This window comes from Salmo salar, chromosome ssa07, assembly GCF_905237065.1.
Source record: "Salmo salar chromosome ssa07, Ssal_v3.1, whole genome shotgun sequence".
Classification (NCBI taxonomy): domain Eukaryota; kingdom Metazoa; phylum Chordata; class Actinopteri; order Salmoniformes; family Salmonidae; genus Salmo; species Salmo salar.
This window is the reverse complement of record NC_059448.1, coordinates 27141765-27258827: the sequence shown is the minus strand read 5'-3', so window position 1 is coordinate 27258827 and position 117063 is coordinate 27141765. Positions and strand designations below refer to the sequence as shown.

General features: G+C 41.7%; 2 protein-coding genes across 3 annotated transcripts; both read right to left on the bottom strand.

Moving 5' to 3' along the window:
* Window positions 1-5786: 5786 nt before the first annotated feature.
* On the bottom strand, window positions 5787-22352 carry LOC106608975 (NACHT, LRR and PYD domains-containing protein 1 homolog). Of its 2 annotated transcripts, none has more exons than XM_014207263.2 (9): window positions 22278-22352; window positions 22004-22085; window positions 8323-8360; window positions 8119-8183; window positions 7771-7991; window positions 7391-7647; window positions 6885-7010; window positions 6612-6744; window positions 5787-6327 (listed from the first exon to the last, which is right to left on the bottom strand). In XM_014207263.2, the coding sequence occupies exons 2-9, from the start codon at window positions 22023-22025 to the stop codon at window positions 6035-6037; spliced, it is 1155 nt and encodes a 384-aa protein (XP_014062738.1). In that variant the 5' UTR covers window positions 22026-22085; window positions 22278-22352; the 3' UTR covers window positions 5787-6034. The 2 variants fall into 2 exon arrangements, with proteins under 2 accessions (XP_014062738.1, XP_014062739.1); XM_014207264.2 differs by having other exon boundaries at window positions 7777-7991.
* Window positions 22353-49065: 26713 nt separating this feature from the next.
* On the bottom strand, window positions 49066-111975 carry pea15 (proliferation and apoptosis adaptor protein 15). Its single transcript, NM_001146575.1, is given in 4 exon segments — window positions 49066-49374; window positions 49488-49643; window positions 50622-50796; window positions 111810-111975. Coding segments are annotated over 3 exon segments (393 nt in total). The 5' UTR covers window positions 50794-50796; window positions 111810-111975; the 3' UTR covers window positions 49066-49309.
* Between the last annotated feature and the right edge of the window lie 5088 nt (window positions 111976-117063).

Below are 117063 nucleotides of genomic sequence, written 5' to 3'. Positions count from 1 at the left end.
AACTTAACTGACCTTCAATTGAGGGAATTTGGCTGAGTTCTCTGAGACATTTACAACTGAAACAATTGAAACTCAATACATGGGAAAATGTTACCAAACATGATAATAATAGGCCTGCATTACGGTAGGCAGCTAACTGTAAAATTACACTTTCCATCCTTACCTCGGAAGGTCACTGTCTCTTCGCTGATTGTCTGAGTGAGACAACGATAGCTAGCCAATTGGCGCGTAGTAGAACGCATGCTTTTGGCTTAACTGTGTTGGGAAAAAGACACGCCTTGCCTTACATGCTGACCACACTGCTCGCGTTGCAAAATAAATTTACACATACATGTTATTCAATCATTGTACCCACACTGCTCGCACGCGCCAACGAGCGTATGCGTTGCCAAGCGCTAAAATAGAAGTTGCTTTTATTTGTGACGCCGAACGCGATGCAAGTCCTGTCTCTCCCATCTCCTCATTGGCTTTTAGAAGCATATACCCACGTGCCATCTCCTCATTGGTTATACCCACGTGGGTGATTGAAAGATGAACTGAGGACGGTTGGTCGGTTGTGGTAAAACACCTTATTATGAAAGTTAGATGCCAATCGCCATATAAAGTCCAAAGAACAAAAAGCCTGGAAGGAGGAGAGATTACTAGAAACTATTTGGTTGCCCGTTTTATGTGTGGATTGTCGGAGTAGAGGACCTTGTGCATTTCAGGTAAAATAACTTAACGTTTATATCCCAGGACAAATTAGCTAGCTAAATTGCCATGCATGTTTAATTAAAAAAATTATAATAATTTTTCACTTTTATTTAACCAGGTAGGCTAGTTGAGAACAAGTTCTCATTTACAACTGCGACCTGGCCAAGATAAAGCAAAGCAGTGCGACACAAACAACACAGAGTTACACATGGAATAAACAAGCTTACAGTCAATAACACAATAGAAGAAAAAAAGAGTCTATATACAGTGTGTGCAAATGGTGTGAGATGGTAAGGCAATAAATAGGCCGTAGTAGCGAAGTAATTACAATTTAGCAAATTAACACTGGAGTGATAGATGTGCAAGTAGAAATACTGGTGTGCAAAAGAGCAGAAAAGTAAATAAAAACAACATGGGGATGAGGTAGGTAGATTGGATGGGCTATTTACAGATGGGTTATGTACAGCTGCAGCGATCGGTTAGCTGCTCAGATAGCTGATGTTTAAAGTTAGCGAGGGAAATAAGTCTCCAGCTTCAGCGATTTTTGCAATTCGTTCCAGTCATTGGCAGCAGAGAACTGGAAGGAAAGGCGGCCAAAGGAGGTGTTGGCTTTGAGGATGACCAGTGAGATATACCTGCTGGAGCGCGTGCTACGGGTGGGTGTTGTTATCGTGAACAGTGAGCGGAGATAAGACGGAGCTTTACCTAGCAAAGCCTTTTGTAGATGACCTGGAGCCAGTGGGCCTGGCGACGAGAGCATACAGGTCGCAGTGGTGGGTGGTATATGGGGCTTTGGTGACAAAACGGATGGCACTGTGATAGACTGCATCCAGTTTGCTGAGTAGAGTGTTGGAGGCTATTTTGTAAATGACATCGTCGAGGATCGGTAGGATAGTCAGTTTTACGAGGGTATGTTTGGCGGCGTGAGTGAAGGAGGCTTTGTTGCGGAATAGGAAGCCGATTCTAGATGTAATTTTGGATTGGAGATGTTTAATATGACTCTGGAAGGAGAGTTTACAGTCTAGCCAGACACCTAGGTATTTGTAGTTGTCCACATATTCTAAGTCAGAACCGTCCAGAGTAGTGATGCTTAATGCTTTTCGACCTGTCCCCAAATTAATATAATTGGTTCTGAGTTTGTTTTGATATTTCAACCTGCGTGTCGTGATCGCGTTTGGTGTGGGGGGACAAAATCAATTTGCCGATCCCTGTCCTATTAACGACAGCTTATCCAAAAGTATTGCATGGTCTACAGTGTCAAAAGCTTTAGACAAATCTATGAACAAGGCGGCACAGTATTTTCTATTATCTAGGGCATTAGTAATACAATGCTGCAACCTGCGCTGGCGCCAGTTCTACATTGTGACTTTTTCTCAGCAACAACCTCCAGGGCTTTTTTTTTGCCAATCGACTCATTCACAGGACGCCCGCTATATTCCGTGCTCCTGCCTTTCTGGTGGCCGTTTTCCTCACAGCCCTCCCGACCGGCGACACTAAAGCTGCCAGTCGAAAGCAAGACGCTTTTTCGTAGCTGTTAAGTAATAGATTCCCAAATGCCTAATAAAAACAAGTCATTTCGAAATTGTGTAGTAATGCAAATAGGAAATGTCTATTCACCAGAAGACATGTCCCAAAACTCTGCTCATCCAGTGGCGGTTCTAGCTTGAATGGCTCCCTGGGCGAACCCCCCCTTCAGCTCCCCCCACCACCACATTTTTTTTATTTAAAAAGCACCATTCTGCACTAACTAATTTTTATTCAGACAATTGGAACACAAATAAAAAATAACATTTAAAACTATATAAATTTTAAAACATACAAAAACTAATGTGTTGATTTAGCACTCGAGCTTCAATACATTACCCATCCCCCAACACTGTCAACCAAGAGTCAAGACTAAACCAATTCACCTTGGTGGTGTGCAGACTGGTTTAATATTATTCTTAACGATTTCGCACAAACCAGAAAAAAAATGCAACAATCTGTCTGAACTATATATCCACAGTATTATGAATGAATTGTGGTTTATTTGGTAGTGTGGCTGATTTTACTAATTGCATTAGTACTGTACAAAGTTAGATGTGCGCTGTTTGATAGATTCCCCCGCTCCCCCTACATCGGGCTTCCATTGGAGAGACCTGAGGTCAACCTACCACCACCCCATCTCGTACTTTTGAGTGGGAGACCTTCCCAGTCTTCCCAGCTCAAACTAGAATCAGGGCGCCCACTCCGACAAGGTTAATTGACCCACAGTCCCACACAGTGACATATCTTTGACGTGATGTGCAAATGAGTGATAGAAAACCGATTGCGCAAATGTCACCATTCCACATTTTTTTGTGCGGGCGCCCCATGCGACTGACTGTCCATGTCGCCTATACCTAAATCCGCCACTACTCAAATTACAAAATCATCAGTACTGACTTACCACTCATGTAAATTAGTGAAACAATGTATTGAGTAGAACATGTAAGGTAGTGATGAATAAGCATTTCACTACACCCGCAATAACATCTGCTAAAGTTTGTGACCAATAAAATGAGATTTTAATAGTATTTATTTCATGAGGTTGTGGCGATATACTGCCATCTGGTGGCGACTAGAAACAATTCCATAATATTAATTATTACATCGTTTTTTTAAAATGTAACCTTTATTTAACTAGGCAAGTCGGTTAAAAACAAATTCTTATTTACAATGACGGCCTAGGAACAGTGGGTTAACTGCCTTGTTAAGGGGCAGAACAACCTTGTCAGCTCGGGGATTTGATCTAGAATCCTTTTTGTTACTGGCCCAACGCTCTAACTACTAGACTTTCTGCCGCCCCATGATGGTCTGAAAATAAATATTAGTGCTTGAAAAAGTACTTAAGTACTGCCACTCTCTGTATGCACGTTTAAATCAAACAATTACTATGAACTTAAAGTACAGACTGTCGGCTTTAATTTTAGGGTATTTTCATCCATATTGGGTGAATTGTTTAGAAATTACAGCATTTCTTTGTACATAGTGCCCCATTTTAGGGGAGCAAAAGTATTGGGACAAATTCACAAGGTAAGTATTTGGTCCAACATTCATAGCACACAATGAGTACATCAAGCTGGTGACTCTACAAATTTGTTGGATGCATTTGCTGTCTGTTTTGGTTGTTTCTTAGATTATTTTGTGCCCAGTACAAATGAATGGTAAATAATGTAGTGTCATTTAAGTCACTTTTATTGTAAATAAGAATAGAATGTTTCTAAACACTTCTAGATTAATGTGGATGCTCCATGATTGCGGATAAATTTGAATAATAATGAGTGAGAAAGTTACGACACACAAATATCGTACCCCCAAGACAAGGCTAACCTCTCACCATTACAACAACAGGGGAGGTTAGCATTTTTGGGAGGGTATGATATTTGTGCGTTTTGACTTCCTCACACATTAATGATTCATTCAGGATTATTATTAGAAGTGTTTAAATACAACTAGAATGTATCTACAATAACAGTAACCCCAAAAGGGTAATATTACATTGTGTAGAAATGCAGGAAATGAGCTTTAGATGCCCCAAAAAATTCTGAGGGAGGACACCCCCCCCCCAGGTTATGTACCCCCCCCCACTTCTAAAACCAAAGTTGTGCCCCTGTATATTTACAGTTGAAGTCAGAAGTTTACATACACCTTAGCCAAATACAATTCCTGACATTTAATCCGAGTAAAAATTCCCTGTTTTAGGTCAATTAGGATCACCACTTTATTGTCAGAATAGTAGAGTGATTTATTTCAGCTTTTATTTATTTCATCACATTCCCAGTGGGTCAAAAGTTTACATACACTCAATTAGTATTTGGTAGCATTGCCTTTAAATTGTTTAACTTGGGTCAAACGTTTCGGGTAGCCTTCCACAAGCTTCCCACAATAAGTTGGGTGAATTTTGGTCCATTCCTCCTGACAGAGCTGCTGTAACTGAGTCATGTTTGTTGGCCTCCTTGCTCGCACACGCTTTTTCAGGTCTGCCCACAAATGTTCAATAGGATTGAGGTCAGGGTGTTGTGATGGCCACTCCAATACCTTGACTTTGCCACAACTTTGGAAGTATGCTTGAGGTCATTGTCCATTTGCGACCAAGCTTTAACTTCTTGACTGATGTCTTGAGATGTTTCTTCAATATATCCACATCATTTTTCTGCCTCATGATGGCATCTATTTTGTGAAGTGCACCAGTCCCTCCTGCAGCAAAGCACCCCCACAACATGATGCTGCCACCCCTGTGCTTCACGGTTGGGATGGTGTTCTTCGGCTTGCAAGCCTCCCCGTTTTTCCTCCAAACTTAACAATGGTCATTATGGCCAAACAGTTCTATTTTTGTTTCATCAGACCAGAGGACATTTCTCCAAAAAGTACAATCTTTGTTCTTATGTGCAGTTGCAAACCGTAGTCTGGCTTTTTTATGGCAGTTTTGGAGCAGTGGCTTCTTCCTTGCTGAGCGGCCTTTCAGGTTGTGATATAGGACTTGTTTTACTGTGGATATAGATACTTTCGTACCGGTTTCCTCCAGCATCTATACAAGGTCCTTTGCTGTTGTTCTGGGATTGATTTGCACTTTTCGCACCAAAGTACGTTAATTTCAAGGAGACAGAACGCATCTCCTTCCTGAGCAGTATGACGGCTGCGTGGTCCCATGGTGTTTATACTTGCATACTATTTTTTGTACAGATGAACGTGGTACCTTCAGGCGCTTGGAAATATATCCCAAGGACGAACCAGACTTGTGGTCTACAATTTTTTTTTTCTGAAGTCTTGGCTGATTTCTTTTGATTTTCCAATGATGTCAAGCAAAGAGGCACTGAGTTTGAAGGTAGGCCTTGAAATACATCCACATGTACACCTCAATTGACTCAAATGATGTCAATTAGCCTATCAGAAGCTTCGAAAGCCATGACATCATTTTCTGGAATTTTCCAAGCTGTTTAAAGGCACAGTCAACTTAGTGTATGTAAACTTCTGACCCACTGGAATTGTGATACAGTGAATTATAAGTGAAATAATCTGTCTGTAAACAATTATTGGAAAAATGACTTGTGTCATGCACAAAGTAGATGTTCTAACCGACTTTCCAAAACTATAGTTTGTTAACAAGAAATTTGGAGTGGTTGAAAAACCGAGTTTTAATGACTCCAACCTAAGTCTATGTAAACTTCTGACTTCAACTGTACATGTGGAAATAAAAGGAATGATAAAAAACGATACTATGCTCCTTTTATAAAGAAATCAAACAAAGCGTAACTGACATCATTCATGCCCTTTCCCCTAAAATAAACTTCAAATGCTCCCCTTTCACCAACCTAGCTCATCATTCCCGCTTCAGGTGATTGATTAGGTATGGCTCCAGCTCTGTCAGGATCTCTAAGAACCGATCTTTGCCTTCGGGTCCACATCCTTTTAAGGGCCCATCAAAGAGCTCCCTCATCTTCTTCTGGTTATTTCTTTCAGCTATCACGTCACTGTAGTCATCAGCAGTGATGACTCCACTTTTCAGGAGTCTGTCCAAGATGGGATCAACCTGGCTCACTCTGTCAATCAGGGCTGTCTGGTGGAGGTCCACAAAGTGCTGGTCTGCGGCCAAGATGGGAGCCCTGTATTCAGCTATAAAGGAAACTGATACAATTAGTTTGCCTTTACTTATGACCCTTAAACACATTTCTAGGACAGGATTCAATCAAAGGCGCAGTATTGGCAAGTGCATTACAGTTGACTTCTAAATGTAGTTTACGATTGAGCCGATATCAGCAGTGTTTACCATGAATGTAAAGGAATATGCCTTTTAAAAGGTGCATTGTCTGTAGTGCAGCGTGCAACTCGCCCGAGGAATCCCAGCTTTAAACTATATTTGACATTTATGGTTACTAAGCCAATGGATCTTTTCTGACCTTCTCGTATTTCGTGGTTCCATATGGTTTGTTTACGACTTTTACAGCTTAGGTTCAGACTGAAGTCAAAATCTGCGTCTCTTATAAACACCTCAAAGAAGTTTGGTGGGTCAACATGTGCGAGCTCCAATCTCTGAGACAATAGATAGATAGTGTTAGACTAACAGACATGGAACATAGTTTCTTGAAATTAGTAATTCTTCTTGGGGGGGTTTTCTGGGAATGTGCAATGTTTTGGATTTCATTAATGTTCTATACAAGTTCAAACCGTACACGAGGGTTAACATCAGAAGGACAGGATGTTGTGAGGTAGAAATCACTAGTCAACCACTGGGACTTCTCTGGTCTTGGTTTTAGGATCCTTGTGGATCCATTACACTTCTCCTGTTTCTCCACTGCCTGTAGAATAAGCAAACATATCCATCACTGTGTATTGCACTGTATACTTCCAATTACCATTTGTTCTCAACATTGTTTGACAAGAAAAAGGAAAAACTATAACATGGGTGCTAAGTGTCATAAAAAATCCAAGTCCAGGCACATGTGTGGGTTTGAAAGTTGATAAACCTTTAAATGTGTGGGCTAAGTCATTAAAATACACCAACACATCTTGGCTAACACATTGATCAGGGTGCCTGATTGTTTTACGTTTGTCTGGAGTGTTTTGATTTTTTTTTTTTTTAAGTCAATGGAAATTGTTGCTGAGGACCATCCTGGTTGAATAAATACCGTATATGGAAGTAACAATGAGGAAGAGGAACAGAGTTAGCCTTTATAACCTGTGTTAGTGCAGGATCACATGGCATCAGATAAGCATGTAGCGTGAGGTGTGCTGTCCTGGCTCGGTAGATCTGCAAGTCACAGTGCACGGAACACCCTAATGTCTGCAGGACAACACCTCTCAGAGAGAAAGATGGATGGAGAATCTTGACGTGGAAGCGGGTGACCTTATCTACTTGTTCTATGGACACACCACTGTCTTCTACATGAAGAACTCTCACTTTCTGCTTTACAGAGGGATCATAATCTCCAACCCCTAAAATGGACAGAAACCAGAACGTTTACATTATCAGTTTGATTAAAACATTTATTTTACAATGTATTGAGAATTCCCAGGTAAATAAAACAATGTCTTGTTCAGTATAGCTGATATCCATACATGTACCAAAACAGGCAAAATGTGGCAGATGCACTTCTTTCAGTTTTCCTTCAATGATTTTGATGTCCAGTAGGGGGCCTCCTTGCCTGTACCCCATGCTTTGTAGCACTGCCCTGTGAGGATCCCAAGAGCTGAAGTGGTACAGAAGTGTGACTTTGCTCTCACATACCCAGCGCAGCCCTGATATTCTGCACTCATAGCGTCCTGCGATAGATTCAAGTCTGGAAGAAGGGAATGCAAATTACGTAACCAAAATATTAAATAAACTGAATCCTCCGTTGATCAGGATTTGTTTGTGACAGGTGCTAATTATTGAGGTAGAGGGGAAAGTAAGTCCAAGGTGTTTACCTGTAGATTGAAATATCATTTTCTGTAGACACTAACGGCTCAAGTGCAATCCAAATTTCTGCGGTCTGTTCAGGATTGAGCCAACCAAAAATGGTAAAATCTTCAGATTAATTTTTCAAAAATATTTTGCAATTATTGTAAATTATGAGCCTTGTGTAGAATAAGTAGATTCTTCATAATAATATCAACATTTTGTCCTCTCACCTTAAGATGGCTGCAATTCAAGCATTCCATCAGAGTATCTGAAGTCAAGTCACATAATAAATAATAAGTAAAGGAATTAAATAACCAGATAATGCATGTATCTATCAAGTAAGAGAGCGATTCTAGGAATGAACCCCACCATGAATAATGAATAACCCCCCCCCCCCAAAAAAAATAAATAAATAAAATCGACCATCCAGATACTTTAAGTACATTATCATTTGATTAGCTTTATTTTCATCAAGGACCTCAGCCACCCGAGCCACGGCCTGTTCTCGCCTTCTGGATGGTAGCGGGGTGGTCAGTACAGGTGCATCAAAGTTGAAACGGGGGGGACTGCCATCTTAAGCTGATAAAACAACTTCCATCTCAAAGCCATCAGACTTTCAAATAGCCACCACTAGCCGGCCTCCACCCAGTACAGCACCCTGCCTTGAACTTTAGTCACTGTCACTAGCCAGCTACCACCCCGTTACTCAACCTTGCACCTTAGAGGCCGTTGCCCTATATACAGTGCATTTGGAAAGTACTCAGACCCCTTGACTTTTTCCACATTTTGTTACGTTACAGCCTTATTCTAATTAATCTACACACGATACCCCGTAATGACAAAGCGAAAACAGGTTTTTAAAATGTTAGTAAATTTATACAAAATAAAACAGAAATACCTTATTTACATACATATTCAGACCCTTTGCTGTGAGACTCGAAATTGAGCTCAGGTGCATCCAGTTTCCATTGATCATCCTTGAGATGTTTCTACAACTTGATTGGAGTCCACCTGTGGTAAATTCAAATGATTTGACATGATTTGGAAAGGCACATACCTGTCTATATAAAAGGTCCCACATCTGTGATAGGATTGTATCGAGACACAGATCTGGGGGGGGAAGTGTACCAAAACGTTTCTGCAGCCTTGAAGGTACCCAAGAACACAGTGGCATCCATCATTCTTAAATGGAAGAAGTTTGGAAACACCAAGACTCTTAGAGCTGGCCGCACAGCCAAACTGAGAAATCAGGAGAGAAGGGCCTTGGTCAGGGAGGTGACCAAGAACCTTCCAAAAGGATAACCATCTTTGTAGCACTCCATCAATCAGGCCTTTATGGTAGAATGGCCAGACGGAAGCTACTCTTCAGTAAAAGGCACATGACAGCCCGCCTGGAGTCTGCCAAAAGGCACCTAAAGGACTCTGACCAGATGAACCCAAGATTGAACTCTTTGGCCTGAACGCCAAACGTCACATCTGGAGAAAACCTGGCACCATTCCTACAGTGAAGCATGGTGGTGGCAGCATCATGCTGTGGGGATGTTTTTCAGTGGCAGGGACTGGGAGACTAGTCAGAATCGAGGGAAAGATGAACAGAGCAAAGTACGGAGAGATCCTTGATGGAAAACCTGCTCCAGAGCGCTCAGGACCTAAGACTGGGGCAAAGGTTCACCTTCCAACAGGACAACGACCCTAAGCACACAGCCAAGACAATACATGAGGACTCTGAAAGTCCTTGAGTAGCCCAGCCGGAGCCTGGACTTGAACCTGATCTAACATCTCTGGAGATACCTGGAAATAGCATTGCAGCGACGCTCCCCATCCAACCTGACAGCGCTTGAGAGGATCTGCAGACAAGAATAGGAGAAACTCCCCAAATACAGGTGTGCCAAGTTGGTAGTGTTATACCCAAGAAGATTTGAGGCTGTAATCGCTGCCAAAGGTGCTTCAACAAAGTACTGAGTAAAGGGTCTGAATACTTATGTAAATGTGATATCAGTTTGTGTGTAGATTGATGAGGGGGGGGAAACAAGTTAATCCATTTTAGAATAAGCATTTAACGTAACAGATTGTGGAAAATATCATGGGGTCTGAATACTTTCACAATGCACTGTACACAGTCATGTAACACTGGTCATTTTAATAATGTTTACATACCTTTTAGCCCACTTTATATGTATATAATGTATTCTAGTCAAGGCCTATCCCGTTTTTAACTATTGCTGTACATATACCATTCTATCCTATGTATTACACTAAATACAGTACTAGTTAAAAGTTTGGACACCTAGTCATTCCAGGGTTGTTTGTTTATTTTTACTATTTTCTACATCGTAGGATAATAGTGAAGACATCAAAACTATGAAATAACACATATGGAATCATGTAGTAACCAAAAAAAAGTATTAAACAAATTCTTCAAAGTAGCCAGTCTTTGCCTTTATGACAGCTTTGCACACTCTTGGCATTCTCTCAACCAGCTTCACCTGGAATGCTGTTCCAACAGTCTTGGAGGTCGGGTGATTGTGGAGGCCAGGTCATCTGATGCAGCACTCCATCCCTCTGCTTCTTGGTCAAATTACCCTTACACAGCCTGGAGGTGTGTTGGGTCATTTGTTGAAAAACAAATGATATCCCACTAAGTGCAAACCAGACGGGATGGCGTATCTCTGCAGAATGCTGTGGTAGCCATGCTTGTTAAGTGTGCCTTGAATTCTAAATAAATCACAGACAGTGTCATCAGCAAAGCAAGCCCACACCATCACAGCTCCTCTTCCATGCTTCACGGTGGGAACCACACATGCAGAGATAATCCGTTCACCTACTCTGCGTCTCACAAAGATACAGAACCAAAAATCTCAAAGGACAGATTTCCACCAGTCTAATGTCCATTGCTTATGTTTCTTTTCCCAAGCAAGTCTCTTCTTCTTAGTAGTGGTTTCTTTGCAGTAATTTGACCATGAAGGCCTGATTCACACAATCTTCTCTGAACAGTTGATGTTGAGATGTGTCTGGTACATGAACTCTGAAGCATTTATTTGGGCCACAATTTCTGAGGCTGGTAACTAATGAACGTATCCTCTGCAGCTGAGGTAACTCTGGGTCTTCCTTTCCTGTGGCGGGCCTCATGAGAGTCAGTTTCATCATAGCGTTTGATGGTTTTTGTGACTGCACTTGAATAAACGTTAAAAGTTCTTGAAATTTTCCAGGTTGACTGACCTTCGTGTCTTAAAGTAATGGACTGTCGTTTCTCTTTCCTTATTTTTATTTCACCTTTATTTAACCAGGTAGGCAAGTTGAGAACAGATTCTCATTTACAACTGCGACCTGGCCAAGATAAAGCAAAAGCAGTTCGACAACACAGAGTTACACATGGAGTAAAACAAACATACAGTCAATAATACAGTAGAAAAATAAGTCTATATACAATGTGAGCAAATGAGGTGAGATAAGGGAGGTAAAGGCAAAAAGGCCATGGTGGCAAAGTAAATACAATATAGCAAGTAAAACACTGGAATGGTAGATTTGTAGTAGAAGAAAGTGCAAAGTAGAAATAATGGGGTGCAAAGGAGCTAAATAAATACAGTAGGGGAAGAGGTAGTTGTTTAGGCACAATTATAGATGGGCTATGTACAGGTGCAGTGATCTGTGAGCTGCTCTGACAGCTGGTGCTTAAAGCTAGTGAGGGAGATAAGTGTTTCCAGTTTCAGAGATTTTTGTAGTTCATTGGCAGCAGAGAACTGGAAGGAGAGACGGCCAAAGGAGGAATTGGCTTTGGGGGTGACCAGAGAGATATACCTGCTGGAGCGCGTGCTACAGGTGGGTGCTGCTACGGTGACCAGTGAGCGGAGATAAGGGGGGACTTTACCTAGCAGGGTCTTGTAGATGACCTGGAGCCAGTGGGTTTGGCGACGAGTATGAAGCGAGGGCCTGCCAACGAGAGCGTACAGGTCGCAGTGGTGGGTAGTATATGGGGCTTTGGTGACAAAACGGATGGCACTGTGATAGACTGCATCCAGTTTGTTGAGTAGGGTATTGGAGGCTATTTTGTAAATGACATCATCGTTTGAGCTGGCAATAACATGGACTTGGTCTTTTACCAAATAGGGCCATCTTCTGTATATAACTACCTTGTCACTACACAACTGAAATTCCACAAATTAACAAGTCACACCTGTTAATTGAAATGCATTCCAGGGGACTACCTCATGAAGTTGGTTGAGAGAATGCTAAGAATATGCAAAGCTGTCATCAAGGCAAAGGGTGGCTACTTTGAAGAATCTCAAATATAAAATATATTGATTTAACACTTTTTTGCTTACTACATGATTCCATGTGTGTTATTTCATAGTTTTGATGTCTTCACTCGTATTCTACAATGTAGAGAATAGTAAAAATGAAGAAAAACCCTGGAATGAGTAGGTGTGTCCAAACTTTTGTTTGGTATTGTATATACGAACGTATGTGGACACCCCTGCAAATTAGTCGATTTGGCTATTTCAGCCACACCCGTTGCTGACAGGTGTATACAATCAAGCACCATGCAATCTCGATAGACAAACATTGGCAGTAGAATGGCCTTACCGAAGAGCTCAGTGACTTTCAATGTGGCACCGCCATAGGATGTCGCCTTTCCAACAAGTCAGTTTGTCAAATTTCTGCCCTGCTAGAGATGCGGTCAACTGTAAGTGCTGTTATTGTGAAGTGGAAATGTCTAGGAGCAACAACGACTCAGCCGCAAAGTGGTAGGCCACACAAGCTCACAGAACGGGACCGGCAAGTGCTGAAGTGTATAGCACGCAAAAATCGTCTTTCCTCGGTTGCAACACTTCCTACCGAGTTCCAAACTGCCTCTGGAAGCAACGTTAGCACAATAACTGTTCGTTGGGAGCTTCATGAAATGGGTTTACATGGCCGAGCAGCCGCAGAAGCCTAAGATCACCATGCGCAATGCCAAGCGTCGGCTAGAGTGGTGTAAAGCTCGCTGCCATTTGACTCTGGAGCAGTGGAAACACGTTCTCTGGAGTGATGAATCACGCTTCACCATCTGGCAGTCCGACAAACGAATCTGGGTTTGGTGGATGCCAGGAGAACGCTACCTGCCCCAATGCATAGTGCCAACTGTAAAGTTCGGTAGAGGAGGAATAATGGTCTGTGGGTTGTTTTTCATGGCTCGGGCTAGGCCTCTTAATTCCAATGAAGGGAAATCTTAACGCTACAGCATTCAATGACATTCTAGACGATTCTGTGCTTCCAACTTTGTGGCAACAGTTTGGTGAAGGTCCTTTCCTGTTTCAATATGACAATGCACAAAGAGGTCCATACAGAAATGGTTTGTCGAGATCGGTGTGGAAGAACTATACTGCACAGAGCCCTGACCTCAACTCCATCGAACACCTTTGGGATGAATTGGAATGTCGAGCCACGCCTAATCGCCCAACATTAGTGCCTGACCTCACTAATGTTCGTGGCTGAATGGAAGCAAGTCCCCGCAGCAATGTTCCAACATCTAGTGGAAAGCCTTCCCAAAACAGTGGAGGCTGTTATAGCAACAAAGGGGGGACCAACTCCATATTAATGCCCATGGTTTTGGATAGAGATGTTCGATGAGCAGGATACACTACATTACTCCTGCTCGTCAACCATCTCATTCCAAACTCACGGGCATTCATATTGAGTTGGTCCCCACCTTTATGGGTGCTTCTGAGCGTTTCAGCACTCGGCGGTCCCGTTCTGTGAGCTTGTGTGGCCTACCACTTCGTGGCTGAGCCGTTGTTGCTCCTATCATGTAGTTTTATTGAAGAAGCCAACAGTGCCTTAGCCAGCGTGTATATCTATATCCCATGCGTTGTACAATTGACATCCGGTCTATATAACCTATATAACAGTTTAGCACCATACCAGCAGGTGGCATCCAAGCCTTACACATAATATCTCCTTTCCTTTCAATGTTTAAATTTTGAACCACAACAGATAACAAATGGACCCAACATCCTCGCCTTCAATGCTGAACAGAAAATATATTTTTTCTTTCTTTTACACAATGCAATAAAACTTGATACTTCAACAATAGTAAAACTGTGTGTGTGGCTTTAGGTCAGTGAAATCTGTCACTTATAGATTGAGTCTTTTGGATGGTCGTGACAGAAGGCCACCACACAGAAGCACAGCGGCTATTTCAGTGTCTAGTTGTGGTGCTGATGCCTGTGTGTTATATGGCTCACCCATATGCTCCTCCCCACAGTCCTTCAGCTTCTCAGCCTCATTCCCAGACTTTTTAGTTCCCACTGCCCTGTCTGGGTCTGGCTGACCACGCTCCAATTTCTCATGCTGTGGCATTGAATGAGTTTCATCTCTGTGCCTCAGAGTGGCAGAACAGGCTGCACAAAGGTCCACTCTGTTGCGTCTGTAGAGTGTTCCGTCGACGTCCACAACCGGGGAGCAACCCTCTTTAGACAGGGACTGAGCCGCCACCGTCCTATGCGGTCACCTGGTAATGGTCGCATTCTGATCTCCAATGTTCAAGTCAGGCAGGTCTCTGGTGGCCACGTCATAGTGTGATTTAGCAATCCTCCTTTTCTGTCTTAGTTTCTCAGCGACACCCACAACCACATAGGGCTGCAGCAGGCTGGGTGCCGCCAGCAGCGATGACTTGAGTCTGCGTGACATGAGACGCTGTATGGGGCTACTGTTCATGCCCTCAAGTGGGTGTGTTGCTCCATTGCACTATAGCTGAGCATACGTCCGTAACGTCTAGCTAGCTTTTCCCTTTTTCATAAGCCTTTCACTAACTTGACTGCTAACTCTGCCTTTCCATTGGCTTGTGGATGGTGAGGGGACGAGGTGATATGAGTGAATCCCCACAAATGGTATGAATCTAGCCGAATCATAGCACCCCCCATTGTCTGTGATTACACAATCTGGTTTCCCATGAATGGCGGGCAAACTGGACTTTGCAGCATGTGACGACCGTGTCAGCTGATACGTCTGGCAGTGGCTCCACCTCCCAGTAATCTGAGTAATGATCAACCATGATCAGGAAGTCTTTCCCTGCATAGGAAAAAAGGTCAATGCTCACTGTTTGCCATGGGCGCTCTGGGATGTCATGTGACATCATTGATTCCTTTTGCTGTGCTCGTGCATATTAATTTCAGTTTGAGCAGTTGGTAATAATAATGGCTCCGGAGGAGATGTCTGCTGTTTTACGGGCTCCTAAACAGTTGTGCGTGTTTTTCGCATTATTTGTAACTTATTTTGTCCATACCGTTTCTGCTACCGTCTCTTATGATCGAAAAGAGCTTCTGGATATCAGGACAGCGATTACTCACCTCGTACTGGACAAAGCAAACAGGAAAACGCTCATCCAGAGGCGGCGCTCCTAGTGGCCGGGGACTTTAATGCAGGGAAACTTAAATCCCTTTTACCTAATTTCTACCAACATGTTAAGTATGTAACCAGAGGAGGAAAAAATAATAATAACTCTAGACCACCTTTACTCCACACACAGAGACAGACGCATACAAAGCTCTCCCTCGCCCTCCATTTGGCAAATCTGACCATAATTATATCCTCCTGACTCCTGCTTACAAGCAAAAACTAAAGCAGGAAGCACCAGTGACTCGCACAATACGGAAGTGGTCAGATGACATAGATGCTAAGCTACAGGACTGTTTTGCTAGCACAGACTGGAATACGTTACGGGATTCTTCCGATGCCATTGAGGAGTACAACACATTAGTCACTGGCTTCATCAATAAGTGCATCGATGACGTCATCCCCACAGTGACTGTACTTACATACCCCAACCAGAAGCCATGGATTACTGGCAACATCCGCACTGAGCTAAAGGGTAGAGCTTCCGCTTTCAAGGAGTGGGACTCTAACCCAGACGCTTATAAGAAATCCCACTATGCCCTCCGACAAACCATCAAACAAGCAAAGCATCAATACAGGTCTAAGATTGAATCGTACTACACTGGCTCCAACACTCGTCAGATGTGGCAGGGCTTGCAAACTATTACAGACTACAAAGAGAAGCACAGTCGCGAGCTGCCTAGTGGTGACACAAGCCTACCAGACGAGCTAAATTACTTCTATGCTCGTTTCGAGGCAAGCAACACTGAAGCATGCATGGGAGCGTCAGCTGTTCAGGACGACTGTGTGATCACGCTCTCCGTAGCCGATGTGAGTAAGACATTTAAACAGGTCAACATTCACAAGGCTGCAGGGCCAGACAGATTACCAGGAGGTGTACTCCGAGCATGCGCTGACCAACTGGCAACTGTCTTCACTGACATTTTCAACCCGTCCCTGATTGAGTCTGTAATACCAACATGTTTCAAGCAGACCACCATAGTCCCTGTGCCCAAGAACACTAAGGTAACCTGCCTAAATTACTTCCGACCCGTTGCACTCACATCTGTAGCTAGTGCTGGGCGATATGGCCGAAATCTCATATTCTGATATAGGTCATTTCATATCCCGACAACGATACATATCACGATATACACATTCTGTAAATTCAATGAATAAAAAGTTATATAAAATGACCACATGTAAAGGCCCATTTCTTATTACATTTTGAATTATACTCAACAAATAAAAGGTATTTGCATTTGGTACCTTGGGTCGAGTGTTAGCACCAACTCACAAAACCCACGTTTCTCGACCGTGTAGATTTGGGCCATGTCTTTGCAGATGTAAGTTGTAACGGAACCTGTTATCTCCTTTCATCTTCATGATTCTTTGCCATATGGTGTGCCGTGGGAAAAAAAACTTTTGCAATGCCTGAGTCGGGGGTTTGTTTTGAGCACTCGACTGTACTTTTTTGGGTCTCATCCGTAGACTCTCTCCGTACTGTTTCACATGATTCTTGTGTAGGTGGTAAAAGAGGTTAGTGGTGTTTGAGCCCGTTGTCGGGACCAGCCTGTGGCATATTTTGCAGAGGACGGTTTTCTTCTCTGTGTCAGACTTTTCATACCAGAACCATGTCCATGCGACCGAAGTAGCCCATCTTTTAGGTACGGTCTCCATGCTCTGTGTCGCGTTCATTCTCCTCCGTGTTTGTTTGGGTTTCAAATTTCCTTTCACACGGCACGTTGCCATAAAGAGTGTGATTTGCGACACAACGAAATAAACGATAGAGCATAATATGAAACAAGACGTTTTTCTATCGTCACACAATATATATTGTCATATCACCCAGCCCTATCTGTAGCCATAAAGTTCTTTGAAAGGCTGGTCATGGCTCACATCAAAACCATTATCCCAGAAACCCTAGACCCACTCCAATTTGCATACCGCCCCAACAGATCCACAGATGATGCAATCTCTATTGCACTCCACACTGCCCTATCCCACCTGGACAAAAGGAACACCTACAAGAACGCTATTCATCGACTACAGCTCAGCGTTCAACACCATAGTGCCCTCAAAGCTCATCTCTAAGCTAAGGACCCTGGGACTAAACACCTCCCTCTGCAACTGGATCCTGGACTTCCTGACGGCCTCCCCCAGGTGGTAAGTGTAGGTAACAACATCTGCCACGCTGATCCTCAACATGGGGGCCCCTCAGGGGTGCGTACTCAATCCCCTCCTGTACTCCCTGTTCACCTATGACTGCATGGCTAGGAACGACTCCAACACCATCATTAAGTTTGCCGACAACACAACAGTGGTAGGCCTGATCACCGAAAACGATGAGACAGCCTACAGGGAGGAGGTCAGACCTGGAAGTGTGGTGCCAGGATAACAAGCTCTCCCTCAACGTAATCAAAGACAAAGGAGATGATTGTGGACTACAGGAAAAGGAGGACCAAGCACGCCTCCATTCTCATCGACAGGGCTGAAGTGGATTAGGTTGAGAGCTTCAGGTTCCTTGGCGTCTACATCACCAACAAACTATCATGGTCCAAACACACCAAGACAGTCGTGAAGAGGGCACGACAAAACCTATTCCCCCCTTTCCCCGTCAGGAGACTGAAAAGATTTGGCATGGGTCCTTAGATCCTCAAAAAGTTCTACAGCTGCACCATTGAGAGCATCCTGACGGGTTGCATCACTGCCTGGTATGGCAACTGTTCGGCCTCCAACTGCAAGGCACTACAAAGGGTAGTGCGTATGGCCCAGTACATCACTGGGGTCAAGCTTCCTGCCATCCAGGGCCTCTATACCAGGCGGTGTCAGAAGAAGGCCCTAATAATTGTCAAAGACTCCAGCCACCCTAATCAGACTGTTCTCTCTGCTACCACATGGCAAGCGGTACCGGAGCGCCAAGTCTCGGTCCAATAGGCTTCTTAACAACTTCTACCCGCAAGCCATAAGACTCCTGAACAGCTAATCAAATGGCTACCCGGACTCTTAGCATTGCCCCCCCTCCCTTTTACGCTGCTGCTACTCTGTTTATAATCTATGCATAGTCACTTTAACTCTATCTACATGTACATATTACCGCAATTACCTCGACTGACCGGTGCCCCCGCACATTAACTCTGTAATGGTACCCCCTGTATATAGCCTCGCTGCTGTAATTTTACTGCTATTCTTTAATTATTTGTTATTTTTCTTTTTTTTTTTTACTTATTCATTTTTTTACTTAACTTTTTAGTGACAGGGGGCAGGATTCGGAAATTCAGATGAATGACGTGCCCAAATTAAACTGCCTGCTACTCGGGCCCAGAAGGTAGGATATGCATATTAGTAGAGTTGGATAGAAAACACTCTGAAGTTTCTAAAACTGCTTGAATGATGTCTGTGAGTATAACAAAACTCATATGGCAGGCAAAAACCTGAGAAAAATCCAACCAGGAAGTGGGAAATCTGAAGTTTGTAGTTTTTCAAGTGATTCCCTATCCAGTATACAGTTACTTACGGTTAATTTTGCACTTCCTAAGGCTTCCACTAGATGTCAACAGTCTTTAGAACGTTGTTTCATGCTTCTACTGTGAATGGGGTGAGAATAAGAGCTCCTGGAAGTAGATGAGTGAGAAAATGACATGAGCTCAGTGGCGCGCGCTCCCGTGAGAGTTAGCTGTGTTTCTTTTCTTTTTTGAAGACAAAGGAATCGTCCGGTTGGAATATTATGGAAGATTTATGATAAAACATCCTAAAGATTGATTCTATACATCGTTTGACATTCTATACATCGTCTGTAATATAACTTTTTTGACTTTGTCTGAACTTAACTGTGCGAGCACAGTGCATTTGGAGTACTCTACCGAACGCGTGAACAAAAAGGAGGTATTTGGACATATATATGGACTTTATCGAAACAAATGAACATTTATTGGGGAACTGGGAATCCTGGGAGTGCATTCCGACGAAGATCATCAAAGGTAAGTGAATATTTAAAATGTTATTTCTGAGTTTTGTTGACTCCACAAAATGGCGGGTTTGGTTTGGTCTCTGAGCGCTGTACTCAGATTATTGCAAAGTGTGCTTTCGCTGTAAAGTTTTTTTGAAGTCTGACACAGCGGTTGCATTAAGGAGAAGTGTATCTATAATTCTCTGAATAACAGTTTAATATTTTATCAACGTTAATGAAATCTGACACAGTTTAATATTTTATCAACGTTAATGAAATCTGACACAGTGGCTGGATTAACAAGAAGTTAACCTGTTAGGGCTAGGGGGCAGTATTTACACGGCCGGATAAAAAACGTACCCAATTTAATCTGGTTATTACTCCTGCCCAGAAACTAGAATATGCATATAATTGTTTGATTTGGATAGAAAACACCCTAAAGTTTCTAAAACTGTTTGAATGGTGTCTGTGAGTATAACAGAACTCATATGGCAGGCCAAAACCTGAGAAGATTGCATACAGGAAGTGCCCTCTCTTGACCATTTTTTGGCCTTCTATAGCCTCTTTATCGAATACAGAGGATCTTTGCTGTAACGTGACATTTTCTAAGACTCCCATAGGCTCTCAGAAGGCACCAGAATGGGGAATGATGACTCTGCAGTCCCTGGCTGAAAAACAGTAGCGCATTTGGATAGTGGTCGATCTGAGAACAATGAAACGGGCGCGCGCGTGCACGTGAAGAGTCCATTTTACATTTTCAGTCTTTGAACGAAAACGACGTCTCCTGGTCGGAATATTATCGCTATTTTACGAGAAAAATCACATAAAAATTGATTTTAAACAGCATTTCACATGCTTCGAAGTACGGTAATGGAATATTTTGAATTTTTTTGTGACGATACGCGCCGGCGCGTCACCCTTCGGATAGTGTCTTGAACGCACGAACAAAACGCCTCTATTTGGATATAACTATGGATTATTTGGAACAAAAACAACATTGGTGTGGAAGTAGAAGTCCTGGGAGTGCATTCTGACGAAGAACAGCAAAGGTAATCCAATTTTTCTTATAGTAAATCTGAGTTTGGTGAGTGCCAAACTTGGTGGGTGTCAAAATAGCTAGCCTGTGATGGACAGGCTATCTACTCAGAATATTTCAAAATATGCTTTCACCGAAAAGCTATTTTAAAAATCGGACACCGCGATTGCATAAAGGAGTTCTGTATCTATAATTCTTAAAATAATTGTTATGTTTTTTGTGAACGTTTATCGTGAGTAATTTAGTAAATTCACCGGAAGTGTTCGGTGGGTATGCTAGTTCTGAACGTCACATGCTAATGTAAAAAGCTGGTTTTTGATATAAATATGAACTTGATTGAACAAAACATGCATGTATTGTATAACATAATGTCCTAGGAGTGTCATCTGATGAAGATCATCAAAGGTTAGTGCTGCATTTAGCTGTGGTTTTGGTTTTTGTGACATTATATGCTAGCTTGAAAAATGGGTGTGTGATTATTTCTGGCTGGGTACTCTCCTGACTCTCCTGTTTGTTTTCGTTGTAAAGCCTTTTTGAAATCGGACAATGTGGTTAGATAAAGGAGAGTCTTGTCTTTAAAATGGTGTAAAATAGTCATATGTTTGAAAAATGGAACTTTTTGGATTTTTGAGGAATTTGTAATTCGCGCCACGCCCCATCATTGGATATTGGAGCGGTGTTCCGCTAGCGGAACATCTAGATGTAAGAGGAAGAAGTCAACAGTGCATTCGCCAGCGTGTATCAACTTCCATATCTCGCGCGTAGAACAATGGTATCCGGTCTATAACCGGACAGTTAAGCACCATACCAGCAGGTGGCATCCAAGCCTTACACATAACAGTTTCTACTTCACAGTAACAGCACTTACAGTTGACCGGGGCAGCTCTAGCAGGGCAGAAATTTGACAAACTGACTTGTTGGAAAGGTGGCATTCTATGACAGTGCAAAGTTGAAAGTCACTGAGCCCTTCAGCAAAGCCATTCTACTGCCAATGTTTGTCTATGGAGATTGCATTGCTGTGTGCTTGATTTTATACACCTGTCAGCAACAGGTGTGGCTGAAATAGCCGAATCCACTCATTTCAAGGGGTGTTCACTTACTTATATATATATCACACACACACACTCCGGACTCCTGACATTGCTCATCTAAATATTTCTTTCTTTCTTAATTCAAACATGTATATGTGACCAATAAAATGTGATTTCATTTATCTTCACATTAGCTTTAGATACACTTACTTCTGGGAAGTCAATCACCTTTGTGGAAATTAATGTTTGTACTCAGTTCTTTACTTGCTTTAATAGTACATCAAATGTACTTTATAAAAGCCATTTTTACATCAGCTGTTGGCATAAAGTTATTTTCAAATTGGGTAGCCTATCTAAAACTCCAAAGAGCAAGCAATGCTGGTGAAGAAGTACTTGGCTACGAAAAACTCCCTTCAAGGCAGGAACAAGGAAGAAAGTAAGGCTCTTCTTATGCGCACACTTTTTATAGCACATACAGTCGCCCTACAATGAAATAGCAAGAGTAGGCCTACCTCACAGAAGGGTATCGGCATAACACTCACCTTGTTGTTTTAACGTGGCCATTTTCGGTCAGATACAGTTTAAATGGATAAGACGTCAGCTGCCTGCTTCTGTCTGGTTCAACTGTAATTCACAACAGGACGTCGAGTGCTAGTTTACTTTCTCCAAATGCAGCCTTATTTTGACCTATCTCAACCTGTGTTATTTTCTCCCTGTAACATCCACTAAATGCATATATAATAACAAATAACCCTCTCAGAAAAATAAGATAATGAAAAATAGAAGACTCTTTCCTGGATGTGAGAAAGTACGTACCTAGTGAGAAGGCTGGAACGCCCTACCGATGTGAACTGAGCCACAATAGCGATTAACCAGTGGAATCAACGGTTGGCCTTCAAGATAAAAGTTCCGCATTGAAACTAATGCAAACCAATACAAATAGCGGAATCACGTCATTTGGAGTAGATAATGCTACATATGGTTGGAATGTTGTTATATCAATTCAACAAAAGACAATAATGATCTAATTTGACCAAAAGAAAGCTACATTGCACTGTGGATGTTTTAAGACTTCAGAATTGCATTGGGGGCATACTTATATGCACCCGACAGTCTTACCTATGAATTGTGCACACATGATATGGGGTATCAGCCTACTCAGTGACACCCACAGAACACAATTCTGAAGAGTTTATACAAATATTAGCATCATAGCTCTTATTGCGAGACTTGACTGTGAGAAATCACCTCCCCAGTCAGCCTATTATCCGTATTGACATTCTTATTGCACTGTAGCCCTACAACCTCACCTATGAATTGTGCACCCATGAAATGGTGTATCACCCTACACAGTGACACCCACACAGAGGCATCCTGCCCATAGGGGGCATGCCTCTGGTGCAGCTTGTATTTGCCTCTGGTGCAGCTTGCATTCAGAGGTCCCATTTAGAGCTCCCTCATCTGGTGTTGTCTGGGGCTTTCGGCCAGCACTGTAGCCCTCGTCAGTGACAGCTCTCTTCGCCAGAAGTTTCTCCAAGATGGGCTTGGCACACTCTCTGGATCAGGGCCACAAAGTGCCAGTCTGAAGTAAAAGTGGGACAGTGCACAAGCCTAACTACTTTTTCATGTGACAATTAAATAATTTTATTGACTAAACATATATACACTCCCGGACAGTTTATTAGGTACAGCACCCCATTCTCAAAAATGGATCGCTCCTACAAGACAGTGAGTCACGTGGCCATGACTTGCTATATAAAGCAGGGCGACAAGCATCGATGCATTCGGTTACTGTTCGATTGAACGTTAGAGTCGGCAAAACGAGTGACCTACACGACTATGAGCGTGGTATGATCGTCGGTGCCAGGTGCGCCAGATCCAATATGAAACGGCTGCCCTCCTGGGCTTTACACACAAGGCAGTGTCTATGGTTTACTGAGAATGGTGTGACACAAAAAACATCCAGTCAGTGGCAGTCCTGTGGGCGAAAACAACTCGTTGATGAGAGAGGTCGAAGGAGAATGGCAAGAATCGTGCAAGCTAACAGGCTGGCCACAAACAGACAAATAATGGCGCAGTACAACAGTGGTGTGCAGAACGGCATCTCAGAACGCACAACTTGCCGATCCTTGTCACGGATGGGCTATTGCAGCAGACGACCCCACCGTGTTCCACTCCTATCGGCTAAAAACAAGAAGAAGCTGCTCCAGTGGGCACGCGATCATCGACACTGAACAATTGAGAAGTGGAAAAAAAATTGCCTGGAACATGACAGCAAGTTCAGTTTACTTGAGTGGGCTCTGCAGTCCCCAGACCTCAATCCAATAGATAATTTTTGGGATGAGATGGAACGAGCTGTTCACAGCATGAATATTCCACCGTTCCAATCTGCAGCAACTGCGTGATGCCATACCATCATGGACCAACACCTCTGTGGAACGTTTCTGACACCTTGTAGAAAGCCCTGAAGAATTCAGGCTGTTCTGGAGGTAAACAGGGGGTCCAACCCGGTACTAGATGGTTGCACCTAATTGTGCTGCTAAAGTTTGGATGCAGGATAACTATAACAACAATATGAACTAGGCTAATGTATATTATTCTAAGCTCAACATAACCCCACATGATTTCACATGTAACATTTCCACATGTTTTGCATATGTGAAATCATGTGAAACCATGTGTTTATGGAACACTTCACATGTGATGTGGACTTTCAAATGTGAAATCATGTGTTTTTGGAACTCTTCACATGATGATATTTCACATGAAGTTTCACAAGTGGATTTTCACAAGTGAAGTCATGTAAAACCATGTGTTTTTAGAACACTTTACATGTGATGATAGTGCTGAAGGCCCTATTTTGCTAAGTGCAGAGATGTATTCTAGGTAATAAATGTTTAGGTGAATGCTACAAATTTGGTGGCGCAGCAGAAAGATCAGCGTACCTCAAATCCAGAGGTTGTGCAGTTCAAATCCCAGGTGGGGGTCATATTTTAGCTGAACAGCAATAACACATGGAATTGCATATTTGAAAACATGTAATCACATGTGAAATATTTCAAAAACACATTTTCACATGTGAAATGTCACATATGAAGTGTTCCAAAAACACGTGGGAAATCATGTGATCTTGTGAGATGGTGCACTAGTGATGAGGAAGGGAATATTCTCCTGATGAATGGACTCCACAGTAAGTGTGAGTGGTGTGGTGATGGTTCCAGATCCTAGTGGTTGATCAAGGGCTTGGACCGGAAATGGAGAGGAGAGTGGGTATGAGGTTATATTAAGAGGAGGCAAGGGTCTGGTCAATAAAGTTCCCCGCGGCACCGGAATCCACTAACGCTGTAGGAACAGTACCTGAGGGACAGCCAGCTAGTGTGATCGACACTAAAAAGGGTCTGGCAGAAAATGATGAAGATAGGATACTCACACCTGCCCCAGTGGATGATCGAAGATACCTCTGAACAGAGCCATGAACCCCTCATACGAATCCAGCTCCTCTTCTCGTTGACAGCCATAGCCCACTCCAATGCCGCCCAGTCAGCAGAGAAATAACCGTGGCAACCTTGGACTTCTCAGTGGTGGGAGCTCCCATTTGGTGTGCAGAATAGAGGGAGCACTGGTGTAGGAAGCCATGGCATTTAGATGGGGTTCCATCATATTTATTCGGGAGGGACAGATTGTCACAGTTATTTCTCTGCTGACTGGGCGGGCATTGGAGTGGGCTACGGCTGTCTGGAAGAGAGGAGAAGAGGAGCTGGATTCGTATGAGGGGTTTATGGCTCTGTTCAGAGGTATCTTCGATCATCCACTGGAGGGCAGAGAGGGGGATGAGCGCTTATTCCGACTATGTCAGGATGACCAGCATCACTGACCTGAGTGGACTGGTGTGCTGGGTCACTGGATTGACTGGTGGCAGAGTATCCTCCACTAGATGAAGACAATTCCTCTCGGGCATGTTCGAGATGTTGAAGACTGCGAAGAACCTCTCCCACAGCCCTCCCCAGTTGCGCCAGCTGGTCGTGGTGTTGACGAAGTAGCTATCCCTGTTCATCAACCATCTGGGAGATGTCCTGATTACCTGCTGCTTCCATTTGTTGAGGCAGTATTCTGTAACGTATACGCTGGGTGTCAGTGTTCTGTAACGTATACGCTGGGAGTCAGTGTTCTGTAACGTATACGCTGGGAGTCAGTGTTCTGTAACGTATACGCTGGGAGTCAGTGTTCTGTAACGTATACGCTGGGAGTCAGTGTTCTGTAACGTATACGCTGGGAGTCAGTGTTCTGTAACGTATACGCTGGGAGTCAGTGTTCTGTAACGTATACGCTGGGAGTCAGTGTTCTGTAACGTATACGCTGGGAGTCAGTGTTCTGTAACGTATACGCTGGGAGTCAGTGTTCTGTAACGTATACGCTGGGAATCAGTGTTCTGTAACGTATACGCTGGGAGTCAGTGTTCTGTAACGTATACGCTGGGAGTCAGTGTTCTGTAACGTATACGCTGGGAGTCAGTGTTCTGTAATGTATACGCTGGGAGTCAGAAAGCAAGTGCAGGTGGTGAGTTTAATACTAAACGGACCATAGACCAATACAAGACCTACAAGTAGCGTATAGGCATGAAGCACATAGTCAATACTGCCTGGGGAATGGAACAAAGGAAGTGACAGATATAGGGGAGAAAATCAGTGAAATTATGGAGTCCAGGTGTGTGGTGCGCGTAATGATGGGTGCCAGGTGAGTTTAACGATGGTTGCCAGGGCCAGCGGTAAGTAAACCGTTGACGTCGGGGAGGAGCGGGAATAGACGTGACAGTGGCAGGCTGGTTAACACTGGGATAAACTGATTAAAGTTAATGGTAGAACCAACACAATAACATGCTTATGAAAGCACTTATCTAAGCGAGAGGTATATTATATGTTTCTACATAAGCTATTTACGCTACCTTTTATATTCTTGATCCTAGTGATATAGGCCTAGGTGTAAAACAACTTAGGTGATTGAGTAACCACCCTGGAATAAAAACAAAATGTGTGTGGGTGGAGACAGGGTTGGTTTTACAGGTTTACTCTCTCTGGATTGTCAGTACTGCATGCGTTCTTGGCTATCGTGCCATGGCTGTGTCAGAGTCTATTGTAAGTTAAACTTAGGTATTCCTTTATGGGTAGTGTGATGCCTAAGACACATTTTTTACTGGCAGTCATTTGTGGCCGTTAAAATCTATGTTCCTTTTTCCTTCTTCCTTTTTTGTCGGAATAAAAGAGGATATTATGAGGACTACATGAAATATGTCTTAAATGTAATGGACATAAAGATCTAGTCTTGCGAGATTATATATATATATATATATATATATATATACACTGCTCAAAAAAATAAAGGGAACACTTAAACAACTGAATGTAACTCCAAGTCAATCACACTTCTGTGAAATCAAACTGTCCACTTAGGAAGCAACACTGATTGACAATACATTTCACATGCTGTTGTGCAAATGGAATAGACAACAGGTGGAAATTATAGGCAATTAGCAAGACACCCCCAATAAAGGAGTGGTTCGGCAGGTGGTGACCACAGACCACTTCTCAGTTCTTATGCTTCCTGGCTGATGTTTTGGTCACTTTTGAATGCTGGCGGTGCTTTCACTCTAGTGGTAGCATGAGACGGCGTCTACAACCCACACAAGTGGCTCAGGTAGTGCAGCTCATCCAGGATGGCACATCAATGCGAGCTGTGGCAAGAAGGTTTGCTGTGTCTGTCAGCGTAGTGTCGAGAGCATGGAGGCGCTACCAGGAGACATGCCAGTACATCAGGAGACGTGGAGGAGTCCGTAGGAGGGCAACAATCCAGCAGCAGGACCGCTACCTCCGCCTTTGTGCAAGGAGGAGCAGGAGGAGCACTGCCAGAGCCCTGCAAAATGACCTCCAGCAGGCCACAAATGTGCATGTGTCTGCTCAAACGGTCAGAAACAGACTCCATGAGGGTGGTATGAGGGCCCGACGTCCACAGGTGGGGGTTGTGCTTACAGCCCAACACCGTGCAGGACGTTTGGCATTTGCCAGAGAACACCAAGATTGGCAAATTCACCACTGGCGCCCTGTGCTCTTCACAGATGAAGCAGGTTCACACTGAGCACATGTGACAGAGTCTGGAGACGCCGTGGAGAACGTTCTGCTGCCTGCAACATCCTCCAGCATGACCGGTTTGGCGGTGGGTCAGTCATGGTGTGGGGTGGAATTTCTTTGGGGGGCCGCACAGCCCTCCATGTGCTCGCCAGAGGTAGCCTGACTGCCATTAGGTACCGAGATGAGATCCTCAGACCCCTTGTGAGACCATATGCTGGTGCGGTTGGCCCTGGGTTCCTCCTAATGCAAGACAATGCTAGACCTCATGTGGCTGGAGTGTGTCAGCAGTTCCTGCAAGAGGAAGGCATTGATGCTATGGACTGGCCCGCCCGTTCCCCAGACCTGAATCCAATTGAGCACATCTGGGACATCATGTCTCGCTCCATCCACCAACGCCACGTTGCACCACAGACTGTCCAGGAGTTGGCGGATGCTTTAGTCCAGGTCTGGGAGGAGATCCCTCAGGACACCATCCGCCACCTCATCAGGAGCATGCCTAGGCGTTGTAGGGAGGTCATACAGGCACGTGGAGGCCACACACACTACTGAGCCTCATTTTGACTTGTTTTAAGGACATTACATCAAAGTTGGATCAGCCTGTAGTGTGGTTTCCCACTTTAATTTTGAGTGTGACTCCAAATCCAGACCTCCATGGGTTGATAAATTGGATTTCCATTGATTTATTTTTGTGTGATTTTGTTGTCAGCACATTCAACTATGTAAAGAAAAAAGTATTTAATAAGATTATTTCATTCACTCAGATCTAGGATGTGTTGTTTAAGTGTTCCCTTTATTTTTTTGAGCAGGATATATATATATGTAGTTTTCTCTTCATTTTTAAAACATTTTTCAAAATATTGGATCCAATGAACTGAGCAGGTTGGGCTGATATGCTCATAGCCTTGCTAGGACTTTCTAAATATGAGCATGCATTTATAAGATTGTGCTGTTATTATTTCTATTAATATGATCTATTATTGTTATTTTTTTCCTCTGTTTTCCATGTTATTTGGTTAGTTCTCTTAAAAAGCACCCTCAAAGATATGCAATAGACCTACGGGGCTTTGAATGTGGCAGATGACAGTATTGAATTGTGTAATCATGGGACTGCCCATATTTCCAGTCCATTTAAAAAACAGGAGGCCTCTTACACGTCAATGTTGTGATGCAAAAATCCTGGCAAAATGCATAGCACATAGAACCAAAAAGGTTTTACCAGATATTATTCATCCTGATCAGACAGGTTTTCTACATGGATTGTATATTGGAGATAATATACGACAATTACTTGAAACAATTGAACATTATGAAACATAAAAGATACCAGGCCTGGTGTTCATAGCAGATTTTGAAAAGGCGTTTGATAAAGTACGACTAGAATTTATCTATAAATGCCTGGATTACTTTAATTTCGGTGAATCTCTTATAAAGTGGGTTAAAGTTATGTACAGCAACCCCAGATGTAAAATAGTAAATAATGGTTACTTCTCAGAAAGTATTACGCTTTTAATAGGAGTTAAACAAGGCTGTCCGTTGTCTCCATTTCTATTTATTATGGCCATTGAAATGCTAGATATTAAAATTAAATCCAACAAAAACATCAACGGGTTAGAAATCCATGGGATAAAAACAAGTGTCAATGTATGCCGATGACTCAAGTTTTTTTCTTAAGTCTGCAATCTGGATCCCTGCACAATCTCATTGAAGATCTTGATCACTTTTCTAGCCTCTCTGGACTAAAACCTAATTATGACAAGTGTACCATGTTACGTATCAGATCGTTAAAAGACACAGTGTTTGTACTACATTGTAGTTGACCAATAAAATGGGTAAAGTACACATACTTGGTATTCACATTTCAAAAAATATTAATTAACTTATCACAATCAATTTCAATGGAAAGTTTTCAAAAATACTGTAGATATGATTCTACTACCATGGAGATGTAAATACTTGTCTATTTATAGGAAAAGCACATTAATTAACTCTTTGGTCCTATCACAGTTTACTTACTAATGGCATTACCTACTCCAGACAACTATTTTTTTTAATCACATGAGCAAAAAAGATTTCATTTTATTTGGAATGCTAAGCCAGACAAAATTAAATGTGTCTATTTATATAATGAATATGAGTTTGGGGGGCTTAAATTATTATATATTAAAGCTTTAAACCTCTCACTAAAAGCTTCTCTCATACATAAGTTATACTTAAACCCAAAATGGTTCCCCAGTAGATTATTAAAAAAGCCTTTGTTCAAAATGGCCTTTTTGCCTTTATATAGATACTTTATAAAATTGCCTTTTTGCCTTTATTACGTCTCATTTCCGACTAATTGAAAATGTTATTTTTTTTTAAGCATCACCCTTTCTTAAACAAGCCATAGTTACAATTTCAGATTTATCCTCCAGAAAAGATAGAACAAATATTACAACAAATGTTATGGTTAAAACTCAAATATGCTGATTAATTAAAAAAACATTCTTTATGGAAAAAATGTACTTTTTAAATTATATTTATTAATGATATTATGAATAGAAACTGAGGAGTTATGTCACATATGCACCTATTGAAAATATATGGGAATGTCTGCTCAATCCAAACTTACAACCAACTGATTGCAGCATTACCACAGAAATGGAGGAGGCAAGTAGAAAAGGGTGAAGGTAGGGAACTTGTTTGCTTGACATATATTAAAGATACAAATTGGCTGAAAGGATTTGGCATAAATAGAAAAATCTACCAATTTCATTTGAGGACAAAAATGTTAACAAGCTGCTGAAATATATAAATATATTTTTCATGTTTAAAAAAGACAAACTGTTTTAGTGGGGAAAACAACCAGGTTCTATTTTGTACAGGTTGCAAAATAAATGGGAAGAGATTTTTGATGTACTGAATCCATGGCACATGGTTTATGACTGGAACAAAAAACAACACTTGATTCAACACTTTGAGTTTTTCAATTTAAATTCTTATACAAAATTCTTGCCACCAACAGAATGCTATATATATGGGGCATACAACAAGCTCAGCTCTGTAGATTTTGCTGCGAAGAGACACAATCCCTCGATCATTTATTCTGGTATTGCTTGTAGCTTGTTTCTGGTCACAAGTTCAGGAATGGTTAAAAAAATCACAACATTCACTTAAAATGTACCTTACAAATAGCAGTGTTGGGCAATTTGGAAAGTCATAGTCAGTCAATAAATAATATAATAATACTCGTAGGAAAGGTTTTAATCTTTAGCTCACAATCTGAGGACCACCCTCGTTTGGTTTGCATGCGCCATATATGATTAGAAAGTTTCAAAATGTAAAACATCACAGCACAATTGAAAAATATATGGCACATGCAAACCAAACGAGGGTGGTCCATGGTGATAGGTGGGATGGGCTGAGAGTGGCTGAGGGGTGGGATTAAAGAGTTTATGTTTGGTAATGTATTATTGTTATGTAACTGCTTTATATAAAAGTACCATGTATGCTAAATGTGTATGTAAAATGTATTGTGGCAGACCAGGGGGTTTGGTCAAGACGTTTACACAGATCAGACACGGACAGAGTATGATTAGCTCGGTTTCAAGGGTGTTTATTAAATAATAAATCAAAAGGAAAGGATAGGTCTCCCCCATGAGACCCTCTCCGGGATACCGTATTCTGGGCTCCGAGTCTTGCTGTATCCTGTCGGGCACACAAACTCAAACTCCCTCGTCTTAGCTCGGGCACCGTCTCCAACTACACGGAAGTCACCTTACTTCCCCCAGTCCTCTCCTGTGTTCTGGCAGCATTATGGGGCTTGTACAGCTGGTGAGCAATCAGCCCTTGATTACTCATCAACTCCCCAATCAGCCCCAATTAGTCCTGGGCGTAGAGCCCATCGAGACCTGCCACGTCCAGCAGATGGAGCCATCACCTCGTGATGTATACTCCGTCTGTCACCAGGCCTCGATGAGTCTCCCCCTGGTGGCTGACCTGCTGTACGCCCGCCCCCCCTCTGTCGGGGAGGGGACTGTCGTTAGTGCGACGTATGTCTCCCTTCTCGATAGGGCATCCGCGTTTCCATGCATCGCCCCTGACCTGTGCACAACTGAAAAAGAGAAGCGTTGAAGGGACAAAAACCACCTGGTAACCCGATCGTTTGTGTCCTTTCCCCTGGCCATCCAGACCAGGGGAGCATGGTCCATGACCAGGGTGGAGTGGGTACCTAACAGGTAATACTTGAGAGTGTTTAGCGCCCACTTCACCGCTAGACACTCTTTCTCAACAATAGAGTACTTTTTTTCTCAAGGAACCAGCTTTCTGCTGATGTACATGATGGGGTGCTCCTCCCCATCGTGTATCTGGGACAGAACGGCGCCTAGTCCCGTATCACACGCATCCGTCTGGACAACCATCGGCACCTGGAAATCAGACGTTACGAGAATCGGATGGGAGCACAGCGCTTCCATCAAACGGCTGAACGCCGCTTCTGTCTCGTTCGTCCATTTCACTGTTTTTGGGAGGTGGGCCCTGGTTAGATCGGTGAGGGGGGAAGCTATAGCCGCAAAGTTGGGGATAAATCGGCTATAGTATCCTGCCAGTCCCAGGAAGGACTTGACCTGTGTCTTGGTGCGTGAAACGGCCAGTCACGTACCGCGTGAACCTTCCTCTCCTGGGGCTTGACGTTCCCCTGTCTGATCAAATACCCCAGGTACTCCACCTCCTCGAAACCTAGTTTGCACTTCTTGGGGTTTGCAGTCAACCAGGCTTGTCTGAGCGCGTCCAGCACCGCCTGGAGGCGCGTCAAGTGCTCTTCCCAACCTTGGCTGTGGCTGACGATGTCCTGCTCGATGACCTTCCGCAGCATCTGTTTGAGCGTTTTATTAAAGCGCTCGACGTGCCCATCTGTCTGCGGGTGAAAAACGGAGGTCCAGATCTGCTTGATCTGCAGGAGGGCACACAACTCTTTCATGAGGTGGGACATAAACTCCGTACCTTGATCTGTCAAGATCTCGTTTGGGATGCCCACCCGGCTAAAGAGGTGGAACAGCTCCCGGGCGATTCATTTGGATACCGCCGCCCGTAGGGGAATGGCCTTGGTATACCGGGTGGCATAATCTACTATCACCAGGATGTACCGGTGTCCTCGTGCTGTTTTTACCAGGGGTCCCACTATGTCCATGGCGATGCGTTCCAAGGGCACCCCGATGATCGGTAGGGGGACCAATGGGTTTCGGAAGTGGGCTTTCGGGGCCGTGAGTTGCCACTCTGGGCAGCTGCGACAGTAGTCTTCCACGGCCCTCCTCATGCCGGGCCAGTGGAACCGGGTGGCGATCCGTTCCTGGGTCTTCTCCATTCCCAGGTGCTCTCCCAACAGGTGGGTGTGGGCCAGCTGAAGAATGGTTCCCACGTACCATCGGGGCAGCAACAATATCTCTCGAAGTTCCCTCTGTTGGCGTGACACCTGATACAAAAGGTTATTCTTGATTTGGAAATGGGGGTATCACCAGTCACTCACCCCTGGAAGTAGCTGTCCATCCACCGCTATCACTTGGGCTGCGGCGGCTTTCAAGTTCAGATCCTCCCACTGGGCCATCCCAAATTGTCCCCTCCAGTTGGCCCCCAGTGGGGGTCTCGACTGGCCCCTCAAAATCGAGGAAGGGGAGGCTGGGCTCCTCTTCCAGGGGTTCCCCAGGGGGTTCGGGTTCCGGCACCCCCTCCGACTCCGGAGCCGTAGACACATGATGGTTAACCGGTTGCTTCCGGGCCACACAGGCTATTGGTCGTCCTCGCTCTCTTCTTCGGCCGGCTCGTACCTTCTTCCTCAACTCGTGCTCCCACTCAGCAGGGCCTGCGTGTTATGATGCGTCGCCACTGCTTCCAGGAGGCCCTCCAAGGTCTGGGGCGCACATAGACTCGCTGCCCTCTTCATGTCGTGGGGTAGTGCCTGTAAGAAGCGATCCAGGACCACTTTGTATAATATATAATAAATAAAACACACAAATGACTAGAGGGAGTGCGACCGCAGTTGATTTGATTGTGCTGGGCCTGGCTCAGACTTGCTGTGCTGTGTAAAAAAAAACAGCGAGTGACTGTGTGACCAGCACCCATCTCTCTCTCCTCCCTGCTGCAGCGACCACCACAGAACATCAAGTGTGTATTGCGCTGTCCGTGTTGCTGAAGCTGCAACATAATTACAGCCATTTCTGGATGAAAAGTTATATTACTGAAATCCCTCATTTGTTTAGGAAAAACATTCCCTATTCCCACAACCCTTCCTCTCTTTACATGACACGTATGCATTGCATGCACTTGACCAATAGGGCCTGACCTATAGCATATCATAATCACAACAATAAATTGGTTATAACAAACTCTGGACACCGTTACATGTGGCAGCAAAATGGATGCAGAGGACGTGACAAATAAACTCGAAACTGGGGAATGTTTACCGGTTGTTCAGGAGGTAAAGGGGAAGTCAGGTGACAGAATACATTTGACTAGTTGTGGAAAATACTGGAGATCAAGAAAAATAAGGTGAGGTGCAAGCGCTGAATGTATATTATGTGTGCCAAAAAGTTGCTGTTAGATTACAATATACGTTCTCTGATCGTTTGGTGTCACGTCCTGACCAGTATAAGGGGTTATTGGTTATTGTAGTTTGGTCAGGACGTGGCAGGGGGTATTTGTTTTATGTGGTTTGGGGTTTAATGGGATATGTATTTATGTAAGAGTGGTGTTTGATTTATGTGTTCCGGGGTTTTTGGGTAATGTTCTTGTTTTGTATTTCTATGGTTTTCTATGTTGTGTATTTCTTTGTGTTGGCCTGGTATGGCTCTCAGTCAGGAACAGCTGTACATCGTTGTTGCTGATTGAGAGTCATACTTAGGTAGCCCTGTTTCCTGTCCCTTTGTGGGAAGTTGTTGTTTGCATAGCTGTGTGTGTAGCCTGCAATCCTGTTCGTTCGATCGTTTTCTTGTTTTGTTTAATTTTGTGTTCAATAAAAGTCACTATGAGCACTCAACCCGCTGCGCCTTGGTCCACTACGTACGACAACCGTTACAGTTTGGAACAATATAAACAACACTAAATCAATTATAAGCGTACCAGAGAGTCTGTTGTAATGCTTTTTTGTAACGCCTTTATTACAGCAAAGACTAAAAACAGTCGCATTCATTCATTGTCACGCCCTGACCATAGAGAGCCATTGTTTCTCTATGGTGAAGTAGGTCAGGGCGTGACTGGGGGGTATTCTAGTTTATTATTTCTATGTGGGGCACGAATCAGACGTCTTGTACATCATGATTTTTATTTAGTGTCTACTAGTTATGTGGGTTATTGTAAAATTCACCAACTTAATGTTGCTGACCCATTACACTCACTGACCTGATGGTCTGGTAGGAAAGTGTATCGCTTTTTGGCATCATATGCACTTTTGTCAGCATTTAACAAGGCTGCAGAACTGACAGTTCAGTTTACTCAGCATCGTTGGCAGCAATTACAGCCTGAGTCTTCTTGGGTATGACGCTACAAGCAAGGCAAACCTGTATTTGGGGAGTTTCTCCAAATCTTCTCTGCATATCCTCTCAAGGTCTGTCAGGTTGGATGGGGAGCGTTGCTGCACCGCTACTTTCAGGTTTCTCCAGAGATGTTTGATCGGGTTCAAGTCCATTTTCTGGCACTCAAGGAGACTTGAGTCCCGAAAGCCTCTCCTGCATTGTCTTGGCTGTGTGCTTAGGGTTGTTATCGTGTTGGAAGATGAACCTTTGCCCCAGTTTTAGGTAGTGAGAGCTCTGGAGCAGGTTTGAGCTCTGGAGCTCCGTTCATCTTTGCCTCGATCCTGACTAGTCTCCCAGTCTCTGCCGCTGAAAAACATCCCCACAGCATGATGGCTGGCACCACCATGCTTCACTGTAGGGATGGTGCCAGGTTTCCTCCAGACGTGACGCTTGGCATTCAGGCCAAAGAGTTAAATCTTGGTTTTATCAGACCAGAGAATCTTCTTTCTCATGGTCTAAGAGTCTTTAGGTGCCTTTTGGCAAACTCCAAGTGGGCTGTCATGTGCCTTTTACTGAGAAGTGGCTTCCGTCTGGCCATGCTACCATAAAGGCCTGATTGGTAGAGTGCTGCTGAGATGGTTGTCCTTATGGAAGGTTCTCCAATCTCCACAGAGGAAATCTAGAGCTCTGTCAGAGTGACCATCGGGTTCTTGGTCACCTCCCTGACCAAGGCCCTTCTCCCCCGATGACTCAGTTTGGCTGGGGGTCAGCTCTAGGAAGAGTCTTGGTGCATCAGTTTAAGAATGATGGAGGCAACTGTGTTCATGGGGACCTTAAATGCTGCAGAAATGTTTTGTTACCCTTCCCCAGATCTGTGCTTCAACACAATCCTGTCTTGGAGCTATACGGACAATTCCTTCGACCTCAAGGCTTTGTTTTTGCTCTGACGTGTCAACTGTGGGACCTTATGTAGACAGGTGTGTATCCTTTCCAAATCATGTCCAATCAATTGAATTCACCACAAATGGACTCCAATCAAGTTGTAGAAACATCTCAAGGGTGATCAATGGAAACAGGATGAACTTCAGCTCAATTTCGAGTCTCATAGCAAAGGGTCTGAATACTTATGTAAATAAGGTAGTCCTGTTTTTTATGTTTAATACAGTTGTAAAAATTTCTAAAAACGCGTTTTTGCTTCGTCATTATGGGGTATTGTGTGTAGATTGCTGAGTATTTTTATTTATTTTATCCATTTTAAAATAAGGCTGTCATGTCACAAAATGTGGAATAAGTCAAGGGGTCTGAATACTTTCCGAAGGCACTGTAAAGGCCAATTATTTAATTGTAAGACCGCATTCTGTCCTCTATCAACACTTTTTAAAACTTTTGGTGCCAGCGAGAATAACATAAGAAAGTTGTCAAGACAACTAGCTTGATTGAGCCTTATAATCTTTGGATGGAGTATCAGTACACCCAGTCACTACAAAGACACATGTGTCCTTCCTAATTCAGTTGCCGGAGAGGAAGGAAACTGCTCAGGAATTTCACAGTTAGAGTTTAATGGCTGTGATAGGAGAACACTTAGGATAGATCAACAACATTGTAGTTACTCCACAATAATAACCTAAATGACAGAGTGAAAAGAAGGAAGCCTGCACAGAATAAAAATATTCCAAAACATCCATCATGTTTGCAATAAGGTGCTAAAGTAAAACTGCAAAAAATGTGGCAAAGAAATTAACTTCATGTCCTGAATACAAACGGTTGTGTTTTGGGCAAAACCAACACATCACTGAGTACCACTCTTCATATTTTCTGCAGCTGTGTATCTGTGTATGCTGTAATTAATAACAGGAAGTCAAATGCAAGTCTTCATTCTCTTTCTCCAAATGGATATTTCTATAAATAATGGGGCCAATGTGTGACATTGGGATACAAATAAAAAAAACATTTGAAAGAAAAATGTATTTTTTTTAATGCAGTTCCACATGTGTACTTAGAGGAATATATGCAAGTTGGCCCAACTGTACTTACAACAATATAGGCCTAGTACTATACATCCTTTAAGCACAGTTGATACAGGAAGACATTGGCAAGTCAAATTCAAGGCCTTTCAGGGACTTTTTCAAGCACTACCTCAATTTTATACATTTGTGCAGCAGGTAGCCAGGCGATTAAGAGAATTGTTTGAATCCCCGAGTCGACTAGGTGAAAGATCTGTCTGTGCCCTTGAGCAAGGCACTTAACCCTAATTGCTCCTGTAAATTGCTCTGGATAAGAGCGTCTGCTAAATGACTAAATGTAATAATTTATATTTATGTAGTGCATACAGGGCTAAATATAGAACCCCCCCAAAAAACAGCATGCAAAAAGTGTCAAAAACGTTACCACTTACCACTTCAATAATAATTATACTTTTTGGGGGCCTTGCAAATGCACTGATTTTCGAATTATTATTATATTATAGAATATGTGAGAATAATCTGACTAAATAAATTGGATGCATTCATGCCAATTTTTATGTAGTGTCATGACGTTGCCCTCTCTCTGGGTACAGAGAACACAGTTGAACCCCTCCCTCTGCACCAGGCCTTTTCTATGCACCATCCCCCAACCTCTATACTTCTGACACTGCTGTGGTGAGAGGGGTCGTAAAATTCCAAAGGAGAATGTCCTGCCTCATGGCCCAGTTTTGAGACAGAGAGGGGTTTCATAGAGAGACAAAGGAATTCTTCCAACTCACAGAATTGGGGAACCGAACGACATTTATGTTCTGGAGAAGGTATAAAAGATCGGTGAAGAATCCAGCTACGAACTGGTCCGCTTGGTACAATTTTGTGATACTCATTAGAGACAATATTGCCATATTACCATAATAATGTTTATATAATAGCCTCAGCTATGAGACTTACATATAAATGGCTGTATACAATGATTTAATAAGGTTAAAGCTATTTGGAATATGTTGAGAGGCTATGTACTGATGTTAACGTGATAGAATTGTATTTCTGTATAAAGCTTAACCTCCCTGGGCAAGGGAGGTTGAGGCTTGCGTCCCACCTAGTCAACAGCCAGTGGAATCACGTGGCGCGAAATACAAATACCTCATAAATGCTATAACTTCAATTTCTCAAACATATGACTATTTCACACCATTTTAAAGACAAGACTCTCCTTAATCTAACCACACTGTCCAATTTCAAAAAGGCTTTACAGCGAAAGCAAAACATTAGATTATTTCAGGAGAGTACCCTGCCAAAAATAATCACACAGCCATTTTCAAAGCAAGCATATATGTCACAAAAACCAAAACCACAGCTAAATGCAGCACTAACCTTTGATGATCTTCATCAGATGACACTCCTAGGACATTATGTTATACAATACATGCATGTTTTGTTCAATCAAGTTCATATTTATATAAAAAACCAGCTTGTGATGTTCAGAACTAGCATACCCACCGCAAACTTCCGGTGGGTATGCAATCGCGGTGTCAGATTTTAAAATAGCTTTTCGGTGAAAGCACATTTTGCAATATTCTGAGTAGAATGCCCGGCCATCACGGCTAGCTAATTTGACACCCACCAAGTTTGGCCCTCACCAAACTCAGATTTACTATAAGAAAAATTGGATTACCTTTGCTGTTCTTCATCAGAATGCACTCCCAGGACTTCTACTTTAACAACAAATGTTGTTTTGGTTCGAAAGAATCCATAGTTATATCCAAATACCTCCGTTTTGTTTGTGCGTTCAGGTCAGTATCCGAAGGGTGACGCATTTTGTGACAAAAAAATTCCAAATATTCCATTACCGTACTTCGGAGCATGTCAAACACTGTTTAAAATCAATTTTTATGCGATTTTTCTCGTAAAATAGCGATAATATTCCAACCGGGCGAATTCACATGAACGCACATCTCCAGTGTCACTGTTCTCAGCCTGACCACTCACAAAATCTCCTGCTGTTTTTCGCCCAGAGACTGGAGAGACGTCATTCCACTTTCTGGCGCCTTCTGAGAGCCAGCAGAGATGCTGTATTTTCGATAGAGATGCCGCAGAAGGAGAACAAATTGTCAGACAGGGCACTTCCGGTATGGAATCTTCTCAGGTTTTGGCCTGCCATATGAGTTCTGTTATACTCACAGACACCATTCAAACAGTTTTAGAAACTTTAGAGTGTTTTCTATCCAAATCTACTAATTATATGCATATTCTAGTTTCTGGGCAAGAGTAGTAACCAGTTTAAATCGGGTACGTTTTTTATCCGGCCGTGCAAATACTGCCCCCTAGCCCCAACAGGTTAACTCAGTCATCGGCACGCCCCCAGGGACACAGACAGGACAAGGCGTCATGAGACAGCCTTTTTCTGTCATTCCGAATAAAACCCCCACCCAGGGTTTCTTTCACCAGACCAGCTTACCTCAGAAGAGAGAGCCAAGGTTTGACCATGCATTCCTCTACTGAAGTTTAACCATACCACGTGGTTAAACTTTTAGACTATCGATACCGACAGAATAATAACAAGTCTTTGATATTAATTAATAGTCTGCAGTTAGAAATTAGATATCATCGAACGCGAAGACCGACGAAACATCCATTCTATAACGACATTAATGGATGTCGCTTTGAAAGATCCATTCTAACTGAGAGAGAGAGAGAGAACGCGGACAAAAACTCTCCAACAGGACAAAAACTCTCCAACAAGGATCCCGACGACACACTGAGCGTAAATATACATTGATTGCAGTTGTTCCCGAATGAGTGAGCGTTCATGTGCAAAGGATTAGCATATCAATTGTTAATATTTATCAACTCTGTGTGCCTTCTCCGCTGCCCCCAACCACTTGTTTGTTTAACAGGCCGCCATGCCGGTTTAGCCCACTAGGGCACATTACTCTACCAATTCTTTGTGACGATAACTACTGTTTGTATGCTTTCTGTGAATTACTTTGTTTAGTAAATAAATTATTTTAAGACAGTTGATGTATGGATGACTTATACAACAATTTACGACGTTTGGAATGAGACTGGACGAGGTAAAGAATACACTATTTAAACCAGAAGATAATCGGTCAGATACTATAATATAATATATAATGTTATAATATAGGAAAGTTATATTAGGAAAATTATAACTTTGTAATCTGAATATTTTCCTTGGTGCCCCGATCTCCTAGTTAATTACAGTTAAACGATTAATCAGTTTAATCGCGTAATAATAATTACAGGGAGTTATTTGATAAATTTGTCTTCAGTTTAATGGTGCCCAAAGACACGACAGTAGCCTATGTGTCCAACGCAGGCACACACAATAAAGACATGAAAAGCGGTAGCATTAACCACACCATCTCTGTTTTTATAACAAGAAAGCGACCAAAACCAGGTGGCTTTTGTAATGAAGGATTTGTATGGAAAGCCAAGTTGAAGCCAGCATTAGATGTTGTCTTCCTCATAATAACCGCACATGGTTTTACTGCAACAGATTAGCCAACAACACCAGTCAATTGAAGTGGCGGGAAACAAACGAGAAAGTGGCGACATCTCTCACAAAAATCACGGAAAATTGCTGGTTGATAATATCTGGTTGAAAGTTACTGAGGTATTAATCTGTATTGAATGCTTGAAAATCTAGCCAATTGACCCGGAAAGAAAAGATCACTCAAGACAAATCAGTAGGTTAGCAAATATATTTTAATATATAATATAATATTTATAATAATTTTAGCACAATGACAAAATGGCATCATTTCAGTTTAGTCTCATGTAAATCAGGACAAAAGCCACATCTGTTGGTCGGTATTTATTTTAATACATGTTGTAATACCTTATATTTTAATGATTTATTTATTTGTTGCTGTCATTGCAAAATAAATCCTTTTTTTTTTTTCAAGGTCCTGTAAAATAAGAATTCTAATAAAATCTAACAGCATATAGCCTATGGCATCCAGTGGGAGATATGATAACAATGCAAGGTGTTGATGTAGTTGTAATAGGTTGCTTTCCAGGCCGAGTACATTGCAGGCATTGAATTGTATCAACCAATGGTTCTGTGCTACGTCATCAAGTACGCAGTAGGGTATTAAATTGCTATCATATGATGTGGTTAGTTAATTGTTAAACACCTATCCAGTCGTGAGATCTGGAAGGTGTCTGCTATCCAGTCAGCTTGGAATGCGGCCATCCTCTTTACCACATGGTGAGAACAGAGCTTCAAGACAAGCCACTCCTTCAGACTGATGCAACATCCTGTCATTTTGGTAAGATTGAGACCATTTCATTGGCTAATCAGAGGAAACCTGACCTTTGACCTGCATTTATCAAACGTTTTGTTACCACGGAGATGTTGTGGTTCCGTTATGCTTATGAGTACAACAGTATGCAAGGTACCGCAGGTTGACTAATACCTTTTAACTTACTCACTAAGAACATAGGGGCCTATTGTGTTGTGGCTCAGTGAAGTCAGTCTCAGTCTGTGATGTCATATTTAAACAGGATCATAAATGCAACACTTTCCAACACCCAAATATAATATGCAGTGATCCATTAAGAAATACCTTCTCTTACTTGTCTTCACCTCTGAGGGTCAAAATGTTGAATAGGGGGAAATGATCATGATCATATATTTGGATAGGCTACTTCTTGCCTGCTTTACACAGCTGGTGGAATTCCGCTGGAAATCCCAAAGTTCCTTCATGTTAAAATCAAACGGTTAGATGCCTATATCTAGGCTACATCCTAATTACCTATCCTTCCACCCAAAGTGTGCACTTGTACACTTCCCTTTGCTTATTTGAAAGGAAATAGCTGTTATACGAAATATGGTGGAAACTCCCTCTAGCTAGCCCATACCTAGCTACATGCAATGACCAGTGTACACTTCAGAAGAAAGGAGATATTATTAGGACATAGACCCTAGTCTATCCTAACCAAGCACAGGAATGTCATGACTCATGACCTTACGATGATGACCTCTACTCACGTTGACGGGACCACACCACTGCAGTTACGATGATTAACACTGTCCAGTGCCATATATTTAAGAGTTCAGCCAACCGTTAGAACGCATAGTGCTTTCAAGTATTCCATTTATCCATTCATGATGAGTGTTTGGATTGTAATTGTAATTCTAGATGTTCAGTTAGATATAGCATTGTTTAAAATGTCAGAAATTCAATGAACTCAATATTGCAAATGTAATAATGGGGAGCTAACATGGCTGCCATATGGAAGTGCATTATAGAAACACAATGTCCAAACTCTCTAAATATATGGCCCCGACACCGACCTGAGGGGAGTTCAACAATGTTAGAATACCTAGTAATAATCTCAGTTGAACAATAAACATTCAAAACTGTTAGTGAAGCCGCAAATAGCAATTTTTTCAAGTTTAGACCCAAAACAGACTCTTATGTTTCCTGCACACTACCTTTTTAGACTGTTAGCTAGCTAATGTTAGCAAACGTTTGCAGCTAACACAAACCAAATGGACCGTGTTAGCTTCTGTTAGCAAACATTCGCATACGGTTCGCCTTGTTGAACTCACCTCTCGCAGAGCACCTCAAAACACGGCACAACAAATGTTGCTAGCTAGTCTCTACTGCAAAAACACACACTTTTAAAATGGCTTCTTACAGCCGCCAAAAACGGCCTTCAACTTCCGTCTAAAAGAAAAGAGGCTCTGTCCCGATATCCACACTAGCATACATACTACTGCATTCTAAATAGTACGCCAGTGTGGATTTCGGAACGTAGCCTCTGAGAGATTGTTCAGTACACATACTGTACAATTTGTTTTATTCTGTTAACAGCACATACAAGCATCAGGATTTGTCAAGTCTCCCATCCGCCTCCCTAGCAGTTTTGCAACTAAACTATAAAGTTGGCACTTTTACTATATGGTGTGAAAGCTTGCTTCTTGTGCATATTAATGTAAATGTTTATTTGAAAATTGTCACGTCACATTTTGCTATTTAGTCCTAGAAGGTTGAATAGTCATGCTTTAAAAATGCATGGGCACAATTTAAATTGATTTTTGCTCTTTCACTCTTTTCCCCACGCAATGAACAGTGACAGATGCAAAATCTATGTTTGTCAATGTTGTTCTGCTGTACAAATATCTTCCAAATTCAGACATTCAACATCCCCAACCTCACTAACTTCTTGCCAAGCACACAAAACTCCACATAGAAATACTCAACACAACCTCTCTAGCCTACTGTACAGCATCATGTATGAGTCCTGAAACAATCAACACCTTAAAGGAGAAGTTTGTCATTTTACTACTTAATGTTGGATGGTTCCTTACCCTGAACGTAGTCTATGAGCCAGGATCAATTCTAATGGATAAGGAACCATCAAACATTAAGTTGTAAAATAATTAACTTATTCTTTAAGACCTTTGTAATTTATAGTTCACCAGCCACTTCAAATCCAACTCAGGCCCCAAATTCAATCTACCTTAGATAAAGGAAATCACAATGCAGGTTCACATACTATGTTAACACTGTTGGAATTGTGACCGGCTAACCAGTTGAAACCTGTTAAAACCGATAAACCTAGCAAGTTGTTAGTCTCAGGGAAATTATTTGATTTGCAACTGGTTTAATTTGGGCCTGGGTTTTCATCTACTGCTACACTGCACTGACTCCAAATTCACCCCTCCTCTACCTCTCTATCCATGGGGTCACAACCGCAAATCAACACTTTCTTCTACAGCTACAAAAAAATGAAAAGAAAAAGAACAGAAATGGAACAAACTCTTCTGAGTGAGACTTTTCTACCCAGCGGCCTGCCTTCAGATAGTTACATTTCACGGCACAACAAACAAAAGCATCTCTATCAAAAACAATGACAATAATCCAATAAAAACAACCACAATGAAAAACAACAACAATGACGTGAAGAGATAATCACAATGGATATCCTGTTGCAATTTAGCAACTGTCTGGATAATAGTTTGTGTATTTTGCGTGTGTATTGTAAAATACATCCGATGATAAGAAGACAAATGAAATACAATAATAGAATACAATCTGTTTTTTTTTAAGGAAGGATGGTTATATCTCCTAACTTAATAAAAACAACGTAACCCCTAACTCCATATTTAAAGATAAAAACGTGGATAGAGATACAGAGATTAAAATCTAAATTGAAGTGTGGTCTCTGTAATATCAACCCTTACTTAATATCAGATAAGTGACACGTTTTTACCCCATTTAGTGAACATATCAGGATACTTAAAAAATACAAAAACAAACAATATATTGGCATAAAATAAATTAATCCATTACGAAACCAACATATTGATATAAATTCATCATATATATGTACAACCTAATCAAAACAATTTCGAAAAGTAAACATAGGAAAATGAACTACTGTAAAATCCCTTCAATCATAACTTAAGTGTATTGAATGTAAACGAAGGGATAAAGGGAAAAGTCAAACTCCTGTAGTTTGAATAGTATGAATTTGAATTGTAGTTTGGTGAGCTCTCTGTAACGGTTAGCTTTGTCGTACGTCTTAAAATGATCATTATAATTTTATGTCTATGTATGTCTTGGTTATATTGTTATATATATTTGTCATATAGGCTATGTTTATTTTTATTTATATTTTATTATTTTTTAATACACATTTTTTGCAGCATTCTTTTGTAACTTGATATGTAATTGGTACACGGAATTCCAAATTGACATCATTTGTGAGTGATATGTTGTTATTATTTGTGCCAATGGCCGCATAAAAAGCAAAGCGATGACATACACGTGATTTCTAACCAATAAGAAAGATATAAAATCCACACCGAGCGCCATGGGTTGGACCCTATTGTGAGATTTTACCATAGATATAGAACACTTGATAGATAGACTGATTCATGGGGGGGGGTCCTGAGGAAGACAAAGGGTAAAAGAGGGGGAAGAGAGAAAAAGGGAATGGTGAAATGAAAAGGGATCTTCACTCCACCTATTCACAGGAATGAAAAGGGGTTTGCATTCTTAGTAACGAATATGGTAACTTCCTCATCGCTTGAATTCTTTTTCTGGGTGTGAGCTGAAATATAGAAATATGTATATACAGTAGCTACAACCAAACAAACATGGATAACCAAATACATATGCATTTAGATATGAGAAGAATTTGAATGTTGTAAAGTGAAGGTTGATCCTTATTGGTATCGGGCCATTGATTTGTATTATTATTTAGTTAATCGGTGCATTATGAGTGTTTGTGTGTGTATGTGTGTATGGTTTATCCATTTCTCTACTGATATCCTACCACACAATTGCTAACATGACACAGTCCATGACCTATAATGGAATTCTGACATGAAAAAATGGTCACTTGTTCACAAACACCGAGATTCACAATTCCCTACATACTGTAAGCATGAAAAAACATGCAAAACAAAAACAAGACAAAAACAAACAAGAAAACACCTCCCTTGCGATCCTCATAAGAATCTACACCAAAGAATTGATTAAAAAAAACATTCCCCCCCCCCCAAAGTTTTACAGTAAGGACAATTCCTATGTTTATCTCCAGAACTCTGTAAGTGGTCAGTGCGATAGTAGGCCTAAGAGGATCTACAATGGTCGTCTGACACAAACTCCCCAGCAAGACGAGCACCTACCTACCTACCTACCTACCCTATCGACCAGCACCCACAGATCATAGCGGTTAAGTACAACTGAGTGCCGTTGCCTGCAATACTGTACTCCTTCTCCCTAGCAACAGATCCAGGATCAGGTTAACCTAACCCTGATTATAACCATACTTTAATGCTGCCCCTAGCAACATATCTCGGATCAAATAACACATTTCAGCACAGGCTTTGTTAGCAGCAGCCACCGCTTCACTATAAAGGGGTGCTGGCTTTGAAAGGGTGACTTGCTTGGCTGTCCACCTTAATAGAAATGGTCTGAACATATTTACAATACTCTTTTTGACTTAGTTCGGTATGCATAAAGAGTCTTTGACTTGGAGTGCTGATCTAGGATCAGTTTTACCTTTTAGATCATAATGAATACAATTATATAGACGGGGGGGGGGGGGGGCCTGATCTTAGATCAGGGCTCCTTTTCTGAGACGCTTTGTGAATACAGACCCTGGTCTACATAATGAGGATAATACATGTGGAGGTGTATATAACAAATAAAGTTAGATACAAATCAGTTCCAACACTCTACGATAAACAGCGAGCAATACAAAAACAGATCACAAAATCTGCGATCGAAATAAAAGGCTTGGTCATTGGCACTGGGGGTAGGGAAAGAGGGGATGGGGTAGGGGTTATAGGAGAGAAAAGGTTGTTTCTTTTTCAGAGAAAGTGGTGTGCATTGTGGTGTGACTATACAATTATAGAAAGGTCTATGTGTAAGTCTTTCTGAGCTCTTAGGACATCAGAAAAGGTTTCACTAGACCCTTTAGTTTAGCAGACATCTATACGGACCACTCGCGAAGCGCTCAGCAAACTTACAATATAGTCCCCTTCTTTACGAGCGAGACTGAACTTGATGTGTGCGGCAGTGGCGGTTGCTGAGGGGAGGATGGCTCATAATAATATCTGGAATGGAGTATAATGGAGTCAACGTGTTTGATGCCATTCCATTTACTCCAATCTGGCCATTATTATGAGTCGTCCTCCCCTCAGCAGTCTCCACTGGTGTGCGGGTGCAACCACATGGGCACACATACATTTTCACATTTGACACATTAGTTGTCACATACACAAATTCTGCTAAGGCTTCTTCATAGGGATGAAACACAGTGTAATATACGTACATGAGTAATTATTTCATTTGAATCAACAGTCTTGTTTTTTTTATTGATGTATAGTGGCTGAGACAGCTCAAAATGTGTTAGGGATTAGGGATGAGATTAGTTGACTCTTGTGTGTTTATTGATGACTCATGCAGTACTTGGGCGTTTCACAAACGAGATTATGAACAATTGACGTATATCATTGATTTATATATTGTACTTTGTTTTCATGATATTGAGCCTGTTTTTTTTCTTTCTACCATTTTGTTCTTTCCTTACATTTCCTTTCAGAAGCAGTAGTCCCGCCCCCTTCCCTGCTCTATGATTGGTCAGTTGTTTTACGTACTGAAAAACTATTCGGCTGGAATTCGAGTGGCATTGTCTGAGCAGAAAGACAAACGTTTATATATTTTGAAGATGGGACGGTAAACCGAAAATTACCCACATCGACTCTGCCTTCCTCTTACCGAAGCATTTTACTTACGTCGGTAATTTTCCTACACAACATTCATGTAGATTGTTCTAAAACTATTATTGTGTCATCTGTAATAGCCTATACATTGTTGATTCCTACTTATGAAAGTATTTGCCTGTCCCTGTTTCGTTGTCGGCTGCTGACTCACTCCATCTCCCACTGTTTTGCGCACAGAGGAAGAAATGCATTCTGAGAAGCCCAAGCATATGACTGTTGCTCAAAAGGCTATTGCGAGAAAAACAACCAACTACTGTTATTTTCGTTACAGAGGGGAGAGTCACAGCTTTCTGTCAGTATATCATGTACCTCTTAATATTGAGTTCACGGCCCTACCTTACAACCGCAGTAGGCTGTAGTTAGTATCGTTTTGATGCACCCGCGTAGCGGAGCCGAGCGCGCCATTTGCAGTGAATAGCCCAACATCAAGTAGCCTAGTCTAGGGCTGGAAAGTTTTTGTAGAACATTAGCCTGCATTTACTGATAGATTAATCAATTAGCCTCCATGGCTAAGTGTTTTGACTTCCCACTTCCTCAGATGGTGAATAATAGCTTATGCGCCAAGATGTCGGCAAATTCTCCGAAGAGCCAATAATCTATCTGATAATTCTGGATCCTATTTTGACAGGTTGCACATCAAAATAGCCATCCTGCATTTCCTTGATATGTTAGATGAAATATCTTACGTTTTTAATCATAGGCTACCATCTCAGGTGTCTTACTTGGCACTGGCGAAAATTGTCTAGAGCCCTGCCACTAAAGTAAAGTAACTGTCCATTAAACATTTTTGTTGCTGTTGTTATCGAGTAAAATAGTTAAGTTTATAGGTACACCTTATTGTAAAAGCGTATGATAAAACATATACAAAAATATTATATTGATCAACACCACATGAAGCACTATATTAACTATGTAAAAAAAACATTCAAATATATTTTATAAATATATAAAATATATTGTCGACTTTTTTTTCATATCATATAGTTCATATACTGCTTCATATAGTTTTTAAGTTGATCAATATAATAATTTTGTATACGTTTTTATAATACGCTTTCACAATAAGGTGTTTTTTTATAATAAGATTTCATAGTAAAGGAGCATTGAATCTCTGTGTAAAATCACAATGAGGGTAAATAAGTGTGACTATTTAAGCAATATTCGGTTGAATTACCGAATAAATAAACTTAATATCATAACATTTTCTTCTTCGATAATTCCGTGCTATGGCTGGTCTAAAGGCAAATATTGGCTTTTTCTACGACTATCTAACAAAATACTTTTTAAAATCCAATGATCTGATGATGTCATCCGAGTTTTGAATAAAGGGAATATGACACCTGTATTATAGGTGTCTTCTTGCTCAACTGATAAAGCAATGCATAATGCTAAGTTAAGTGGAATTCTAACTTCCACTTAAGTCACATTTTCACTTAGTATCCCAATGCATGACTAAGTGAACATTGGACTGAAGTTAGGATTTGCCCCTTAGTGATATATTGACTGAATAATATGGTTGCACATCTACAGTATGTAACTAATGACAACAGGTTCATCCTAATGACCTAACACAGGAGATGTAACTACTGGATCTGATATAATGGTGCTTTTCCTGCAACATCTAGGTTGAACTGGAACGCCCCCCCACACACACACAAGTTTTCTCAAAACAGTGTTACAGGTACACAAACTAACCCACACATCTTTTAACAAAGAGGGATTGGATTTTAGCTTTGGCTCTGTCTTTCTTTCTTTCTCTTTTTTGTTCTCTCCATCTTTCTCTCATCTTGAGCTCTTCCTCTCTTCCTCCTTTAGTCAGGGAAGAGGCGATCGCGGCAGACGTGGCAGCGAAGCATCGTGGCGATCTGATTGGTTAATTGGAGAAGGGCTGCTAGTCTCTATGTCATGTGGTGAATGTTAGTGGAACGGGGCTGAGGCGGGGCGAAGGGGGGGGGGGGTCGAGATGGTTGGAGTGCCAGGGGTCAAAGTGCAAAGGTCAGGGGTGATGACCTCACACTTTTTTAGGGGGAGGAGCCAACTTTATGATCTCGTCTTCAGAGGGTTGGCGAATGATATCTGAGGAGAGAGAAAGAGAAAGAAAAAAGAGTAAAGTCTCAGTAAAAGTTGAATGTTTTTTTTGGCAGAGGGAATGCGTGTGAGCTTGGTGTCACACACACACACACACACACCTTTGTATTTCTTGGCAGAGGGGATGCGTGTGAGCTTGGTGTCGATCTCGTCGTCCTCAGAGATCTTGAGTACGGTGGTGCGATACTCAATGACCCGGGTCAGCAGGTCTGGTCGTCGTGAGATCTCAAAGATGTGCTCGATGTATGACAGGTTATCTATAAGAAGGGCAACATAGCGTGACATTTTTGAGGTGCAAAACAGCAAAGATCTGTGCAAGAATACTAATTATAATATGAAAGTGATTTAATTTGAAACGTTTCTTAAACGTGCGTTACAAGATATTCGCTCGTTTGCGCCATGAAACAACCCTCCATCCCTCCCTCTCCTCCGTCCCCTTCCTCCTCTCTCTCCTCTCTCCACTCCTAGAGCCCTATAAAATCTGTGTTGCGGAGAACATTGACGGAATACCATTTAAACGGAATTCAACAATGTTCTAAAATGTATTGACCTTAATAGGAAATTAACTACATGTATTGAACTTTTTGAAAATGTGAAAATGTATGAATTTACCCAAGTAAATCATAAGACATGAACAAAATGCATCAGTGGTTCGTACGTTCCTGCAACTTCCTGAAACGGCACAGGAACGCCGAAGACTGTGTTTATGTGTGCGGTGCACGCAAAAACGTTGTGTAGCCGTTAGCGATGATGATGCTAATGATAACATCTTCTGGTAGAGATGAAAAGGTTCGCCAAAAACCTTCTCAATTAAACTACAATTTAGCCTATGCCTATCTGGCAGAATGATATCATGATATCATGATTATTTGCATCAATCCTGTGGCCATTTTGTTTTGCAAACTCTGCAATCATGTGAACTCTACAGAAACATCACTAACAAAACAACGGTCTCTGGCTGGTGTGCACATGAATTAAAGGGTAGCTACACCCCAAAATCGGAATTCCTTCGATTTTTACCAGACCTCAAAAGTGGTCTCCTGATGTGGTTTAAGCATTGTTGTGGAGTTAGGGAAAATTTGGGAAAAAAACGAAATGGAATCAAGCAAAAAATACAACAGATTTTATAGGGCCCTATACTCCCCTCCATCTCTCCCTCCCTACCTCCCTTCCTCCTCCTCCCTTCCCTTCCCAAATGTTGATCTGGGAAACCTGGAAAATTCTCCCTCTCTCACCCAGTGCCAGCTTTTCGTTTTTCTCCAGGTAGTTGAACCACTCCTTGGAGGAGGTGATTGTGTTGCTCTGGTCCTCTGTGATGTCCTCCTTGCAGGCTGACTTGAGTTGGTCCAAGTCCTCGTTGGTGATGTTCTCAGACAGGTCACTGAGCAAAGAACTGTACTCCGACATGGTCTGAGGGAGGGAGGAGAAGGGAGGGCAGGAAGGGAAAGAGAGAAGAGAGAGAGCTGTTAGCTAATTTTGAAACAGTGACCCTTAAACACATACTTTGCATCAAAGTACGAGCGTGTGGCCACATTTCTTTAGTGTGTCAGTTTTCTCTTCTCTAGACATTACCCCTAACCACTGTCCTACAGTCAGTTGTATTTCCAACTCCCTAATGGTTAAGGTTTGGGTTGTGTAATCTGACCCTATATCTGTGGTTAGGGGAAACATCTCTCTAGAGAGGAAGAGAGAAAAAGAGAGAGCGGCGAGAGAGAGAGAAAGAGAGCGAGATAGATAGAGAGCGAGAGAGAAAGAGAGAGCGAGATAGATAAATAGAGAGAGAGAGAGAGAAGTAGAAAGATGAGAGAGAATGGGAGATAGAGAATAGAAGAGTAAGATAGAATGGGGAGCACAGAAGCAGTCCTTCTATTCTATTGGATCTCTCCGGTAAAGTCAGGCAACTCTGCAGATGGGAGGCTGGAACGTGGCTATACTTACTACTGCCAGTAAGCCACACAAACATCAATACACTGTATGCGTCCGTGACTGTTAATATGACAATATTTAGCTGTTGAGTGACACTGGTGCCGATGTGACAATGCACCTGATAAGATTAGCTTCTGTGAAAGAGTGTATTTGATGTAGGTGATTGAGTTTTGAGTAACTGTGACAGTAACTGAGTGTTTTTCAAGTGTTGTGTGTGTGTGTGTGTGTGTGTGTGTGTGCTCTTGTGAAATGGCATCTACCTAAAATAAAAATGAACGCACACGGCACACACATACAGCTGTCTTGCCTTGAAAAGGAGAAGAAGAATTCTTGGTGGATCTCTCCGAATGCGACTTGTGTGTGTGTATATATATATATATATATATATATATATATATATATATGTATATGTGTGTGTGTATCAGAGGAGGCTGGTGTGAGGAGCTATAGGAGGACGGGCTCATTGTAATGGCTGGACTGGAATAAATGGAACGGTATCAAACACATCAAACATATGGAAACCAGATGTTTGACTCCGTTTCATCAATTCCATTCCAGCCATTACAATGAGCCCTTCCTCCTATAGCTCCTCCCACCAGCTCCACTGATGTGTATGTATGATTGACAGGGCTCAGGGATGACCTAAATACAAGAAGTGTCATACTCTCTTCTACCAGGAGAGGGCAGTGATCCATATACAGACCCAATGGTACACCTAAACGTACGCCCAATGGTGTCTGTGTGTGTGTGTGTGTGTGTGTGTGTGTGTGTGTGTGTGTGTGTGTGTGTGTGTGTGTGTGTGTGTAGTCAATGGACGTGTCTTCTCCCTCCCCCTGTCATCTTTCTCATGACAGACACTGTTATACGGTCAGTTTGTGTCATTTTCCCTTAAATGGTGAAGGTTATGATAGGGTGTGGGTAAAATGAACCTAGATCTGTGACTCAGGGAGAGCAATATAATAACAGTGTGTTTTACTGGCCCTGCCGCCCCCCACCCCTCCAGCCACACATGGTCATTACCTTAAATGTTACATTCATCTCCTCTCAATTCAAAGCAGTTTTTAGTCAATAAAGAGAGAGTGTTACGTGGGAGAATACACTCCTAGCCCCGGGTGAATGGAAAATGGAATGCAGTGCAGGTGTGTGTCTATTTGTTTAGATGAGTGTGAGTGCGTGCGTCAATGTGTCTGTCTGTCTGTCTGTCTGTCTGTGTGCCCCCTTTCCCTGTAACCCTAAAGGGTCTCTCTATTGATCTATTCTATTACTTTCTAGTCTTTTTCTCTCCCCCTTATCTCTCTCTTTTTCTCCCCATCTCACTCGCTCTCTCTGGTCTACATCTCTCTCTCTCTCTTCATGCCTCCTACCTCCCTCTCCCTCTTTCTTAACCCCCCGTTCTCTAGGACGAGGCTGACACTGCTTCCACACATAGTAGGGCCACTGTCTCCATCACATTCTCATGAACACAAACATGCTTTTGTCTGCTGCTCTCCTCTGTCTCTCTCCCTCTCCCTCCACCCCTCCCTCCCTCTATCCTAGTGTGTGGAGGGTGAAGGGGGGAGAGAACGTCTGCTGGTCTCTTCTGTCTCTCTACCTCTCTCTCTCTCTCTCTCTCTCTCACTCCCTCCACCCCTCCATCCCAGTGTAAGGAGGGTGGAGAGGGGGGACAAGGACGCCAGCCTAGCCCAGGCAGCCCCTCTCCCCCGTGAGTAAACTCCTAAATCTACCCCCTGGCAGCCATCTGGCCTAGCCCCAAGCAAAACAGGTTCCAACAGTATTCAAAGTAATTTCAAACACTTTATCTGTGCTTCATTGAGCTTAACTGGCTTCATGGACCAAGAGAATAGTTTCAAATCTGTAATCCCCGCCCATCTGACACTAGACAGTCTAGAGCAAAGTTATTGGAGTTTTGGAAAAGATTCTAAATAGTATTTTAACTCAGTTCTGGCTGTTCTAGAGCCTAGCACACCATATAGACTGTTCCTTTGACTAGAGAGCAATGCCACTGTGCTATTATCCACCTCGCAAACAAGACCTACTGTTCTCACTCATACAGTTGAAGTCAGAAGTTTACATACACCTTAGCCAAATACATTTAAACTCAGTTTTTCACAATTCCTGACATTTAATCCTAGTAACAATTCCCTGTCTTTGGTCAGTTAGGATCACCACTTTATTTTAAGAATGTGAAATGTCAGAATAATAGTAGAGAGGATGATTTATTTCAGCTTTTATTTATTTCATCACATTCCCAGTGGGTCAGAAGTTTAAATACACTCAATTAGTATTTGGTAGCATTGCCTTTAAATTGTTTAACTTGGGTCAAATGTTTTGGGTAGCCTTCCACAAGCTTCCCACATTAAGTTGGGTGAATTCAGGGCCATTTCTCCTGACAGAGCTGGTGTAACTGTGTAAGGTTTGTCGGCATCCTTGCTCGCACACGCTTTTTCAGTTCTGACCACAAGTTTTCTATAGGATTGAGGTCAGGGCTTTGTGATGGCCACTCTAATACCTTGACTTTGTTGTCCTTAAGCCATTTTGCCACAATTTTGGAAGTATGTTGGGGTGTTGTCCATTTGGAAGACCCATTTGCGACCAAGCTTTAACTTCCTGACTGATTCCTTGAGATGTTGCTTCAATATATCCACATAATTTTCCTGCCTCATGATGGCATCTATTTTGTGAAGTGCACCAGTGTAACGGCCGTCGTTGAAGAGAGTAGACCAAGGCGCAGCGTGGATAGTGCTCATCTTGAATTTATTACAGATAGAACACTTTAACCAAAAAAAACAAGAAACCGACAGCAAACCAGTTCTGTCAGGTGCAAACCACTAAACAGAAATTAACTACCCACAAACCCCAAAGGAAAACAGGCTGCCTAAGTATGACTCCCAATCAGCGACAACGATGTACAGCTGTCCCTGATTGAGAGCCATACCAGGCCAAAACAAAGAAATACAAAGCATAGAAAAACGGACATAGAATGCCCACCCAAATCACACCCTGACCAAACCTAAATAGAGACATAAAAAAGGCTCTCTCAGGTCAGGGCGTGACAACCAGTCCCTTCTGCAGCAAAGCACCCCCACAACATGATGCTGCCACCCCCGTGCTTCACGGTTGGGATGGTGTTCTTCGGCTTGCAAGCCTCCCCCTTTTCCTCCAAACATAACAATGGTCATTATGGCCAAACAGTTCTATTTTTGTTTCATCAGACCAGAGGACATTTCTACAAAAAGTACGATCTTTGTCCCCATGTGCAGTTGCAAACCGTAGTCTGGCTTTTTTATGGCGGTTTTGGAGCAGTGGCTTCTTCCTTGCTGAGCGGCCTTTCAGGTTATGTCGATATAGGACTCGTTTTACTGTGGATATAGATACGTTTGTACCGGTTTCCTCCAGAATCTTCACAAGGTCCTTTGCTGTTGTTTTGGGATTGATTTGCACATTTCACACCAAAGTGCGTTCATCTCTAGGAGACAGAACGCGTCTCCTTCTTGAGCGGTTTGATGGCTGCGTGGTCTCATGGTGTTTATACTTGTGTACTATTGTTTGTACAGCTGAACGTGGTACCTTCAGGCGTTTGGAAATTGCTCCCAAGGATGAACCAGACTTGTGGAGGTCTACATTTCTTTTTCTGAGGTCTTGGCTGATTTTCTTTAATTTTCCCATCATGTCAAGCAAAGCGGCACTGAGTTTGAAGGTAGGCCTTGAAATACATCCACAGGCACACCTCCAATTGACTCAAATGATTAGCCTATCAGAAGCTTCTAAAGCCATGACATCATTTTCTGGAATTTTCCAAGCTGTTTAAAGGCACAATCAACTTAGTGTATGTAAACTTCTGACCCACTGGAATTGTGAAATAATCTGTCTGTAAACAATTGTTGGAAAAATTACTTGTGTCATGCACAAAGTAGATGTCCTAACCGACTTGCCAAAACTAAAGTTTGTTAACAAGAAATTTGTGGTGGTTGAAAAATGAGTTTTAATGACTCCAACCTAAGTGTATGTAAACTTCTGACTTCAACTGTACATGTGTACACGCACACAGGCAGGCATGCAGACACACGCTGTCAAGCACGCATGCACATACACACACACATACAATTGTCATTGAGCTAAAGGAAACAGCGGGCAAACTATGAGGGTAAAAACATGCCTCACACACCTGTTGAGCCATATTTCTCACTGTAAGCCATGCAAGAGGGGGCAAAGTGAGAGCGATTGAGTATTCTCCTCTCTCTCCCTCTCTCTCTCGCGGTCCCCCTTTCTCTTTCTATCTGACTCCCCCTCCCTCTCTCGCACTCTCTTTCCCTTTCTTTCGCTCTCTCTCTCTCTCTCTCTCTAGCGCCATCACTCTATTGCAATAGCTACTCGACCTTTGGATGCCTATTCTCTATTGCTGGGTGAGTGAGGGGTGTGCTCGTCAAATAGAGCTAAGGGAACTGTATGGTCCATTTGTGTGTGTGAGTTTGTGTGTGAGTCTGAGTGGGGGGCCCGTCACTGTCTGGCTAAACAGGCGGCACCATACACACCGACACAGACACTACACTGTTGTAAGAATAATCACCAACCTCCCCTTTACTGCCCCCCCCCCCACATACACACACACACACACCACTACTACTACCACCACTACCCAAACTCCATTCACTCTTCACACTGCTGAAGTTGCCATGGAGACCAGGCCCTGCTTTGTCTTTCAGCCCGGAGACTGTTACCTAGCGACCAGGGAAAGTTCCACTCTACCCCAGAAGCTCCTGGTGCGAGAGAGAGAGAGAGAAGGAAAGAGAGAGAGAGAGTGAGAAAGGGATAGCGGGATAGTGAGACAGAAGGAGAGGGAGAGAAAGAGTAGAGAGTAGAGTGTTGAGCTTTTGAATGTGACAACATGGTGCCAATGTGACTATGGTGACAACGTCTGACTAATGTCAACACAGACACACAGACACACACTAACACACAGGCTCACTGTTCAACAGGTCCATGACGAATATATTTTTAAGTTAGACCCCTCCATTAAACTATCTCTGCTTTAACCATGGTGTGTGTGTGTGTGTGTGTGTGTGTGTGTGTGTGTGTGTGTGTGTGTGTGTGGGGGGGGGGCTTTTGAACCATGTGCCTCAAAGCTTGACCAGGCTAAAATGGCAAAAACGCGATCTTTACATGTAACCATGACAACCACGTTACTGTGAGCTGCAAAAATCACTCTGACCGGGATTTAGGAAGGGAATAAAATACCTCAATTTCTCTCTCTCACTCTCTCTATCGCTATCCCTCCCTCTCAGTCGACCTGTGTTATCTCCTTTTCTCTAATCTGCCTCTCTCTCTCACGCTCTCTTTACCCCTACTTCCTCTGTTATGTGTTGCTCTCTCCCTGCCTATCTCTCTCCCCCTCTCACTATTTTGCCCCTGTTTTGTTTCACAGGGCATGATGACATGGCTCCCTCCCTCCCTCCTCCCCTCTCACTTTCAGTATCTCTATGCCTGCTTTGTTGTCTCTCTATCAGTCGTTCTCTCGAATCTCTCACTCACTATTACAAACCTCACTTCTCCGATATCTTTTCTAAACTCAATCCCTCCATTCCAGCCCCACTTTTCCTCTCGACTACAGTATTACAGTCACCTCGTAAAAATGATTGGCACCCTTGATAAAGATGAGTAAAAAAAATACTGTCTCAAATAGATAATATAAATTCTGAGCTATATTGTATGGTCAAAAAACCAGGACAGTTATATTATTTTATACTAATAAAATTGTTTAGAGAAAGAGATTTTATTGAACAAGTAATCCTTTTTATCTCAAAATGATAGGTTGGCACCCCTGTTTTCAATACTTTGTGCAACCTCCCTTTGCGAGGATAATGACACTTAGCCTTTTTACAGTATATAATGTTTTTGAGATTGGAGAACACATTGGGAGGAATCTTAGACCATTCCGCCATACAGAATATTTCCAGATCCTTGATATCCTTTAGTCTGCGCATACGGACTGCCCTCTTCAATTCAAACCACATGTTTTCAATGGGGTTCAAATCCGGAGACTGGTATGGCCATTTTCAAAATGTTGATTTTGTTGTCAAATAACCATTTCTTTGTGGATTTTGATGTGTACTTGGGGTCATTGTCTTGCTGGAAGATCCACTTGAGGCCAAGAATCAGCCTCCAAGCAGAAGCAACCAGGTTTTCGGCTAAAATATCCTGGTAATGGGTAAAGTTCATGATGCCATTGACCTTAACAAGTTAACAAGTGCCCCAGGACCAATGCAAGCAAAACAGCCCCATAACATCAATGATTCATCACCATATCTTATAGTAGTTATGAGGTCCTTTTCTGCATATGCATCGTTCTTTTAATGCCAAACCCACCGCTGGTTTGCGTAGCCATAGAGCCCTATTTTTGTCTCATCTGACCATAGCACCGGTTCCAATCCAAGTGCCAATGGCGTTTAGCAAACTCCAGGTGTTTACATATGTTGTTGCGCTTAAAGGCTTTTTTCCCTAGCAACTCTTCCAAAGAGCCTATTGGCATGGGGGTGGCGTCTAACTGTAGTTTTGGAATCTTGGTGACCCCAAGATGCCACCAAGTTCTGTTATTCTCCAACTGTGGCCCGAACCATCTTCCTCAGTATATGTGGGACAAGATACAAATGCGTCCTTTACCAGGCAAGTTTACCACTGATCCAGTGGTTTTAAACATCTTAATTACTGCCCTAATAGCGGTATCTTTTTTGTTGTTGCTGTTTAAACATTTTTTTTACCCATTGCCTGATTTATGAAAATCCACAACCATATGTCTCTTTTCATTTGTGAATTCCTTGCCTTTCACAATGGTGACGGATGACAAATGGATTTCACATGCGTATTACCTCTTTTATATCCCAATGAAACAGGAAGCCATGGAAGGCCACAATACAGTTCCTTAAAGCGGCAATCAGCAGTAGAAACAATAATTAAGCATTGTTTCAGTAAAAAGCTGAGAAATGGGGCTGGAGAAATGTAACCACTCTCAAATATATTTTACAGAGCTATGGGTGCAAGGACTGACCATCCATTATATTACAATTATAGGTTTAACCATGTTTTGAGGCTATATATATATATATATATATATATATATATATATTACACTTACTTTGTTTACAAACATTTGAGTAAAACAAGCTTATACAGTGCATTTGGAAAGTATTCAGACCACTTTAATTTTTCCACATTTTGTTACGTTACAGACTTATTCTAAAATTGATTAAATAGTTTTTTTCTCCTCAATCTACACACAATACCCCAGAATGACAAAGCAAAAATAGTTGACATTTTGGCACATTTATTAAATATAAAAAACAGAAATACTTTATTTACAGACCCTTTGCTATGAGACTCAAAATTGAGCTGAGGTGCATCCTGTTTCTATTGATCATCCTTGAGATGTTTCTACAATTTTTTTTGCAAATGTATAATAAAATTTAAATGGAAATATCACATTTACATAAGTATTCAGATCCTTTACTCAGTCTTCTTGGATATGACGCTACAAGCATGGCATACCAAGCTCTGTAGATCCTCTGCCAGGTTAGATCGGGATCGTCGCTGCACAGCTATTTTTAGGTCTCTCCTGAGATGTTCAAGTACGGGCTCTGGCTGGGCCACTCAAGGTCATTCAGAGACTTGTCCCGAAGCCACTCCTGCGTTGTCTTGGATGTGTGCTTAGGGTCGTTGTCCTGTTGGAAGGTCAAGCACTCTGGAGCAGGTTTTCATCAAGAATCCCTCTGTACTTTGCTCCGTTCATCTTTACCTTCATCCTGACTACTCTCTCATCCCCAAAGCATGATGCTGCCACCACCATGCTTCACCGTAGGTATGGTATTAGCCAAGTGATGAGCGGCGCCTGGTTTCCTCCAGACGTGATGCTTGGCATTCAGGCCAAAGAGTTCAATCTTGGTTTCATCAGACCAGAAAATCTTGTGGTCTGAGAATCCTTTAGGTGCCTTTAGGTGCCTTTTGGCAAACTCCAAGCGGGCTGCCAAGCGGACTGTTAGGTGCCTTTTACTGAGGAGTGGCTTCCGTCAGGCCACTCTACCATAAAGGCCTGATTGGTGGAGTGCTGCAGAGATGGTTGTCTTCTGGAAGGTTCTACCACCTCCACAGAGAAACACTTGAGCTCTGTCAGAGTGATCATCAGGTTCTTGGTCGCCTCCCTGACCAAGGCCCTTCTCCCCCGATTGCTCAGTTTGGCTGTGCGGCCAGCTCTAGGAAGAGTCTTGGTGGTTCCAAATGTCTTCCATTTAAGAATGATGGAGGCCACTGTGTTCTTGGGGACCTTCAATGCTGCAGAAATGTTTTGGTACCCTTCCCCAGATCTGTGCCTAGACACAATCCTATCTCGGAGCTCTACGGACAATTCCTTCAACCTCATGGCTTGGTTTTTGCTCTGACATGCACTGCCAACTGGGGGACCTTATATAGACAGGTGTGTGCCTTTCCAAATCATGTCCAATCAATTGAATTTACCACAGGTGGACTCCAATCAAGTTGTAGAAACATCTCAAGGATGATCAATGGGAACAGGATGCACCTGAGTTCAATTTCGAGTCTACTAAAATCCTGTTTTCATTTTGTCATTATTCAGGTATTGTGTATAGATTGATGAGGAAAAACATGTATTTCATCAATTTTAGAATAAGGCTGTAAGGTATCAAAATGTGGAAAAATGAAGGGCTGAATACTTTCCGAATGCGCTGTATTTTGGGTTCTGATGGGGTACGGCAGTTGAACTAAGCTCATGAGGCATTTATAAGTTGTGTTCTTCAAGAATCAATGGGTGCATATCATCAATTTATACGTCCAAAAATCGATGTAGCAACTGCTGATTGCCCCTTTAAGATGAGATTAAAAACTTAAACCTTTATGCAGATTGAATTTTGTTTGATTTTATCGATAAGAATCTTTAGAGGTGCCAATCATTTTGACACCTATCTTTTTTAGATACAAAATGATTACTTGTTAAACAAAATCTCTTTCTCTGGCCAATTACATTTGTATAAAATTATATAATTTTCTATATTTTCTGAGCATACAATATAGCTCAGTATTGTATTATTTATTTTATACAGTCTTGTTTGCTGATCTTTATCAAGGGTGTCAATCATTTTGGAGGTGACTGTAAACTGTCCCATCTTGTGACGCTACCCAAAACAAACATAAACAAACACCCACCTCAAAACAATGACAGGACACAGGAAACGACAGGGGACATCAGCCTCTCTGCATGGTGTCACAGCACAACTCTGTTCTCTGTTGATACACCCTGGTGATCCCTGCTGGGCTAACGTCTAAACACAGACCTACTCCGTCCAAACTGCTGTGCACAGGACTGGTGGTCAGCTTAAATGAAAATAAGACTATTATTTGGTTATACTACTGTATATTTACATTATTATGACATGGTGTTGTCTGTAAAATCTGATGAATGATTCTTGATTTATGAGTAATTCCTAATTTAGGCTCTGTTCTAATTCAAATTCATCAGCAGTTTGAGTTGACTTGGGAATCAATGTTCAGGGATTCATCGGATAACATTGAGGAGTTTACCACATCAGTCACCGGCTTCATTAATAAGTGCATCGATGATGTTGTCCCCACAGTGACCGTACGTACATATCCCAACCAGAAGCCATGGATTGCAACATCTGAGCTAAAGGGTAGAACTGCCGCTTTCAAGGAGTGGGACACTAATCTGGACGCTTATAAGAAATCCCACTACGCCCTCCGATGAGCCATCCAACAGTCAAAACGTCAATACAGGACTAAGATTGAATCGTACTACGCTGCCGCTGATGCTGGTTGGATGTGGCAGGGCTTGCAAACTATAACGGATTACAAAGAGAAACCCAGCTGCGAGCTGCCCAGTGACTTGAGCCTACAGTGGTTCCTTCTTTAAAAGTCGTGTCATACTGCGGCACACCTTGCGTGCTGCCGCAGCATTCTGTGGCACGTCATTTAATTATCAGCCATGTTTTTCTGTTACTGCAAGTTATTGCTAGTTTGACCACCAGAGGACATCTTTGAGAAGCATTTGATAGTATTCCGTATTGGCATTACCAGAGAATTTAAAACCTTTTTTGTAATAACATAGTATATGGGAGTGATTTTAAGACATTTGGCTTAATTAATTTGATTAATATTATGGTGTTTCTATTCAGAGAAAAACGAAACCCTCTGGGTTTCTATTAGGATGGAATGGAAAATATGTCGCTGTACAACTTGACGGTCGGGAGTAGGCTACAGGATTGGAGGATTCTAAATTGTTTGCTTCATTAGACAACTTTGTTCCAATATTTCTGTAAATCAGTGATATGTATTCCTATAGTAATTCGTTATGGATCCATAACTATAATCAACATCTGCATTTTTAGTATTTTTTATCATTATTTTATTAATGAAATGTGTTTATTTGTTTATTAGGCTACTGTGCAGTCTACAGTACATACTGTAGAAAAAAATGGGAAAGTGCCTAATTCCTTACATTAGGGAGAGCAGGCAATGTCTGTACTACAGAATGCAGGGCATGCGGGAGACCAGTGTTATTTCATAGTTGTGATGTCTTCACTATTATTCTACAATGTAGAAAATAGTAAAAATAAATAAAAATCCTAGAATGAGTAGGTGTGTCCAAACTTTTGACTGGTACTTGCTTAATTAATTAGATTAATATTGTGTTTTTTTCTATTCCAAGAAAAACGAAAACCCTGGGTTTCCATTAAGATGGAACGGAAAATTTGACGCTGTACGTGACGGTCGGCAGTACAGTACTGGGCTATTTAGCTCAAGAATCCCCGCAGGGCACGAGGAAGGAGTAGGCTGTCCTTGTAAATAAGAATTTGTTCTTAACTGACTTGCCTAGTTAAATACAGGTTACACTAAGAGCGTAACATTTCTGCACCCTAATTTTCTAATTCTTGTCGAACCAATACCCAAATGGAGATTAAGTGAAAATAAAAATCTTATTGATTTGTCAAGACTAGTCCCCATGCTTGCCTCAGAGTAGTGTAAAACAGTGCTAAAATAGTTGTAGGCTTTTGCTTCTAACTTTTATATGCTCTTTAAATAAATAAGACCTACACCATTTTTAACAGCACATTACTCAACACTAGTGAGACTCATTTTGCCTGTGGTAGGCCTACAGCATATCGAAAAATATATTTTTCAATGATGTGACTCTCCGCCAATAATTACATTTTGAGGACTAAATTAATATCTAAGGGGCATTTTCCGTTAGATATTCTCAGATATTCTCACAGAGCCTAAGGGGATTTTATATAATTCTAAATGAATTCATTAATAATAATAATCTCTTTGTTTAAAAGTAGCGATATTTTGGAGATTCGTTTTCATTTAACCTAGAGTGAGCGAGAAAAAGGCCATTCTTGGACATAGGGTAAGACATTCTAACTAATTTGTAAATAAAGCCAGTTTGTTATTTAGAATTATTTATTTCTGGAGAAATCTAACTTGATTATTTAGCAGACATCACTTGCTTATATTCAGTCAACACATATCTTAAGAATATGATGGAATATTTGAACAAGTAATTTGTTATGGATCCATAACTAAATAAACATCAGCATTTTGAAAGAGTATTTTTATCATTATTTTATTAACGATAGCATAAAGATGCTGATGAAGAAATACAGTATTGTACACTATAATGTTATACATTTGGATAATAAAGCATTGAAAGCATTTTGAAGATATAAGCCACCTGCATTTGTTTTTTAGGCTACTGTGCCTAAAAGGCTACTGTGTCTGGCAAGTAAACATAGCATACAGTACATCATGTTTGTAACATGGGAAAGTGCCTAATTCCTTACATATGGGAGAGCAGGCCATGTCCAGACTTTCTCTGTGACCTCAAGTACTCATTAACTCTATCTTTAATGCTTTTTCGGGTTACATCAGTCATGGACGGAAACTTCTGAGACACAGTATTAATGATGAACACCCGGAGGTTCACTGGAAAGCCACCTTTGCCTCGGGATCCATCTCAGTTTGTATTCTATGCCCACTCGTTGTATCTCTCTTCGGTTACACATCCTTAGAATAGCAGAACAGCATAATGGTCTGGGCGGCCCTCGCTGTGCCTGGTGAGCAGTTGGTCAAGTTCTGTTGTCAGAAGAGGAATGGAAATGTCAGGGTGAACCGACGACCTGACGAATCCGCCACGTATGTTGACTCTGCCTGTCAGAGGTGGAGTTCCAGAGCTCACAGGTGTGCCTGGCATGGATTGTGACTCTATCTCGTTCCTCGCCCTATTCAATGCGTCATTCTCCACCTGAATCTCCGCCAATGCCGCCTGACTCTCCGCTAATGAGGAGTGACTCTCCGCCAAAACCGCCTGGCTCTGGACCAATGCATCAGCTGTCGCCCGTATCTCTGCCCTCAGATAATGTTTCTCTTTCTGCTGGTCTGTCTTCAATGACTTGATCTCGGTCTTCAAAGTTTGAATCTCACCCATGAGCACCTTCATTAGATGAGCAGAATGTTACCGCCCTGAGCCCTCTTCGATTACAGTGGCCTATGATAGAAACGGTAGATCAATTAAGAATGAAAAGTGACCCCAACACACAAATGCTGTGTACACATTTTAAGAATTTAGCTTAACTAACCGCTTTCTTGGCAACCATCCGTTTTTTTCAGTGCGGCCCGTTGTCCAGCCCTTTGTCCACTGATCTCCACAGATGGTTGTCGGCATGGTCGTAAGCTCTGCAAAAACACGTTCACGTTTTTAGTACACAATTATGTATTTTATTACACAGTATGCCTATACATTGATAGGCTACATACCTTATTTTTTTTAATATAAAATGCTCTGAAACCAAAATACCTTTAGTTTTGGTGATCCTCTCAGCTCCGGCTCATTTTCAAGTCCTCTGGTGGTTACAGTCCTAACCCTGGAACGTGTAGCACCATAGAAAGAAGCTGGCTTGATGAAAACGATGTCCATTTCGTCTCTTTGGTCGCAATGTAATTTTTTTTAGAATAACAGCTTGTTTTTGAATGGTAACTGTTCTGGGTGGAGTTTTGGGCGGGGTGATGAAAGGAGGAAACATCACTCTAATTACAGTCAGAAGACACTTGAAGAAACTTGCGTGGACTTATGGAAAGGCTCAGTAAGAAATGTTTTATATATATGTATATCATTTTTTTTAAATGATCAGAACATTAACCATGTGTATTCGCTTGTTTTGTACTGTTCTGTAGTTTCGACCCAATGATTTGTCTGACAAACAAAGAACTTTGCGTCCTGCAAGCCAGGGCATGGATCAAAGCTGGCAAGACATTCAATAATGTCATCTTCACAGACTAATCAACCGTGGCCCTTGAGCAATTTGCTCAAAATTGCTACAGAAAAAAAGGAAGAAGATCAAGCAAGCCGAGTCCCAAGCATCTCCTCAACTCAATGTGTGGGTGGTAATTTCTTGCCAGGGACCAGGCCCATATTTGATTTTTGTTGGTAAGTTTGGCTATTTACAAAGCAAAAGGTACATAAAATATTGTAGCCTACACCTCACGGACTGTTATGTGTTCCACAATAATTCACTCTTGCCTCCTTTTTCAGGTATCATGGCTTGAGATTTCTTTGAACTCAACAAGAGATATGCTGGGCCCTATGTCAGAGAGGTGTTTCTGGGTACACATCGGTAGGATTTGAGCAATATTTTGTTAGGTTTAGGCCTATTTACATGTATATTTCTATTACTTTACCTAATTTTGGCTGTTAGGCTAAATGTATTTTTTTCGTCTCCAATTGCAGACAATGACCCAAAACACAATGCCGCCTGGGTTTGCATTGCAAATGAGGGCATAAACTGGGTCAAGACGCCAGCAGAGTAAGTAGACCTTTATGTAGTAAAATTAAATAAAATAAAATAAATAAAAGACCTACAACACCTACGGTAGACCTACAGTATATCTAAACATGTTTTTCTAATCTCTACATGTAGGTCTCCTGATTTAAATCAGATTGAACTTGTTTGGCATCAACTGAAAACATTCATCCGTATCTCTGCCAAGCCGACAAGCAAAGATTAACTGGTCAAGGCCATCAAGATGTTTTGGCTAGAGAAATTGACGATACAACAAATACATTGATCATCTCAGCAAGGTTTTACCTGTGATCGTGGATCTGGGTGGAAGTGTGACTAAAATGTAGTTTATATAAACATCCGCATTTGAATGTCTTTTTTCTATTTATTTTATTTTATTAACGAAAGCATAAAGATGTTGATGAAGAAATACTGTAGTGCTGTTTTGAGTTATAAATGTAACACTTTAGAGTACTAAAGCATCGAATACATTTCAAGTTGAAGGATTTTCACAACAGTAGCCGGGTTATAAAAAGTCTATTGTCCTGGAAACATTTGCATGATGGGCTACACCTGCTACAGTTGTGAAAAACAAGTGTTTGAAAACCTGTTTTCAAAATGCCTCCAGTTGTCCATCACTACTGTAAATAAAGATATCTTGTTTACGTCTTGTTTACATTCTTTATTGTGTCACACATCATTTGTATCTACCTTTCCAATTACTTTTAGAGTTTGGGATTTACAAATGTGCACTTTTAAATATTAGTTACATTGTTTTATTTAGAACGTGCAGACTTTTTTTTCTTTAAATGATCGTTTTATGTAGGATGCTACATTTTTGACCAGTTGCAATTGTAAGTAGGCCTAATAAAAAATCCTACTTCTATTAGGCTGTTAAGCCTCATAGCCAACCTCAGCCAGTTAAGTTATTTTATATAGGTCTAGGCTCCAAAGAAATAGACTCCAATTAAGCCCTCTTGCTGTTTGTAAAGTCAAATTAAAATGAAGATTTTTGTTGAAATGAATTGCTCGACTGGTGTAGGTTTTCTCCATCTGTTGGTGTGCAACACTTGCATAACAAGTTAGCTATATTTTCAGCACCAGCCACTGTTCATCTCCTATTGATTGCGCTGCGGTAGCCGGCAGTTATTTTTTAACTTGAATCTTTACTTAACTAGGCAAGTCAGGTAAGAACAAATTCTTATTTACAATGACGGCCTACCCCGCCCAAACCCGGATGACGCTGGGCCAATTGAGCGCCGCCCTATGGCACTCCCAATCACAGTCGGATGTGATACAGCCTGAATTCGAACCAGGGACTGTAGTAAAGCCTCTTGCACCGAGATGCAGTGCCTTAGACTGCTGCGGCACTCTATATATACAGTGTATATTTTTTTCTGAACGTTTACCGTGTGTAGGTATAGACGTTGTAGGTAGATGTGGAAAGATAGTTACAAATGATTTGTTGCAAGCTGGAGAGGCGGGGGGTGGGTTCACACCTAGCTAAAGTTGGGGAGGGGGTTCACACCTAACTCGTTTATTAGACAATTCTTTAGTAAAGGTAGAATAGTCTATTGTTCAGCTAATAGCCCACTTTTCCCCTTTCCACATGTTAAAGATTCCAATTGATAAAGAGTTTTTAGCCACAATCGGCCCCAACCCCAAATAACACATTTGGGCACAGTCGATAGTGTGCTGGACTTCAGGCTAGACATTTTGAGGGTTCGAAACCTGCTCTCTGCTTGTTTCATTACATTATTATGCCTGGTCTCAAAGGAAATAGCCTGGATTGTTACTCCCATCTCGTTCCTCGCTCTCTTCCACGCGTCATTCAGCACGCTTGTGGGCGTGCTGGCAGAATGTACTGTTTTTTATTCTGTATATATGAATAACAAATCAGCCTTTACTTAACCTCTATGGGCTAGCGTCCCACCTACTCAACAGCCAGTTGAATCCTGTGGCGCGTTATTCAAATACCTTAGATATGATATTACTTCAATTTTTCAAAAATATGACTATTTTACACCATTTTAAAGATAAGACTCTCGTTAATCTAACCACACTGTCCGATTTCAAAAAGGCTTTACAACGAAAGCCAAACATTCGATTATGTCAGCAGAGTACCGAGCCAGAAATAATCAGACACCCATTTTTCAAGCTAGCATATAATGTCACATAAACCCAAACCACAGCTAAATGTAGCACTAACCTTTGATGATCTTCATCAGATGACAACCCTAGGACATTATGTTATACAATACATGCATGTTTTGTTCAATCAAGTTCATATTTATATCAAAAACCAGCTTTTTACATTAGCATGTGACTAGCATGTGACTAGCATTCCCACCGAACACTGCCAGTGAATTTACTAAATTACTCACGATAAACGTTCACAAAAATTATTTTAAGAATTATAGATACAGAACTCCTCTATGCACTCGATATGTCCGATTTTAAAATAGCTTTTCGGTGAAAGCACATTTTGCAATATTCTCAGTAGATAGCCCGGCATCACAGGGCTAGCTATTTAGACACCCAGCAGGTTTAGCACTCATCAAAGTCAGATTTACTATAAGAAAAATGTTATTACCTTTGTTGTCTTCGTCAGAATGCACTCCCAGGACTTCTACTTCAATAACAAATGTTGGTTTGGTCCAAAATAATCCATCGTTATATCCAAACAGCGGCGTTTTGTTCGTGCGTTCTAGACACTATCCTAAAGGCTAAATAAGGGTGACGAGCATGGCGCAATTCGTGACAAAAGAATTCTAAATATTCCATTACCGTACTTCGGAGCATGTCAACCGCTGTTTAAAATCAATTTTTATGCCATTTTTCTCATAAAAAGCGATAATATTCCGACCGGGAATCTGCGTTTAGATAAACAGACAAAGGAAAAGAAACCATTCGGTCGAAGCGGGCACGCGCCTAAGCCCATAGTACTCTGAGTGGCCACTTGCCAAAAGCGATAAAGTGTTTCAGCCAGAGCCTGCCTCGATATCGTTCAACGTTTTCCCGGGCTCTGAGACCCTATGGAAGACGTAGGAAGTGTCACGTTATTGCACAGATCCTGAGTCTTCAATAAAAAGAGCCAAGATGAAACACTACTTCTCAGACAGGCCACTTCCTGCTTGAAATCTTCTCAGGTTTTGGCCTGCCATAGGAGTTCTGTTATACTCACAGACACCATTCAAACAGTTTTAGAAACTTTAGGGTGTTTTCTATCCAAAGCCAATAATTATATGCATATTCTCGTTACTGGGCAGGAGTAGTAACCAGATTAAATCGGGTACGTTTTTTATCCAGCCGTGTCAATACTGCCCCCTAGCCCTAACAGGTTAAATCATGTTTCTAGTCTATTGCATAGTTACAAGGTGTAATCATTGATGTCCCCGGAGCAGGAGTGGTAAACACTGTTGAAGTGTATCATTGTAATGCATACATGCAGACACAGCATCATTCAAAGAATGGAGTTTGATACACCTGGTATTGGATATGACTGGAAAAAAACTTGCTAAATAGCGATTTTCGTAAATTAACTTTATGACAAAAAATATGCACAATCCTTTATCTCTACATTAACTAACATATTCCTCTCAATTGTAAATGTTTTGCTTGACTAGTTATGACGCTATAACTACTTACATTGGCTTCCCCCGTAATGTTTTGTCAGCCATCTTTGCGGAAGAACGTCACCAGGGACAGGTGGCTCGCGTCAAATTCGTCATTGGAACCACTCGATATGATTGGTCATATCAAAACCTTGGGACCCAAATGCATAGTGAATGCTCTAACTCCCCCTTGTGGTGGTCTGGAGCAATGAAGCCGTGATGCTGGGTACATCTAAGTCCCGCGGTTTAAGCTCACAACTTTTAAAGGAGGAACCACTGTACCAGACAAGCTAAATTCCTTCTATACTGGCTTTGAGGCAAGCAACACTGAAACATGCATGAGAGGACCAGCTGTTCTGGACGACTGTGTGATCTCGCTCTCCATAACCGATGTGAGTGAGACCTTTAAACAGGTTAACATTCACAAGGCCGCGGGGCCAGACGGATTACCAGGACGTGTACTCAGAGCAAGCGCTGACCAGCTGGCAAGTGTCTTCACTGACATTTTCAACCTCTCCCTGACCCAGTCTGTAATACATACACGTTTCAAGCAGAACATCATAGTCCCTGTGTCCAAGAACGCCAAGGTATCATGTCTAAATGACTATCTGTAGCCTTGAAATGCTTTGAAAGGCAGGTCATGGCTCACACCAACACCATCAACACATCAACACCCAGACACTCCAATTCACATACTACTCCAACAGATCCACAGATGATGCAATCTCTATTGCACTTCACACTGCCCTCTACCACCTGGGCAAGAGAACTATAGCTTAGCGTTCAACACCATAGTTCCCTCCAAGCTCATCACTAAGCTCACGACCATGGGACTGAACACCTCCCTCTACAGCTGGATCCTGGACATCCTGACAGGCCACACCCAGGTGGTGAGGGTAGGCAACAACACATCTGCCATGCTGACCCTCAACACGGGGGTCCCTCAGGGGTGTGTGCTTAGTCCCCTCCTGTACTCCCTGTTAACCAACGACTTCGTGGCCTCGCACAACGCCAACATCATCATTAAGTTTGCTGACGACATGATGTGCTTGGCCTGATCACAGATGACGATGAGAGTTAAATAAAGGTTAAATAAAAAATAATTTAAAAAAAGATTTGGCATGGGCCCTCAGATCCTCAAAAAGTTCTACAGCTGCACCATTGAGAGAATCTGGCTTCATCACCGCTTAGTATGGCAACTGCTTGGCATCCAACTTCAAGGCCCTAAAGAGGGTTGTACGTACGGCCCAGTACATCTCTGGGGCCGAGCTCCCTGTCATTCAGGACCTCTTTAGCAGGCAGTGTCAGAGGAAGGCCCTAAAAATTGTCAAAGACTACAGCCACCCAAGTCATAGACTGTTTTCTCTGCTACCGCACGGCAAGCGGTACCGATGGACCAAGTCTGGAACCAACAGGACGCTGAACACCCCTAAATAGTTAGTCCGGTAGCTATTGGTTAACTATTTAACTATCTTCATTGACCATTTTTGCACTAACTATTTTGACTCATCTCATACACTGCTGCTTCTGTTTATTATCTATCTTGTTGACTATTCACATTGTACTTACATATCTACCGCAATTACTTCGTACCCTTGCACATCGACTTGGTACTGGTACCCCGTGTATATAGCTAAGTTATTGTTACTCACTGTGTATTTATTCCCTGTGTTATTATTTGTTATATAATTTCTCTTTTCTTTTCTCTATATTGTTTGGAAGGGCCCGTAAGTAAGCATTTCACTGTAAGTCTACACCTGTTGTTTACGAAGCATGTGACAAATAGAATTTGATTTGAATTAAGCATAGTATTGTCATATGAATGCATGCATGCGCCCACCCGCACACCAAATTAAGATGCGATCTCACCACAGGTGACACACCACCCTTCAGGGCACGCCATCCCCCTCTCCTCTCCTCCTTTCCTCTCTTTCTCCACACTTCTTTTTTAAATCTCTCCCACATCTATAGCCTCTGACACTCTCTACCTCCCTCACATTCTCCCTGCCTTCCAACCGCCTCTACTCTACTCCTCTCCTCCTTTCCTCCACTCCTACTCTGATCATCTCTCCCTCCCTCCCTCCCTCCCTCCCTCCCATCCATCCCTGCCTTTCAACTGCCTTCCTGCTCAGCGACAGGATTTAAAGCTCCATCCAACAAGCCTTTAAAACCAATATGTTCCCCTTCCCTCCAAACCCATTTCCCCTACAGTGGGACTGTGTTCGGGGAATAAAGAAGGCGATAGGGAGAGAGAGAGAGAGAGAGAGCATTTGGCCATGCCAACTGCTGTGTAACCACTGAGCCAGTGTGTGTGCTGTCAGCTAGCATGAGTGTAAAAAGATGGTCGGCTGTAGGATGGGCATGCGTGGAGAAAAGAGAGGGATGAGAGAGAAAGAGGCAAAGAGAGAGAGAGGGGGAGGAGTGAGAAAGACACACAGAGAGATAGAAAGAGAGCGAGAGGGGAGAGAGGAGAAAAGGAAAAGGGAGAAGAGACAGATAAAGAAAAGAGAGAGACTGGTCCCCCTGAGTGTAAATACCGGCCAGCACATAGGCATGGGTAGAAGAGAGGAAGAGGGAGTTGAGGAGAAAGGGAGAGGCTGAAAGGAGAGAGAGTGAACACTAATCTGGAGAGAGACAAAGCACAGCAAAGTGCCCGGGAATGTAGGCCACTGGCCCATTTCCTCATTCAAGGGAAAGAATTGGCTATGTATGTATATTTGTATGTGTGTGTGTGTGTGTGTGTGTATAAATAGTTGTCTTATTTTTAATATGTACAGTACATCGTTATTGTAACTATGATGGAGAAATTACAAGATTATGTTATAATGCGGTTATTGCATCAAATGGTTGTTTTATTCAATAGAATAAAGGGTTGTTAGAATGCTCATCTATGTGTGTTCTACTAAGGATGGGCCTTTGGAAGATTGACGATGTCTTTGGGTGATACCGCATTCCAGAGCATGAGTTAATGTTTCTGTTCTATAAGGTACCAGGGAGAGATGAACCCAGGGCCAGACCTTGGTCTCTACATAAAGAGAATGTTTTTACAGCAGATACTGTCTGCTTTATCTTTCATACAATTCTTAACCTTGGGACCCATTCCATACATCTGTTGTTTGTCATGTAGCCTGAAGGGGGTGTATGTTGGCTATAAAAGACCTTTGTACTTTTGTCTCGGGGCTCTCAACGAATCATCTGAGTGTGATTCGTTGACCAGCCATCATTAACTTAGAGCACTCAATCAATTCACTTTATATGTGTGTGTTGTATTGACCTGCTCCCTTATTAACCTGTTGGGGCTAGGGGGCAGTATTTTCACGGCTGGATAAAAAAACGTACCCGATTTAATCTGGTTACTAATCCTACCCTGTAACTAGAATATGCATATACTTATTATATATGGATAGAAAACACCCTAAAGTTTCTAAAACTGTTTGAATGGTGTCTGTGAGTATAACAGAACTCATTTGGCAGGCAAAACCCTGAGACATATTCTGACTGGAAGTGGATACCTGATGTGTTGAATTACCTTTAAGCCTATGCCATTGAAACACACAGGGGCTGATTAATGTTTTGGCACTTCCTATTGCTTCCACTAGATGTCACCAGCCTTTACAAAGTGTTTTGAGTCTTCTACTGTGAGATCTGACCGAACAAGAGCCTTGGAACGGTGATGGCCGATTAGACTCTGGCGCGCGAGGTCATGTTGGGTACCCTCGTTCCAATACGTTTTAAAAGAGAATGCATTCGTCCACCTTGAATGTTATTCATGTTCTGGTTAAAAAAGGCACTAATGATTTATGCTATACAACGTTTGACATGTTTGAACGAACGTAAATATATTTTTTCCCCTCGTTCATGAAGTGAAGTCCGGCGGGCTTAGATCATGTGCTAACAACACGGAGCTTTTTGGACATAAATGATGAGCTTTTTTGAACAAAACTACATTCGTTATGGACCTGGGATTCCTGGAAGTGACATCTGATGAAGAGAATCAAAGGTAATGGATTATTTTAAATTGTATTTTCGATTTTAGATCTCTCCAACATGGCGCCTAGTCTGTATCGCAAAGCGTATTTTTCTGGGCGCAGTGCTCAGATTATTGCAAAGTGTGATTTCCCAGTAAGGTTATTTTTAAATCTGGCAAGTCGATTGCGTTCAAGAGATGTAAATCTATAATTCTTTAAATGACAATATAATATTTTACCAATGTTTTCTAATTTTAATTATTTAATTTGTGGTGCTGACTTGACTGCCGGTTATTGAAGGGAAACGATTTCCTGAACATCAACGCCATAGTAAAACGCTGTTTTTGGATATAAATATGAACTTGATAGAACTAAAAATGCATGCATTGTCTAACATAATGTCCTAGGAGTGTCATCTGATGGAGATTGTCAAAGGTTAGTGCATCATTTTAGCTGGTTTTATGGTTTTGGTGACGCCTGTCTTTGAATTGACAAAACATTACACACAGCTATTGTCAATGTACTCTCCTAACATAATCTAACTTTATGCTTTCACCGTAAAACCTTTTTGAAATCGGACAACGTGGTTAGATTAAGGAGATGTTTATCTTTCAAAGGGTGTAAGATAGTTGTATGTTTGAAAAATTTGAATTTTGACATTTATTTGGTTTCAAATTTGCCGCTCTTGAAATGCACCTGCTGTTGATAGGGTGCACCACGGGTGGCACGCTAGCGTCCCACATAGCCCCAAGAGGTTAACCTGTTAGGGCTAGGGGGCAGTATTGACACGGCTGGATAAAAAACGTACCCGATTAAATCTGGTTACTACTCCTGCCCAGTAACTAGAATATGCATATAATTATTGGCTTTGGATAGAAAACACCCTAAAGTTTCTAAAACTGTTTGAATGGTGTCTGTGAGTATAACAGAACTCATATGGCAGGCAAAAACCTGAGAAGATTTCATGCAGGAAGTGGCCTGTCTGACAAGGTGTCGTTCTTCTTGTCTCTGTTTATTGAAGAGTGAGGATCTTAGCTGTCCTGTGACACTTCCTACGGCTGCCATAGGTTCTCAGAAGGCGGCAAAACGCCGAATCGTGGCTTTGCAGGCTCTGGCTGAAACAAAGTAGCGCGTTTGGGTAGTGGCTGGTTACAGTACTGTGAGACTCAGGCTCGTGCCCGCGTCGACCGAAAGCTTTGTTTTCTTTCCTCTGTTTAGCTAAATAGACATTCCCGATCGGAATATTATCGCTTTTTTACAAGAAAAATGGCATAAAAATGGATTTTAAACAGCGGTTGACATGCTTCGAAGTACGGTAATGGAATATTTAGATTTTTTTTGTCACGAATTGCGCCATGCGCACGACCCTGATTTACCATTTCGGATAGTGTCTGGGACGCACGAACAAAACGCCGCTATTCGGATATAACGATGGATTATTTTGGACCAAACCAACATTTGTTATTGAAGTAGCAGTCCTGGGAGTGCATTCTGACGAAGACAACAAAAGGTAATCAAACTTTTATAATAGTAAATCTGATATTGGTGAGTGCTAAACTTGCCGGGTGTCTAAATAGCTAGCCCGTGATGGCTGGGCTATGTACTTAGAATATTGCAAAATGTGCTTTCACCAAAAAGCTATTTTAAAATCGGACATATCGAGTGCATAGAGGAGTTCTGTATCTATAATTCTTAAAATAATTGTTATGCTTTTTGTGAACGTTTATCGTGAGTAATTTAGTAAATTGTTAGTGAATTCGCCGGAAGTTTGCGGGGGGTATGCTTGTTCTGAACGTCACATGCTAATGTAAAAAGCTGGTTTTTGATATAAATATGAACTTGATTGAACAAAACAGGCATGTATTGTATAACATAATGTCCTAGGGTTGTCATCTGATGAAGATCATCAAAGGTTAGTGCTGCATTTAGCTGTCTTCTGGGTTTTTGTGACATTATATGCTAGCTTGAAAAATGGGTGTCTGATTATTTCTGGCTTGGTACTCTGCTGACATAATCTAATGTTTTGCTTTCGTTGTAAAGCCTTTTTGAAATCGGACAGTGTGGTTAGATTAACGAGAGTCTTGTCTTTAAATAGCTGTAAAATAGTCATATGTATGAGAAATTGAAGTAATAGCATTTCAAAGGTTTTGAAAATCGCGCCACAGGATTCAACTGGCTGTTACGTAGGTGGGACGAATTCGTCCCGCCTGCCCCAGAGAGGTTAATAAGTGAATAAATATTTAGTTTAAGTATAACTCTGACTTGTGTGATAAGTTTGTCTCTCCTCATTTGATAGTAAAGAAATTAACCACCACATAATGATTATGTTTTTCTCTCTCTACCTCCTACTGTTTCTCTCTTTTTCTCTCTCTACCCCCTTCTGTCTAGGTATCTCTTCTCTCTCTCTAACTTTCCTTTTCTCTCCCCCCTCTCGCTGTCTCTGTCCTCTTCACCATTTCCTTTCCTTGACCCTTTCTTCTTTCTTTCTGTTCCTTCTTCCTTCCTCTCCCCTTCATAGCATTGTCTGGTAATGTGATCTTTGTATCATACACACAACAAAAGGAAACACATAGGATGCGTCCCAAATGGCACCCTATTCCCTTTATAGACCAGAATCAAAAGTAGTGCCCTATGTAGGGAATGGGGTGCCACTTGAGACGCAGTCAAAGACAGCTGGCTTTCTGATAATCTAACCTCCCATAGGGCCTTGACAATGTCTAAATGTGCCTTTCCTCTCTGAACAGAATGAGAGTGAGGCTACACGCATGCACACACGCAGACACTTTGCAACAAAGTTATACGATTAAAAGTAATCAACCGCTTCTCTCTCCCCTGTGAGTTATACCATTCTTCCAAAGGAGAAGAGAAAACGTGTGTGTGTGTGTGTGTGTGTGTGTGTGTGTGTGTGTGTGTGTGTGTGTGTGTGTGTGTGTGTGTGTGTGTGTGTATGCAGTGCTCCATTTGTGTATCTGTGTGTGTGTGTTACATAAATTGGGAGGCCTCCACTGCTGCTCTTTGAAGAGTGAGTTTCTGGAGAACGCCCCATCTGGTATTAGCTACTGCTGCTGCATTCCACACCAGTGTCTCAGTGGAGAAACACACACACACACCAGTAAAGGCTGCTGAAGGGAGGATGACTTATAATAATGGCTGGAACGGACCAAATGGAATGGCAACAAACACATGGAAACCACATGTTTGATGTACAGTTGTGGCCAAATGTTTTGAGAATGACACAAATATTAATTTTCACAAAGTCTGCTGCCTCAGTTTGTATGATGGCAATTTGGATATACTCCAGAATGTTATGAAGAGTGATCAGATGAATTGCAATTAATTGCAAAGTCCCTCTTTGCCATGCAAATGAACTGAATCCCGTCCTGACCAGTAAAGGGGTTATTTGTTATTATAGTTTGGTCAGGACGTGGCAGGGGGTATTTGTTTTATATGGTTTTGAGTGTGTGTTTATGTAGAGGGGCGTTTGATTTATGTATTCCGGGGTTTTTGGTTTTGTTCTATGTTGTATAGTTCTATGTCTGTTCTAGGGTATTTAGATCTATGTTTAGGTAATTGGGATTGGGGCCTTCAATTGGAGGCAGCTGGTTATCGTTGCCTCTGATTGAAGGTCCTATATTTAGGAGTATGTTTTGTTATGGGAATTATGGGAGGTTGTTTTTAGCACTGCTGTATTTAGCCTGCAAGACTGTTAGTTCGTTCGTTACTTGTTTTGTTTAATAAGTGTTCACAAATAAAGTTAAGATGAGCACTCGACCCGCTGCGCCTTGGTCCATTCACTACGACGAACGTGACAAATCCCCCCAAAACATTTCCACTGCATTTCAGCCCTGCCACAAAAGGACCAGCTGACATCATGTCAGTGATTCTCTTGTTAACTCAGGTGTGAGTGTTGACGAGGACAAGGCTGGAGATCACTCTGTCATGCTGATTGAGTTCGAATAACAGACTGGAAGCTTCAAAAGGAGGGTGGTGCTTGGAATCATTGTTCTTCCTCTGTCAACTATGGTTACCTGCAAGAAAACACGTGCCGTCATCATTGCTTTGCACAAAAGGGCTTCACAGGCAAGGATATTGCTGCCAATAAGATTGCACCTAAATCAACCATTTATCGGATCATCAAGAACTTCAAGGAGAGCGGTTAAATTGTTGAGAAGAAGGCTTCAGGGCGCCCAAGAAAGTCCAGCAAGCACCAGGATCGTCTCCTAAAGTTGATTCAGCTGCGAGATCGGGGAACCACCAGTACAGAGCTTGCTCAGGAATGGCAGCAGGCAGGTGTGAGTGCATCTGCACGCACAGTGAGGCAAAGACTTTTGGAGGATGGCCTGGTGTCAAGAAGGGCAGCAAAGAAGCCACTTCTCTCCAGGAAAAACATCAGGGACAGACTGATATTCTGCAAAAGGTACAGGGATTGGACTGCTAAGGACAGGGGTAAAGTAATTTTCTCTGATGAATCCCCTTTCCGATTGTTTGGGGAATCCGGAAAAAAGCTTGTCTGGAGAAGACAACATGAGCGCTACCATCAGTCCTGTGTCATGCCAACAGTAAAGCATCCTGAGACCATTCATGTGTGGGGTTGCTTCTCAGCCAAGGAAGTGGGCTCACTCACAATTTTGCCTAAGAACACAGCCATGAATAAAGAATGGTACCAAACATCCTCCGAGAGCAACTTCTCCCAACCATCCAGGAACAGTTTGGTGACGAACAATGCATTTTCCAGCATGATGGAGCACCTTGCCATAAGGCCAAAGTTATAACTAAGTGGCTCGGGGAACAAAACATTGATATTTTGGGTCCATGGCCAGGAAACTCCCCAGACCTTAATCCCATTGAGAACTTGTGGTCAATCCTCAAGAGGCGGGAGGACAAACAAAAACCTACAAATTCTGACAAACTCCAAGCATTGATTATGCAAGAATGGGCTGCCTTCAGTCAGGATGTGGCCCAGAAGTTAATTGACAGCATGCCAGGGCGGATTGCAGAGGTCTTGAAAAAGAAGGGTCAACACTGCAAATATTGACTCTTTGCATCAACTTCATGAAATTGTCAATAAAAGCCTTTGACACTTATGAAATGCTTGTAATTATACTTCAGTATTCCATAGTAACATCTGACAAAAATATCTAGACACTGAAGCAGTAAACTTTGTGGAAATTAATATTTGTGTCATTCTCAAAACTTTTGGAAACGACTGTATTTGATACTATTCCACCCATTCCACTCCAGCCGTTACCATGAGTCCATCCTCCCCAATTAAGGTGCCACCAACCTTCTGTGACACACACACACACACACACACACACACACACACACACACACACACACACACACACACACACACACACACACACACACACACACACACACACACACACACACACACACACACACACACACATTATCAACCTCATTACTAACAGACAATTCAACCCAGTAGTCAGCACAGTATCTCTGAATCGTCAATCTCAATTCATGGTCTATCTACAGCACCAGTCAAAAGTTTGGACACACCTACTCATTCAAGGGTTTTTCCTTATTTTTAATATTTTCTACATTGTAGAATAATAGTGAATACATAATAACACATATGTAATCATGTAGTAACCAAAAAAGTGATAAACAAATCAAAACGTATTTTATATTTGAGATTCTTCAAAGTAGCCACCCTTTGCCATGAGGACAGCTTTGCACACTCTTGGCATTCTCTCAACCAGCTTCATGAGGTAGTCACCTGGAATGCATTTCAATTAACAGGTGTGCCTTGTTAAAATGTAATTTGTGGAATTTCTTTCCTTCTTAATGCGTTTGAGCCAATCAGTTGTGTTGTGACAAGTAGGGGTGGTATACAGAAGATAGCCCTATTTCATAAAAGTCCATATTATGGCAAGAACAGCTCAAATTAGCAAAGAGAAATGACAGTCCATCATTACTTTAAGACATGAAGGTCAGTCAGTCCGGAAAATCTCAAGAACTTTGAAACTTCAAGTGCAGTCACAAAAACCATCAAGCACTATGATGAAACTGGCTCTCATGAGGAACGCCACAGGAAAAGAAGACCCAGAGTTACCAGCCTCAGAAATCGGCAATTAGCTGCACCTCAGATTGTAGCCCAAATAAGTAACAGACACATCTCAAAATCAACTGCTCAGAGGAGACTGAGTGAATCAGGCCTTCATGATCGAAATGCTGCAAAGAAACCACCACTAAAGGACACCAATTATAAGAAGAGACTTGCTTGGACCAAAAAATACGAGCAATGGACATTAGACCGGTGGAAATGTGAGATTTCTGGTTCCAACCGCGGTGTCTTTGTGAGACGCAGAGTAGGTGAACGGATGATCTCCGCATGTGTGGTTCCCACTGTGAAGCATGGAGGAGGAGGTGTGATGTGTGGGGATGCTTTGCTGGTGACACTGTCGGTGATATATTTAGAATTCAAGGCACACTTAACCAGCATGGCTACCACAGCATTCTGCAGCGATATGCCATCCCATCTGGTTTGCGCTTAGTGGGACTGTCATTTGTTTTTCAACAAGACAATGACCCAACACACCTCCAGGCTGTGTAAGGGCTATTTGACCAAGAAGGAGAGTGATGGAGTGCTGCATCAGATGACCTGCCCTCAGCAATCACCAGACCTCAACCCAATTGAGATGGCTTGGGATGAGTTGGACCGCAGAGTGAAGGAAAAGCAGCCAACAAGTGCTCAGCATATGTGGGAACTCCTTCAAACCTGTTGGAAAAGCATTCCAGGTGACTACCTCCTAAAGCTGGTTGAGAGAATGCAAAGAGTGTGCAAAGCTGTCATCAAGGCAAAGGGTGGCTACTTCAAAGAAGTAGCCACCCTTTAACACTTTTTTGGTTACTACATGATTCCATATGTGTTATTTCATAGTTTTGATGTCTTCACTATTATTCTACAATGTAGAAAATAGTAAAAATAAAGAAAAACCCTTGAATGAGTAGGTGTGTCCAAACGTTTGACTGGTACTGTATATTTCTGAATCCATACAGGCTATCCACAGCAGAATGTGTAAGACTGTGAGCAAAGTGTCTGTATATGTGTGTGTGTGTGTGTCTGTGGGTGGGTGGGTGGGTGTGTGTGTGTGTGTCGGGCATACTGATGCCCACGGCCGGCTGGCAGAGCAGAGCGGTAGCTGTTGTATAAGACAAGGGATCAAAGGTCAAACAGAAACCATGGGAGAAATCCAACAAACTAGCGTTCTCCTCACACACGCACACACAGAGATGGGAGGGAGTAAGAGGGAGAATGAGAGAGAGGAAGGGAGAGGCAGAGGATGAGAGAACAATTTAAATCAGAGAAGGCTGGTGAGAGGAGCTATAGGAGGACAGGCTCATTGTAATGGCTGCAATCATTATTTGGAACGGAGTCAAACGTGGTTTCCAGATGTGTGATGTGTTTGATACCATTCCATTCATCCCATTCCAGTCTTTACAATGAGCCCGTCCTCCAATAGCTCCTCCCACCAGCCTCCTCTGATGTACTTAGTATGCAGTAGTACACCAACACACAGTGCTGTGTTTCCTTCCTTTTGCAGATAACTACCCTTCTGAGTACAACAATGAGAGCCTTGTCATCCCTCTCTTTCCTTCCTCATTTCCTTCCTTTAGCCCGCCTGTCCCCTCCCCCTCCCTCCTTCCTTTCCTTACTCCTATAACCTCTTTATAACTCCCACCACCTTTCTCTTCTTCCTCCGCCCTCTCTCCTCTCCCTCTCTTTCTCTCTCACCCTCTCTCCATTTCTCTCTCTCTCTCTCTCTCCACCTTCCCTTCCTCATGTTTACTACCTTTCCAAAGGTTTCATTGGGCTTACGGCGTCAAGCCTGGTTGTCATGGTAACCCAGCTGTGAGTGACCAACACTTCCTGGCCGGTCGTCGGGAGCAGCGTTTGGAAAAAAACAGCAGCTGGATTCACCATCGGTATTAAGAAGCAACTAATCTTTTCAGTTCACCAGTCTCTGTCTCTCTCTCTCCCTCTCTCTGTCTACATGCCTCCCTCGCTCTCCCTTTCTCTCTTTCTCGCCCTCTCTCCTCTACCCCTCCTCTCGCCAAACCTCTTTCTATCTCTTTCTCCCTCTCTCTCCCTTTCTCTCTTTAACTCCCTCTCTCCTCTATCCCCCCTCTCTCTCCATACCTCTCTCTATTTCTTTCTCCCTCTCTCTCACCTATCTCCTCACCTCTCTCATGGGCATGTGTGTCTTTTGTATGTGTTGAATATGAATAAACTGTATTTACATGTATTCACGTATATGCATATGCACAGTGCATATGCAAATACGTGCCAAGCTTGCAGCCTCATACCCACGAAGGCTGTAATCGCTGCCAAAGGTGCTTCAACAAAGTACTGAGTAAAGGGTCTGAATACTTATGTAAATGTGATATTTCCATTTTTTTTATTTGTAATAAATTTGCTAAAAATCTTAAAAAACGGTTTTTACTTTGTCATTATGGGGTATTGTGTGTAGATTGATGAGGAAAAACAGCAATTTTATCAATTTTAGAACAAGGCTGTAACTTAACAAAATGTGGAAAAAGTCAAGTGGTCTGAATACTTTCCGAATGCAATGTATATGCATATGTTAAAGTATGAATATGTATAATGTTTTACTGATATGTGTACGTGTGCCTGAATGTATCCAATAATCTACTGGTTCTGTGTGTATTCATCAGTGAGCTTGTCTGTGAATGTGTACTGTTGTCATGTCCTGACCAGTAAAAAGGGTCATTTGCCGTTGTAGTATGGCCAGGGCATGGCAGGGGGTGTTGTTTTTGTGTGTTTTGGGGTTTCTTTGTTTCATAGGGGTTTGTTCTAGTTGTCATTTTCTATGTTTCATTTTTCCATGTGTGGCCGAGTATGGTTTCCAATCAGAGGCAGGTGTACTTAGGCAGCCTGTTTTTTCCTGTGGGTTTGTGGGTGGTTGTTTTCCGTTTTAGTCTTAGTACCTGACGGGACTGTTGTTGGTCGTTTTCTTGTTTTACTCTTGTAGTGTTTTCATTAAAGAATTATGTATGAGCACTATCCACGCTGTATCTTGGTCTCCATTCCACGACCCCTGTGACAACTGTGTTGTATTTGTGTACTTCTCTTTTGCGGGCTCCGCCTGGTTTAATATAAATGGCAATCTCCTTACTGTAGCCTTAGGCTGTATTCCAAATTAGACCCTATTCCCTTCACAGTGTACTGTAAAGGAAATAGGGTGCTATTTGGGATACACTCTCAGTCTCCAGACCAGACCAGATGGTCAGATTTTAAACCAAACAGAGGGAGAGGGAGAGGGAGAGGGAGGGAGGGAGGGAGGGAGGGAGGGAGGGAGGGGAGAGAGAGAGAGAGAGAGAGAGAGAGAGAGAGAGAGAGAGAGAGAGAGAGAGAGAGATAACGAGAGCGAGAAAGAGAAAGACAATGAGAGAGTGATAGACAGGGGGAAAGAAAGAGAGACAAAGAGGGGAGAGAGAGAGAGAGAAAACACTGCCAAATATCAATATCAGAGGGCAGAAGGGGAGCGTACATTTGAGACTAAAAGAGAGAGGGAGGGATAGAATGACAGGGGGATGGAGGGATGGGGTAAATAGGTTAGTGGAAAACGGCCAAGGGGTGAACAGTTCACTCTGACAATACAGGGGCCATTCCACCGAATCGGTGCCTTTTCCGTCTCCAGGAAATTACATGCATAAATATGCATGAAAAGTATCTGTATAATACATTATATTATCAAGCAAGGTGTCCTGCACTTTGTCCTAATTGCAATTTGAAGATACATCATGTATAACCTTAATAAAAACTACCTAGAGCACTGACAAAATAGGATTTTAACTTGTCCCCACTCTCACTACACTTCACCATGAAATATAATGATTAGAATCCTTCAGAAATCTTTTGTTGTTGTTTGTATTATTGTGTGACTCTATTTCCAATTTAGACATAAAATACATTTTCTCATCGGAAATTCATAATATGTTAGTTAAAACCTGTTGGGGCTAGGGGGCAGTATTTGCACGGCCGGATAAAGAACGTACCCGATTTAATCTGGTTACTACTCCTGCCCAGTAACTAGAATATGCATATCATTAGTAGATTTGGATAGAAAACACTCTAAAGTTTCTAAAACTGTTTGAATGGTGTCTGTGAGTATAACAGAACTCATATGGCAGGCAAACACCTGAGAAGATTCCATGCAGGAAGTGGAAATCTGATTTGTGGAATCACCTTCAACACTTTGCCTATGAAACACACAGTGAAACACACCGTTTGAGTCTTCTCCGGTAAAAACTGACCGAACGAGAGGCCTGGAAAGTTGGTCATAGGGGGAGGGCCATTACTACTATGACGCGGGCGCCCGTGGGTACCCTTTCGTTCCGAAACGTTTAGTAAGACAATGCAATCGTCTGCCTTGAATATTATTGAAGCTCTGATTGAAAAAGGCCCTAAAGATTTATGCTATACAACGTTTGACATGTTTGAACGAACGTAAATATATATTTTTTGCACATTCATGACGACAAGTCCCGCGCGACTCGTACATTATGAGTAGCCTTCGGAACGCGCTAACAAGAAAGAGCTATTGGGACATAAATTATTAACTTTTTCGAACAAAACTACATTTGTTGTGGACCTGGGATTCCTGGAAGTGCCTTCTGATGAAGATAATCAATGGTAAGGGAATATTTACAATAGTATATTTGATTTTAGATGGTTCCAAGATGGCGCTAACCTGTATCGCCTAGCCTATTTTTCTGAGCATAGCACCTCGTTTATTGCGAAGTGTGATTTCCCAGTAAATCTGGCAATGCGGGTTGCATTCTGGCAATGCGGTTGCAATTTTTAAATCTGGCAATGCGGTTGCATTCACGAGATGTTAATCTATAATTCTTTGAATAACAATATTACATTTTAACAATGTTTTCGAATAGTAATTTTGTAAATTGTAGCGCTGATCCACCGGAAGCATTTGAGGGAAAATATTTTCTTAACATCACGCGCCGATGTAAAATGCTGTTATTATATATAAATATGAACTTTATCGAACAAAAAATGCATGTATTGTGTAACATGATTCCTAGGAGTGTCATCTGATGAAGATTGTCAAAGGTTAGTGCTGCATTTAGCTGTGTTTTGGGTATTTGTGATGCATGCTAGTTGCTTTGAAAATGGCAGTGTGATTATTTTTGGCAGGGTACTCTCCTAACATAATCTAATGTTTTGCTTTTGCTGTAAAGCCTTTTTGAAATAGGACAACGTGGTTCGATTCAGGAGAGGTGTATCTATAAAATGGTGTAAAATAGTCATATGTTTGAGAAATTGAAGTTATAGCATTTATGAGGTATTTGTATTTCGCGCGACACGATTCCACTGGCTGTTGACTAGGGTGGGACGCAAACGTCCCAGGTTCCCAGACAGGTTAAAATACACATTTTAGTCATGTCCCCAGGTTTTCAATCAGTCCTGTTACCATGACACATTCCCCCCTCAACAAATGTGGGACATTCCACAAGTCACATGATCAACAGGAAGTAGCATCATTTGAGTCTCCTGAAGGCCATGGGAAGACCAAAAGTTAGTTCTCTCACTCTTTTTTCTATATTCTTTTTTATCATATTGTAAGTATGACTGAGAATGTCAATCTCAACATACAGTCCTGTTACCTAAATTATTTCTTAGATGTTATTATGTTTTTTTTTTAAAGATAGTTTTGGTAAACCACTTGAAGGTGCTAAGTGTTCTCATGCTATTAGCATTGATGCCATGTGGCTACATTTCATGTATTTGCTAATGCTATGCTGAAAACTCAGTCCTGTTACTTTCAGTCCTGTTACTCAGATGAACGGTAACAGGACTGAATACGAGTAACGGGAGTGAGAAGTTTGAATGAAATAGCCATTTTAAATATGCATCTGGTATATACATTGATTAATACTATTCTCTTGATTTTACGTTTTACAGTTGGAATTACTGAAGGTGTTTTCAGTTGTACAATGTGAACACATTGAACACATCGCGCTCGACGCGACGCTGACCCAGAAAGGAGAGAGAGAGATACTTAAAAAGGAACAGCAGAAACACAGGGAGGACATAGCATCAGGCAGGAAGAAAACAGTCAATAACATTAGTAAGAGGGAAAAGCGCAGATGTCGCAAAAAGTGGAGAGAGACTTACTACAGGACAAGTCCAGGAAAGTAGCCCTAAAGCACCTCACCACACCTCCAGATAGCCCCCAGCTTTCACCAGACAGAGCTGTTAATCCAGAGCCAAGCACTTCTAGGTCAGGATGAGAGTTAAGCGCTAGTGCCAAACTAGAGACTGTTTCTTAGAAAAGGCAAGTTTTTGTTCATAAATTTTTTGCAATTCTATATGAAATGCAATTGTATGTCGTGTTTGCAAGTGAATGTTGTGTTTTATATGCAGAAAATAGTATTTTCAAGTTAATATTAGGTACTGGTAGTCAATGTAGAGATGCTCAGCTTTTTGTATTTGTCTGTCTTGCCTTTTGAAGAGGAAGATGGAGAACCCATACTGTGCAGAGGCAGGAGCCAGACACACATGCTGCAGGGGGAGGAGCGATACTCACACCTTCTCTCTCTCTCTCTCTCTCTCTCTCTCTCTCTCTCTCTCTCCACCCACCCCGCAGACACACACACACTCACATACATGCACACACATTCATGCAAAAGCACGCACACACACTCATGCAAAAGCACGCACACACACTCATGCAAAAGCACGCACACACACTCATGCAAAAGCACGCACACACACTCATGCAAAAGCACGCACACATACTCATGCAAAAGCACGCACACACACTCATGCAAAAGCACGCACACACACTCATGCAAAAGCACGCACACACAATTGTTACTGCTTTTATGTTGCTATTTAGACTAAGATCTTTTTTTGCCAAATATAATGACCTCTGTTTTATCTTTGTTTAATTGAAGGAAACTCTTTGACATCCAGTTATTCTCACACACAAGCCCTCATTCCTGTTACTCAGTGCTCATTCCTGTTACTCAGTGCTCATTCCTGTTACTCAGTGCTCATTCCTGTTACTCAGTGCTCATTCCTGTTACTCAGTGCTCATTCCTGTGACCCAATGTTCATACCTGTTATTTAATTTTTGTATATATTTTTTTTTTAATAATAAAGATAAACCACTTATTTTTCAATGATGTTTGATAAATCACATGATAGATTTTTGATATAATTTAGGTTGGGGTCTCCCTTAAAAAAAAGGCTTTGTGTTTTAAAAATAAATATATTTCACCTGCATATGTTGTGACTTTTTAGCTACAGATATATATTTTTTGAACATGTAACCAATTATTTCTTTAAACTACCCACTTTATTGAGGGAAAAACAAGTAAACTAGTTGGCATGACTTTTAATTGATATTTAAACAGTTGTAAGAGTCTTGGTAACAGGACTGAGAAAAATGCAACCATCTTCCATTTAGAAACCTTGTAAAAAATAAATATAATTGCCTGAGATTGACCATTACACATTTTGAATAGTTAAACATGTGTGCTATTAGATACAGTGCTGAAAAAAAATAAAGAATGAAGTTTAATTTTGAAAAGTTACAACATGCAAATGGCACCGATTCGGCGGAATGGCCCACAGACACATAGTCTCTTTGTGTCCCAAATTTCATCCTATTCTCTATGTAGTGCACTACTTTTGACCAGGGCCCATAGTAGTACACTATATAGGGATTACAAACACACACACATTTTAAGGAGACGAATAGCCAGGTCTTCAGTAATTCTTTAATCCTCTAAATAATCCCATGTTCGGAGGGCTAAACAACAACATAAGTAGTCTTCCGCACCTGGTAAACACTCAAATTAGAAGTCATTAAGAACTGCTTACTAGCTAGCTGTAAGCCACTAATGTTTATGGTAGCATTAGCGGCTAACATGAGCAGATAGCATCAGGAGGATTAGGAATAGTTGAAAATTAGCAGCAAAAAGTGCAGGTTAGCATTAGCTAGCATCATAAATTACATGAATTCCTAGCATTTAGACTCTGATTGATGGCATAGCATATATACTGTACGGTGGAATTTGTTTGAACGATTGTGTTTTGTGTAGTGCATTCACAATAGCCTCCTTCTAACAAAGAATCATGCTGACATTCACTTGCATTGTGAGGGACTAGCATTGAGCTATAGCATCACTGCCAAATCAAAAGCACCTATTGAATGCACATAGGCTAATTATCTAGTAATTATCTTATTGTTTTCTCATGTTTTGGTTGGGTCTAATTGTGTTGCTGTCCTGCGGCTCTGTGGGGTCTCTCTCTCTTTCGCTCTCTCTCGCTCTCACTTTCTACCCCCTTGTCTCTCTCTCCCCCCATTGCCTCTGTCTCTCTCTCCCCCCCTCTTGTCTCTCTCTCTCTCCCTGTCTACCTCTCCCCCTCCCCTCCCCTCTCCCCCTCCCCCCCACCCCCCACCCCCTCTCTGATTATCTGTCCTAGATGACAATGTATTGCATCAGGCAGAGACTGTCTGGAGGAAGAAAAAAAAAAATTATACACATCACTTCTATCCCAAAATTCACTGCAACAAATGTAACTTTTTTGTGACCAATTTTTTATTTATACTGAAGAAAAATATGGACGCAACATGCAACAATTTCAATTGCTTTTACTGAGTTACAGTTCATATGAGGAAATCAGTCAACTGAAATAAATAAATGAGGCCCTAATCTATGGATTTCACATGACTGGAAATACAGATATGCATCACAGTGGGCCTCAGGATCTCATCACGATATTTTTGTGCATTCAAATTGCCATTGATAAAATGCAATTGTGTTCGTTGTCCGTAGCTTATACCGGCCCATACCATAACCCTACCGCCACCATGGGGCACTCTGTTCACAATCTTGACATCAGCAAACCGCCCAGTCTGCGGTTGTGAGGCCGGTTGGACATACTGCCAAATTCTCTAAAACGACATTGGAGGCATGTTATGTTAGAGAAATTAACATTCAATTCTCTGGCAACAGCTCTGGTGGACATTCTTGCAGTCAGTATGCCAATTGCACGCTCCCTCAAAAATCTAAGACTTCTGTGGCATTGTGTTATGTGAGAAAACTGCACATTTCAGAGTGGCCTTTTATTGTCCACAGCACAAGGTGCACCTGTGTAATGATCATGCTGTTTAATCAGCTTCTTGATATGCCACACCTGTCAGGTGGATGGATTATCTTGGCAAAGGAGAAATGCTCAGTAACAGGGATGTAAACACATTTGTGCACAAAATTAAGAGAAACAAGCTTTTTGTGCGTATGGAACATTTCTGGGATCTTTTATTTCAGCTCATGAAACATTGGACCAACACTTTACATGATGCTTTTATATTTTTGTTCAGTGTAGTTTTGTCCTTTTTTTTCAGAGGGGGTACAGAACAAATTAAATAAATGCACACAAAGATAACCCGAAACCATTTCCCCCTCAACAAATTTCAGATAATATTACAGTAATAATGTGGCAGAATATGTGTGATGGAAGATTAGTATTTTTATCATTATAATCTTTATGTGAAGTATGTGTGTGTGTGTGTTTGTGACTGTGAATGTTGGTTGACATACATAGAATGCAGTACTATAGTGCTGTAGTATGAAATCTAATCAAAATGTATTTCAGTATTATAATGCCTTATTAGTGGCTCTGTGTTACGCTAGATAAAAATATCCTTCTGCCTCTGGGTGCAGGGAAAGGGAGAGAGACAAACAGAGAGAGAGGGAGGTGAAAGAGAACGAGAAAAAAAGAGAGGGAGAAGTGGAGAGAGAGAAACGGAACAGGAGAAATGCATTGGTAAAAGGAAGGGTGTGTCTCTCTCTCTCTCTCTCTCTCTCTCTCTCTCTCTCTCTCTCTGTGTGAGTGGGAGAGAGAGAAGTGTAAGCGTTTGCCCCACTTAATAATTTGTGAGTTTTCACTGCCGTGTGAGTGTGTGTGAATCATACGTTTATGACGTCATTCTCAAGACATCCTGTTGTGAACCAAATGTCAAAAATATATCTTTACTCCCGTCTTTCCTGCTATCGCTTCCTTTCCTCCTTTATTTTCTTCCTTCACCCTCTGTCTCCACTATGAGTCAACACATAACAGCAACGTTTCTTCTATCAACAGAGAATAAAATAAGTGACAACTACTGCACTAATTAGGGACAGACAGAGCTAGATCCAGAGCCACCCAAGTGACAATGTGACACCTTAGACTACTACTGCTAATGAGAGCTAAAACGGAATCATAGATTGATGGAGAGAGAAGACAGACACACACACACTGACAGACACACCGACACAGACATTTTGAGGACATCTTGCCCTTGAGCCTGCTCAGATAGACATTTTGATAGGTCTTTTATAATCAAGTAAACCAGACAAGTCTGGGGTTATGTCTGGTAGCTTCTAGGCTGCATACCAAATGGCACCCTATTCCCTTTATGGTGCACTACTTTTGACCAGAGTTCTAGTCAAAAGTAGTGCAATATGTAGGGAAAAGGGTGCCATTTGGGATGCTGCCTAATGGGGTGTGGGAGTGGGAGATGAACACACAGGAATCAAGGAGACAAGAGGAGAGATGCCGGAGGGTAAGAGAGATATACACTAACGTTCAAAAGTTTGGGGTCACTTAGAAATGTAATTGTTTTTGAAAGAAAATCAATTTTTTTGTCCATTAAAATAACATAAAATTGATCAGAAATACAGTGTAGACATTGTTAATGTTGTAAATGACTATTGTAGCTGGAAACGGCTGATTTTTAATGGAATATCTACAAATGCGTACAGAGGCCCATTTGCAACAATGTGTTAGCTAATCCACGTTTATCATTTTAAAAGGCTAATTGATCATTACAAAACCCTTTTGTAATTATGTTAGCACGGCTAAAAACTGTTGTCCTGATTAAAGAAGCAATAAAACTGGCCTTCTTTAGAATAGTTGAGTGTCTGGAGCATCAGCATTTGTGGGTTCGATTACAGGCTCAAAATGGCCAGAAACTAAGAACTTTCTTCTGAAACTCGTCAGTCCATTCTTGTTCTGAGAAATAAAGGCTATTCCACGCGAGAAATTGCCAAGAAACTGAAAATCTCATACAACGCTGTGTACTACTCTCGTCACAGAACAGTTCAAACTGGCTCTAACCAGAATAGAAAGAGGAGTGGGAGGCTCTGGTGCACAGCTGAGCAAGAGGACAAGTACATTAGAGTGTCTAGTTTGAGAAACAGACGCCTCACAAGTCCTCAACTGGCAGCTTCATTAAATAGTACCAACAAAACACCAGTCTCAACGCCAACAGTGAAGAGGCGACTCCGGGATGCTGGTCTTCTAGGCAGAGTTCCTCTGTTCAGTGTCTGTGTTATTTTGCTACATCTTAATCTTTTCTTTTTATTGGCCAGTCTGAGATATGGCTTTGTCTTTGCAACTCTGCCTAGAAGGCCAGCATCCCGGAGTCGCCTCTTCACTGTTGACGTTGAGACTGGTGTTTTGTTGGTACTATTTAATGAAACTGCCAGTTGAGGACTTGTGAGGCGTATGTTTCTCAAACTAGACACTCTAACGTACTTGTCCTCTTGCTCAGCTGTGCACCGGAGCCTCCCACTCCTCTTTCAAAAACAAGAACCTTTCAAGTGACCCCAAACTTTTGAACGGTAGTGTATATATATATTTTTATATATATATATATATATATATATATATATATATATATATATATAGAGAGAGAGAGAGAGAGAGAGAGAGAGAGAGAGAGAGAGAGAGAGAGAGAGAGAGAGAGAGAGAGAGAGAGAGAGAGAGAGCAAGATACAATGGAGAAAAGAGAAGCAGAGAATATTGGGTATTTAGCGTGTAGCCTAATGAAAGAGAGTAGTGAGCACTTGTCACATGATATACATGTTTTTAATCAGCTCTCAAATGTCGAGAGCCACTCATTTCCTGGAGCCACATTGAGATAAGGTTAAAAGGTCATCAAGTCAACAGAGTGGAGGTCAATGATCATCCAGCATCAACAAGAGTATTTCTTAGTATTCATCAGCATGTGCAGGTGTGCATGTGTATGTGTGTGTGGTGTGTGTGTCGGTTTGCGTAACTTGAGTTTATGAGTGAATGGATGTGAGCACAATGATTCAGCTTTGTCTGAAGTTATAGGAGACTTAAATCCAATTCTTCCTCGCTTTACTGAGGGCTGGGTCCACAGCCTAGTCTTAGACAGGACACACACACACACACACACTAGTCTTAGGTAAGACCCGCTACTTGGATGACGTCAAACCTCCGACAAGTGTTAAAGGAGAAACAGCTTGTTCTTTCATTCCTTTCATCACCTTCCCGCTCTTCCAACACCTCTTCTGTTTCCCTCTCCCTCTCCTCCCTCTCTTTCTCCCTCCACACCCTCTCAATTAAATTCAAAGGGACTTTATTGGCATTGGAAACAAACAGTGCATTCGGAAAGTATTCAGACCCTTTCAATTTTTCCACATTTTGTTTACGTTACAGCCTTATTCTAAAATTGATTAAATTGCTGTTATTTTTTTCTCATCAATCTACACACAATACCCCATAATAACAATGCACAACATTTGGAAGGGGAGGGTCGCTGCACAGCTATTTTCAGGTCTCTCCAGAGATGTTTGATCGGGTTCAAGTCCGGGCTCTGGCTGGGCCACTCAAGGACATTCAGAGACTTGTCCCGAAGCCCCTCTTGCATTGTCTTGGCTGTGTGCTTATGGTCGTTGTCCTGTTGGAAGGTGAACCTTCACCATTTGGGTGCCATTTAAGAATAAGGTTGTAACGTAACATAAAAGTCAAGGGGTCTGAATACTTTCAGAATGCACTGTATGCACAAAGTCTTTTTTGGCTGGCAAGCATGCAGAAGCCTTTATCCTCTTTATCCTTTCTCTCTACTAAGACTGTTATCGCTCTCTCAGATTCTGGTCCCTTGCCCCCTCCCACTCTTTTATTGCCCACCTCCAGATATCACAGTGGAAGAAGGAACTGAATAATATTAAGAAATGCTATAGATGGAAGGAAAGTCGTGTGGAAACCTACCAAAAAACTATTAGGCAAAAAACAAATTCAATCCCTTTTAGACAACTTCCTGGACAAAATGTTTCACTGTAATAGTGAAGGTGTAAATTTGACAGCAGAAAACCTAAACAGTATATTTCACCTCGCAGCTTCCCTATCAAATCTAAAAATGTCAAACAGAAAACCGAAGAAAATTAACAACAATGACAAATGGTTTGATGAAGAATGCAAAAACCTAAGATAGAAATTGAGAAACCTATCCAACCAAACACATAGAGACCCAGAAAACCTGAGTCTACGCCTTCACTATGGTGAATCACTAAAACAAAACAGAAATACACTACGGAAAAAGAAGGAACAGCTCATCAGAAATCAGCTGAATATAATTGAAGAATCCATTGACCCTAACCACTTCTGGGAAAATTGGAAAACACTAAACAAACAACAACACGAAGAGTTTTCTATCCAAAACGGAGATGTATGGAACAAACAGCAAAAACATATACATGATCAAATACAAATCTTAGAATCAACTATTAAAGACTACCAAAACCCACTAGATTCTCCACTTACTGTGAATGAACTACAGCTGGCCCTGGGGCTCTGTTCACAAACACAAACAGACCCCACAGAGCCCCAGGACAGCAACACAATTAGACCCAACCAAATCATGAAAAAACAAAAAGATAATTACTTGACATATTGGAAAGTATTAACAAAAAAACAGAGTAAACTAGAATGCTATTTTGCCCTAAACAGAGAGTACACAGTGGCAGAATACCTTACCACTGTGACTGACCCAAACTTAAGGAAAGCTTTGACTGTACAGACTCAGTGAGCATAGCCTTGCTATTGAGGAAGGCTGCCATAGGCAAACAGGCTATGTGTACAATGCCCACAAAATGAGGTGGAAACTGAGCTCCTGCCAAATGTATGACCATATTAGAGACACATATTTCCCTCAGATTACACAGACCCACAAAGAATTCGAAAACAATTCCATATCCGCAGCAAGATTTGTGACCTTTTGCCACAAGAAAAGGGAAACGAGTGAAGAACAAACACCATTGTAAATACAACCCATATTTATGTTTATTTATTTTCCCTTTTGTACTTTAACTATTTCAACATAATATGACATTTGAAATGTCTTTATTCTTTTGGAACTTTTGTGGGTGTAACGTTTACTTTCCCTCAACTATGCAAACCTGTATGTAGGACAATTTTAGGAAGCACTCCTTTACAAAACAGAGACACAACCCCTACTTTCTAAAATCCTCCTATGGAAGAGATACATAGATGATGTCTTTGTGCTCTGGGAAGGAAGTCAGCAGGAACTAAATGAATACCACTCTACTAAACGAGAGCTCTGAATAACTCAAACTCACCATGCAGACTGATGAGAGAAAAATAAACTACCTGGATTCATGGATGATCAAAGAGAATGATGCATTACACACAGATTTATACACAAAGCCCACAGACCGCAATACCTTGCTAAGTGTGGATAGTATGCATCCCCTTCCCCTCAACAATGGACTAACATACAGCCAGTTATGCAGGGTTAAACGAATCTGTGGCCACCAGACAGATTTTGACCGCAATGCTAAAAAAATGACAGATCAATTCAAAATGAGAGGCTACAAGGACAAAACTCTTGATGCTGCAATGATGTAAATATAAAAAAAATCAAGAGAGGAATTACTTAAAACTCAACCAAAGAAAAACAACGCAACCGTCTTTTACACTTAGACACTCTTGACACCCATTGGGTTAAATGCGGAAGAGACGTTTCAGTTGAATGCATTCAGTTGTACAATTGACTAGGTATCCCCCTTTCCCTTTCCCTTTCCAAATGGGAACTACAAATGTGGCTCATGCGCATAGCGCAATAGCACTATAAAAACATCCTACTTCAGACACCCACGTACAGGTCGAACAATCCCTGTTAGGGTATCATCTCATGCAAGACCAAGGGAGTAATCTCTCTCATCACCTGTTCATGTGGAAAAGCCTACGTAGGACAAACGAAAAGACAATTAAAACAACGCATAGCTAAACACCGCAACTCAATCAGGTGTAAGAACATTGACTATCCAGTAGCAGCTCACTTTGTTGAAGCTAACTATCCAATCTCCTCCCTCAAATACACAGGCATTGAGCATGTTGCTCTACCAAGGAGAGGAGGTAACATCGAGATCCTACTACTACAAAGGGAGGCTTACTGGATATCCGATCTAAAAACATTGACCCCCTAGTGGTCTGAATATTCACTTTGATCTCAGGCCCTTCTTATGTACAATTCTCTCTTTTATGAACTTTTTTAAGTCTTATAAATGTATATATTCTTTCTACAGCTTATTAGCGTACAGCTATTATGTTCACCCTATTGATGATGCTTATTATGCATTAGGGTTGAACTAAAAGATTACATGTCACAAATATGAAATAGGAAACAATTAAATAGGTGATATTGAATTAAACAATAATGTATGTTGACGCTAATATTATGTACAATATTAAATTACGTTTCCATTTGATAACAATAGCCTAGTATATTTAATATGCCATAAACTATTTTTTTTTTAACAGTTTCACTCAATTCATTCTAATTAACTTAATCATTATGACACACCCCTCACTATTGTCATTGGTTGCACTAATTGCACTGTGTGTCCACATAACCTGGTTCAAGTATTCATGACATTACCCTGAGGAAGGCACAGTGATGCCGAAACATTGGTGATTTACCCAATAAACGACTGGGAGTTGATATATGGAGTGTGTGACTCTCTTTATTTTCTATTGTTTATAGTTTATTCGCCGTTAGTCAGCACCTCCACACAAAATTATTTTTCTGGGTGTGCGCCAGCTCATGTTTTTTTTATTGTAATGTTTACTGTATTTGTAAACATTACAAACAATGTTTGTATTGTTTATTTCACTTTTGTTTATCATCTACTTCACTTGCTTTGGCAATGTTAATAATATTTCCCATGCCAATAAAGCCCTTAAATTGAATTGAGAGAGAGAGAGAGAGAGAGAGAGAGAGAGAGAGAGAGAGAGAGAGAGAGAAAGAGATAGAGAGAGGTTTGGCGAGAGGAGGGGTAGAGGAGAGAGGGCGAGAAAGAGAGAAAGGGAGAGCGAGGGAGGCATGTAGACAGAGAGGGGGAAATTGAATTGAGAGAGAGAGAGAGAGAGAGAGAGAGAGAGAGAGAGAGAGAGCGATAGAAAGGAAGAAAGAGTGCTATAGCTTGGCTGACAACCTCTCACAGGGTGAAAAACAACACCATAACATTCACACTGCTGTCAACAGCCTAACACACAACCAATATTGCAGCCTCCTACACATTCAAATACACACACTGCAATATGCAAACAGTTGCACAAATCCACTCACACAGTTAAGCACAAACGTTTAATGAAAAAAATGAAGAACACTTAGAGTAGAAAAATGCTGTGTGTGTGTGTTGACCCTGTCCAGGTCGAATGGTTGCGCTAGCTCTTGCATCATATGAGGTACCGTTTGTAACATGCTACAATTTTGTCCAAAAGATGTATCCCATGCCAAAACATATTAAAGGGATACTTTAGGATTTTGGTATTGAAGCCCTTTATCTACTTCCCCAGAGTCGGATGAACTCACGGATGCCATTTTTATGCATCTGCATCCAGTATGATGGAAGTTATAGGTAGTTTTGCAAGCCAATGCTTGCAGTTACCATAGACTTTGAGTCACTGCGCTAACGCTACTTAGCAATTGCGCTAATGCTAGTTAGCAACTTCCTTCAAACTGCATGCAGAGACAAACATTTTATCCACGAGTTCATCTGACTCTGGGGAAGTAGATAAAGTGATTCATTGCCAAAATCCTGAAGTATCCCTTTACTTCTCTCCATTGGTTGGTTTAGCGTGAGAGTGTACAACATGGCCATTACTGTTACATTCACACCCCATAGGGCGCTGTATCTTCGCTAGACCAAGTGCCCCTTAACCTCTCTTGGGTAGGGGGCAGTATTTTCATGGCCGGATGAAAAACGCACCCAAATTAAACTGCCTACTACTCGGGCCCAGAAACTAGAATATGCATATTATTAGTAGATTTGGATAGAAAACACTCTGAAGTTTCTAAAACTGTTTCAATGATGTCTGTGAGTATAACAAAACTCATATGGCAGGCAAAAACCTGAGAAAAATCCAACCAGGAAGTGGGAAATCTGATGCTTGTAGTCTTTTCAAGTCATTGCCTATCTAACACACAGTGACTCATTTTGCACTTCCTAAGGCTTCCACTAGATGTCAACAGTCTTTAGAACCTAGTTTCAGGCTTTTGCAGTGAACAGAGAGCGAACAAGAAGGCCGGGAAATTGGTGACTCAGAAAATGACATGAGTTTTGTAGCGCGCATTCACGTGATGAAGTAGCTGTGTTCCGTAACGTTTTTCAAGACATTGGAATCATCCGGTTGGAATATTATTGAAGTTTTATGTTAAAAAGGCCCTAAAGATTGATGCTATACAACGTTTGACATGTTTCAAGGAACGTAAATAGAACCTTTATTGACTTTTCGTCGTGAAATTTTGGGCGCGCTTCCTACATTTGGAGTAGCTTACTGAACGCGCTAACAACAAGGAAGTATTTGGACATAAATTATGGACTTTATCGAACAAAACAACATTTATTGTGGACCTGGAATTCCTGGAAGTGCCTTCTGATGAAGATCATCAAAGGTAAGTGAATATTTATAATGCTATTTATGATTTTAGATGACTCCAAAATGGCGGGTATCTGTATTGCCTGGTGTATTTTTCTGAGTGCCGTACTCAGATTATTGCAAAGTGTGCTTTCCCCGTGAAGCTTTTTTGAAATCTGTCACAGCGGTTGCATAAAGGAGATGTTTATCTATAATTCTTTGAATAACAGTTTAATATTTTATCAACGTTTATGATGAGTATTTTTGTAAATTGTTGTGCTGATTCACCGACAGTATTGGAGGCAAAATATTTTCTGAACATCATGCGCCAATGTAAAATGCTGTTTTTGGATATAAATATGAACTTTATCGAACAAAACATACATGTATTGTCTAACATTGAGTCCTAGGAGTGTCATCTGATGAAGATCGTCAAAGGTTAGTGCTTAATTTTAGCTGAATTTCTGTTTTTTGTGACCCCTCTCCTGCTTGGAAAATGGCTGTGTGGTTTTTCTTGTGTTGTCCCTGTCCTAACATAATCTTGTCACGTCCTGACCAGTATAAGGGGTTATTTGTTATTGTAGTTTGGTCAGGACGTGGCAGGGGTGTGTTTGTTTTGTGTTGTCTGGGTTTTTGGGTACTGTTCTATGTTTTGTATTTCTATGTACCCTATTACAGGGGCTGAGTCACTGGCTTACTGGTGTTCTTCCATGCCGTCCATGGGAGGGGTGCGTCACTTGAGTGGGTTGAGTCACTGACGTGGTCTTCCTGTCTGGGTTGGCCCCCCCCCCCCCCTTGGGTTGTGCCATGGCAGAGATCTTTGTGGGCTATACTCGGCCTTGTCTTAGGACGGTAAGTTGGTGGTTGGAGACATCCCTCTAGTGGTGTGGGGGCTGTGCTTTGGCAAAGTGGGTGGGGTTATATCCTGCCTGTTTGGCCCTGTCCGGGGGTATCATCGGATGGGGCCACAGTGTCTTCTGATCCCTCCTGTCTCAGCCTCCAGTATTTATGCTGCAGTAGTTTATGTGTCGGGGGGCTAGGGTCAGTCTGTTACATCTGGAGTATTTCTCTTGTCTTATCCGGTGTCCTGTGTGAATTTAAATATGCTCTCTCTAATTCTCTCTTTCTCTCTTTCTTTCTTTCTCTTGGAGGACCTGAGTGAGCCCTAGGACCATGCCTCAGGACTACCTGGCATGATGACTCCTTGCTGTCCCCAGTCCACCTGGCCATGCTGCTGCTCCAGTTTCAACTGTTCTGCCTGCGGCTATGGAACCCTGACCTGTTCACCGGACGTGCTTGTTGCACCCTCGACAACTACTATGATTATTATTATTTGACCATGCTGGTCATTTATGAACATTTTAACATTTTGACCATGTTCTTTTATAATATCCACCTGGCACAGCCAGAAGAGGACTGGCCACCCCTCATAGCCTGGTTCCTCTCTAGGTTTTGGCCTTTCTAGGGAGTTTTTCCTAGGGAGTTTTTCCTAGCCACCGTGCTTCTTTCACATGCATTGCTTGCTGTTTGGGGTTTTAGGCTGGGTTTCTGTACAGCACTTTGAGATATCAGCTGATGTACGAAGGGCTATATAAATAAATTTGATTTGATTATTTTCTAGTTATTCTATTTCTATGTTTAGTTTATTGTTTTGACCTTCAATTGGAGGCAGCTGTTCCTCGTTGCCTCTAATTGAAGGTCCTATTTAGTGGGGGTGTTTTTCTATGGGTTTTGTGGGTAGTTGTTTCTTGTTTAGCTGTGTGCTTGACAGGACTGTTTTTGTCGTTCTTTTTGTTCAGTGTTCATTTATTTAATTTAGAAGAAAATGAGCATTCACATCCCCGCTTCATTTTGGTCAAATCACTACGACGCCCGTGACAAATCTAACTTTATGCTTTCGCGTAAAGCCTTTTTGAAATCGGACAATGTGGTTACATTAAGGAGAAGTGTATCTTTAAAATGGTGTAAAATAGTCGTGTGTTTGAGAACTTTGAATTATGACATTTTGTTGTTTTGAATTTGGCGCTCTGATTTTTCACTGGCTGTTGAATAGTGTGAGAGAGAGGTTAATAGGAAAATTGCCACTGGTAATGTCCTCTGGTAATGTCCTCCAATCTTGCTCCAGGAAGCCAGTTCACACACACACACAGGAAGATGAGGATTGGATGATTGACTGAGTTTAATTTTCTCTGAATCATATTGCTTCCTCCTCCTCCTCACTGCTGAAGATTCCGCTAATGGAAAATAGCGAAGTGTACACAGGCAAGCACACACACAAACACACACACACACACACACACACACACACACACACACACACACACACACACACACACACACACACACACACACACACACACACACACACACACACACACACACACACACACACACACACACACTCCTGTGAATCATGCTGTAAAGTGTAGAATCACACAGTGATGCTGCTTGAGAGTGAAGTAATTCTCTATTTGATTGTTTATCTCTGCAACATACTGCTTATATACACACAGACTGAAACGCTAAGTGTGGGTTTGAGCTATTACAATATAGATGTAGATGAACTAGAAGGTCACGGGAGGGGTGGTCAGTGGCTCAAATACAGCTATTATAGTATAAATATATACCACAAAGAAGGGAAGATAAGGTGAGGTCACCTATCTTTCCCCACATTGACATCATCAGATCTGAGTGACACTATCCCCTTTAAGCCAATGGATAAGAGTGACTGCCATGACTTGAATGATAACTTCCTCCTCTCTAGGCTTGGGCAGTATCCAGATTGTCATATCGTCATACCGTAATTTCCCATATCCCAGGATTTACGGTATTACCGGCATAGCACACAAGGGGGCGATTAAACCGCAAGAAAAGCCCATTGGGCCTCTATTACCAGAACACAAACAAATTTAGCACAAACTAATAGCAAAATCACCATTACCTAAATTCTAACCAGCGAAAATAAACATAAACTAATTGCAAAGACAGGAAAATCCAGCTCGTAAAGTTATACAAGCATAGCTAGTAGCTAACGAATGTCATTGTTGGTGAGCGTGGACATTTACAAGCGAAAGTGAACGAGAGAAATTATGCAAATGAACAAAGATGTGATGCATGCTTTTCTGAAGGAAGAGCACCATGTGTACACGGAGCCGATGTGAGAAGAAGAAAAAACGCTAGTAGGAAGCAGAGGGAAAAAATGGCAGCTGTACAGACAACTCATCCAGAGCTCCATGACGTCTGGCAGAAAGCTATTATAAGATATCTGATGGCATTTAGTAGTGAATTGCATACAAGTGTTACTTCATCACCTAATGTGCGCCGCACAACAGAGACTTGCCGATAGATATAGAATGCTGTGGACTCACCAGCTCCCGCTTTCTCCCACTGTGCTACTTACAAACAATCATGTGACTGGCTCAACTGTTCTGGGGAACTACGGTAAGCTTCATAACGTAAAATAAACTGACAGGTGAAATGAAAAACGCAATCTGCTTTATATCCTAACGTATTACACAAGTTGACTGCAGGTAATAACTTAAAAAGTAGGGACAAATATTTGATTTTACTGAAAATCTTCAAAGAAATAGTTCCAACGGTATTGACGGTATTTTCCAAATACCCCGATATATGGTATGTACGGTATACCGCCCAAGCCTACTGCTCTCCTCTCCTTTGGTCTCTCCCTCTCTTTTCCGAGGATGTCTGTAACTGTAGATGACTCAGACACACTCCTCCTTTCCCTTCTTCCCTCCTTCCCCTCCTCTTCTGAAAAGATGCACTCCTTTCCCTCTCCCTCCCTCCTTCCCCTATCCCTCCTTTCTTCCCTCCTTCCCCTCTGCAAGAAAAGTAAAGCAAAGTAACACTCCTGGCTGTAGCTGCCGACTCGCCCCGTAACAAAAAGGAGAACAGCACACTCTAGGAGCTCAGACACAATCATTTTATAACCAACGTTTCAACAGCCAAACTGTCTTCATTAGGGTATAACGACAAACACTAGTCACTAGTTTATATAGCTTGAAAGGACACACACACACACACACACACACACACACACACACACACACACACACACACACACACACACACACACACACACACACACACACACACACACACACACACACACACACACACACAGGTGTCTGCAATCCTGGCTTGACTTCATTGGTTGATTTACAGATATAAATAGAAGATATAAAAAAGCATGAATGGATAACGGATGTGCTACCTGTCCCAGACCTGCTGTTTTCAACTCTCTAGAGACAGCAGGAGCGGTAGAGATATTCTCAATGATCGGCTATGAAAAGCCAACTGACATTTACTGTTGAGGTGCTGACTTGTTGCACCCTCGACAACTACTGTGATTATTATTATGAACATTTGAACATCTTGGCCATGTTCTGTTATAATCTCCACCCGGCACAGTCAGAAGAGGACTGGCCACCCCTCATAGCCTGGTTCCTCTCTAGGTTTCTTCCTAGGTTTTGGCCTTTCTAGGGAGTTTTTCCTAGCCACCGTGCTTCTACACCTGCATTACTTGCTGTTTGGGGTTTTAGGCTGGGTTTCTGTACAGCACTCCTGCAGTGTCCTTCCCTCTCTTTTTCCAGTGTTTTCATCTCTACGGGACTTAAAGTAGGAGGCTTTTGTTATTCTTGTCAAAACAAACAGGAGATAATAGTATTACTTTTCAATGTCAAAGTCAAAGCCGGTGTCCTTTCCTGTCCTGTCCTCCCTCTGATTTATTTAATTAGCCAAATAAATCCCCAATACAAAACGTCGGCCATTTTCCTCCCATCCTGCCGCTGGGCTATTTTCAGACAGCAGAGCTGAACAGGGTGACTATAATCAGGAGTTTGGCCCACATTCAATGGGAAGTAGACTGTGTGTGTGTGTATGTCTCTCTCTCTGTGTGTGTGTGTATGTGTGTGTGCGCGCGTGTGTGTGTGTGTATTTCCAGTGTAACAGACAAACAGCAGCTGTTGATAAGCTGACAGGGACTGAGCTCGTGGTATATACACTAATCCTTCTGCACATGTGTTTTACTAACCAATATTATTAACTGGCTTTGCAGAATAAAAACACTTGTGCAAACACATGACATAACACACAGTCAACACAATGTAACGTGTCTGAGAAAGTGCCTCAGATGTAGGATCTTAATTTGATCACTCATTTGGTGCTGCAAATTTTCCTGCACAGCAAATGCAGTACCTATAGGATAAGGAAAGAGACGACACAACAGTGGTAGGCCTGATTACCAACAACGACGAGACAGCCTACAGGGATGAGATGAGGGCCCTGGTGGAGTGGTGCCAGGAAAATAACCTCTCCTTCAACATCAACAACACAAAAGGGCTGATCGTGGACTTCAGGAGACAGCTGAAGGATCACGGCCCCATCCACATCCACGGGGCCGCAGTGGAGAAGGTGAAAAGCTTCAAGTTCCTCGGCCTACACAGCACTGACAATCTGAAATGGTCCACCCACACAGACAGTGTGGTGAAGAAGGCGCAACAGCGCCTCTTCAACCTCAGGAGGCTGAAGAAATATGGCTTGGCCCATAAGACCCTCACAAACTTTTACAGATGCACCATTGAGAGCATCCTATCGGGCTGTATCACCGCCTGGTACGGCAACTGCACCGTCCACGACCGCAGGGCTCTCCAAAGGTTGGTGTTGGTCTGCCCAACACATCACCGGGGGCACGCTGCCTGCCCCCCAGGACATCTACAGCATCTGGTGTCACAGGAAGGCCAAGACAATCTTCAAGGACCTCACCCAGCCGAGCCATGGCCTGTTCACCCCGCTACCATCCAGAAGGCGAGGTCAGTAGAGGTGCATCAAAGCTGGGACCGAGGTGCATCAAAGCTGGGAACGGCCATCAGACCGTTAAATAGTCACCACTAGACGGCCCCCACCCAGTACCCTGCCCTGAACTTAAGTCACTGTCACAAGACAGCTACCACCCGGTTACTCTAGCATGCAACTTAGAGGCTGCTGCCCTATGTACATAGTCATGGAACACTGGTCACTTTAAATAATGTTTACATACTGTTTTACCCACTTCATATCTATATACTGTACTCTAGTCAAGCCCATGCTATTGAACTATTACTGTACATATCCTATTCTTCAGATATACTACATATTCTATCCATACTCTCCATATTGTCTATAAATCCCATCACATAATTTTATATATATGAATTTGAATTTGAAAATCTAATCAAACACTTCATGAGAGCCCATGAGCTCATGTTGCTCAACATTTCAATAGGCTATGCAACTGAGCGAGAAAACAGAGTTGTTGCCTCTATATTTATTCCTCAACTTTCCTAATATTAAGCACATTGCTTATATTTACAACAGGAGCATAGTCTACCTGGCTGGCATGAAAATAAACCACGGGAAAAAGCGTCCTCCATTCGCTATTTAAGTGCATAGATGACATGTATTTTTTCCCGCTGCCCCTGTTTTGATACAGGTGTATGATAATGGTCCATTCTAAATTAAAACAAATTTCACACATATATTATTTAGTGTATGTAAAGACAAGATTAAATCAAGAATAGTCTGATGGCTGGCAATATTAGCCTATCACTTGTGAATTATATATTACCACTTGTGAATGGCCTTTTTTTGCGCAACTTTTTTGAATCATATTCGCACACCTCATGTAGCCTAGCCCATAGGCCTCTATGTTTTAATAAGATTTGTATCGCAACTAAACTGGCAAATAACTTCTTAAAATTAAGCACGTAAATCCGCTTTACAAGGGGTGTAGAGCCTGAGTTTCAAGTTTGGGGAAGATCATTTTCACCATAAAAATGCACCTTTATAATAAAAGCATTACATGCATAATTGCATTTGCAGTCAGTTTTGATCATGGTGTTTTCCACTAATGGAACATTTGCGCTTATAGCCTACTATACCATGTGTGCATTGCTGCGCTTATAATGTAAAGAAATAACTTAATAGTTTATCAACATTTTAAGCAAAATGTTCTGATCTGTTGCGTCAGCCACATTGCGTAAAAACTGTTTTGATGCTAGTGGTTGAATTCATTTGGGATCTATCGCATTCCACAATTGTCTCAGACTATGTTTGGAATATTTAATTTCTTGCACAGAATAGAATAGGTCGACCTTTGTACTATGGGGGATAGTAGCTTGACATAGACTAGTGCTTTTGCTGTTCATTAGGGCTTCTCATCTTGTTGGCTGACGAAAAGTAAATGTGGACAGTTCTTCCAATATCTTGAAAATGTACCTTGGAATTGGATAAGGGCACTCGCAGGTGCGTCCCGGTGTGTCTGTCTTCACTTGTAGCCTGTGAGAAAGACCCGATCACGTGATGGAGTGTGCAGCACTCAGGGAGATGGGCACAACGGCCCCTGGCTGCAAAAGGCATGGATTTTTTTAGGGTGCATTACGGCCACACAAAGGGGATGTCGCCGTGAAATTCTAAGCATTATCAAGTGCTTGTCAAATTGTGAATGAGTGACTGATGTAGTGTGTACAGCCTGTGCAAAAAAACAAAGCAGAGCTCATGCCTTTTAAGCGAAGTTTTCAAATCATCATTAGAGTCGCATCATGCCGCCTTACAATGTATTTAAAATCTAAACATACAGCCCAACGTTTGTAGAACAACTAGAGTTACATTAATAGCTCTAGGAATACCTATTTCTTTGTTAACTTCTCAACACAGAATAGCCGCATGTGTGCACTCCCTCAAATCGTTTGGAGATTTTATTCAGCTTTGTTCAATTGTATTCTTCATACTATAAAATAATGCCACGCAATTCTAAGCAAATATTGTCTGCTAAATGAACTAGTGTAGCCCACAGCCATTTGGCATAGCCAGATCAGGACCTAACATAAGGACAACTTATGTTAGGTAAGCAATTCTGTTCTTCTGAAATAGACTACATTTTCTTCATATCACGCATCTTTTGACCTGTCTTTAATGAATTATGGATTTATTGTGAAGGTGTAGGCTATATTACATGGATTTATGAATCTTTTTTAAATGTAGATGTGCCAAAGGTCAGCATCAGTGTCTTGTAGGCTATGTGTGGATGCCAGGAGATGCTAAATGTGTTTATGTTAATCAACGGCCAATTACCGTGACTCTGACAGTTATTTGCTTGACAATCACCGGCTGATGAAATTTCGTGACCGCCACAGCCCTAGTTGTGTATTGTTAGATATTACTGCACTGTTGGAGCTAGGAACACAAGCGTTTCGCTACACCTGGAATAACATCTGCGAAATAGGTGTATGCGACCAATAACATTTGATTTGATTAGGTATCTTCATGTGGATTACATAAGCAACAGCACAGCACAAGGTCAAACCCGCATGCGTGCACACACTGACACACACACACGGACGTGCGTATGGACACACATGCATGCACGAACGCATGCGAGCACACACGCACCTACTGAGCGTGTCTCTGCCTGTCTTTTTATTGTGTTATAGTGTATGTCAAAGCCGGGGGAATCAAGTTAACATCGTTATCTGGCACTGAGCTTCACAACAAGCCACGAAGTAATGGAAGTCTTTCACCTTAGCTTGATAGAAGGGAAACTGATCAAATGTGAAGCTTGTGTGTCTGTGCAACCCTTAATGCCTGCCTGGCCAAGACCCAAATTGCTGGATGGATGGCTAGATTCATGTCTTACTGAGCAAAAAGAACGGTGAGAAAGACAAGGGCCAGAAAGGATTGAAAACAAAAGACTTTGGGATTTGTGCTCTTATGGGGAATACAAATCTCTTAACAGCACCCAGGTTTAGAGATATCCACAGTGCCATGGTAACATACACCCACTTCCATCCATCCATCCACCTCTCTTTCTTTCCATCTTTTTACACTGATGCTTGCTGACAGCACACACACTGGCTCCTTGGTTACACAGTGGTTGGCATGGGCAAACTCACGCTCTCTCTCGTTCTCTCTCTCTCTCGCTCTCGCTCACACTCACTCTATCTCTCCCTCTCTCTCTGTTTCTCTGTCGCACTGTCTCACTCCCTCTCTCTACCCTCTCTATTCCACTTGATCATCTCAACAGCAGATGAAGAGGCAGAGTACAGGCACAGACCAGACTCCCTGCCTAGAGATGCAGACTTTCTCTCTCTCTTTAAATTCAATTAAATTATATTTGCTTTATTGGCATGACGTAACAATGTACATATTGCCAAAGCTTACTTTGGAGATTTACAATATTAACAAAATTAAAATAATAATCAATATTGTCAATGGGACAACAGTAACAACAATAATCAAGGGTCAAAATAACCATTAATTTAACAATGGCATAACAATTAATTTAATTTAACAATGGCATAACAATGTCCCTCATTTTATGGCAGGCAGCAATGTCATGCGATGCCAACCCACAGCTCTCTGCGTCCTCCCCCAACAGGATGGGTAGTCTATTCTCATCAGAGAGTTCTTTGAAACTTTGAAAAAGGGTTTCAAATTTGGGGAAGTGACACTCTAATTGTTCTATATTTTTGACATTTTGTCAGGAAATGCAGCTCCGTCTCGGGTTCTGCTGTGGTGCAGTGGTTGCACAGCCTTTCCTCTACAGGGAGCCAGGTTTTTCCTGTGTCTACCCTTCTCAATGGTAAGGCTGTGCTCACTGTACCGTGTCAAGGTTTTGATTAGTAACCATGGTGAAATAATTTGCCACGGTGTACTGTCGATTTAGGGCCAGATAGCACTGCATTTTGCTTTATGCTTGTGCTTGTGTTTCCCAATAAGTAATGTAGTTTCATTTTGACTGTGTTGTAATTTGGTTTTTCTGATTGATTGGATGTTCTGGTCCTGAGGCTTTAGTGTGTTAGTCGAACAGGTTTGTGAAGTCATCCCCAGGACCAGCTGAGCTGGATGAGGGGACTATTTTCTTTGCTCAGCTCTTGACTTTGCAGGGCTTGATAGTGATATGAAAGGGGTTCACTATATTTTAGATGTTTCCAAAACTTATTTGCTCTTTTTTGAGTTGTTATTATTGGTGGATATTGGCCTAATTTTGCCCTGCATGCATTGTTTGTAGTTTTCCTCTGGACATGTGGGAGAATCTTACAGAACAGGGTTTCAATGGGGTGTTTGTCCCAGTGGGTGGGTGAAATCTTGTTTTGCAAGTGGGACCCCACACATCGCTGCCAGAAAGTGCAATTGGTTCAATGACACATTCAAATAGTTTTAGCCAATTTTTAATTGGTTTTGCAATTTGAATTTGTTTTTTAATGGCATAGAATGCCCTGCGTGCTTTCTCTCTCAGTTAATTCAGTGCCTCATTTAGGTGTCCAGTTGAGCTTATTTTTAAACCTAAGTAATTGTAGTGTGTGCAGTAATCTATATATTTTGTACCAATTGAGAACTTTAATCTAATTCCCTAAGATCTGGACCTTCTCTGGAAAATCATCGTTTTTGTCTTTTTGGGGTTTTACTGCCAGGGCCCAGGTCTGGTAGTACTACTCTAGCAGGCCATGTGCTATGGGCGACAGCAGGCACAGGTCATCTGCGAAGAGCAGGCATTTAACCTCTGAATTGTGGAGACTAACACCAGGGGCTGAGGATTTTTCTAGAATAGTGGCCTATTAGTTGATGTAATTATTGAAGAGTGCAGGGCTCAGGTTGCAACCCTGACGAAGGCCCCGCTCCTGGTTAAAGAATTCAGTAATTCAGCCAATTTTGATGCTGCACATATTGCCAGTTGATTTAATTATGTCATATGGTTTACACACTATACCACTTTCAATAACTTTGTAGAACAGTCCTGTATTCCAAATAGAATCAAATGCTTTTTGGAAGTCGATTAAGCAAGGGTACATTTTGGTATTCTTTTGGTGGACATGTTAATCTATCAGGGTGTCTAGGGTGTAAATATGATTGGTCATGCAATGTTTGGTATAAATCCAATTTGGCTTTTACTAAAGACATTGTGCTTATTAAGGAAGTTTAGAACTCTTACATTTATAATACTACAGAAAACTTTCCCCAGGTTACTGCTCACACAAATGCCTCTGTAGTTGGGGTAAAATCTCCATTCTTAAAGATCGGGGTTATGAGTCCTTGATTCCAGATGTCTGGGAAATAACCTACACTCAGGATCAAATTAAACAGTTTTAATATAGCCAATTGAAATTTTGCACATCTCATTTAGGATGCCATCAGGTCCGCATGCTTTTTTAAATTTGAGGGCCTGAAGTTTCTTATAGAGCTCCTGGTCAGTAATTGGGGAGTCCAAAGGATATTGATTGTCCTTTATAGCTTTTTCAAATCCATTCAACTTCTCATGAATTTTGCATTGTTCTGCGTTTCCATCAATTTGAACATTGTTGTAGAGTGTTTTAAAATGGGTAGTCCATATGTCACCATTTTGTATTGCTAATTCCTCTAGTTGAATTCTCTATTTCCCTTTCTGTCTCTATCTCTCTATCACACACACACACACACACACACACACACACACACACACACACACACACACACACACACACACACACACACACACACACACACACACACACACACACACACACACACACACACACACACACACAGACCAGACCCCCTGAAGATAAACTTTACAATGATGTGTGTGTGCGTGCGCATGCATGCGCGTATGTGTATGCATGAGCTCTGTGTGCGTAGTAAGATACAGAACAATTGACTGCTGGTACTGTATGACACACACAGGCCACCATATCCAAAACATACAGGCAGGAAGAGAGGCAGAGAAAACCAACACACACACAGCTGGACTGATCAGACTGAAGGTACAGATGTAGGATCTTAATTTGAGCCAGTATTCTACAGCAGGAAAATAATCCTGCAGCAACAGGAAATGTGAATTATTATGTGGATTATAATTAATGGAAAATGTTGTAGGGGTTGATACATTTTTTCGTTTGGCAAATCAAGTCTGACATTTTAAAGTGGAAATTACAAACTTTAAAAGCCTTTCTAACCTTTGAATACACTACAAGTTTGCATTTGCTGCTGTGCAGGAACATTCTCTGTAACAAAAGAGTGATCAAATGAAGATCTTACATCTGTATGAGGAATCCACCAAAAATGTGGTGGGTAGAAGGACAAATTGATAGGGAGGACAGACAGACAAACATGATAGAGATAGACAGAGATGGTGAGAGAGAGAGAGGGAGACAGGCAGACAGAAAGAGAGGCAGACAAACAGAGAGACAGGCAGACATATAGACATGCTAGCATCTACAGTAAAGAGTGAGACAGAGAAAGAGAAAGAGAGAAACAAAGATGAAGAGTTAGAGGTGCCCCTTTCTGTGGCACACAACGATATCACACACACACACACACCCACACACAATACCTCCATCTGTGCACTCAATCACCCTTCTCCAACCACAGCAGTCCAATCGAATCAACTCATATCAAATCAAATCACGGCTATTGAGACTTTTCATCTGGAAGCAGAGAGTGGATTATATATAGGAGGGGGGATGGGGGGGGCTGCTGTGTGTGTGTGTGTGTGTGTGTGTGTGTGTGTGTGTGTGTGTGTGTGTGTGTGTGTGCGCACACGATTCCAGGAAGATTCCATAATCCATAACAAACCAGGAATAGTGTAGCCTACATATGGGTTGTGTCCCAAATGGCACCCTATTTCCTATAATGTATAGTCCACTACTTTTTACCAGGGTGCTGACTGCATGGAAGCACTGCAGCATAGCAACTGTTGGGATGGGTTAATCAGGTTTTTGTGCCGACCCAGCTTAGAGCCGGGTGAGGCTTAAGCCCTTCTCTCCACCACACCATTGGACTGCCAGACAGTGGATGGTTGACCTTGTGAAAGAGAGAGCGAGAGAGAGAGAGAGAGAGAGAGGGGGGAGGATCTGTGTGTGTGTGTGTGTGTGTGTGTGTGTGTGTGTGTGTGTGTGTGTGTGTGTGTGTGTGTGTGCACGTTTGTGTGCATTCGTGTGTGACTGAATCAAAATTCCATATCTGTTCCAGAATTACATAATGTTCCAGAACCATGGTGGTTTGAAAGATTTTTGGGAGGAGTTCCAATTCCAAAATTCCAAAGTTATCTCCAGGGTTCAACTTCAACACAACACACCACCGACAGCTCAATGATGTAACACAGCACCCACCCTTGAAGACATAGTTTCCTCTACATCTGGAACTGAGTGAGAAGAACGTGTAAATATTCCGGAGATTTTCACAAGCACATCCCGACTCCCTTACTGTCGTTTCCAAAATATGTGCTGAGACTGCAGACCTCAATACAGAAACACTGCTTAAATGACATATCTTACATCGTAACATGACAAAGCATTTCATGTAATAGTTTCCTTTCCTTCAGGTACAGAGCGAGACATTCCTGATTCCACAATTGACTCAGTCAGAAAATGCTCAATGGTCACAGTAAAGAAACTTCTGCTCTGATAAGTGAGTCAAGAGAACAGCGGAGTGTGTGTCTTGGACGTGGTGGTAGAGGACATTGAGAGAGCTTGCTTTTTGGTTTAATGATCCTCTCTCTCTCTCTCTCTCTCTGCTGGGCCGGAATGGCTCTCCCATTTGATATATCGATTTTTTTTTTTTTGCTCGGCGGACAAAACTGTTCAGCACAGCAGAAATGTGCTTCCCCTTGGCTACGTCCTGTCTGTGTCTGTGGGAATGTATGCGGTCGAGTGTTTCGCCAGTCTCTGAGTCAACACAAAGGGGTTTTCGGGAAGACAAACTATTTAAAAACCGTCAGCACAAAAACAACTGGTCCTTTTCTAATAGCACAAAGCAGAGTAGCTTTCTTAGCGTGACAGTTGTAGTCGTTATATCTTCCTACAGAATGACTTGAAACAACATAAATATAGTCTGGTGCCGAATCTGTGTTTTTTTTAGCCAACTCCTCTGACTATTGTTGGACTAGTACACACTCAGTTTGTACAACAGATGTACAACGCATTTAATACATCGACTGACATACAACCAATATTTTGTTACGGGTTTGGTTGTTTAAAAAAGTTTACACAACCATTGTGTAGATCAGGAGACTTGTGGAAGTGGTCCTTGGTATATTTGGAATGTAACTTGTGAGAGAAAAGGCAGTGACAGGAAATGCATGCAATGGCAGCTGTCACCCTGTGCCTAACACTGTTTACACTGTTTAAAAGGCTAAACTGATTTTAGATCAGATCCTCCTCTGAGACGCTTGATACAGCTCCAGCTCTGTAGCCTAGTAGTGCAAGGTTTATTGTACACCAAATCACTGACATAAATGACAAGGAAATAGACTAAAAACAGTATTTTTGATGACAATATATTAGTAATGCATTAGTAATTAACCAACAATAATAGCAATATTAATTATTACCATTAGTATTATTATTTCATTATAGTACTGTCACTAATAACACCATTGTTGTCTCAATCATCAACCTTATTCATTACAGTATAGCCTAACAGTTGTCTTCAGCAAGCAGTCTATATGGTCGTTCGCATTCCCCCAATTGCTCATTCATGCACACATTCGTGCATGGTGATGCTGGGCTCGCGCAGCGGTCGGGATTAAGGATGATATGTGCTCAACATCTTCCTCATTTCCATTAATCACAGTCATGAGGAGGCACGACAAAACACCAACACATTAGCTAGGTCACAGGTTGTTTAACAGCATCGATTATTAAGATATTGTTGAACCACTCTCCGATATTGAACACCACAGAACGTTCCAGATAAAGTGGTTAGGGATGTCAATGTAAAAAAAAACGAACGGGATTAGCCTAGACTAGGCTACACAGCAATAGTGAGAAAGCAGAAGTGACAGTTTACACAATATCATCATAACGATTAATCAATACATCGAGTAAATGAAATGGTCCTTGAAGGATAAGACATTCGCCTATAATGCAAATTCATGGGTTAAGCAGTTCATTCAAACCGGGTTCTCTTCCTGGGCAACGTCCCATCATTCAAACAAAAAATAATTGCCGGGAGCGTTCACTTGTTGGGAAGTGGGTTATCATCCAAGACAATAGACAACCCAAACGAAAGTCATATCAAGTGTTTTGAAAAACAAAAGTATACATGTTATGGAAGTAGGGTTTATGGTTAATCATGTAACGGAATTCAATGATGATGGTTCCAAAATAATGATAAATCAAGTAGTAGCGCACAATCATTATTATATCATTGAATAACGACAAATCCAAAAAGCAAAAACAGAAAAACACACTCGCATACAATGACACACCAACATTATAACCTCCCATACAAATAGTGAGTGAAGCCAGAATATTTAAAAAATGTGTTGGCTTACCCCGGGCTTTGTGTAGGCTATGAGTCCGCGAAGAGAGATGCCCTGTTCTGTGGGTAAGATAGTGTTTGTTCACTTCTCTACCAGTTATCAAAATATGATTTGTATTCGATTGACGCACAATCTCGCTGCAAAATCGACTTCTTCAGTCAGCTCCTCTATCCAGAATGTAGCCTAGTTGGTTTAGGATGTTGTCAGCTCTGGGACGCCGTCTAGTGATGGATTTTATTTTATAAACATATAAAAGCGAGTACAAAAGCAATTGTTATGGCGAAATTCTATTGGCTAGTGTGGATAAGTGCTTTATTTTTGTTCCAGGCAAGTTCTATCCGTCCGTCCGGTTGTCTGGATACACAGTTTTGCCGGTTCGTTGATGGAAACGCCTTTTCTTTACTCTCTCTCTCTCTCTCTCTCTCTCTCTCTATCTCGGTTGTCTTTCCCGGTCACACGCGCTGTCTGATACCGTTGTTTTGCAGACACTCGCGCACACACATTTTTCCAAGATGATGTCACCGCGCTATCCGGTTTGCAAATCCTACCTCCTTTTCCATCCCTCCGTCCCTCCTGATTCCGATGCTATCCATCACTGCCACACCCCCTGACACGTTATTGTCCTCCAACTCTTTTTCTCTTGTTTCCTCCGATGTAACATCCAGTGTGGCATCGGAATCGCGAGCATCAGAGTCGTGGCACCTCGCCAGCCAGGAGCGCGAGGTAGATGACATTGAATTCTCTAAACTGAGGGAAAATGTTTCTTTGTCACAGTAAAAACAAGCCCAATTTGTATATCATTTTCTCTCCACTCTGATGCAGTTGTATATTCAATGATGGTAACTTGTGGGCCTACTATATTACATTTACATTTTGTGGTTGGATGGCAGTGGGTCGGAGAATTAGAGGAGAAAGAGAGATGGAGAGAAGGGATAGCAAATGTACCCCTCTATTTAAAACCTCTCTGGGGTTTGTGGGAGGTTAGCCCTCTACTGCTTATCCCGTGTCTCCTTGAACTGCCACCACTCCCCCAGTACTATCTCCCTCTCCCTCTCTCCCCATCTCTGTGTGTGTGTGTGATTGTGTGTGCGGAGACAGGTGTACTGGAGTCAGAGCAGATCCCTACCAGCTGTAACCTGTTCCTTAACCTCTCTGGGAAAAGTGGGACGCACACTATTCAACAGCCAGTGAAATAGCAGGGCGCCAAATTCATAACAACAAAAATCTCATAACTCAAATTTCTCAAATTTCTCAAAAAATACAACTATTATATCCCATTTTAAAGATACACTTCTCGTTATTCCAACCACATTGTCCGATTTCATAAAGGCCTTACGGCGAAAGCATAACATTAGATTATGTTAGTACAGCGCCGAGACAAGAAAAACCACACAGCCATTTTCCAAGCAAGGAGAGGCTTCACAAAAAAGAGAAATACAGCTAAAATGAATCACTAACCTTTGATGATCTTCATCAGATGGCACTCATAGGACTTAATGTTACACAATACATGTATGTTTTGCTCGATAAAGTTCATATTTATATCCAAAAACCCCATTTTACATGGCGTGTGATGTCCAGAAATGTTTTGCCTCCCAAAACTGCTGGTGAATGAGCACATCAATTTACAGAAATACTCATCATAAACATTGATAAAATATTCAACTCTTATTCAAATAATTATAGATACACTTCTCCTTAATGCAACCGCTGTGTCAGATTTCAAAAAAGCTTTACAGCGAAAGCACACTTTGAAATAATCTGAGTACGGCGCTCAGTCACAAAACCAAACCCGCCATTTTGTGGAGTCAACAAAACTCAGAAATTACATTATAAATATTCACTTACCTTTGATGATCTTCATCGGAATGCACTCCCAGGAATCCCAGTTCCACAATAAATGTTCATTTGTTTCGATAAAGTCCATCCTTTATGTCCAAATACCAGTTTTTTGTTTGCAAATCAGTCGAGTTATCCAAATCCACTGTGCTCGCGCAGTTAGTTCAGACGAATAGTCAAAAAAGTTATATTACAGTTCATAGAAACATGTCAAACGATGTATAGAATCAATCTTTAGGATGTTTTTATCATAAATCTTCCATAATATTCCAACCTGACGATTTTCTTCAAAAAAGAAAAGGAACACAGCTAACTCTCACGGGAGCGCGCGCCACTGAACTCATGTCATTTTCTCAGTCATCTGACTCCATATTCTCTTATTCTCTCCCCATTCACAGTAGAAGCATGAAACAATGTTCTAACTGTTGACATATAGTGGAAGCCTTAGGAAGTGCAAAATGACCCCATTGACACTGTATACTGGATAGGGAATCACTTGGGGGCATATATATATATATATCAAGCAAAGAGGCACTGAGCTTGAAGGTAGGCCTTGAAATACATCCACAGGTACACCTCCAATGATGTCAATTAGCCTATCAGAAGCTTCTAAAGCCATGACATCATGTTCTGGAATTTTCCAAGATGTTTAAAGGCACAGTCAACTTAGCGTATGTAAACTTCTGACCCACTGGAATTGTGATACAGTGAGTTATAAGTGAAATAATCTGTCTTTAAACAATTGACTTGTGTCATGCACAAAGTAGATGTCCTAACCGACTTGCCAAAACTATAGTTTGTTAACAAGAAATTTGTGGAGTGGCAGAAAAGCGAGTTTTAATGACTCCAACCTAAGTGTATGTAAACTTCTGACTTCAACTGTATTTCAAGGCCTACCTTCAAACTCAGTGCCTCTTTGCTTGACATCATGGGAAAATCAAAAGAAATCAGCCAAGACCTCAGAAAAAGAATTGGAGACCTCCACAAGTCTGGTTCATCCTTGGGAGCAATTTCCAAATGCCTGAAGGTACCACGTTCATCTGTACAAGCAATAGTACGCAAGTATAAACACCATGGGACCACTCAGCCGTCATACCGCTCAGGAAGGAGACTCGTTCTGTGTCCTAGAGATGAACGTACTTTGGTGCGAAAAGTGCAAATCAATCCCAGAACAACAGCAAAGGACCTTGTGAAGATGCTGGAGGAAACAGGTACAAAAGTATCTATATCCACAGTAAAATTAGTCCTCTATCGACATAACCTGAAAGGCCGCTCAGCAAGGAAGAAGCCACTTCTCCAAAACCGCCATAAAAATCCAGACTATGGTTTGCAACTGCACATGGGGACAAAGATTGTAGTTTTTGGAGAAATGTCCTCTGGTCTGATGAAACAAAAATAGAATTGTTTGGCCATAATGACCATGGTTATGTTTGGAGGAAAAGGGGGAGGCTTGCAAGCTGAAGAACACCATCCCAACCGTGAAGCATGGGGGTGGCAGCATCATGTTGTGGGGGAGCTTTGCTGCAGGAGGGACTGGTGTAATTCACAAAAAATAGATGGCAGCATGAGGCAGGAAAATTATGTGGATATATTGAAGCAACATCTCAAGACATCAGTCAGGAAGTTAAAGCTTGGTCGCAAATGGGTCTTTCAAACGGACAATGACCCCAAGCATACTTCCAAAGTTGTGGGAAAATGGCTTAAGGACAACAAAGTCAAGCTATTAGAGTGGCCATCACAAAGCCCTGACCTCAATCCTATAGAAAATTGGGGATTACTCTGGGGATTACTCTGCTTTGCACTGATAATCATTATTGTATGAATAAAAATGACAATATTACATATTAAATCGGCTCCACAAGATGGGATGCAGATCCATTACTTTAGAATTACAAATCGCCATTACATTAATATTGGATGTGGCATAATTAAAAATAGGTAGTTATAAAATCTAGATTGATTGTTTTTATAATTTAGATTCATTATACCTGTAATTTATGCCTGCATATTATTTGATATGTATCAACAATGCATATACATTTGTCCAAATAGAGTATAGGCCCGTGGTTTGCCTTATCGTTGTGCTCAAGAATAACAGTTGCATATTGTTTTTGACACTTGCAAATTATCATCCCGTTCTACATTTACATACATCTAAAGGGGGATGTCAGGTGGCCGTAGCAACATAGATACAGCACATTAACCAAACTGAAAACACTGAAATATCATATAGAAATGATCCATGTTTTCTCAGGGACTTTGCAATGGATAATGAGTATCTCTTTTACAGATCTTGTCCCAAACCATTCAAATAAAGTGTTACCCAAGTTTGAATAGCACAGCAGATTAGGGTAGCCTAACCCAAAATAATTACTATAAAGCATTATATAGAAACTCAAACTCTTAGATGGTTGGATATGCAGTGGCGTTATATAATTTGTTCAACAGATTTCGACAGGATCCTGGATTATGTTTTTATGTGTTTTGCACACATTAATATTTTAACATGTTTGTTTGACAATCATAGCACGTGTGCTGCCATATGAAATTAAAACAAAAACGAGTCATGAAAAAACAATTTAGTCAACTGAAATAAAATTATTAACAAAGCTATTTGAAAAACAAAAATTATACTGAAACTATTATCTTTGACTCCAAAATGAATTAAATAAAATAAAAAAACATCATGAATTATGTTCAGTTTTAGTTTTTTCTATTTAAAATTTTGGCCTTTTTTTGTAATGGGGTTTTCATTTTCAAGTTTCTGAATCTGGCAAGTACATGCTGCCAGGAGATGGCGATGTTTCAAATAGGCCTAGCTTATTTAGCATCACTATCACTAGCTATCAAGTCACTCTAGATCAAGCTTGCCCAACCTTCTTCCTGGAGATCTATCGTCCCGTGGGTTTTCAGTCCAACCCTAATTTAACACACCTAATTCTACTCATTAGCTGCTTAACAAGACCTTAATTAGCTGAATCAGATATGCTAAATTAGGGTTGGACTGAAAACCTACAGGACAGTAGATCTCCAGGAAGAGGGTTGGGCAGCCCTGCTCTAGACAGACAGTTTGCCTCCCACAATGTACCTATATTCCAACATACACATTCTTACAAGTACCTGGACAGAGAGGAGGAGTCAGAACAGGGAAGACTGTCACTGCCTTATCCGGTGATGTCACCGTCTATCCGATTGTTTCCCTAGTGTGAACATCCCTGCCGGACATAAAGTAGTAGCTAGCTAGCGATATGGTTATTTTTAATGAGTGCATTTCGCAAGTGGCTAGTTTGCATAATCTACCTTCACTAAAACCACGGCAAAGGGTTTTGCCCGACAACTGAGTTTCAAATCATTCTGAGATGTCTGCCTCATTGACTGTACAGTATATGAATGAACCAAGCCATCAATGACGTCACACTATTCATTC

What these genes read in the sequence shown, in the direction of transcription:
- LOC106608975 (XM_014207263.2), bottom strand. Translation starts at nt 22,025, where the DNA reads ATGGCCACGTTAAAACAACAAG. An exon ending in GTGATCCTGCACTAACACAG is followed by an intron (nt 7,011 to 7,390) that starts GTTATAAAGGCT and finishes CTTATTCTACAG; the next exon opens with GCAGTGGAGAAACAGGAGAA. An exon ending in CTTCTGATGTTAACCCTCGT is followed by an intron (nt 6,745 to 6,884) that starts GTACGGTTTGAA and finishes CTATTGTCTCAG; the next exon opens with AGATTGGAGCTCGCACATGT.